We start from the raw sequence: 121,896 nt of genomic DNA, 5'->3' as shown, positions 1-121,896 counted from the left end.
ACTTGAAGGATAGGTGGATGAGACTAAGTGATGATATCATGGAAGGCGAAGGAAGGATGGTTAGGTTCAGGGACTTGGTTGATTTTTTGGCCAAGGAAGTGCGAGTTAAGAGAAACCCAGTTTTTGGTAGGTCCTCGGAGAGCAAACAGGCTGCACAGAGGGCAAAGCCACAGGTCTCTGGTCGCATGCAGGCGCAGTGCAGTGCGACTGCAGTAAGCTCAGGATCAGGTGAGAACAGATGCAGGTTCTGTCGAGGTAATCACTTCCTTGATGACTGTCAGGAGCTAAAATGGAGACCGATGGATGAGAGGAAGCAGTTCATTCAGACTCAGAGGTTGTGTTTTGGTTGCTTGCATGAAGGTCACACTGCCAGGTTCTGCAGGAAGCGTAGGAAGTGCAGCATCTGTGGTGGTCTGCACACTACTCTCCTCCACAGGCAGGGTGAGCAGCCACCTAAGGCTGAGCAGGTGAGACCCAGTGCTGCTCCCAGCAGCTCAGTTCAGGTTAGCAGCGGTGGAGTCACTGCTGACTCTGGTCAGAGGACAGGTACTCTGATGCCTGTGGTTCCAGTGAGAGTTGTGTCACCCTCAGGGAAGACAGTGGAAACTCTTGCCTTTTGTGATAGTGGCAGCTCTGGAACTTTCATGAGTAAGAGTCTGGCTGATCAGCTTGGGATGTGCTCAAAGTCCACTACCATTTCTGTTGACACTGTGTGTGGATCTGGGAGTGAGATTTCCACATCTGTGATGGAGGATGTGAAAGTTGGTCCCTTGAAGGGTGAAGGTCTGTTCTCGCTCCCTCCGGTGTTCACTCTTGACCGCATTCCTGTGTCCACTGAGGATGTGTGTGACAGAGTTGAGTTGAGTGCTTGGCCACACCTGTGTGGTGTGGAGCTGCCGGAGACTGATGTTGATCTGAGTGAGGTGGATCTACTGATTGGTGCAAACTGTCCACAGCTGTTGGTGCCGGATGAGGTGAGGAAGCCTGAGGGTGACGGGCCGTGCGCTCTGCGCACCCGCCTCGGGTGGTACGTGATTGGACCCTCCCATCGGTCGGCTCGTGATCCTGTGGGTCAGCACTCTGTGAACCGGATCGGCGTTTCGCGTTCCGACATTCCTGGTAAGGTCTCTGAGGCTGATCTGTTCGTTCAGCTGTACGATCAGGATTTCAAGGACTCAGCTGATGAGACTGAGAGTATGTCCGTGGAGGACAAGGAGTGGGTGAGCATGGTCAAATCTAAGCTGAGGAAGGATGAGATGGGCCATTTTGAGATAGGTCTACCACTCCGTGATGTCAGTGACTTGCCGGATAGCTACTTCACAGCTAAAAGGCGCTTGGAGCCTCTCAGGCGACGCTTGTCTGGCAACCCCGATCTTCGTGATGAGTATGCTTCTGTTGTTCAGCGACTGTTCGATGAGGGCTATGCTGAGGTGGTCCCCGACGCTGAGGTTGAAGCTGGGGAAAGGGTTTGGTATTTGCCGCACCACGGTGTTAGGCATCCAGAGAAGAAGAAACTAAGGGTGGTTTTTGATTGTTCTGCAAAAACTGATGGCCTGTGTCTGAACGATCTGCTGATCAAGGGACCCAACCTCACCAACTCACTTGTTGGGGTGTTGCTTCGATTCCGCCTGAATCCTGTGGCGTTCACGTGTGACGTGGAGTCGATGTTTCACAGGGTTCGACTGCCTGCTGCTGATGCGAACATGCTGCGTTTCCTGTGGTTCAGGAACGGCGATGTCGGCGGTGACGTGGTGGTCTGCCGCATGAAATCGCACATCTTCGGCGCGGTGTCTTCTCCCAGCGTCGCAGGGTTTGCACTGAGGCAGTGCGCTGAAAAAGGTAAGGCCGAGCATCCATCCAGAGGCTGCTAGGATTGTTGATCAGAATGTCTATGTAGACGATGCACTGGTATCGGCTTCATCAGTGGATGGATGAGGCTGTTCGTTTGGCCAGCGATTTGAGACAGTTATGTCAGACAGGCGCATGTTCCGCGTGAGGACAGGGGCAACAACGCGAAGGATCTTGACCTCCAGGTAGAGTCGTTGACGCCAGAGCGTGCTCTAGGCATGCTGTGGTCGGTGGATGATGACACGTTCCGTTTCCGCTTCGTTGACAGGCGCAGACCAGTGACGAGACGAGGCATCTTGTCCACAGTGAGTGCTTGTTCGACTCGCTGGGCATCGTCTCGCCAGTCACCTTGCACGGCAAGGTCTCTGTCTAGAAGCTGTGCCTGATGTCCTGTGGCAGGGATGACGCCATTCCGGCGCCATTCCGGGTTTGGTGAGCTCTGTTCGGATTTTGGTGAGCTCTACTCTGGGTTTTGGTGAGCTCGGCTGTTGGTTTGGTGAGCTCTACTCAGGGACTTGGTGAGCTCTGCTCAGGGTTTTGGTTTGGTGAGCTCTGCTCAGGGACTTGGTGAGCTCTGCTCAGGGTTTTGGTTTGGTGAGCTCTGCTCAGGGATTTGGTGAGCTCTGTTTTGGTTTGGTGAGCTCGACTTGGAGACTTGGTGAGCTAGGCTCTGGGGTGAAGGCATACCAGGTAGGTTTGCTGACGAGCAGTTCTCCACCCAGCAGTGGAGAAGGGTCCAGTACCTCGCTGACCAGTTTTGGCTCAGATGGAGGCGCGAGTACTTGCCGATCTTACAGCGGCGCCAGAGGTGGGTATCTAAGTCTAGGAACGTAGAGCAAGGAGACGTCGTGTTACTGATAGATGAGGATGTGCCGAGAGGTCATTGGCGCATGGGCAAGGTGACGCAGACGTTTCCGAGCAAGGACGGTTTGGTGAGAAAGGTGTCCCTGAGAACTGGTGGCACGGTTTTGACGCGGCCGGTGCATAAGCTGATAGTCCTGCTGCCGACTGCTGACCGGAGCCTGAGCTAGATTGCGATCGTCTGGAGCCGACTGCGGCTCAGACCTGAGTTACTGAGTGTTGTCGCGGCGCGGTGATAATTAAGTGTTTTATTCGGTGTTTAGTGTTAAGTGATGAGTGTTAGGTGTCCTCAACCATGTCGGTTGAGCGGGGGCAGTGTTGGCGCCGTTGGCGCCTGGCGATGGTAACTTTTAGTTGTCTGGGCGCTTGACAGATGGCGGTGTGATTTTCGGTTGTCCATTTGCTATCGATTTATTGATATGTTTATTTTTTGATTTGGTGCCTTGTGTCTTTTGGTTTATTTTAGGTATCGATTTGTAATTTAGTTTTGTATTGTGATCCGCGGTCATAAGTTATTTGGATTTGTTCGATTTACTGACCGTGACCTCTACGGTCACGTGACCCGGCGCCGGCTGACCTGCCACGTCACCTTCTGGGTCAGTGGAGGGGCGGCCGGCGGGGCAGCGCCCATTCTTGGTTGGCCTGTCGCGGCGGCGTTAGCGTGCCGCGCATCGGTTTGGTTTGGTCGTGTTTGGCTTGGTTCGGCCGTTCGACGTGAGTGCACAAGGGCGCACCGTGTAGGTGAGTGAGCGATTTTGACCTCGGAAATTAGTTCATGTTTGTGAGATTGTTTGCCGATTTTGTTTTTCTTTGCTTTGTTGTGTCTGCGTATTCGTTTGGTTGGTGTTCGTTTGGTCATATGTTAAGTTTCCTTTGTTTCGATTCCAGAAACCGCTACGCTTTGTTCCGTTCTGTTTGCTGCTCTACGAGCAATATATGGTCAGCACAGGCGGAGAGCGCGTTTCACTACCGGTCGGCGCGAGATCCGGGGCCCTGAGGTCGTCGGCGGCTACACACGTCACACAAATTTCTAGGGATCATTTTGGATACTAATCTAACCTTCCGTCAACACGTTGAGCACCTAAGAGCACGTTGTATTAAACGAATCAATGTCCTAAGATGCATATGTGGGTTTTCTTGGGGTGCGGACAGGAAAACATTGCAAATGTTGTATATTGGGCTAATCAGATCTACGATTGAGTACAATTGTTATCTGTTTAGCACACTGTCGCCCAGTTTATGCAAACGTCTAGAAGCCGTCCAATCAACGTGCTTGAGACTTCTAACTGGGGCTTTTCGCACATCGCCAGTTCTTGCGCTTCGTGCAGATACCGGCACTCCAGCACTTGATGACCGACGCGTCTTTCTTTTCCTCCGCTATTACTACAGAGCAAAAAAGTGTTCGAAATCACATTGCGGTACCAGCAATGGAGGCGAGGAAACAGTGGCGTATCTAGGATTTCTCTCAGGGGGGATCCGCAGTCAAAAGGGCCCTTGACTGACTGGGTTGAAAGGGCCCTTAAGTGGCAAAAGGGCCCTTGAAGCCTGAGTTGAAAGGGCGTTAGCCCGCGCCCCGTAAGGGGGGGGGGGGGCGAAACGGCCCCCTGTCCTCTTCCGTAGCTATCTCCTAAATGACTGCAGATATCGCCACCAAACTTTCAGGACCTTTTTTTCCAGAGGCTATGATAGGTTGGCCGCAAATACGTCAGAATGACGTCATGTTCTGCCATTTTCGACCCAAAAAAGGTTTCGCAGGAAGAGCTATCAGGCCTACAGAGCTGTAGGAACATGAAAATGTTCCGATATAAAAAGTGTACAATTAACAGGCTTAGGTCAAATCTGAGCACAGTTTACAGAAAGTGCGTTAAAAGAGCTTTGTTTGTTTTGTTGGGTTGGACCCAGGCCCTTTCGGCTTTCGGTCTGACAGGCCATTTCAGGGCCGGAGGGATGATAGGAATTGAGGGAGACATTGGTCTGGGCGGGCACCTTGGTGACTCACTGGGGCTGAGCCTGTCCAACAGGACAGGCCGACCAGCCTCCCAAGTGCTCACTGCACCCGGTTATGAGTGTGCTTCCTTAGGAGCTGCAGTGCGCTCCAATGGGAGCCGCCCGCATGGAATAAAGTTGCCCGTCCAGGTCCAGCCCGGATCAGGGGTTGCGGCATGGAGGAGAAGGATTTGAATGTCCTGAGGATGGAAACGGCGAAAGGGGTGTTAAAAGAGCTATTAACTACGCTTTTCCCCGGTACTGTAGCTCTATTCATTTCCGAATCATGCGGTGGTTTGTTGAAAATTGTCGAAATTGGACCTGAAAATTGGCGAAATTTAACCTTGGATGACCTATGTGAACTGAATTTTGAACTGATCTAAAAAGTGACAGGCGTAATTTCGTCATTATTATTTGCTTGCGTCCCTTCGAACACTGCCTTAGGCGTGTTGGTACGTGGCTCAGAAGCCGAGTTATAGATGCAGGGGTGCGGAGCCGGAGCTGGAGCCGGAGGAGCCGCCGGTGCCGGCATATTTTGCCTGGAGCCGGAGCCGGAGCCGGAGCCGTGAAACAATATAGCCCGGAGCCGGAGCCGGAGCGGTAAAAAAGGCGGCGACTCCGGCTGTTTTTTTTTGTTTTTTTTTTTTTGAAGAGGAAAACATTATTGACCTAGTTCGGTTTCACAGTGCCTGCAAGGCAGTAAAATATGTGGTATTCAAAATAGCCTTGTTATGCAAATACAGAAACAACGTGAACCAATCCTTCATCTTTTCTTTTCCACCCGTATTTATTTGTATAAAGGATGAACTGAGTACTGGAGTCGAAGCCGGAGCCGGAGCCGGAGCCGAAGCCGTTTTTTTTTTTCTCCGGAGCCGGAGCCGGAGCCGTCTGAAATTTCCACGCCTCCGCATCCCTGGTTAGAAGGACCCTGGCCGGGCGGGGGGGGGGGGGGGCGTGGGTGCCACCACATCGTTTTTTTTTTTTTGCGACAGCTCGGAACACGTCGGCAGGCAACAGAGAGCCAAAACTGGGCATAGCTACCTGACCTTTGATGCAAACCGGGCCTTGTGGCGCCCGCATTTTCACGGAGGGCCTCTGGTCGTCTTAAGGACCCTCTGTTACCCTCAGAGGGACCCTCTGATGGCCTCTGAAGACCATCACTGGCCTCAAAGGGTCCTCTAGTGGCCTCCATGGACCTTCTGGGTACCTGAAAGGTCCCTCTGTTTTCTCTCCAGGGGCCCTTTTTACCTCAAAATGTTCTCTTTTACCTCAAATGACCGTATGTTGGTCTAATAGGTACATGAGGCCCCTAGTGGCCTAAAATAGCCCTCATATCATCTAAGGTGACCCCCTGTTTGCCTTAGAAAAGAGGTCCCTCCGGGTGCCTGAGAGGCCCTGTTTGTGTCCCTAAGGGTCCTTTGCTGGCCTCATAAGGCCCCTAGTTGGCCTAAAAAGTCCTCTGATTGTCCAAGGGCCCTCTGTTCGCCTCAGAGGGCCAGCTTTTTCCTCAGAGTGCCTGATGACCTCATAGAGCCCATAGTGGCCTGACATAGCCTTCATATCACCTCAGAGGGCCCTCTGTTGTAAGGCTCAAGTGGCCTTCTCAGAGGGCTCCGACTGCCCTGTGACTGACAATTGTCCACTCTTATCCCTCTTTTGGGTGACCTTTTCCCCCTCTGACACCCAAGCCAAAATACGATTTTGGGACACTGACTCCGAGGGCCAGTTGATTTTCAGAGGGCCCTCTTTGAGGTGGATGTTAGGGCCCTCTGTTCGCCTCAGAGAGCCCTCTGGTGGATTTAGACTTCAGAGGACCCTATTTTGGCATCAAAGGGCGCCTCTCTGTGGCATCAGAGGGCCCTCGGAGGCCTCAAATGGCCCTATTACATCTCAGAGAGCTGTCTTTGACCTCAGAGGGATCTTTTTTGCTTCTTTGTGGTGTCTAAGGGGGCCCTCTGGCCTTTGTTCGCCTCAATGAGCCTTAAGGGGTACTCCGATGACTTCCAAGGACCCTCTTTGATCTCAGAGGGCCTAAACCTCATAGGGCTCATGGTGGTCTGACATAGCCTCATATCACCTCAGAAGGCCCTCCAGTGGCCTCAGAGGGCACTTTGTGACCTTTGAAGGCCCTCCATTCGCCTTAGAGGGCCCTCTTTGATCTCTTTGATCTCTTCGATCTCAGAGGGCCCTTTGTTCACCTCAGAGGGCCCTTTGGTGACCTCCAGGGACCATCTTTGATCTAAGAGGGCCGTCTGGTGGCCTCATAGGGTACCTTGTGGCCTGACATTGACCCTCGTACCTCAGAGGACCTTCTGTTCGTCTTAAGGGGCCCTCTGCTGGTCTTAGAGGGCCCTTTGTGTGCTTGGGAGGCCCCCCTGAGTACCTGAGAGGGCCCTCTGTGTGTTTGAGAGGGCCCTCTGTGTGCCTGAAAGGGTCCTCTGTGTACCTGAGACGGCCCTCTGTTCGCCTGAAAGAGTCCTCTGTGTGCCTGAAAGGGCCCTCTGTGTACCTGAGAGGGCCCTCTGTTTGCCTGCGAGGGCCCTATGTGTGCCTGAGAGGGCCCTCTGTGTACCTGAGACGGCCCTCTGTTTGCCTGAAAGGACCCTCTGTGTGTCTCAGAGAACCCTCTGTGTGCCTGAGAGAGCCCTATGTGTGCCTGAGAGGGCCCTCTGTGAGCCTGAGAGGGCCCTCTGTGTGCCTGAGAGGCCCTATGTGTGCCTGAGAGGACCCTCTGTGAGCCTGAGAGGGCCCTCTGTGTGCCTGAAAGGGCCCTCTGCGTACCTGAGAGGACCCTCTGTGTGCCTGAGAGGGCCCTATGTGTGTCTGAGAGGGCCCTCTGTGAGCCTGAGAGGGCCCTCTGTGAGCCTGAGAGGGCCCTCTGTGTGCCTGAAAGGGCCCTCTGTGTACCTGAGAGGGCCCTCTGTTTGCCTGAGAGGGCCCTCTGTGTGTCTAAGAGGACCCTCTGTGTACCTGAGAGCACCCTCTATGTGCCTGAAAGGGCCCTCTGTGTACCTGAGAGGGCCATCTGTTTGCCTGAGAGGGCCCTCTGTGTGCCTGAGAAGGCCCTATGTGTGCCTGAGAGGGCCCTCTGTGAGCCCTAGAGGGCCCTCTGTGTGCATGAGAGGACCCTCTGTGTGCCTGAGAGGGCCCTCTGTGAGCCTGAGAGGGCCCTCTGTGTGCCTGAGAGGGACCTCTATGTACCTGAGAGGGCCCTCTGTGTGCCTGAGAGGGCCCTCTGTGTGCCTGAGAGGGCCCTATGTGTGCCTGAGAGGGCCCTCTGTGAGCCTGAGAGGGCCCTCTGTGTGCCTGAGAGGGCCCTCTGTGTGCCTGAAAGGGCCCTCTGTTTGCCTGAGAGGGCCCTCTGTGTGCCTGAGAGGACCCTCTGTGAGCCTGAGAGGGCCCTCTGTGTACCTGAGAGGGCCCTCTGCGTGCCCGAGAGGGCTCTCTGTGTACCTGAGAGGGCCCTCTGTGTGCCCGAGAGGGCTCTCTGTGTGCCTGAGAGGGCCCTCTGTATCCTTCACAAGGTCCCTCATTGGCCTAAATGTGTCCTCTAATAATCCTCAAAAGAGTTCTACAATACTTTTCTTTTAGCGAATAAAATGGGAAGTGGTCAAAAGGGCCCTTGAAGTCATTTCAATTTTTTCCGTGTTATAAAAAAAAACTTTTTTCTAGGCTCCAGGGGGGATCCTAGGACCCCCAGGGTCCCCCCTTGGATACGCCACTGCGAGGAAACCAATAACCCGACGCCCACTGCGTAGATCGTGCTTTCTACCCGGGTGCCTTGAGCAAGCTCATCAACTGCTAAACATTAGGCGCACTGAAGTTACTCTAAATCCTCCTATGATTCCATTTTGGCTCCTCAAAGACCTATCCATTGAATTTCTTTTTGATTATAAGAAGACCAGTATACCTCCGGTGGAAGCTCAAATGCTCTTCCAGGAGTATGTAGAGCTCAACTGCGACTCTGCTTTTTTCTTCACAGATGGCTCATGTCACGAAAATCAGATAGGTTCAGCAGCCGTCGGCCCTGGGCTTAGGTTTGGGACCCGGCTTCAAGAATTTACGACAGTCTTTAGTGCCGAAGTTCACGCAATCGAAAAAGTTATGGAGCACATCAAGGCAGAAAAGATTGATCGGGCAACCATCTGTACTGATTCGAAATCCGCTCTTCAAGCACTGGAAAGGACCGATAATGTTACCCACCACGGTATCTACAATATTCTCAGGATCACATCAGATCTCAATGAGGGCCAGCATGTGACCCTTCTTTGGGTTCCAGGTCATTACGGTATTGCAGGAAATGAACGTGCGGATGTCCTCGCAAAGGAGGCTGCAATGCGACCTGATCCAGTTGTGGAACCTATGGCCCAAGGGGACGCTATTCATATGATAAAAATGAAATTCGCCGAGTACCTTCAACGCAAATGGGACCAACATCATGCTGCACATATGTATGCGATCAAACGAGAACTTAGAACATGGGTCACATGTAACCAACCAGACAGGATACGCGAGGTGACCCTGGCCAGATTGAGGTGTGGTCATACTCGCCTCACCCATGGCCACCTTTTTGATAGGACGGGCCCTCCGATTTGCCACACCTGTGACACACGCATCTCCGTAGAGCACATTTTGATCGCATGCACGGCATTGCATCACGAACGAAGACACATCACTAACTATCTTGCGGTACAACACCTTAAAAACGACCTCCCGACGCTTCTCGGGGACGACACAACATTGACAAACCTGGTACTTGATTTCGTCCTAACATCACCCTACTCAGAGCTACTTTAAAGGGACCCTCCCACCTTCAAAAAAGTTTATGAATTGGCATGAAAGTGATGTCGCTCGGTTCACAAAGAGCGAAAACGAATATCTACCAAATTTCACCGAAAAATATTCACCGGTTTTCAAGATATTAGACTTTTACTTTTGTTTACTTTTTTGGGATCTCCGCTGTTTCTAGCGACTTTATTTTAGAAGTGCGGCGCTTGCGGCAGATGTTGCGCGCAAATAGCATATACCACCGCGTGCTACAAAACGTTTTAGTCAAACATTTAAAAATCGTTAGATATTTGCGCTGACGTCACACATTCAGAGGGGTATTCCTAAGCATTAGCCCCTCTGAATCAAAATGCTGCAATTTTGAAATTCAATATTTCCGATTTAAGGCATTTCTCGATGTTGTGAGTGCCGAAACCGGTAATTGTGAGCCAGGGACCCCATTTTGGCTATCTCAACTCAAATCTAATGTTAAGGTGGGAGGGTCCCTTTAACGGCCTTGACTGTTAGCAGGCGCCCGTTTCGCTACCACCAGGCTGACTTGTGATACGGGATGGGTCGGGTTTTTCGCTGGTGCCGAAACACAGAGCTTCGGTGGCAGACGGGTTTTCTCCTGCCGCTGGAGCAGGCTTAGAGGCTCAGCGGCCCAGCGAGCTACACCAGCGGACCCCGGCCGCTGAACAGCGGCGGCGGCCGGGTTGAACGACCACAGACAACCGTCGGCCGCCAACTGCAGCAGCGACAGATTCCCCATCCTCCAAACCATTCCTTTCATCGTGACGCTTAAACATTCACAAACCCCATCCCTCCCAGCGACATATCCCCCACTCTTCAAACCATTCCTGTCATCCAACTCTCGTAACCTTACCATTCACAAACTTCCTCCTTCCCTCCCTTCACAAACATCAATTTACCGGTAAGTTTCACTGTCATTTATGTGTCTTAACGTAAATTCATGGGTTTTTTTCCCATATTCATGGCATAGTACATGGATATGGGTTTTCCCATGTTGTCTTGCTGTAAAAGTGGCCACTGGTATTAGTTAGGACGGCCGGTTGTTTTGCGCGGCGTAGTTAGGTCGCCGCCCTCCTCGCGAGGCCGGTAACGTAAGTTAGGGCCACTAAAAAAAAAAAGGTATTCCTGGATGGGACACTCCGCCGATTTTCCGACCACCCGGCGGCGGCGGCGGATTTCCCGACGGCGAGGGCGCTGGCGCCATTTTAGCATTGCGGGCTATGGGCGGAGCGTGTCTTTTGGTATACTTTTGTCGTTTATTACTTACCTATAACCGATTTTGATGAAAATTTTGTGAACCTGGTAGAACAGAAATTGAGGAATGTCATGGAAATATTCTTTTCCCAGTTTTGATTTAAGAAGTTGCTTAAATTCTGCTGACAAGTGAGGGTTCGTGATTACAGCCGAAGAGCTAATGTTAGAATAAAGCTAAGTTTTATGCTATAACATGAAAATAAGTTGATATTTGTATTGAATCATCAATAGGAACTTGTTTGAATGCCGAGGAACGATGATATTTGATGATAAATTGCATCGGCAAGTCAAGAATACCGGCTCAGTTTATGGGCATCAGGTAAAGATTCCGTATGTGATAGTGACTAAATGGAGCCATAATAATGATAAGAAAGGACTAAAAATTATGTTTAAAGTGTCTGAAATTGTGTCTTATGAGCTTAAGTTCGCTAATTTCGCCCTCCATTACCGCGTTTTTAGCACGCAAGCCGGTGCGGCGGCCGCCGGCGCACTCGCCGCCGATGTTTCGGAGCTCCGCCACCAGGGCGACCGCTTGGTCGCCGGCGCTAGTGTTGGGGAATAGGGAGTGTCCTATCCAGGAGTACTTCATCCATGCCTTGGGCGTGTAGGGATCTACTAGAATCATACCCTGAATCATACGGCCTTGCGAGAATCTAATTACAGATACGGGTGACTTTCACGCTTTCACGCGACAGTTCAAGTTTCAGGTGATTTCGAGGTCCTTCTTCTCAAGTTTGAGCACCTCCCTCAAGCTGTCAAACATTTGTGGTGCAGCGAAGCAAGTGTTTTTTTTTCCAAAGTTATTTGGTCTGCTTGGCTGGTTGGATTAAATGGCCTGAGGGGTGTTCACGGGCACCGCACACTGCTGCGTGTGGTGTGTGTGCCGTGCGGTGTTTGCAGCAGGCGTGGGCGTAGGGGATGGGTATACCGGCGGTTCTGACATCACGGCTGCGTGCGGTGGACGGTCCGCTGTGGCCAGTCCCAGGGGCTGTTCACGGGCCCTGTGTGCGGTCGGACCACATGGCCTCCAAGCTCCGCCCACTGCGTCCTTACGTCAGCCTTCCGTCACCGCACACAGCGACCGCTGTGGCCGGTCGGGACCGGCCATAGGAAACCGTCCACTGCACGCAGCGGTGACGTCAGCACCGTCTGCCCATCCCCTACCCCCACGCCTGCTAGACGCACCGCACGCACCGCACACACCGCACGCAGCAGTGTGCGGTGCCTGTGAACACCCTCTGGTACAGGTGGTACTTGGTAGGTGCTCAATCCCACTTCCCAGATTGGTCATCCATGTGTTGCACAGTAGAATGAGTGCTGGGTTGTTCAGGGTGTTTTGGTCCACTATGAAGGAACTCATATGCCAACTGCCTTATCTCTTTATTCCAGATAAAACTTGGCTGAACTATCACCAGAGATAAGCTGACAAGGCTGCTACATAGTCAGCTGGTATTTGTGCCTAACACACAATCATTATGCAGGTGAGCATTTATCGTTTGTCCACACTGAACCAATCATGGCATCTGGCTGATTGGGTTTGATATACAATTATCAATCCTAGGAAAAGAAAGTTATCAAGGATCAGTGAGGGGCTATCTAAGTGCAGCTGTGCGAGACTGATGTGGTTCTGGGAGTTGTTTGAGACAGCAACGAACCCTGAGATCTGTCAGAGACAGATCTGAAATCCATCAGAGGGAGCCTTGACACTGCTTGAGACAGCTCTGACCCTGACATTTGTCTGAAACATATCTGACATCTGCCTGAGACAGATCTGGTCTCTGACATCTGCCTGAGACAGTCCTGAACCCTGACATTTTTCTGAGACTTCTCTGACATCTGTCTGAGACTTCTCTGACATCTGTCTCAGACATCTGTCTGAGACTTCTCTGACATTGTTGGAGACAGCAATGAACTCTTGACATCCTGTCTGAAGCAGTTCTGACATCTGACATCTGTCAGAGACAGCTCTGGTTCTGGGAGCTATGTGAGACAACTCTAACATGTGTCTAATAAGTCAGTTCTGGTCTCTGGCATCTCTCAAAAACAGCAGTGAACCCTGCCATTTGTTTAAGACAGCTCCAGCAGCACAGCTAAGACTCTGGGCGCCACATGGGGTCGTCTGGTACCCGGGAACCGTTCCGCTCCAGTGACCGCCCCGGACGGGGCCGCTGTGCGCGGTCTGAGTGACGGGGTCGCCGTGCGCCGTCTGAGGGACGGGCCGCCGTGCGCCGTCTGTCGGTCACCAAATGGCGGTGATGCGGACGGTGCGGCGCTGGCTAGGTTATACTACGCCAGTGTCCGTGGTTATTTAGCGCTGTTATGATATTTTGTCTCGGATAAAAAGATGCAGTTTCTGTGTTTCAAGAAGCCGTTTCAGAGAAGTTCGCGTTTTCGCGAGTTTCACAATTTGAACTTTGCTCTGCAAAACGGATCGGTGGACGAAAACACGTAGGTCCAAGGAAAGACGCAAACAAAGTAAAAAGATAAAGCATAAATGTGTTTTGATCAAGCTATTGTCATTATTTTTCTGCTTTTAGGCGCTGTCTGCGCTTTTTTACCAAACTTCCAATTATCTGTATCCAGTTAAAGTCTAAGCGCAATCCCTACTTTCCCTGTGTGACCTCGATAAAGCTTCGTGACCGCTGTGCCCTCTTACACCACCACTTCCTCTTCTGCGGCAGAACCCGGACGAGGACACCGAGTGGAATGACGTGCTGCGCGCCAAGGGCATCCTTCCGGCCAAGGAGAAGGAGATCACCGAACAGGACATCGTCCAGATGGTCGAGGACACCGTCAGCAAAAAGGTCAATGGTACGTGGCGAGGGCGGCGTTTGGGGGAGTGATTTGGTTGTGTCCTGGGACTTCAGGACAGGCCGGGTTTTGGGGTCCAAGGAAGTGTGTTTCTTATGTCAGAAAGGTCCGAAGTGCGCCTTGTCACAGATAACCTTAGATGGTTGAAAACCTGGTAGTTTGAGAAAAGAATACATTTGCATTATAACAGTGGTCTTGGCCTTGGGTCTTCGACAGCTGTACGGATTACATTAAAAATATCACGCCCATATTATCACATATGGAATTGTTAGCTGCTGTTGTACGGAATCACCCAAGACGATCCTCCATGCGCTAACCGAGTCTCGTCCCCCTCCAGGTCGGGGTCTGGACGAGATGGGTTTGGACGAGCTGGACGAGCTCGAGGACGACGAGGACGAGCGCGTGCTGCTCGAGTACCGCCAGAAGAGGATACAGGAGATGAAGGCAGCCGCGCAGGCCGCCAAATACGGAGAGGTACGAATTGTGGAGTGGGAGATAGGGGATGGCCAATTTTAGACTATGAACGGAAGGGCATTGGGATGCGTTTGAAAGTCGTGCATGTCCGTTGACGTTGTGTCAACTTTTTGATGGACTTTGAACGGTTTATTGTACATGACTTAAGGAATTGTTTTAGGTAGTTGTTTGTGCCTAACAAAGCTAGTTTCAACTCATGTCGTCACGCACGTCTCGCTCACTGAACATCTCATTGTCGCAATATCTGTCCATGACACCGACGCTGTGCTTGACGTTTCTGTTGATGACGCCATTCTGTCGGCTCCTCTGCGGCAGGTGCGAGAGATATCTGCCGAGGACTATGTGGAGCAGGTGAACCGGGCAGGAGACGGTATCTGGGTGGTGCTGCACCTCTACAAACAGGGGTACGTACGACGTAACGGGGATGGCTGGGTTACCGAGCCGAGGAAGGCCAGAAAACTTTTTTAGCCTGTGAAAAGGGTGGATGGTATGGTTAAGATTTATTTTGTGTCTGCTTTGTGAGCAGTTGCTGTATGGTCTTTGCTGCTGTCTTTGATTCGTCCTCGTCATTTCACGGAAGTTTGTTTGTTACCTGTTTGCTGGTGGATTTCGTTTCATCAGAGTGCGAAAACTGTTGCAGAGCCAACTGGCACTAGCAAATGTATGCTAAGGCAACGTCGAAGCATATTCCAATGACCCATTAGTAGTTGACATGTCAGTCGATCGCCAATCCACCAGCATTATTTGTCGCGGTTTATCTAACTTCTAACTTAGGCCTTCTCGTCTCTTCCAGGATCCCTCTGTGCACGCTCATCAACCAATATCTAACATCGCTCGCCGGCAAATTTCCGGCGACAAAGTTCCTGAAGAGTATCTCCACCACGTGCATCCCCAACTACCCGGACAAGAACCTGCCGACGCTCTTCGTCTACCACGAGGGCAACATGAAGGGCCAGCTCGTCGGACCGATGACCTTCGGCGGCATGAACCTGAAGTGTGACGGTGAGTAAGGGGGAGGGTTGGATGTAAGTAAGAGCGTGCTGATATGGGGTAGTTCGATATTTAGAGGGTATATTTCGGTAAATATAAGACAGTTGGGGGTTAATATAGATGGTCCTGAAGTGATTTAGATAGAGTCTACAAGAAACATCACGTTTTTTACGTAGTAGGCTGTCTTCGTCACTAGCTATTCCTCTTCTGTCCCCATCTTTCGCTCTCATTCAGCGTCCGGCCATTTTATCTCACCTGCTCAGTTCGCTCTTTAGCTCGTCCGTCCGTCAGTCGTTCGATCGTCCCTCTTCCTCGCTTACTTTAAATGACCTTTTTCGCCGAGGCGTCCTTATACCATTTCACACTCGGCTTCTCTCAATTCTAACCACCCCACTCACCTCCCCACAGAGCTGGAGTGGATGATATCACAGATTGGCGCGGTGAAGACGGACCTGGAGTCGGACCCTCGGCACAAGGTCCGGGACGTGCTCATGTCACAGCTGGGGGGACGACGGCAGGAGGATAGCGACGAGGACGACTGGTGACCTCGCCGTGACCTTAACATGACCTCGCGGTGACCTTGCCGTGACCTCAGCTGGATGTTTTGCCAGTCCAGTCTGTATTGGTTGCCCGGAGAAATTTATATTCAGTCTTTGTGCTTCGTCCAGGGATTTGACAATATTCTCCGACCTTTTATAACTGATGCTCTGGCGTTCTTTCATGGCATATACGCTGACCTAAATTGAACTCAACTGATCTAGACAGTTGATTTTCGTTTTCAACAACGTCCTATGTAAGCTCAGCCAAGCAATTTGGTCACACCAGTCTGTAGTCTTCCCCGCAGTTTTCTTCACTGGAAAAGTGTGAGGTGCCCGCACCACTTGCTTTACTTCAGTCTTCAGCCGTAACAAGGTGAAGCGCGTGAGGAACAAAAAGTTGTTGGCATGTTTGATTAGTACGCAAATTTGGGGCTTGAAAAACATCTATTAATTGACGAGGTATTGTATGAATGGTGTGAAATGACGTGGCAGATCATGCTATCGCAATCCTACGTGTTTGTGTCCCTGTGTGTCCTATATATCATTCGATGAATGATACGAGCGTGTTTGTGCCGTGGGCATTGCGCGAGTGATTGTGTTTTTACTTCACTAATGTAGGCAGTGATGCTTTAGTGCATCGACCATTTTACCAAAGCTTTTGCGATTGATAACTTCATAAAAATCGATACCTATCCTTTTGCAAATCATAAGATGATCGACCGCATGTAGCAATAGCTTCGTGTTGGCATCGTGCAATGCAGAGGTTACGTTTGCCAGGAAATTGTACGAAATTATTTGGTCAGGGAACCGTTTCGTCCGTTTTCATAAAGTGTCTCCCGAGAGCATCGCTAGTGTTTGCTGTGATATAACAGCAGTGCCGTTTTTACCGAGTTGTTTTTGAATATATAACATGAATGCAAGATGTGTGTTATAGACGCGCCATTGCACCGGTTTCTATAGACGGGCAACGCGTTGGACTTGCGACATGAGGTTCCTATCTACGAAAAAGGCCGAGTCTCAAACTGTCAACCGGAGGGGTATGGTGTCATTGGAGCTGCCCTCCACCGGTCACCTGGGTGGGATGACCGTCAGTCTGGATAGGGGACGGAACAAGAACGACGAGGGGCGCTGAGGGTTCTGGGGCCGTATTCACGTCGACTTCGTAAGTCGATTTTCTTTCGTAAGTATAATTTGGTATTCACGTCGACACTTCTTAAGTTTTTATCGATGGAGTTCACGTGATTAAAAAAATTTACTTAAGAAGTAGGTCAAACTTAAGAAAATTCTTACGAAAAAGATCGACGTGAATACGGCCCCTGGTCCTCAAGCTCAGATGTTGGATGCATTACGGGTCTGTAGGTTCAGTTTGGGTTCAGATAGCGGCAGGGTTCGAAACTCGAGGTTTCCAGTCTTCCGATAGGTGTCAGCCCGGTCGCTACAGACGGAACTCTCGTTGACGATCAGCTGATTGTAGTCAACATGTAAATAAACATGGCAGACACCGAGGCGCCAAGGGCTACCAGAAAAAGGAAGCGTGCGACGTTGCGCGATGAAGATAAGGAAAAGGAAGAAGAGAAAAATCTAATCAAAGAGGTGAGGAATGTACTAGCGTGAAAATTTCGAGGCGAAATCTCTTTGTTGCTGCACAATGAAGCGTGAAAGTTAGGTGTAGACAAATGTGGCGCAGATTCTAGTATTTCCGTAAAAAGATGCACTTATTTATGCATTTTGACTTGTTTATATAAGATTCCTTGTAAACAATTGTGCTTAGAGTCTATAAGTTAACCATACATTCAAATTGGCAACAATATGAATGAAAGATGGCCCAGGTTGTATGCAGAAGATAAGTTCAAAAGTTTCCGTCAGCTCTCTGAGTAGCCTGAGCCATGCTTAAAATTCCGGTATTTATTTGTGAGATGTCATATCAGTTTGTTATCTAAGTGTGCTTGTTTGTTATTGATGTTAAAGTGAAGAAAATTGAAATATAAGCAGCCCAAGTTATAAGGGAACTTTGTTCTGTAGGTAAATCTATAGGCCAGTCTGCAAAACATGGCAGGGAGCTCGACAAGATTTTCGGGGTAGACAAAATCCTGCCCCGAATCAGAATGCTGAGTCCAGGGGCAGCCCAATTCCTGCCCCTAATGATGCAAATAATGTAACAATATAATGATGTAGGAAGCAGTGAGAAGCTGAGAAAATCACTTCTGTGTCAATTTTTTAACTTCTGCACCAGATTTTCCTGTTTCTGCCCCAATCTTCCTGAAACCTGCCCCTATTTCTGCCCCAACCTGTGTTGTCTGCCCCGACGAGATCTCGTCGAAGCCTGCCACGTTTTGCAGACTGGTCTATAGGTCTAGGATTGGGATGGATTGCATTGCTGTTGCCTGTTAGTACTTCAATCATAAGGTTTGGTAAATCATGAATAATGGGCAGGTAGCTAATCACTATGGCAAATGATTTTGTGTTTACATAAGCTTCATAATGGCTAGCTTCATTCTCAATTACTTTAGTCTTGTTTGAAGCCTCTAACATTTCTGCAAGATTCTGATTATAATAAAATATTGGCAGCTGAAATATTCGCAAAAGTATAAGTTAGTATTAGTTGACAATGGTTGATGTTTCAATCAACATAAAAATTTGTTTTTGTAATACTTAATTCATCAGTAAGGCAGGATATGACACAACTTAATACAATGCCAAATTACTTCCTCTTCTGATTTACAGCTTACAGCCATTTTGAAGAAGACACGGATCAGAGGACAGACAGCGATCGGGAACTCCTGAGGAAACACCCCGACCATGTTATCCACATCCAGAAACGGCGAGTATGGTATAGAGAGCATGCCTTGAGGGCTCGGTGGCCGGTGGGTTTGTGTTCATCTCCCGAGTCAATCTGTGATAATGGATGACTGGGGTAACTGTGATCTGCTCCTCTCCTGACATGCAGAAGTTGCATGTCACTCATGGATAGTTGCAGAATGGTGATTTGTTACGATGGCCATTCACGGTGTAACATTCATCTACCGCAACTGTCTCATGTTCTCTACCATATTTCTATGTATCATGTCTTGAATCTGAGTATGAACTTCCCGGCCAGGTCTGCTACGCTTTTATTAGTCTGAATTCTGATCATGACATATTTGCGAGCAAACATCCATCCCAACAATTTTTCCTTAGCCCAACCCAATCCCTTTTGTCCCGCAATGGACCACTCATGATGCATCTGGATTCTGGATGGCCGTTGGGGCACGTCAGTAGCGGCGGAACACCTTCGATTAAGGGGGGCACTGCCGACTTTTAGTCTCATTCTTTCCACGCAACGCCCATAGGGCCAATGCTAAAATGCTGAAGTCAAAGGGGGGCACGGTGCCCCGGTGCCCTCCCCGTTCCGCCGCCTATGGGGCACGTGCCGCGTGTCAAACTTCCCGATTACGTAACGATATTGAAAGCTTATGCCTTGGGAATTGTGCCTCCGTTAGACAAGCGTTATTTTCTTTAGGGTAATCATCTCTTCTACCGCGATGTTGACTGCTCTGGATGAAGGTGCTAGGTGACTGCCAGGTGAACGTCGCGGCACGTGCCAAGTCGGGGTATCCGTTTGCGCGTGTGCATGTGCAGGGCCCTTCTTTATCTATATACCTTCCTAGTTCGGCCGACTACAATCAGCTTGTGCACCGTTGAGGAACCGTTAGAAAAGTGCCGGACACGAAACAGGAGTCTCCTTTGGCACGTTCGCACGGGCAGTGCTCACATTTCGCTCACTCGTACTTCGCCCAAATGCCGTTTTACCGGTAAAAATAATATGCGCTTCGCGTGGCTGAGTACGACTCGTATATCAGAGCTGTCTGAACTGCTCGACGGAGTAAGTAACTTCTCCGTTACTGGCCTGTAATAAATGTGAAAATTGGTCTCTTTATATTTCGCTCTTTCCATGGCTAGTTTCTACTTTCTTTTGCGATACAAATCTATTGTATCGTCAGAAAAGACACAGAGGATAATTGGAGGGGCGAATGTAATAGGTTTCTCGGTCCTGTAGTACTGTCCTTATCTTGGCTTGACCCTGCGTTTCATTATCTATTCAGAATTGGCTGATTCATTGTCATTACTGCCCCGGCTCCCCTTATCGCGGTGTCGTCATTCCCATTCCGTTTTACGGCGGTCGTTACCGCTCACCTTGCACGCACCGTCTGCAAAACCGGTTCTGCGAGCAGAAAACCCGTTCATCGGCGAGACAAAGAACTGCACGCATGTGTGATCCCTACGATCCTTCATTGTACGGTTTCACTGCTCATTATGAATATCCGCATTCGCTGCCATCTGTTGACAGACTGGAGAAGTACAGAAGCCGAAAGGCCCGCCAGGAGGAATACGAAGAGCCCGAATCGGTGATAGCGGACAAGAGCGCCGCCCTGGCCGAGGCTATACGCTCTGCGCGTCACCTGGTGGTGTACACCGGTGCTGGGGTGTCGACGTCGGCCAGTATACCCGACTACCGCGGTCCGGACGGCATATGGACCCGGCTCAGCCAGGGACGGGGGATAGGGTGAGAGAGGGTCGCGGGACAGGGTGAGAGAGGGACCGGGGCTGTCAGGGACGCGGGAAAGGGTTAGTGGGGGACCGGAATAAAGTGAGAGAGACTCGGCTCAGCTGCCAGGAGCGTAGGATGAGCGTAGGACGAGGAAGGGATTTAGTCATGCAGAAAGATTCGGTGAAGATTTGACAGGGTTGGGTAAGATTTGGCCATACTGACGTCGGCTAATGCGGCTAATGGCATGCGACCTTAGCTGCTGCAGTACACCGTGCACGGGAAGTACTATGAGAAATTGGCTCAGTTCGTCAGGGACGGGGACATCTCTGTCGGTAGTTCGGTACGGTCTCCCCTCAATACTCACAGACGAACTTCAGCAGTCTTCTCACTAAACACCCCTCCCTCTCCCCTTTCACAGGCAGCACGACCTGACCTCGGCCGACCCGACCGTCACCCACATGGCGCTGTACGGTCTCTGGCAGCGGGGACTGGTGCGGCACGTGGTGTCTCAGAACTGTGACGGGCTCCACCTCCGCTCCGGACTCCCCAAACGGCACATGTCGGAGCTGCACGGTAACATGTATCTGGAGGTGTGTGTCAGCTGTCCGAGACAGTACGTCAGGTCGTTCGACGTCACGTCGAAAACGTCACGGCAGAACCACAAGACCGGCCGCAGGTACGTGGCTGCGACGAGAGGGGAAATGAATGCATTCATTACTTCATTCGTTCATTCATTCATTCATTCATTCGCTCGTTCATTCATTCATGCATTCACATTTCACGTATCATTGTGTGATTGCTTGTAAGATCCCTTCCGTCGTGGACGTGATTGCCAGTTTGAATATAAACACATCAAAGTGTTACCCTATTTTGATGTTGTCACCATGATTCTAAACGCCCAGGCATCCGTGTCCAGGCCAAGTCATAAGGCATCACTACCTGTACCTTCCTCCCCAGGTGTTACGAGTGCGCCACGCCCCTGATCGACACGGTGGTGCATTTCGGCGAGCGGGGCAGCCTGCGGTGGCCATTGAACTGGCGCGGCGCGTGCCGACAGGCGCGGCGGAGTGACGTCATACTCTGTCTGGGCAGCAGCCTCAAGGTGAGAGGGAGGCGAGCGGTGCTAGCTGAGCAGATCGGATGTCAATATATGTGTGACATTCGATCCGAGGGACTGGGCTTTTGCTGATGAAATTCTTAACATTATGTGGGTTTTGGCAATAGAATGGAGCTGGTCATGAAACAGTCTGATGTGTACCTCGTGAGTCCGTACAGGCTATATTAGTTGAAAACGTGTTGCGTTGGCGCCTGGCGGTATCAGAAACAGGTGCGGACCCTTGTGCCTTATTTGGGAAAGAACTTAATAGTGAGATGTTGATATTCCCAGATCTGACTCCCTCTCCCTCGTGTCTTTCTCGTTGTCCACTGATAACAATTTTGAACATTACCGTTGTGTGACGGCCCTCGCCTCTTCTGCCCCTCGTCAGGTATTACGGAAGTACAGCGGGCTGTGGTGCATGCACCGTCCGCCCCACAAACGGCCGCGACTGTTCATCGTCAACCTCCAGTGGACGCCCAAAGACGACTGCGCAGCGCTGAAAATCAACGGTCAGTGAATGGCCGAGAGTGGGTGCACTACCGGACGGCCGTGCTCGGTCGTTTGTCGCCCCTAAACGCGCCTTATTATTGCTAACGATTAAATAGGATTGACGTCTTCAGCAGCCAATCATGCTCGTGATATTTTTGGCAAATCATGAAATGTGGTCCTCTTTTTTTCACCCAGAGCCTCAGTCATGGAGGACCCACCATCATTATTGCCACATCATTGCTGCGGTTCAAGACTCGCGTCCCAACTGTTTAAGCTGAGCCTCTGACCTTTTCATCTCCGACACTACAGCGTGTTCTCTAACACCTTCGTCCACCCCCAGGTCGTTGTGACGACGTGATGGTGCGTGTGATGGACCACCTGGGACTGCCGGTGCCGCACTACTCCCGGGCCGCTGACCCGCTCTTCCGACTGGCCACGCCGCTACACAGGAGTGAGCCGGCGCCGCGGTGTCGTCTCACACGGCCAGAGACCGAGGGAGAGAGTGGAGAGGAGGAGAGAGGAGGGGAGGAGGAAGGAGAGGGGACGGAGTCGGGTCCTGGAAGGCCGGATGAGCCGCCCGAGGGACGGCTAGAGGTGGTAACACAACAGTCATCAGAACATCCAAACAGTGAGACAGCTCGGACACTCCACCGGTCAGACTCGGTGAGGACAGAGCAGGAGAGCAGTCAGGCAGAGCGGCGGAGCGCGGCGCCCGGCCGGCCGGCCGAGTGTGCCATATCGCCCCAGAGTCCCCCTCTGTGTCTCCCCGAGGGCGGCTCCCTGCTGCTACAGACACTGCTGGGAGGCCGGACGGCCGCGCCTGCCAACGGAGGAGGGGCCTCACCCGAGAGCGCTGCTCAGAGACGGTGGACACCGGCCGTGACGGCGGGCGTCACGAGCGTGACGGCCAGCGTCACATCCAGCGTGACGGCTCTCCCGGAGAACGTAACGGATAACACCACAGACGATACACCCAGTGTAACATCAGTGCACATCTCCGCCCTCACCTCATCCCTAACAACCGTAACGGCCGCCGTGACGGACAGCTCCTGTGACGACGTGTCGGACGTGACGTGCGCCGTGACGGAGCTGCGTGACGCTCTGGTTCAGACGGACCCGATAGAGTGGAGGGAGGAGGAGTTCACTGTGGTGGAGGAGCTGGGGGAGGTGCTCTGCTCGTCGGCAGCTGACAGGTGGGTCGTGCGGTGCGGGCTTCGCGTTTACCGAGCGATGGTTACAAATTGACACTGTGTTTTCAGAAAATAGGTACTTCTCTTTGCCATTGATGATTCTCGGAATATTATGAATCTAATTAACCAAAGTGCGGTGATTGGATGCACAATGAAATTTTGCTGGTGTTTGCAATAATGTCATCGCTTGATATGAACACACGCTTTTTTACAACTTCGCAACTCGATGAGCCACATCAATTTCTGCACACCATTGGTGGTCCAAACCCTGGTGGAGTCATGTTTCCGCCTACTCAGCCTCGAATTCTCTCACAGCTGCAGCTCTAGCTCTGAGCCCGGCCACAGCCCTGACGGCCGCTGCTCTCCCTGTCTAACCCCCTCCCCTCCCCTCTCCTCAGTTGCAGCTCTGGCTCCGAGCCGGGCCACAGTCCTGACGGCCGCTGTTCAGACCTCTCCCACATCCGGCTGATGGACGGCGACCGCAGCCCCTTCTGTCTCAGTGACGACTGTCTGGACCGACTGAGCAGCAGTGATGTCATCTTCATCGACGTACCGTCCGCGCCGCCCCGGCTGCTCGACCACGACTACTCGCGCTCAGAAATCGGTGGGTGGACGGGAGAGGAGGGATGTTTTGACAGAGTTGGATGCTAGAGCATTGTTCAGTTACGGTGCAATAAAGTTAGACTTGCTCAGTTGTCTTGACGGTGTTGCAACGCGAAAAAGGCGAATGGTAAGCGTGGCGGCCTTGGAAGTTATACCTACATTTGCGATGGAAATTCGCCATGCTGCGGTTCTGGTAGATTTCACAATTAGCTTCGATGTGTAATTTCTTAACGTATGTTCTTATTTCTTCCAGGCGATGAACATACCAACGACGTGACGGAAGAGGACGAAGGCGGTGACGGTGGCATGAATGACAGCATACCGGTCAAAGATGAAGGTGAGAGTCGTGAGTCGACTTACGACAGCGTCCCCGTCTCCTGCCACCTGAGTCGGAGTCAGAGTCCGGTAACGTACGTTGACGCCGCGAGTCAGATCGACCCGCCGGAGTCGGAGACGGGTGATGTGAGTCAGATCGAGTCAATAGCTGAGGATACGAGTCGCGCTGGGGAGGATACGAGTCGGGCAGAGTCACCAGCAGGAAACATGGAGAGTCAGGATGACTCACAGGCAGCTCAGGACGGAGCGAGTCAGCTTGAGTCTCGTGATGAAAGCAGCCGTCAGAGTGAGTCACGCGAAGTAAATGACTCGAATCGAGTCGACGACTCTCAGGATGACGCGGCAGCTACTCAGTCCGAGCCTCGCGAAGAAGACTGCGGAGTACAGACTGAGTTCACCGACTTTGAGTCGCTTCAGGAGACTGCGAGTCATGCCGAGTCCCTCGGCAGCGAAGCGCTGACTCGCGTTGACTCGGCGGATGAAGGAGTCGGTCTGAGTCACGAGTGGCCTGAGTCGCGGGACGGATTCTCCCCGAGCCGTGGTGAGACGGAGAGTCAAACGGAGTCACGACTAGTGCACGATGTGTGGATGGATGGTGGTGACTCGAGTCAGGACTCACAGCAGCGGGAGGACTCAGAGAAGGCGAATGACTCGCAAAGATGGCTCGATGGAGCTGATTCGAGTCGAGACGGAGCTGAGTCGATCCGAGACGACTCTACTCGAGATGACTCTACCCGGGATAACTCAACTCGAGATGACTCGAACCTAAAAGACGCATTCAACTCCTGCCAAAACACCCTCGACTCTGTGCGGGAAAACGGTGACTCGAGTGAAGACAGCACCATCCTAACGAAAGCAGACGTGGACCTGAGTCAGACTGACGTCATATTGAGTCACATCGGAGCCGACACGAGTCAGGACGCCGCCACGTCGACTCGTGACTCTCCTGACTCGATTCGGGACGCGGAGCGTGAAGAAGACAGCAGAGGCGGCCACGGCGACGCTGAAGTCGACGAAGCTGACGTCAATGGTGGCGATGACGGCGTTAACGATGACGATGACGGAGCCGACTCCCCTCCGGCCGCGCGGCGCCGGCCGGGCCGCGCGTGCTCCCGTCGCGCCGTCAGCTACCGTGACCTCTCCTCCTCCTCCTCCTCCTCCGACTCGAACGACTCCGAGTCAGACAACTCCCCTCCGCCAGAGCTGGCCGCCAGTAGCGAGTCATCGGCCGAGTCGGACAGCGAGTCAGACGGCGCTGACTACGTCCGATTCCAGGCAGTGTTTCGGGTGTCGAGGAGAATGCTGAAGCCCGTGCTGGCTCAAGATGCCGGCACCGGCAGTGGTAACGGAGCTGGGTGGTATGGAAGAGGATGTAAGGCAAGGAGGAAACAGAGGAGACTGAAATAGGAATGGAGGACGTGAAAAGGGCAATGAGAGACAGACCTGCGGTCAGTGCTATCGGTTTTTCGTTCGTGATGTAGAAGTATTTGCGTAGAAGTATCCATCGTGGTATAACGACTTGCGAACGACCCGACTTTTACCCAAAGGTTGTGAGTGCAAGTGCATGATGTGTAAGCCAAGCCTTCGCTCGACTAGTTACTTCCTCAAAGCTGGTTTCACAGGTTTAGCGCAGCGTTGTGTAGTATTGTCAATGCTCGTCGCTGGCAGGCTCAAATCGTTCATGACATGGCGGGGCGGCCGGGGCTGCCTCCTGATCTCATACTCGTGGCCGCTCTTTGTGAGGACTTCCCCACAATGTTGTTTGTTTCTAGCTCAGTTATTAACGTTGAAGGCCCTCCCCAGTACGTGATGTCGACCTTTCTTGAATTTGTGTGTGGTTATCTGATCCAGTCACTTGGATTTGACAATCGGACCTAGAGGCTTATGTGGTGCTCGGATTTTTGTACGATTTGTGTGTTACGAGACGAACTGCGAATGTCGCCTCGAACGTGCGAACGCGTCTCCAGCAATGTGCATGCGTCTTTTAACGATGCTGGATTCGCTGTCGATTGACACTAGCCGCTCAGTAAGATACGCCTCCCGGCGCTGTTTGGGGAGCCGCAGCTACTGCCATTCTCTATGTTCCTGTGTCGTACGGCTGGCTCTGCTGAGTGGAGACCACGTGCGAATACCTCATAACCACCGCCGAACGACGGAATAGAGCCGACGCCGGCCACCGCGCGAATACTCCCCGGGTCATACCTCATCAGACTTGCTGGTGATTTTGTGGGCTCGCTGACTGTTCTTTTTGTAAGCGGAGCAATGTTTTCGGCATTCTGTTGTGTACAAGAGCGACACCAAAACACTGGCACAATGACGGGTTTCGGAACCCGAGTTGGCGCATTTAACCCGTGAATCTTGTGCCGCTCCTGCTACCAATCGGGTTCGATTGTAACTCACTCAAAGCCAAATCGTGTCGCACGGAATCGGTCAACCCCCGAACTTGTGATAAATGTCCCGTGTGTGCACACGAGCGTGCACCGCGTGCATGTGTGCACAGTGTGTCAGTGGGGTGTCAACGCGTGTCACTGGCGTGTCAAGGCATCTGGTAACTGTGGTGTGAAGGTGTCAGTTTTGTACCGGGCTGTTTCGAGCCCTCTCCGGTGGCGCCGACCTCAGCTCGCTCGTGGAATATACACAGAGGAGTATGGAGAGGCGTGTGGAGAGGATGATCAGATTATCAGAAGCCCGAATGTGTCCGAAATGGGGCACAGTCGCCTGAATGTCGAGGCGTTCGTGTCCCTTTCCAATGTCCATCATATTATGGCGTGGCATATGGATGGGGTCGGGTACTGCGTTTTGTAAGGGGCTGGGGCATCAAGATCTTGCTTTGCCAATCTCGCAGTCATTTAATAACAAACGATACCTTTGAGACATTGTAATTATTAAAATATAAATTCGTGACAATGAAGACAACGTTAAGATTGGCGAAATCGCATTAAGACACGGATGAATCACGAAAAAAAAAACGATGTGTACCGATGCACCGTCGGCCATTCACAATTAAACCTCAGTCACTACCATCTTCAGTGCTCGGTACTCGTTCCGAAGCAGCGGCTACCATGCCGACAGCCCATTAATGACTGATGAAGGCACAAACACACAGACCCACTGTGGTAAAACACTGACATCCTGTGACACACGCCCGGCGGGCCGCGTCATTCAAACACAGCCAGAAACTTGTTGGATTGGTGAGAGAAATTCATGGCAGGTCGGTACGTGGACGGGACGGATAGCCCGCGCATAAAATCCACCTCTGGCACTAAGACTGGCGGCGCTTGACCGCACAGACACATCCTTTGGACTAGATTCGTCAGACGACTGCAGTGACCTGGGTCAGGTCGGCCGTCCTGAGATGACCTGGGTCAGAGGTCAGCCGTCCTGGGATGACCTGGGTCAGAGGTCAGCCGTCCTGAGATGACCTGGGTCAGAGGTCAGCGGTGACCTGGGTCAGGTCAGCCGTCCATGGGACACGTCCTCCGATCATGTCCCAGCTGCTGGCAGTTTCGGCAGCGCCGGGCGGCTGCACCGCCCCCTCGGGGGGCGCGGGGTCGGGGCGGACCGCCGCCCCTGCCCCGCCCCCTGCCGCGGCCCCGTCCGCCGCCCCAGGCCGACCCGCCGCCGCCTGCGGGGGGAGGGAGGAGGTTAGAAACTAAGATGGTCAATGACAAATTACAGAAACGTTCATATTGCTTTGGAGTATTAAAGTGAGGTGAAATCAAAACCCTAGCACATGACAATGATGCACTGAAATTAACAGAAGCACATGATAGCATGAAGTGTTATATTTCTGTTGTAATCTAGTCTAAAGTCACGAACAAATCAGTGTACACAGTACTGAGCGCACAATGTGAGTATCCATGCAATTAGCATGCCACGTAAACCAGATTTGGGAAAATACTTCACTGAAACTGCAGACAACACGCCACTACAGAACACGCAGAATTAATTGGAGTTCGGAAGCATGCCTTACCGACACTAGTCCATCTAATGGTTCGCCACCACCGACTGAACTAAAACCAGCTATACCAGCCTGCAATATAAACATAAAACAGCTACGTAAAGGGATACTAATGGAGCTACGAAAACATGCACGTCTAGCTGCGTTGCTACGAGAAATATTAACGTAGTTATACCACGGTCATGCATTGTTTGTTAGTGACAATTGTAGATGAAACCATGCACCAATTTGCAGGGGATACTACATAGAACTAAGGAAACGTAAATGCAACAAAGGTTTCGAAAGAAGTCAACATGCAAATAGAAGTAGAAACGGTACATGACGAAATAAGGACCGCCGTTATAAACTACGACAAAACAACTACTGAAAACCAGATAAATCTAGCAAACGGTCAGCCACTAGCCAGTCATGTACAAACTTCCAAACAACTAACAAGTTGAAGCTTACAAAGTCAGCGTGCAAAATGACATGCAAAAACTAAAACCAAGGTTGATTAACCACAACCAAACAATCATGCACCTAGCAAAAAGAACCCACCACCCCTAAACCACCACACACACTGCACTTATCTCCGGCCATCCGGTCTCCCTGCCGCACTAACCGGGTGGCCGGGGCGGCTCGTCACACCACTGAAAGAACCGGCAGCCCTGGTCGCGCGGCTTGGAGCACCCCAGGAACTCGCGGCCCTGGTTGGGGCCCTCCTTCTGAACGGTGCAGCTGCGGACCGTGCACCGAGAGATATTGGGTCAAACATGTTGACTGACGAGGAAACGCAAAAGATGGGAAGACAACTGCAAATCGACTAGCACATTATTCTGTGAACACTAATACGCTGAACTATAAGTTCGCCCATGTCTAGGTATACAGAGGTTTTGGTTTAATAATCATCCAATCAATCCCCTATTCCTTCAGTTTTTGTTTTGTTTTTAATTCCTCTCCACCCGGTACACGGTAATAACGAAAACGGTAATACGGCGCGGTACGCTCATACTCATTATGCGGCAACTCATTACATACTCATTACACGCTGATTTAGTATAGGTAAATTACTCACATACCTAGGTAAAATCATAGGTAAATCACTTACCGTCTGGGCGGGAGGCCACAGCCGCAGAGCACGTCGCCCTGAGCGTCTCCGCCACCTGGGAGACAATGAGAGACATCAGAGGCGGGGCAGGGAGATATTACGGTATATATGCGCCGCGAGCAAGATTCTACCATGGATGATTCTACTACGATACTTTCAATAATGAAGCACATTCCTCAGTTTTCATGGATTGCTTTGGCCAAAATACCTGTGAGAAACACCAAGCTGATGTATTGGGTCGGAATTGGACATCTGTCAAAACAAACAAACATGTCGCCGAGTTCTCACTTCTCAGAAAGAGTTTCAACCGCTTATACCTACATTGCCACCAGTCACACCCGCAGAAACCGAGCCCTGATTCCTCCCACCTCCCCATACCCACCGTTCTGCGCCTGTCCCGGCAGTCGTCCCTACCCTGTACCCACCGTTCAGTGTCTGTCCCGGCGGTCGTCCCTCCCCCTGTACCCACCGTTCAGTGTCTGTCCCGGCGGCCGCTGAGCCTGCGGCGGTCTCGGAGGAGCGCCCTCGTTTATCCTCTTACCCATCATTATGTGTCTATCAAGGAGGCCGCCCCCTGGTTCCCCTTGTACCCACCGTTCAGTGTCTGTCCCGGCGGCCGCTGAGCCTGCGCCGGTCTCGGAGGAGCGCCCTCAGCCCCCTGCCCCCCCCCCCCCCCCACTGTACCCACCGTTCTGCGCCTGTCCTGGCAGCCGTTGAGCCTGCGCCGGTCTCGGAGGAGCGCCCTCGTCCGCCCAGAGGAAGAAGTTACAGCCGCGCCCGCCGGCTGCCGCGTCACACTTGTAGAACTGACGGCCCGTGTTGGGGCCCTCCTTCCTCACTGTCAGAAGGACGGCCGGGGTGCCGCACTCACACACCGTGCCGCCGCCGCCCTCCCCCGGCCGGCCATTGGTCGCCGGCGGGGGGCGCGGCCGAGCCGGAGCCTGTGATTGGCCGGCCGGCGCCGCTGGCGGACGGTGATTGGTTGTGGCGGCGGGGCGGGGCCGACCCAGCGTCGGGGCGGGCTGTGATTGGCCGGCCGGGGCGGCTGGTGGACGGAGATTGGCTGCACGGGCAGGGCGCGCCTGGCTGAGGGTGCTGATGTAGCCGCTGTCTCCGTTTTGCTGGCTGCCACCTCCTTAAAGACAGTTGGTTCCTGTTGTTAATCGCTGCAGTTTTCATAAGTTATGAACAATACCATCACGCTCACGATATGGGTACACGTGATAAAGGAGCTATGATCACGATGAAAAAGATAATTTTTCTTCCAATTATCATCAACAGCAACTGTTAGACAGTTCAAGTTCCAATTGGGCTTGTACACGTATTGCGTGAACAGCACTGGGGATGCCACGAGAAACCAGTTTCATCGCATTTCAAATTTATCGCGTTTTTAGAAAATCCTTTCACCACACGCAAAGTTTTGTGAACTAGCAATCTCATCACGCCGACAATCCGGCGACCACGCACTGTTTCCTAGCCATACAAAGCAAAAGGGTGAGCGAAAACGTGTTCCCGCCCGGGATCGAACCGGGGACCTTCCGCGTGTGAAGCGGACGTGATAACCACTACACTACGGAAACAACTGGTAACAGCGCTCCCAAAAGCCGGTCAGACGGACCATCTCGTTCGTGTTTGTCTAACCAATCCATCCGTGATCGCACAGCCCACCTCTCTGCTCTCATAACTTCACCATCATGCTTCATCACTCACAACTCACAACCTCCCTCCATCTCACCTTGCGCACTAGCCGACAGCGGTTTCAGCCCCACGGTCTCCAGAAACTCTGTATCACAGCCGGCGACACAGGCCGTGTGCCGGCGAGGGTAGTAGGGCGCATACACCGCCGTTCGGAAGGTAAAGTCCAGCATCTTGGGCTGGCCGCGACAGGCGGTGCAGTGCTGCTGACTGACCGTCAGCGACTCCACGGAGGAGGGCATCCACATGGCCACACGGCACGCCGGGTAGCCGGAGCACGAGAGCATGAACTGGGTGCCCTCGCGTAACGTCTGACCGAGAGAAGAATTGGTCGGGTAAAAAGCGGTAGACTACTCCTGGTGAGACATCAGATTCAAGGTAAGAAATGGTAGAATGGGGTCTGACACATCAGATTTAGATCACAAGTCAGGTGACGTCAGACGGTGAAGTCAAATGCCTCATGTAAAGACGACTTACCGACAAAAATCACGATAAAACGATAAAACTGGGCATATCCTCAGCCTCTCCATCCCCACTCCACCAATTTCCCCACAATTTTTCACCCTTGCATTACTTTAGATTGCTCACCCTTCCCATTCCCATTCCCTCCACCATCCCGTCCGCACCTTGAGCAGCACGGGCTGGCCACAGGCCGGACACCGGCACACGGTCTCTGGCATCTGCAGCTCGACCCCGACCCCGGCAGCGGCGGCGGCGGCAGGGGGCTCGCCCAGGTACGGGGAGAGGGCAGTGTCCAGCTTCTGGGCCTGGGGGACAGAGGGGGGGGGGGGGTAGTAAAACGGGTCGGGCACGAGAGGTCATTGTTCATTAAAGGTCCGAAGATTGAACAGGAATCACGATATTGCTATAAAACGAGGATAAACGAAATTATTACAAATGTATACGGTACAGGACGCCATAATCAAGCCGCAGTTGTGTTTCAAAAGTAACTACGTAACAACTGACGCAATAGTGCACGCTTTGTGCACCACACATGTCGAAGAAAGCCTGAAAGACGTCCACAATCCGCAGCTGTCGTTGACCGTATACCTGTCTCATGGCCTCTTCAAAGACGTTTTTGTAGGCGGTGATTTGTTCCCGGAGAACGGTGGCAGGGTCGCGTGTACCCTCACATATCCTGACAGTGAGAGGAGGCGGGCCAAAGGTCAGGTCGGGGGCAAGCTAGGCCATTATTGAGACAGGACCAATGCTGGAGCCTGGAATTGTGATTTTTGGTCCTGGTTCCGGAGAATAAAATCTGTTCCGGTGAACCAGCCAGCTTTAGAACATTCAACAGGAAAATCATATATGTTTGGCCTACTAAATGTGACAGTCGATAAAATGTGTTTTCTCAATGCTATAACTGTATGTTATAGGCGTAATAATAGCAGTTTTTATTTACATAGGCTGGAAATTTCAGAGATTTCAGGTGCCGTAGTATAAATTTGTAAAGGAGAACAAAATCGTTTGGACCCGACTGGGACCAGCAAAGGGCCTTATTTCCAACACTGGACATGACACGTCCTCGGCAATCATATTTGTCAGTTTTGTCAGTTGTCACACATAAATGAATCGCATTGCTACCCTGTCACTCACAACACGAATAAGTCAAAACTAATTCATCGAACTTTTCAGCTCGGCTTTAGGGTGCGTTCACAGTAGAAAGTAAAGCGTTAATTGGTTCATAAACAGACACAAATGAACCGTCAATCAAGTTGAAAGTAAAACCACATGACCAATAAGGACCCAGGGCTCACCGTTTGAGATCTGCCTCCAGCTCGGCTCGCAGGTTCGGTTTGGACATGTGGAACCCCATGCTGTCGTACCCCTCGACCAGGCCCATACCCAGACAGCCGGGCATGAACCGGCCGTCCTCGAGCCCCACGTACTGGCGCGACTTGATGGTCTCAATGTGGTCCGCGTGGGTGGCGTCCGTGCCTGACCGGGGGAAGGAAGGGGGGGGGGGGAGGTCATCGTGAGGTGTGTGGAGAGCGCGAGGCTTTTTGAGCCATTATGATCATCTGATCAGACCCGGCCTCACCGAAGCGATACGAACACGAAACAACCACGATAATTAATGTTCTCGAACATTTACGTGAAATTATAAGCGTCAAAACTCTATCTGGTCATCCAAAGAAGATTTTTCTTTGGCGCCTTCATTGCAGCGGTTCTCAGAGTGCATCTAATGACCATTCTCGCCCCGCCGGTTTCTCGCCAGTTTCGCCCCAGCCAAAGCTCGTACTCCAGGGTAGCTGCCATTCTCCACTGTCCCGCCCTCCGTTATGTTCATCGCCTCCCCTATCAGTGTAGCAGCTCCTAGCAACTCACCAATGCCGTGTTTGTCCATAAGCGCGATCAGATCCGCCTCCGTCAGTAGCGGCGGCGGGGTCGTTTCGCCTGAGGGCATCGCCAGCTCGGCCGCAAACTGTTGTCCCACTCTGTCAGCGAGGGAGGGGGAGGGGGGGGGGGCGTTAGTAGGGGCGGGTAAAATACTTTTTTTACTTATCGTTTATAACACATTAGCTATGCCGTAACTGATATCTAGGCCACGTAAATGCACCAACTTGATATGAATTATGATTCATCTGGTCAATGCTCTATCGGTGCGCAAAATGAACGGCGTTATATAACATCCCATAACGCAACATCCGTCAAACGTGCTTGATTCTAGCATCACAAGTACGCAAAACCCTACTAGGCATCACAGTTTATCAAATATCATCCCGTATATTCTCGACGTCTGACACTATGTCAGAGAGTGTACCCGATGCGTCTGTTCCACTGTCAGAGACTGTACTTGATTACGCCGTCGCCGTCGTCGGTAAACGAAACGCCGCCAGTTGAACCCACGCGGGCGCGGGGGCCAAGGCCCCACATACCGCGGAGGCGGGGCGGTGCGTAGCGGGGGAGGCGGGGTGCGGAGACCACAGTACGAGGTGTGACAGGCCGTGCTGTTCATTTTGTGCATATAACGCGCACTTACGTAAAGGTAAGAGATATATGAAAGATTTGTGATAAACAACGTATCTCGTCAGAAATCGTGGGTTCAGTAAGACGTGTGTAGGCCTTTTGGCTGTATGCACAACCACACGTGACCTCCCGGGGCTGACCTGTAGACGGGCAGCTCTTTGTCGGACCACTTGTCGTACGGGTACACCTCCAGGTAGCTACCTTTAAAGCTCTACTGACCTGTAGACGGGCAGCTCTTTGTCCGACCACTTGTCGTACGGGTACACCTCCAGGTAGCTACCTTTAAAGCTCTACTGACCTGTAGACGGGCAGCTCTTTGTCGGACCACTTGTCGTACGGGTACACCTCCAGGTAGCTACCTTTGTAGCTCTACTGACCTGTAGACGGGCAGCTCCTTGTCGGACCACTTGTCGTACGGGTACACCTCCAGGTAGCTACCTTTGTAGCTCTACTGACCTGTAGACGGGCAGCTCCTTGTCGGACCACTTGTCGTACGGGTACACCTCCAGGTAGCTACCTTTGTAGCTCTACTGACCTGTAGACGGGCAGCTCTTTGTCGGACCACTTGTCGTACGGGTACACCTCCAGGTAGCTACCTTTGTAGCTCTACTGACCTGTAGACGGGCAGCTCCTTGTCGGACCACTTGTCGTACGGGTACACCTCCAGGTAGCTACCTTTGTAGCTCTACTGACCTGTAGACGGGCAGCTCTTTGTCCGACCACTTGTCGTACGGGTACACCTCCAGGTAGCTACCTTTGTAGCTCTACTGACCTGTAGACGGGCAGCTCTTTGTCCGACCACTTGTCGTACGGGTACACCTCCAGGTAGCTACCTTTGTAGCTCTACTGACCTGTAGACGGGCAGCTCTTTGTCCGACCACTTGTCGTACGGGTACACCTCCAGGTAGTTCCGAGCTGTGATCATCAGGCCATTGGCAGAGAACTGGGAGAGAACAGACGAGAGATGATGGTTACTAGTTAATCAACTGAGACTATTGACAGTGAATGAGAGTAGACGAGATGTGATGGCCAGTGGCCACAACATCCCTGAAATGGGGGGGGGGGATGGGCCAAGAGAAAGACAGGAGAAAGGCAGTGAGAGTAAGCCCCTGCAGCGTCCAATAGTACCTTTCTAGATCAGCAGGTGACTGGACAGTGTGGAAATACAGGAAAGTGCATGGGTCGTAAGTTATTGTTTGTTTATTGGGGCTTTGGGGCGCCGACTACTGGTCTGAAGTAAAAGGGAACTGAAAAAACACAAGAATAATGACAAACAAAATTAAGTACCGACTTACCTAACCATCCCCTCCCCCTACAGCTCCCCACCATGACCCCGTCCAACCCCGCGGACGACTGTGGATCGCTGTGGCTGTGGTACCTCAGCGTCCCCACCGTGGTCACCCTGGTGATCACCGCTACACCGCCAGGTCACTGGTTTTACCGCAACCGCTTCCGCTGGCCCGTCAGCAACCGCCTCAGCTGGTGCCTCAAGGTGAGGATATGAGGAAAGGTGGGAGGTAGGACGTGGCTGTGGCGAACACTGCCTTGTTCCGGGCAGAGAGACTTCATTTATAATAGAAGAAATGTGATACTTACGGCTAGACTAGACATGAGTAAATAAGACGTTCTCTCCTCTCGACTTATAACATTTTCATTTTCAATTCAACTGCTGAAGCCTGCCCCCAAACATAAATAGCCCCTGTCCTCACACTTCAATGATAGATGATATCTTTTACGGCACAGGTATATTCCGTTGTCCATAATCGGAAATTCACCCTCCCCTGCCTGCCCTCAGGAGCTGCCCGTCATTTCTGATTCCGGCCTGGCACCTCTGGTCAGCCCCGGCTGCGACCAGCCTACTCCGGCCGCCGCTGCTGCCGCTGACACTGTTCGCCGCTCACTACTTCCAGCGGTCTCTCATCTATCCATGGCGAATATCCGCAGACTCAACGGAACCCGCACCATACGTACTCATGGCTACCGCCTTCACAACGTGGAATGGCATGGCTCAAAGTGCCGCGGCACTGCAGTGTCCGGCGGACAGTGGCGACATCTATACGGCACGACACCTGATTGGTGCTGCCATCTTTATGATCGGCGCGGCGATCAACATTGATTCGGACCAGCGTTTGCTCTCGCTGAGGAGACCCGGCGGGCCGCGATACAGCGTCCCTCGTGGAGGGTTGTTTGAGTTTGTATCCGCTGCTAACTATTTCGGAGAGATGGTGGAGTGGTGGGGCTACGCGCTGGTCTCCTGGACGCCCCCGGCGCTGGGGTTCGCGATGTTCACGACTGTCTACCTCACGGCCTGTGGCCACGAGCTGCACAACAAAAACCTGGGCAGATTTGGGGACCAGTATCCGAAAAACCGGCGGAGAGTCATTCCCTTCATATTCTGAGGCGTTCTCAGACTAAATAAGTTACGCTGAGATGTTCAAATGGGAAGCTTCCAAAGTTTCAAATGGAAACTAGCGCTGAGCTTCATGGCAATTGAATATACGAATGTGTTACAATGAGCATTGAGTGTACTATCGGTGACTAGTTACGTAAACAGTAAATACAGCCACACATTTAAGGTTTACATAGTTCAAGTCGTAGATCGTAACGTTTCAGTCTCAGATCATGATCATTGATCATGCAAACACATTGCATACGTCCTAACAGAAAACCTTACTTCCGCAAGATCCTTACATCTCTTTGAGGACCAAAGGCAACATCATGGACTTCTTTTCGATCAAAGTCCATGCCTCTCCGTTTCCCTACCACCATTTCCTTTCCTTCTCCCTCCATCCCTCCCCCCCCACACCCTCCTCCACCCTCCACTGACCTTTTCTCCGGCCACCTCAGCATCGACAGTGGTCTCCTGTCCCTGCGCATCGGCCGACAGACACGCCAAGAAGTGACGCACCACAAACTCGTACAGACGCTGCTCGTTACCCTGCAGGCCAGGAGCGTACCTGGGGGCGACGGGGAGGGGTTAGTACAGCAGGCCAAGGGGAGTGGAGGAGCAGAACGAAAAAAGAGAGCCTGAGGGAGGATGAGGGTAATACAGTGTGCCGAGAGCTGCAGTGTACCAAGGGAGAGCGGATGAGCAGAGGGAAAGAGTGGTGTAGGTGTAGCAAGGATGTGGAAAAAAGATAGGGTTTTGAGGTGAATGTTTGCAGGAAGTAAATAGATTGCTCAATCAAAACAGCATCAAACAGAAAACATTCAAATCATCATCGGAAGTATAAGATGCATCGATTAAATCAAACATCTCGAAACATTCTTTATCACCCATAATGACGTTTCACCCGTATGTCACTCGTAGCTGCCCCCCCCCTCTCTCCCACGCACTTCCCACTCACTTTGTGGGGTGGATGGGAGGATGGGCATTGTCGGTCTTTTTGCCCTGCCGGGGGTTCGGTCCATTCTCGAGTAGCCGCGCCGCGAACGCTGCAAGTACGACATTCTGGTCAGTGTGGGTTGGGAAGAAATATGGGATATGGGACTCAGCGGACACAGTACATTCGCGCACTGTAACACTAGTACGAATTGTGGAACCGGCGCATACCTAAAGCTGATAAAAGCTAAGGATATTTTAAGTAGCTCATAAAAGACGTACATACCATCAATCACTTTGATAATTGCATACATCTTATCGATATTTTCTCTCGTCTTGAACCACATAGAGACAACGGTCATAGCTTACTGCTCCAGGTGTTACTTCATAGCAACAGTCCCACATGATGTCTGCCGCCTGTAGTTGAGATGTGTTGACTAGTGATAGAGCAAATAACCCGTCTTCCCACAACCTTTCCAGAGATTCTCCAAGTTCAAACAAACCCCATCCCACGCCCTTCCATCCTCCTCCTCTCCCCGCGTCTCACCTCCCCAGTTGGGGTCGTTGACCTGCTGCTGGACGAGCGGCGCCAGCGCCAGCTCCTTGGGGAAGATGTTGGTCTCCGTGCGCGGGTACGAGATCAGACCCTGTGTGTACAGCTTCTCCGCCACCTTCATCGTCTCCTTGGCCGTGATGCGCAGCTTCCGGGACGCCAGCTTCTCCAGCTCCTGTAGAGGGGAGGAAAGGGCGTCAAGCCAGAGGAAGCAGATGATGTCAATCTTGCGGAGGTGTATCGAGATTATTGATCTTGCAGAGAGCAGACGAAGACGAACAATCTCAGGCAACATTTTTATTGTTAGACATTAAATCTGGAGACGTCGGAAGATTACACATCGTTTCAGTATCAAACCAACACTCATGCGGCCGGTCCCGTAGCTCAGTTGGTAGAGCGTTGGACTCCGCGTGGTGAGAGGCGAGAGCACGCGTTCCCGGTTATAACAGTCCGGGTTCGATGCGCGACGGGCGCTTGACATTTATGGGCCTCCTGACAGGTATGGTTGCGGTTGGTGGCAGGCCGTAGCCAGGCGAAGTCAGTGAGGGGACCGGCCGTGCGCGTCTATGTGCGCACGTTAAACTTTGGACTCTAAATTCTGCCATAGATTTGGAATTGCGCGATCGGAGGGTACAGGGCAGGGTCACCGCAACAAGCTTCGCTTAGCGGTGGCTCTGTCCTTGTGAATCCTTCCTATCAAAAGGTTCGGACAAAATTTATAAAAAAAGCATGATTATGGATCTAAGAAGACTCCATTGTGCAACACCTACAGTCCATAGAGTTTGGAATAATTTTACAGAATCACAAGGCAGACAAATGACACCCCCTTAGCCGAACCCTACACGGTACTAGTGATGTCAATTTCAGAAAACATATGTCTAATGTCCGTCCAATGTCCAATACTTACGTCGACTGTCCGTCCAAAAATTTCCAAGCCAGCCATTTGTCTAAAGATGTCCGACATCTACACAATAGTTTACACTCAACACCGTTATTCAATTTGTTTTTAATGTATCGTTACCAGCTCAAAAGTGGTAATTATATCGAAAGCTGAGCTTTCTAATAGCCAACCAATGTTAAACAAGATTACTTTATAAAAATGTTGCGGTGTAGCAAGCGATTGTCCAAAGTTGTCCAAAGCCTGCTGTCATTGTCCAACCGAATTCCGATTTGGAAATTGGACAAAATCCGAATTCCGAAGATTCAAGTTCCGATTGACACCACTACACGGTACGTACCACAGTATCGAGCGGCACGGGCCGCCACTTGGACTTGGGTTTGGACTGGACGTGAGTAATGGTGGCGGTGGAGTTCTCACAGCACCGCTCAAACAGCGCCTGTCGACAGAGAGCGGGTTCTATGGGTCACCGGTCAGTTGCCGTCACCACGTGACAACACTTAGCCTAAGATAAAGTGACATTACAAGCCTAAATAGATCTCACTAAGAGGTTGATGTAAACATTAGAAGTCTTTCAAGAGCAGTGAAAAATGATGGTTAAATAATACTTCTTCAGCTTCAATCTACGTTTCCGAGAGCAGCGTCAGCTAGCGTACGTCCTGTCACGCCTAAGTTGGATTTCCGAGACTTACCCTACAACAGGCTTCATCGAACAGACGAACTCGCTTCCAGTTGAAGTCGACGTTTCCCTCCTGCCTCATGTGGGAAACTGGGGAAGAGGGGATCCAAAGTCAGTTAGATGCGTAATAGGTACCTACTGTTAAGCATTTTGAGTCTCAACATTCAATACACAAACGCTACCTATTTCTAAAAATAGATAGTTCCATAGAATTATTTTCAGCTTCACCTGTCCTAATTCACCAGTCTCACGTTCCATCCAGCTATTCTACATCCATAACGGTCGTCATTCGTTTCCACTCCCATCATATGGTCTCACAGCATAATTCATTCGCCTTCATTTCCTAGACTTTGCTTTTGACTTCCCCGCACCCACCTTTGATTTTCCAGAAGCTCTCTGGTATGAAGCTCTGGATGGCCTTGTAGCGTTCGACGACGAACCCCAGGGTGGGGAACTGACAGCTGCCGTAGCTGATCAGGTGGTCGGCCAGCCGGGCAGGGAAGACCTGCTTCAGACGGAGCGTCTGAAAACGGGTGAACGCCGCGCCTGGGGGAGACACATGGGGGGGGGGGGGGGGTCAGAGGGAGCGGTCATCGGTCACAGAGGGTAGCAGTGGTCAGACAGGGATCGGTCTCAGTCTCCTCAGTCCTCAGGACTGTCTACTGTCGAGTGTAGTCTGACCATAAGCACCAAAGCCTTACCGGCGACCACTAAACGCCGATAAATCGAACTGTTGTAGTCGGGATATTCATCCAGTGATTCTACAGAGCAGATACTTCTAGTAACAAAGCTGGAATAATATCCTTGAAATTATTGAAATCATTGGCAGCCTCTGGCCATTCAGTCTAACCTCTAGCGGCTAGAACCTCTACTAGCCTCAAACCTAGTCAGTAGTCACTGACCTCCCTCTGGCGTCTAACCTAACCTCTAAGCCCCCGCCCGACCTCTGCGCTCCCTCGCCCTCGTCTCACCTATCCGCAAGTCCAGCTCCTGCCTCACATCCACAGCGGCGCTGGCCCGCCCGTCCGGCTCCACGAGGTTGTTGACGGCGCGGCGGACCGAGGCGGGCGTGATCTCAGAGAATCGGGCCCTGGAGAGAAACGGGTCATCGGGTCAGGCCAGGTCACCAGGCTGGGGAAAGAATAGTATGATAGAGTGGAGTTGGAAATGGGCTGCAAGCTGTGTCAGTGATAATTTCTTTGAAATTAAACAGCTACGAGTACGAAGTAAGGAGTCATAGTCAGTACGGAACTACTAAGCCTCAAGGAATGACTCGAGTGATTAATTGAATAACACGTCCGGCATCAACACATTATAAGAAGCTTCTGCAACTGTGCATGACTGTACCGTGACAAACTGGCATGTCGGCAAATGTCTCGAAAAGCCGTGAGAAACACCGCGCCCGACCCAACCCAGATCTCCCCTAGTGCGGACCTCACCTCAGCACCTTCAGCTGCGGGTTCACGGCGCGACACACGTTGATGATCTCGAAGCCGATATTTTCACCCTCTCTGTCGCAATCTGTCCATATCACGAGCATCTGACAGCGGCGGGCCTCTCGCTCCAGCGTCCTCTGAAGTCGGAGCGCGTGAAGTCACGGACAGTCGCGGGCACGGACATAATGGCAAGTCACGGACACGGAAAGTCACAGGTATGGTAAGTCACAAAACTACGGAGTACGGACAATCATGGCCATGACTGAAAATCACGGATCGCTTTCATAGTCACGGCTATGAGTCAAGATAGTCGATAACGGAATCACGGTAACGGGAAATCACGGTTACGGAGAGTAGCGCTCATGGAAATTCACGGTGCTAGAAATTACCGCTACGGAGTAACGATATCCGAGTAAGTCACGAAATTCACGGTTATGGAGTCACTATCACGGGGAGTGACGATCACAAAACCGTCATGGCTGCGGAGCCACGATCGGGAGTCACGATATCAGATAGCCACGACCACGGCGATAGTTCAACATTTCCGTGACAATCACGGGTCAGGAGTGAGTGGTAGCAAGTCAGAGTGATTATTAATTCCGATAGGTCACAACCAATTACGGTCACGAAAACGGAAAAACATTGTTACGTAGTCACGGCATCAGAAAGTCACGATCACGGATAGTCACCAGAAAGTCATGGTCACGGACATAAACCGTCACCGTTACAGAAAGTCACCATTCTACCATGACAGAAGACCATGTAGAAATCTAGCGACGAGGCACGAGCCCTGTCTCACCATGATAGGCTCGTAGTCTGTGGAGCATTGTTTGATGACGGGGCAGTCGAACAAGGCGGCCGGACTGCAGCTCATCCATTTCCTGGCGGATAGGGAGACAGAGTGAGACGACAGAATGCCGACGAGCTGCAGAACTGGGAGTACTGGGACTAACCGGGAGAAGCCTGACCAAATGTGAGGGGAACAAGACACTATACTCTGTTCCGTTTCAAGTTTGCAGCTGAAGTGCCCTGCTGTAGGCAGTGCGTGATTTCTGTATATGCAGCTCTTGCATTTTAAGACGCAAATTCGAGCGGAGGAGCGATCTGCCTAAGAAACTCCGACTGCAAGCTTGATATGGAACAGACTATATGTTACGGGCGGCTGTGACCGCCCGTTGTGGCATGCCTGGCGCCGCCCGTGGCGCCTCCCCGGCTGGCCGCGCCCGGCGCCGCCCCTGCCGCGTGGCCCTCGGGCGGGGTCGAGGGCTGGCGCTGGCTGGGCGGTCGGCGGCCCGGGAGAGGCAGGGAGACCGTGGTTACGAGCGGTTGGCTCTGTGGTTCTTGTTTGGGCCTCTGCCGATAATACAGTAAAGCATCGAGTCTGAGTGTGTTCAGCTCCCGCGACATTTGGCGCGGTCGGTAGGACTGCAGAAGACGACAAAGGGTGAGTTCATTAATTTCATTTGATGATATTTATTGAAATTTAGTTCATGAATGTTGATTATCGTAACTAGTCTGTGCTCGACAAAAAGCGGGCGGTTTGCTCGAAAATAGAACGCCGATATTTTCTGTTCTGAGGGGAACGTTAGGAATAAGGCGGTCCGCCTGGGTGCAGTTTTGAATAATTTGGTGAATTGTTTCCGCTGGCCATGGATTTCAACGACACTATTTTGGTATCGCGAACCCCTCGTTTTGCGGGTATAGAGACAGATGATTGGGAGCGGTGGATATCTCGTTTCGAGTCGTTAACGGTGGGACTCGGAGACGTTGAGCGAGTTAAGCGGCTGTTGCCTCTGCTGGATGGCGTCGCACTCGATTATGCGCATTCGCTGTATCAGGGTGACAGTTCGTACTCTGAGATAAAGTCAGGACTTGGGGTCCGGTTTGGTCGGTTAATCGAGCCCTTACAGGCGCAGGCCGAGCTGGGGCGCGCCTCCCAGTCGCCGGGGGAATCAGCTGAGAGCTTCGCTGACCGTATTAAGAGACTGGGGCGGGCTGCGTTCCCTCATTCTACCGGTCCGTCAGGGGAGGGAAAAGGTCCTGAGGAAACGTATGCGGAGAGGGCGTTCGTGATGAAAACCCTGACGAGTCGGTTCATATGTGGACTTCGGGATGAGTGGCTCCAGACGAAACTGTGCCACCGTAATCCTGAGTCACTGTCTGCGGCTGTAGCGGTGATCCGAGAGCTGCATAAACGCCAGGAGGTCGTCCAGGCGGTACGCGCTGCTAACCCATCGACGCATACAGGTACTGGGCCCCTTCCCCTGGGTGCTGTAGCGTCAGCTGTTCATGCAGAGGTAGGAGGTGGGTCGCAGCAGGATGCAAGGATAGCTCAGCTGCAGCAGGAGATCGGCCAGCTGCGGTCTTCGTTGGAGGCGTTCGCCGTTGCCAAGACGGACCACCTGCCTGAGGCTGTCAAATGTTACGGGTGTGGTGCCCCCGGCCATTTTCGGCGTGACTGCCCGGTGGTACGCCGTGGTCAGCCGAGAACTGGACCGAGAGCCACCAGGGTGAAATGTTTTTCGTGCGGGCAGGAGGGTCACATTCGGAGCAACTGTCAGTCGGCTGTACAAGCTGCCACCCCGCTCCAACCGTTTTGTTTATTTTGTGGCGAGGCTGGGCACTGGATGGCGGCATGCCATTCTCGCCTGCAGCAGGGGCCTCCAGCAATGGGTGGACGTCGGGGGCTGATGTCGAGGGAAGCCCTTCCATCTGATAAGCCGGCGGAAAACTAGGAGCAGCTGGCCCTGTGGGACAAGAGCCGGCTGCGTGTATCCAGTCCCGATTAACTGCAACAGCCATTCGAGTCCACTTGGGCAGCCTCGAAGTATGGGCGCTGGTCGATTCGGGTGCCGACTTTTCCATGGTCAGGGATGGGCTCCAGCAGCGGTTGAAAACGGAACTGGCTTGTCAGGCCACCACCCCGACGCGGTCCGCGAAGGGAGCTGGTGGTAGCCCCCTGAACATCGTTGAGGTGCTCCGTGATGTCCCTATCCAGGTGGAGGAGGAGTCGATTGTGTGTCCACGACTGGCTGTGGTGTCGGGGCTGGTCTATGACGTGATCCTTGGACGTGACTTCTGTTGCCAAAACAGAACTATCATTGACGATGAGAAGGGGGTGATCCGTATGAAAGGGATGACGATTCCACTTCCAACATACCCTGAGATCCGTCCCCCGCGGGCTAGAGTCATTCTTGGCGATGCAGTAACACTACCAGGTCGTTCGGTAACAACGGTAGCAGCAGTGGTGCAGCGACTTGATGGCCAGGGACCTTTTGTGACGTCAGCAGGCTCGGTAAGTGGGATGATGGAGCCAAGCCGCACGGCGGAGCGTGAGGATCTATTGATTCCACGGGCTGTGGTGGTGATCGCCTCCAATGGCACCATACCTATCCGGTTGACGAATGTCGGAGCGGAGGGCGTCCGTCTCTTGAAGGGCTCTGATGTCGGGACGTTCCTTGCGTTTGGGGGCGGTGAAGACGCCCTGTGTGTTTTGTGTCCCGGGGCAGACTGTGCCGATTGCAATGTGGCGAGCTGTGGAGATGGAGGTAATCCATCTCATGATCCTGGAGAGGTGGAACCAGAGGTGCAGCAAGCCCTGTCACCAGAACTGACAGACTTGAGTGAGAGAGGTCGTAACAAACTACGGGGTTTATTTGAGACCTACAGTGACGTCTTCAGTAAAAGACCGGGAGACATTGGTCGTACAGGTGTGACAAAACACAGGATTGACACGGGGGATGCAGTCCCAGTCAAACAACGTCCACGACGGATACCCATGAAAGTCCGAGACCAGGTAGAGAAACAAAAAGAAAAGATGTTACAGGATGGTGTCATTGAGGAAAGCGAAAGTCCGTGGTGTTCGCCGGTCGTGTTGGTGCGCAAGAAAGATGGATCCTTCCGCTTCTGCGTCGACCTGAGGGCTGTGAACGCAGTGACGAAGGGCTTCGCCATGCCGCTCCCACGAATCGACGACTCGCTCGATACCCTGTCAAGGGCGAGGTGGTTTACCACGCTGGACATGGCCACAGGGTATTGGCAGGTTGAACTGGCGGCTGAAGATCGAGAGAAGACGGCATTTTCGACTGGAAAAGGCCTCCATCAGTTCAGAGTCATGGCAATGGGTCTCAAGAACGCCAGCGGCACTTTCCAGAAGATGATGGAACTGATTCTCGCAGGCCTTGACACCAAAAGCTGTTTGGTGTACTTGGATGACGTCATCTTGTTCAACAGGACCGAGGAAGAACATCTGGCTACCCTGCAGGAGGTACTCCTGAGGATTCAGCAAGCCGGGCTGAAGCTAAAGGCACAGAAATGTCGATTCGCACGCAAGGAGGTGACTTTCCTTGGACATCTCGTCTCCGAGGAAGGGATACGTCCAGATCCGCATAACGTGGACAAGGTCCTGGCCTGGCCGCAGCCGTCATCTGAGGAGGAGATGAAAAGCTTCTTAGGCCTGTGCGGGTACTACGCGCGGTTTATTCAGGGGTATGCCGCGATTACAAAGCCACTTAGGGACGCCGCAGTAGAGGAGGGACGAATCAGGTGGTCCGAACCGATGCGCATTGCATTCGAGCTGTTGAAGTCCACTCTGTCCTCGCCTCCCGTACTGGCTTTGCCAACAGGTGAAGGGACGTTCGTCCTGTATACAGACGCATGCAACTCTGCCGTGGGTGTGGTGCTGGCTGAACGCATTGGAGATGAGGAAAAGGTGATCGCCTATGAGAGTAAGGCACTCACAAAGCAGCAGACGAGATGGCCGACTTACGATAAGGAACTCTGGGCGATCGTTCATGGCATCAGACATTTCCGTCAGTACACTGTTGGTGCCAGATTTGAAGTGGTGACCGACCACAAGCCGCTGGCAAACATACCGACATCGATCGCAGCAGAGCGAGACGGCACAGGACGTCGTGGTCGATGGGCGATCGAGCTGAGTTCTTTCGACTTCAATGTTCGGATCCGCAGCGGTCTGGCCCACGGGAACGCTGATGCGCTGTCTCGCAGACCACCAGATATGGCGTCTGCGGTCCGATCTGGTCAAGCCCAAGGCCAGGGGTGGTGTCCCGGTCGCTCTGTCTCAGAGAGAGGAGATAGAACGGAGACGGTGGGGTCAGTAGCGGGCGGCTCGCCCGCGCCGACGGAAGGCGGTTCGCCTGAGTCGGTTGTGACTCTTGTAGCTCCAACTGCTGTATTCTCAAGGCTTACGCAGGAACCGGCTGCTGTATCAGTCGCTGTGTCACAATCAGTCCAAGAACGGACCCTCCCTCCAATCGCCCAGGCGCAAGCCAGTGACGCGACGCTGTCGGCTCTCCGAAGAGCACACGAGAGGAAGGAGAAGCCAAGGCCTGCAGCGTTCGCTGGGTGGGGAGTGCTGCGAAAACACTGGAGCAAGGTGCGCGTCATGAATGGAGTAATCGGCATTGCCTCGGGTCGACAGTTCCAGGCGGCGGTGCCTCAAACTGAACGGGCCGAGATCATCCGACTGGCGCATGATGATCCATCGAGCGGGCACATGGGTCGCAGACGGACCATCGCCCGGGTGAAGGCTCGATTCGTCTGGCCGGGGATGAATGAGGACATCCGGAGCTTCTGTGCCTCGTGCACGCCGTGTCAGCGGCGGTACAGACCGGCACCCAAAAGACGAGCACCGATGGTTACCGAGGTTACCTCACGACCCTTCCAGAGAATAGCCATGGACATCACGGAGATGCCTGTGTCGAGAAGAGGCAACCGATATGTGCTCGTGATCATGGATTACTTCTCAAAGTTCGTACGAATCTTCCCGATGCCGAATCAGAAGACAGAAACGGTGATGGAGGCACTCCTTCACTGGGTTCAGGAGCTTGGTGTTCCCGAGAGGCTTCACACAGATCAGGGCGCTCAATTCGAATCTCTGATGATGCGTGAGCTGTATCAGAGGCTCGGCATCCACAAGACTAGAACAACGCCTTATCATCCTGAGAGCGACGGGATGGTGGAGCGCTTCATGAGGACCCTGAAAGACATGGTGTCGAAATACATCGACAGCCAGGGCCTTGACTGGGACGAAAGTACCAGATCATACGCCATGGCCTACAATTCTTCCCTCCACGAAACCACCGGTCACACACCTTTCTACATGATCCATGGCTTTGAGCCTCGGTTGCCTCTGGATGTAATGTACGGAACCGATGAAGTCGCAATACCAGCTGAAACCTTCCTGAACAAACGGCTGAAGAACATGAAGCGGGTCTTCGCACAGGTGAGGAGAGCCTCCTCCCAATCAGCTGCTCGAATGGCGGTTCGCCATGACAGCAAACTCAATTTTACCGCGTACCCAACGGGCTTGAAGGTGTGGGTACGAGACCACACTGCCGCTGTGGGAGGAAAACCGAAGCTGGGTCTGCCGTTTAAAGGACCGGTGACCATCGTCGAGAGAAGAGGCACACCGGGGGAGGAAGTTACCTACCGGATACAGGACGTCCGCGGCAAGACACGCGTCGTGCACCACAACGACCTCAAGGAGTTCATCCCTCGTCGGACCGACTTGCAGCCAGTTCAGGATCCGAGTGGTCCAAATGGACGTGGTGAGGCCGTGGGGGTGGATCCCGTGAGCGACTGTGGTAACGAGCATGGCGTTCTGCTCGAGGTGCCGCTAATGCACTTACTCGGGAGAGCTGGCCCATCTGGTGATGTGGGCGTCGCTCAGAGGGGAATGTTGCCGCCAATGTCATACGTGACCAGATCAGGCCGAGTGTCGCGACCACCTGAAAGGTTCCAGGCGGGACTATGAGTGTGGTGGAGGTGGTGAAGGCTGTGATTGTGTATATAGTTGTAATGTAAATAGCGTGTCGTAAGTGTCGCATTGTTCAATGTATGATTGTTTCCGTGAGGGGGGAGGGGTGTTACGGGCGGCTGTGACCGCCCGTTGTGGCATGCCTGGCGCCGCCCGTGGCGCCTCCCCGGCTGGCCGCGCCCGGCGCCGCCCCTGCCGCGTGGCCCTCGGGCGGGGTCGAGGGCTGGCGCTGGCTGGGCGGTCGGCGGCCCGGGAGAGGCAGGGAGACCGTGGTTACGAGCGGTTGGCTCTGTGGTTCTTGTTTGGGCCTCTGCCGATAATACAGTAAAGCATCGAGTCTGAGTGTGTTCAGCTCCCGCGACATATAGGCAAATTGAGATGCCGGTAAAGCAAGGAACAACAAGTAAAATACCTACTGGAGCAAATACATGATATAATGACACAAAAATTAGGTATATTATAATGCAAGGATAAAGCCTATATATTACAGAGAAAAAGACTAAGATTAATAATGAGTTCCACTCCACCACCAGACTGGGCTGGAATGCCCCTCCCCACCTGCCACACCAATTGCCAGCTTCTCGATGCTGTGCCCACCTGAAGCTGGCAGCAAAATCATAGTTGAGCAGGTGGCCTGACACAGACGTCATTGTCATCTGGCACCGTCGGCCCTGCAGCTCAAAGTCAAACTCGTAGATCTTGTTGAACCGCGACAGACCCTCTCGCTGGCAACACAAGATTAAAATTGACATGTAGGGCCAAAGGGTCAACAAACAGAAAAAAAAAAATCTAGAACTGTTGAACAGGCTTTGTCACATATTCCAAATAGTTTAGTGAGAAATCACAACAGTATGATCAATGAAAAGTGCATAGAACAAAAGCAAAGCAAAACATGCCATAAAACCAATATTGATATAGGCAACACACCTAATAAAATTTGGCTAGTATAAAGCATCACTGGTCATTTCACAAAAAAATGAATTAGTCAAATAAATCAAAAACAGTAAAAAAAAAAAAACAATCCACACTCAACAACTCCACACACTCAATCTTGACTTCCTTACCATGCGAGAACTCCCGCCAGACATGATGCTCGCCAGGTTTTTGGCAGCATCATTTTTCTCAGCAACATTCAGCACCTTCATCCCATCACCAGTGGCAGCTACGACACTACTGGTGTCGACAGGGCGGACCGTGCCCCAGTGCCGCAGGCAGGTCAGGAGAGAAGGGCGGGGGAGCACAAGGTGCCCAACCCACAGCCTCAGAGCCTCGCAGGCCACCAAAGGCTTCAGAGGGAGCATCAATCAGCAAACTTGCTTGGCACCGCCAGCCTCAATCTGAAAATGGTGGCAACGAGCTCAAGTAAGCACTGATAGTGACATTGGAATTTGATCAAGATGAGTATGTACTTGTAGGTACCAGGGCTGCGGAGTCGGAGTCGGAGTCGGTCGGAGTCGACAGTTGTGACTGGAGTCAGAGTCGGAGCCGATATTGGAAACCCCAGCTGGAGTCGGAGTCGGAGTCACCGAAAATCTGTCGACTCCGCAGCCCTGGGCGGTGTTTCACGGGATGCTGCTACCAAGCTACTATCAAATTGCGCGAGCTGACGTCACACTTGTGGTAGTGTTGGAGCAATGGGCCTGTTGATGTTTCCATGGAAACCCAATTTGACACGTGTAAAAGCAGCTTGCTGCTATCACCGGTGAAACAGGGCCCTGGCAGGTGTGCAGTCGGAGTGAGGAGTTGGAGTCGATCGGAGTCAACATTTCTGCCCGGAGTCAGTTGGTTTTTGAAAGCCGGAGTCTGAGTCAGAGTCGCCGTAAATCCATCGACTCCGCGATCCTGGTAGGTAGGTAGGTAGGTACCCACCTATATAAAACCACCTCCAGTCCGAGTCAACCTTTTCAACAGAAAAATAATTTATTTCGCATCATATCATCCACATCAACATCCACAAAACAACAAAATCGAGACCATCTATACACAAAAGTGACAATAATTACAAAACCATCGTGCAAGGTTGATGCAAGGCCATTGGTTACCATTTTGATTTTCAAAGATTTTTGCCTGTCTTTTACGCATAATGAATATAAAAATAAACATTAAAATACAAGTTAACTGCAGCCCGCCAAAAAGGTGCATCACAAATGAATTATTCGCGCTATAGATGAAATTATTTAAAAACCAAAGTACTGCAAAATTATTATTTATGCAATTTTGCCTGAATTTTGCCGCGGAAAAATCACTTTTGGCTTCAAAGTTGCGTTACTTTCTTTTGATACTTATTTTCAGTGACAGAGATGATTGTTTTGAAAAGCAAATTTACTTTTTTCAAGCAATTTCGCCTATCGTTTCGACTTACGCTTGAAACCAAACGGAAGTTAATTTTTATGAGAACTGATGAAAATGATGATTTCACGTCTCTTTTAGGGCAAAACATGTTCAAATCTTTTCAAAACGGTAAAAACAACTATTAAATGTAAGTTTCAAAAATTATTTCCATATTTACGATTCAACAACCATTTGCATTGCATTCGTGGACGTTTAAATTTTTGGCGCCATAAACTGCTGATATATTAATTCATTTGAAAACAAAATAAAGCTTCAAAAGTTTAAATTTTATTGACTTTGATTTGGAAAAATCTCTAAATAATTTCTTTTCAAACATGTCATTTTACAAAGCGGCAGATTCACGGGATTTCCCTGGATCACAGCTGTTTTTGTCTTGCGCAATCATCAACCAATCAGATACACAGCTTTAGGAGCGTTGACCAATAGCAGCAGGGCTTATTCTGACCAATGACAGAGAGGCGAAGTGATGACGTCAAGTTCAGTTGAATGTTGAGTTCCTCGGGGTGCGTGCTGCTGCCGTGTTCTTAAAATTGTGATAACTTGTTTGCAGAGGTATGTTTGTACGAATTTGCTCTTTGTTTATTCAAGAAACTATGTGAGATGTCAATTAGCCAATGATTATCACTTCTTCCAGCCCAAGTTCGCGGTGAAATTACGTTTGGTGCGTTTGCCGCGCATGTAAAGTGAAAGTGCGAGTGGAGGCCTGAGACTGATGCTGAGGCTATTTCAGTTGGGCAAACTACGGGGAGGTAATCAAGAACTTGATTAATCAAGTTCATGATTATTTTATGCCCATATTTGGTCATGTTTGCAGCCCGTCACGAAAACGGCCGAATCTCGATTCAGGGTCTACGGAGATGCACGAAAATTTTAAGACCGATAGAGAAGAAGTCACTCTACAAGTGTAATCTTTGAATGATTCAAGTTGAAAATCGTGAGGCGGTAGATTGCAACCAAAACGTAATCAACAACTTGATTACGAGGCGTCGTCCCGGGAGTTCGATGATCAACTTCTTGATTACGCAGCCAGCTGGCTAATCATGATCTTGATTTCGCATTCAGCTGGCTAATCACGATTTTGATCGCGCTGATCGTGCTACTGGCGAGCGTTGAACAATGCAGCTAATTAAAAGATACAATGATAATGGTGTATATAATAGACAAAATCAATCAGTTTTGGTGGGATGGAATTTATGTTGCAGTTAATGTTTCTCATGAATGACTTGACCGAGCCTGTTCAAATTTTGTGTGTGGCTGGAAGCGGATTAGCTATAAGCTTTGGACGAATCGGGGATTGGATATATTTGCACACGCGCACCTTATTTCTGTATCTCCGGAACGGCGTCACCGATTGTTTTTCAATTTTGGTGGGTGGCTAGAGACTCAATAGCTGTAAGCTTTAGACGAGTTAGGGGCCCTGTTTCACCGGTGAAAGCAGCACGCTGCTTTTACACGTGTCAAATTGGGTTTCCATGGAAACATCAACAGGCCCACTGCTCCAACACTACCGCAAGTGTGACGTCAGCTCGCGCAATTTGATAGCAGCGTGGTAGCAGCGTCCCGTGAAACACCGCCTGGGATGTGGCACACACATGTGAACTTGTGCACGAGCACACCTCTTCTCGCGCTTGCTCGCTCACATTGCCGAACACTGAGCTGAAAAAAGACCACCCCGAGCAAGAACACCGCTGTCCGCGATAAGCGGCCTGACCATAAGTCAGCTCAAATGATAATCTGCATACGACCGTCGACCACATATATTGGACGAATAGCGTCACAACCCAGAGCCCGTGTAACCAAGCACAGATCAAAGATATATTTCAAGAAATGTGTATTTATAGTCCTGCCGGTGGAAGGCTCAAAGAATTGGCAAACGCTTCCGACACCCCGCAGCGGCATGCTCTACGGGGATCTCACTCCACTTGATTCACGTTCGCAATGGCCGCCGCTGATGGCGGCACATCGGCCTTCACCCCACCAAACACTTTGGTTCTCAGAAACCAATTTAGATTGACCATGTTTTTAGGAGTTTTGATGTTAAAAATCCAAAAGGCGGCCTGCCACAGCAGGAATGCTTGGTCTGGTGGCGCCGATACCACCTCCTGGGCCTCGACGAATACCGCGTCTTCCCCGCCCAGCTCTCCATTCACGATTATGGGATGGAAAGTTTTGCGGGCCTCCGTTGGCTTCCGTCGTCTCTTGGAGAATGCGCTGCAGGTTCTCCAGCTCATCCCCTGCAAAATGTTCATAACCAAATTATAGGTACACTTAACATTGCGTGGGAGAAAATGGAGGAGAAAGAATAGGAGAGAAGGAGGGAAAGAGTAAAGGAGAGAGAGAGAGAGAGAGAGAGAGAGAGAGAGAGAGAGAGAGAGAGAGAGAGAGAGAGAGAGAGAGAGAGAGAGAGAGAGAGAGAGAGAGAGAGAGAGAGGGAGGGAGGGAGGGAGGGAGGGAGGGAGGGAGGGAGGGAGGGAGGGAGGGGGGGAGGGGGGGGGGGGGGGGAGGGGAGGGGAGAGAGGAGAGGAGACGAGAGGAGAGGGGAGGGAGTGAGGAAGGAAGCAAGGAAAGATGGAAGGAAGAAATGATGGAGGAGAGGTAGGTGGATGTAACAAGGCAAACAAGACAAGACATGGACCTGATGAGTTGACGCAGGGCACTGATAGGTACTACATTTCGGCACATGATGTGAAAATAATGTACAATGCCTCAGACTCAGCAGTCTGGAAAATGTAGGTACAAATTACACATGCATTAGTGAAGAAGTCTCTGCATTTAGATTAGAATGAATTGTTTTGAAAACATTAGACAATGCCTGTATCTTGAAAAAGGATTAGATTGGGCTGTGTCAGGACAAAACTGGGGATGAGTCATGTGAGCTCGCAAAGTTCCAAAGTTGTGCCAGGCAACTTCATGAGATCACACTGAAGGAGCTCCAGCAAATTATTTTCAGCATGCCCAGCTTGAGTGTGCAAAATGTACACTGGACTGGACCACTGTAGTGTCTGAACGTGATGCACAAAACTGAACGTGACACACCAGCGACAAAACAAAACACTACAACCATAACCATATATTGCAAAAACAATTCATACATACCTGCAGCTGTGTGTCCCTGCATCCTGGCCTGCTGTCTTGCATGAGCGATGCACATAATACAAATGTAGCTGTACTTAGTCCGCTTAATTCCAAAGAAGTTCATCATATCATTTTTTGATTGAGCGTTCCTCAACGTAGGACCATAGGTACCATTATCACGAGCTTCCTGAACAATACTGTGGTGACGGCGACGCCCACTGCTACAGCGAGGAGGTGGCGCTTTGATGAGCTGTGGAAAAACAGACACATTTGCAGTCACCACTTCTATTATTGTTCTATGAATCCATGACAAAGCCACTTAGAATGCAAGTATGAATAACCTAGCATAAGCCCAAATTTAACTTTTCATTAAAAACTAAAAGATATATCCTATTGGTCCCTGCTTGCACAGACAATTGACTGAATAAATGATATGGCCACACTGCAAACTTTTGCACAACATGCCAGGCCATAACATTTCTAGCTACTGTGGGCAGTTAAATGTGCCTCTCTAATCAACAATTGCCCCAAACAACAAAATAGGCCTATTATTTACTTTAAGATAAACTAAAACCCTGTAAATAGCAATACATTTCGTAAATAATTAAAATATTATACCGCGGAAAGCATGCGCCATGATAGCCTACAAAATCATCATAAATTCTATCGCAATATTTCAACATTTATACCGACGCACATGAACGTTGAGGCTATTCAAATTTACAAACATGATCTAAATTATTTAAAAAATGCTAATTTTACCTATAAGAACCAAATTACCAATAATTCGGCGCTAATTTCCGGCCTCACCCACACACCGACAACACGACAAATGGCGGCGTGCTAACAGGCGACGGTGCCTTTTGGAAGAAATGTTTATTACGACCAATTTAAGACGTGTGTAAAATGAATGATCAATTATTTATTTTTAAACTAGAAACGTTAAAATGTGGATAAAAGAATAATATCCGCCTAAAAAGGGCTTTAAAAAATATCACTTTTCTGAAAAAGTTAGGCTAGCAGTTTATCTTTCGCCATATGAGCTAAAGTCCATATCCCACTGCTACCGGTCCATATCATTTCGGGAGAATAGAATATTGCGTTTCACCTGGTAAAAAATCGTGTCGAAACGGACATTATAACAATCGAAACGAAACATTTGAAGAGTTCGGTGCACGAAAAGTAATCAAAATCTTGATTACAACTCCTTATATGGTCATGCCACGCCCCATTTTCATGACGTCATAATCATGAACTTGATTAATCAAGTTCTTGATTTCCTCCCCGTAGTTTGCCCAACTGATTTCCAGCATTTTCTTGCTGTGTTTACTGCAGTGCTTACAATTACTTGTTCCTTGTGATAGCTTTCAATTAGATGTAAACATGCTGAGTCATTCCTTCCTTAAGGAAAGAAATAATTTAATGTGTCTTTGTTACAATCTTGAGAAATAGATGACCTTGGGGTCATTGTCCTCTGACCTGGAGAGTGGGAACGTGTTTCAGCAGGTGTAGGTACCTTTTCAGGTACAGGCTTCCCAATATGTGGCCTAGAATGAGAAGCCTAGAAGTTGCCCCATTGTTTATATGCCACATTGGTGCTGTTACAATTACAAACTGCTATCATGGACTGCTATCATGTTACAAACTGCTATCATGGACTTTAACACCTTAAGGCTACTTTCATATGTATGCTTTTGTGCTTCATTTGTTACAATGCTTTTGTTATTCAAGTACTGCAGTCTCGGTGCCCTTAACTCCTAAATCATAAGCATACAATTTGTTGGTATTTGTTCAGAAAAGGTCCAATCTACAATTGTTGATACAAATATGCAACAGCATAAATTGTAGGCTGTAGGTTGTAGGTAAGTGAGAAATGTTAGGTTTGATCTTTCCTTGTACCTATTAGCCCCACATGTATCATAGGGCCTGTTCCAGTCACAGTGCCTCCAGAAACCTCCAGAAAGCTCTTGCCAAAGCTCCAGAAACCTCCAGTAGTCTTCAGAGGGTTGAAAGGTCCACATTTCACTAGAGGCTCTGGTCTACAATTATGGCGCACATGTGACAATTACAAATGTTAACAAAGGATTTTTGACTGTTAATTTTAGAACTTGAATCCAAGGAAAGTTACATTATAATAATTTTGTAAATCTTTTATCCTAGAATTAAAAAAATTAATTAAATATAAATAAAAATGAAATTAAATTTCTTTGAAGAGTGAACAATCATTATTTTGGTATCCATGACACCAATCTCCAGAAATCTCCAGATTGCATTACAACACTTCCAGCAGAACTTCTGGTAGAGCCTCCAGCCCTCCAGTCAAGAATTTCTACAGGAGGCACTGGAACAGGCCTATATTTAGATTCAGGATGTCAAATTATGTAAGAATATGCAAAATTTATGTTTTAGAAGTTAATCAGACTTTTGCTGAACATTAACCAATTTTTCAGTTTATTGTTCCTTAAGGTGATTGGCATAAATTTTGCATATAATTATTTGACATCCTGAATCCCAATATGATGATTACATGTGGTGCAAGTAAGACAAAGCAATCAAACCTGACCTAACCTTACCTACATACCTTCACTACAACCTAACAACCTACAACCTACAAACCTACCAACCCAAAACCTAAAACCTACAATCCTACAGCCTAAGACAAGCTACAACCTAAACACTTACAACCTACAATTTCTGTTGTTGCATTTTTATATCAACGGCACCACAATTAATCTAGATTGGACCTTTTCTGAACAAGTACCTGGTATTTAATAAGTAATAACAAATACCTCATTTTTCAGTTAGCATGTGTCCCTCTGTGCCTCAAACGTCGTAGCTTATGGATCAATCTTATGTCATTTATGCTCAAAACAATCAACCCTCGCCTAACCCAGCTTATCACTTGTTTCACACCTGTTTTGCACATACATATTACATAGGATAACTGCTGGAGACAGGTCAGGCAAATAATGCCCTCTAATTCTTTGCCTGGGACTTTGGAGGAAAAGTAGCTGTTGGCTCGCTAGAAATTTTAATGCTGTGGATGTTAATCAGTCACTTTCTGTCAATCCCCAATAAGTTTATTTCAAAGTTCTTGTATATTATGATTTTTCCTGTAGGTGTGTATGCATTCTGATGAGATTGAGGACAAAAGAAGTTAATGTTTCAATAGAAAATAGTGAAAGATACTCATACAAACATTTTGGGATAGATTGCCTCTTTGTTGCACTGTAACATGAAACAGGAACATGTCTTCCTGCTTATGGCTCAGGTTACTCATGTAGTTTTTTTTTACAAAACATTTTTAAAACTTTTTCTTATAGGTGGCTGTAAAAGGCATTAATAAGCAGCGATGCGGAGCCGGAGCCGCCGGAGCCGGCATATTTTGCCCGGAGCCGGAGCCGGAGCCGTGAAGCAATATAGCCCGGAGCCGTAGCCAGAGCCGTCAAAAAAGGGGGCGACTCCGGCTCCTTTTCTTAAGAGGAAACATATATAACAGTAGAACAGGAAACAATTATTTACCTAATTCGGTTTGACAGTGCAAGGCGTAAAACAATGTGGTATTCAAACTAGCCTTGTTATACAAATACAGAAGCAGCGTGTACCAATCCCATCGCCTTTTTTCTTCCACCCGTATTTTATTGATCGCGTAGGGGTGTACTGAGTAGAAGCCGGAGCCGGATCATTTTACTCGGAGCCGGAGCCGGAGCCGCCTTGACATTTCACCCGGAGCCGGAGCCGATTTTTTCTCCGGAGCCGGAGCCGTCTGAAATTTCCACGGCTCCGCATCCCTGTTAATAAGGCGTGACAGCAATGCATGGAAGAGATGCAGTTCCCAACCATAATTGTAGATCTATCCTGGCTGCATTTGGATGCTTTCTAAAATATCTCCAAATAATTTTGGTTTTTCACAGTATCAGCAGAACATGACACCCAAGACATTATTGTGCTCAATGCTAATGCAGTGTACAAATTCAGAGGTTATCCACTATTTTCCTTTAATGTGAAAGAGATGTGTATCTTGCCCTTTAAAGCTGGACCCTATGCAGGGCTAGGGTTGTGCTGTTTGTTTCCACTAACCCCCACAAATCTGTCTTCTCCAGACTAACTCAAGATGGCGCGTACAAAGCAGACTGCCCGTAAGTCGACGGGAGGAAAGGCTCCCAGGAAGCAGCTGGCGACAAAGGCCGCCCGCAAGTCGGCACCGTCGACCGGCGGAGTCAAGAAGCCCCATCGCTACAGGTGAGAGGATATTGTCTGGGGAACTGTTCAGAGAGGGACGCTGCCCCATGACTGATCACGTTGATCAGTAAACTCCCGGAAAATGGTCGTTATCAGAACCTTTCCAGAGGACATTTCTATTTTCAAATAGTTTAAGGGAACTTTGGGATCGGACAGCTACTTACCATATTCTTGGCAAGTAGATTTAACTCTTGGCTGAACACTTTAACAGTTTTGCGCCTATGCTAATATGAATTTCACTTGGAACAAAGAGGCTCAAGGCAGTCAATATAGGAAATCTGGGTCAACTTGACACAGTTGCGACCATCATTGGGTGGCTACAGCAGCTCTGCTGTTTGAATTGCATCCGCAGCACGGAGTTTTACCGGACATTTGGGATATACACCGTTCTCCGGATGTCGTCCTTGTTTCTCGCTCTTGTCTTGTTTGTACAAAAAAAGACCGCATTATTTTTGGTTTGTTGTTTTACTGCAGCCTGTTATTTTCCTAACCAACGTAATAGCGTTATAAAGTAAAATTGTCTTCAAGTAACGTGCTATTTACCGTTTTAATGACGCTCGTGACACTGTATGGGCCGATGCCTTTCACCTGCTGCTGAGTTGTGTCCTAACTCGCTGTTCCATTACAGGCCGGGAACCGTCGCCCTGCGTGAGATTCGTCGTTACCAGAAGTCGACGGAGCTGCTGATCCGCAAGCTGCCCTTCCAGAGGCTGGTGCGTGAGATCGCGCAGGATTTCAAGACGGACCTGCGTTTCCAGAGTGCGGCCATTGGTGCGCTCCAGGAGGCCAGCGAGGCGTACCTGGTCAGCTTGTTCGAGGACACCAATCTGTGCGCCATCCACGCCAAGCGCGTGACCATCATGCCCAAGGATATTCAGCTGGCCCGGCGTATCCGCGGTGAGCGCGCCTAAGCCGCTGTTTGACTGAGATCGGCGCAGAGGCGTCACCAGCCGCGCCGGCCACCCGCCCCTGCTCAGAAAATCTACTGCCAATAGCCCAGGAGTGGCGCCGCGGTCGCGTCCACGTGCGCGCGTGGCGGCCCGGCCTTCCGGCCGCCACGCGTGGCACGCATGCTGCGCGATCGGGCGCAGCTAGGTTTTATTTATTCACCACCACCACCATCAGCAGCTCTACCCAGTTGACTGTCCACTCAGCAGTGTCGATCGGGCGGCTGGCGGGCCGCCGCCCGGCCGCGACGGCCGCGCGCGCGTGTGTGTGTCTGAGACTCAGTGTAGAATCATTCTTTTGTATCGCCGCTTCATCGCATTTGTAGGACGATCTCCACTGCGCGCCGTGGATCCGTGTCTGCGCACGTTTGTGATGTTCTTGTGTTTCGGGAGCGGCCTGTGCGACACTGCACGTGCACGCGCGCGCAGCGACTTTCCATTGGCAGAAAAGACGTCCTTGTTTGGATCGTTTTAACGTTGCAAGTGCGTGCGTCTTCCTCACTTCATATATTGGTGTGTATAGTCGATGTGCGTTCTTTGTAGATTGGTTAAGATCCGGTCGCTACCATTTCGTAATAATTTTCCTAATTAACCCAAAATTTAGCATTCATCGAACCCTTGATCACAGGACCCCTGTTCGGTTAGCATGAGTGTATGTGGAGTAAATGTGTTTCGGTATCTTTTTAATGTAAGCACAGGTTTCCCGTTTGGAGATAGGAAGTGCAAGTACAAATGGCTCGCTATCCCCAAATTTTCGCAGACTGATAATAGACCGGGTGTTTAAGAAGTCGGCTTTTGTTTTTCTGCGGTCTCGCCGCCGCTAGGAGGTACGATGGCTCGCGCGGACACCTAATCTGCGAGGTTCCTGGAGATGAAACGTCCCGCCCTGTGCGGCATGCGGTCATTTCGATGTCTTGAAGATTCTGTACGTTTCCCGGAAATGGAAAAAAATAAAAAAGGGATCATTCCCAGCCGTGTTTTTAGAGCAGTGGTTTCGTGTGTTCGAGGGGGATGATTGTGTTCGTGGAATGGGATCTGGGGATGGCTGATCCATCGTGTCCCTTACACTGAATGGCACAGTTCGTAGTACCGCTGCTGCATGTCTCTCGCACGGTGATGAATCTCTGTGCCTCGTATCTGAGAGGAGCAGACTAGGAGCACAGCATGTGACGGGGCGCGAGCTGAGCGAGGGGGCGGATGGAGATTTCTTTGTTTCTGCCGCAGCGCCCGCGATCGACGAACTTTTGTGGAACTACGCAGCGGTGCATGCATAAGCAAGTGAGGTCCGGTCAATATCACTTGAAAATAATATTTTCTGTAACGTGCTCCAACCGCAGCGTCAAATGCAAGCTTTCTGGATCTGGTAGTTGCCAGTCGTGCATCGGTGAAATGCAAATAGAGTCGCAACCCAAGTTCCGTGCTCAAGAGCAAATCCTCCTCCCAACTCTTCACAATTAAAAAAGTGCTGTTTTTCTTTTAAAGAATTTACGATGTTCATGTTCAACGAAAATATCCTGCCCCATTCCATGATTATAGCGGTATTCTTCATCATTGTTTTCGTGGCCATAATGATAAATTTATTTACCAGAGTATATAGACACCTAATTTACTAGCTGCGTGTCTGTGCTTTTTCGAGACAGGTATGGCGCACCTGTTACATAAATTTGTGAAGCTTTCGGCGAAAAGCACACGCGTGTTCTGTGCCTGGGGTCGTGGTCTGTGGATTTTTGTGTGAGAATAATAGTATTTCTCTGCTTTAATTCTTCCCCGAGATTCGTAAGTGAGTATTTAACTGTTTGTAGTTCCGGTATTAGTCCAGAAAGTATTTGATCGCCAAAGTGATAATAAAAAGCATACCAATACCAAATTGAAATGATGTATTTTGACCTCCTGATTTCATGTCTGATATCAAATTCAATATCAATATGGATATTTTATTCATTGTCATCACATTATTCATCATTCAGGTTATTCATGGCGCAATCAAGTATCAAAACACCTGTGCAATATTTACCGCATTTAGTTTGTCTAGTCTACAAAATGCAACTTTTCCTGCTTATATTGATATCATCCAGCCATTCCAGCCAGCACGCAGTTTCAGTATCAGTATTGGTAATGGACTTGCTCAACCTACTCATGCAATGCAACACACTGACTATGAGCTGTTGGCAATGATTCACAGATCTGTAGCCATGGCTGACATTGAGGAGGTTCCTGCTGCTGCCCCTGCCGCTGCCCCTGGTGCTGCCCCTGCCGCCGCCCCTGCTGCAGCTCCTGCTGCTGCTCAGCCAGAGCCGCTGGCTGTGACCAAAGCTGGTTCTGAGGATCCGGCTGACCTGGACGATGACGTGAGTGAAATGGGATGATGTCCTTGTTGTGATCTGATGGAGTGTGCTGTGCTTGTGTTGGGCTACAGTCCATGCTGTTTTGGAAAACTTTTAGCCTTGTATTTCTGCTCATTAGTTTTAAGAGAGGTCTGTTATTTGTTTACTCCAATTTCACAGAATGTTCCGTTGGTAACGCATTGAACTCCAAATGATTGCCACTGATCAATAGCTAAATGCTGGTAGGGATAGTTTGTTTGTTGGAAACAGCCAGTTGAAAACATTTGAATGGGATTAGCTATGCCCAGCTACCTCAATTTTCAGCAAAACGTTGACTTCTAAATTACCTCAATTTCTGTATTTTGTTGTTTGGGTGTGTGCACAGCACTAGCACATCTTTTGAATTGATTCATTCGCTCATGATATGATAATGGTGTAATTGCTGAAAAGATTTTCCCTTAACTCCCTTCGATTTCTGGCAGATTGACGAGACGCTGGCAGAGCGTCTGATTGGCCTGACGGAGATGCTGCCCGCTCCGGTCCGCACCGCCTCCGGCAAGGTCATCCAGGGATCCGTGGCCGGGGTCAAAGGTAGGTCATGTGGGTCATCTGCGCAATAGACGTTAGTTACTTCGCTATGGAAGTTTTCAAGTAATTGGTTGTCAACCTTTTTTGTTCTTTGTTATAAGTTTTTTTTAGCATGTTTAGTGTTTAACATCAATCGTAATCGATCTTTCTGCCTTGTTATGCTCCTATATTTGTTGTAATTTATTGCCATCGATATCCATGTCCATCTCTCCCTCTTTGTTGATTGGTGAGTATATCCAAATGACGTGTTTTCAATGTGTTTTCACTAATATTCACCCTAGTCTACGTCAGAATTCATCCACTAACTGCATCTTCCTAGATATCTCCTAATAGGACTTGCCTCCTGTCTTCCCATCCTGCTCCCACATCTCCACAGCCGCGTACGTCACACCCCCTGACGACTCCCCCCCCCGCCCCCCCCCTTCGGCAGGCGCCTACGGATTGCTCTGCTCCTCGTCGTGGGTGTTTTTCTCGTCGGCGGCGATTCTGTTTGCGCCGCTGATCTTTGAGATCGAGCGAACTCAGATGGAGGAAATGCACAAACAGCAGCAGCGTCAGGTGAGCGGGAGAGAGGGGGAGATGGGGAACGGTAGAGGGGTGGAGGCAGAGTCAGTGGCCTGATCTGGGCACTGTTCGGTCGTAGTATATATCAGCAGGTTACCTGTCTCTTTCAGCAGGCTACCAGCTGTATTAGCTTGCTGGCGTTTTTCGGCTTCTCATTGGTCGAATTCACTTGGTCTGTGCGGTTCACCAAATAGATGCCAAGAAAGGCCAGCAAGGAAATCCCTTACCGGTAGCACGCTGATAAAAAACGACACCGAACAACACTCCGCCGTGTCAAGGGTGGACTTACGTAGTGGAGGGACTGGTCAGACTGTCTTGGGAGAGTGGACGGGAGTGGCGGAGAGGTGGGGCTGCTCCACTGAATGGCCCGCACGTGTTGCGTGCGTTTCATTATTTATGCGTTTCATTAAAAGAAACGCATGCAATTCGTAACTCCTGCGATCGTACAGAATGTACGTCCCTGCATGCGTATGGTTGCTTATGTGTGGCTGTTTATGCATAAATGTATTGAGATACTAGGGTGCATGCTGGGATTTGGAACAAACCCAACGCTTTTTAAAACTTTTTTTTTGTGTGAAGTGGCTTTGATGTGTCTGCAAGCATTGCGGTGATGGACCGTGTTGTACCTTCCCGCTTCTTACCTACGCAATATTTTACGGACCGTCATATGCTTGCGCGTCAGCGTTTTTTTTTTTTCGTTGATTATTTTGGTGAAGGGGCTTGGCACTGAACTATGCTAGTAGAAGGCGGATGCACGGGAGTTTTACCATCTTCAAGACTGATAGCTGAAAAGATTATGAAGCTGGTTAGAAGGCCAGGGCCTGCTCCTCCAATATTGCTGGTTGGGCAAGTGAATTGCATGTTGGCTCGGCCAGGACGGTAAGGAGTCATGGTAAGTACACTAACTCAAGGATCGCTCTAACAACTTGTGTTATTAATGATTTGCTTTTGTTTGTTTTTCATGTATTCAGGTGTTGCATGTGCGTTTTTTTGTAATGTGTTTTTTATGATTAGCACGCTCCCTGGTTCTTAGCCATTGATTTCTCGGAAAAATATCATGTGTCAAATAACTCACTACGACAATGTCATTTAAAATAATTGCTTTTTACTAACATCCATTTCTTCCTTAGCTTTAATTTATCAATTATTTGATTTTTAATTACCTTTTTGTTCGGTGTAAAAATCAAATATCCTCAGATAAATTTAATCGGTGTGTAGCGACATAATCCGCTACCTTTGCTCGTCTACCGCCCCCTCATGTTGTTTACCTTCCATCGATTTCTCAGTGACATTTCCCCCACTCCCACCTGCCCCTCCCCCTCTAACACGGCCGTCGTCCCTGTGTCCCCAGATTCTGCTGGGGCCGAATGCCGCCGTCTCCGGCTCTATGATGCCCCCGCAGGCGGCCGGCATGTAGGTCGGAACGGTACCGCGGCGCTCCCCGCTGTGAGGCAGCGCTCCTCCACTCTGCCGCAGCGCTCACCACTCTGCCGTACCGGCATTCCTCCGTTACACACACGAGCTAATTCAGGGATAGAGGACGGGGATGGATGAAGACTCTACCACCGGTTCTCTGTCTTACTGAGTGAGGTAGTCTGCGATGGACCGACCCATTCGGATCGGCGTCGGAATGGGTGGTCAAGTGCAGTGATCATCCATGAGACTCGGCCGTGTGGGAACACAGGGCCGGCTCAATGCCGATATAGACTGGCCGGACGGTCCTGGAAAGGGTCCCGATAGCGAGGCAGGTCGGAAGTCGTTCAGGATGCTCGTGTTATCACCTTGGTGAGCATGAACGTGTTCTTACTTTGGTGAGAATGAGTCAAATTCTCAGTTCTTATCATGGGGGCGGCGGAATGTGACATTCATCTGGGTTTGACGTCTAACCGACGATCTAATTGGCAACGTGTAATTATTTTGAGTATTCGTGGGTTCAACAATGATTGGAGCGATTCCTGTGGCGAGAGTACCTACCTAGGTAGTGCTGTGTGGGGAATGAATGTTCGAGAAAGTTCGTTTGTGCGACTGGTAATCTGCGGTTTTCCCCTATTTGTCCGTGCTGGGAAGCAGATCTCCAAAAACTTGTGTTGATTGGGTGTTGAATGAAAAAACGGAGTGTATGAGTGACTGTACGTATTGATGATATAATATACGTATGTGCGTGAATAAGCTTGTATTTGATGTGCAGCGTGTTCTGAGAAGATGTAGCTTGTTGCTATGGCTGCTGGTGGTTGTCGCGACTGACAGAATTACGTGGGCACGTGAGCTCGTTCTGTCCTCTGCCGGTAGGTTTGGTTAGCTGTAGTTTACAAAACGCCCGTCGGCTGGCGCTGGCCTGCAGCTCGATGATATGCCACATACACGTCCGGCGCAGTTTCTCTTATCGGTAGGCTTTGCTGGTGCTTTGGTGCTGAGAAAAAGCGTGCGCCTGTGGCATTGTGATAGATTGGAATGGACTCAGAATGGTTACTGATTTTGTCAAGCTGTGTCATAGCTGCACACAGATGACGGACATATGTCTTCGGTACCTAATCGGTATCACCAATCCTTTAGGCAGTGTCTAGCATGGATTTTTTTCGTCATGAAATTCATGTAAAGACAGTCAAACAGCTCGTTTTTAAAATGTATTCTATCTCAAAGCGTGATGACACATGTCCGGTTGGGCAAGCGACAGAACAGACAACGACGATATGTTGCAACAGACACGATAAGAAGAAGGGAACAAAGGTTATGATAGTGACGCATGCTACAGCCGTATCTCTGCATTAGTCCGCCGATCTAACGGACCTTACGCTGATTCAGGCTATGGCAGCCTTCCAATGTTCTTTGCGCAGCTCTGCTATATGCAAGTTTTCTACTACCTAACACATATTTTTGTATCAGATCGAAGCGTTCTGAATCATTTTATACGTTTTTTTACGATATTGATGAGAAATCAAGACTCACATTGATGAGATAGATTGTCATTGATGATATTAATGAGAAGATGGCAATAGGATTTTTGTATACATTTTAGCTCCGAACAGAGAGCTGCCAACCGCATAAGAAATATCGGTCTTGTCCCTGTAGTCTCCTTGAAGGAACCGGTATTAATTTGTATGACAATCAGCTGAAAGGCGCATATCTCCGCTCACCCTACCCTGGGACAGCTATCATGTACCGTACCTTCAACCGTAGTTATAGTTTCCGTATACCACGACCCGCCTCTGCCACTCAACTGATTCACCTTAAAATGTAACAATAAGAAACTCGTCTCGTGCCGTCCCTGTCTCCTTTTTTGTCTCCAGCACGCTTGGCAAATTCAGCGAGGACAACCGCAGGAAGTGAAATCCCTCATTATATGCTTACAAAAACCTTGTCGCCTGCGGGGTTCCTCCCGCCTCCATGGGCTGTCAAAGCACAACGTTGTAAGAACCCTGTCGCCAGGACCTTCCCTTTTTACATTAACCTTGGCGGGGGTCCCGTCCCCGTCTACAGCAGGCAGTAGAGACCCTTGGCGTGCAGCATGTTGATCACCATGGCCCAGACGATGCCGATCCAGCCGAAGGTGGCCACCCAGTATCCCACCAGCGCCACCGTCAGCATCTGCTGCGTCGGGTAGTTGTGGTTGTAGTTGGAATCCCGCGAGCCGAGGCCGTCCGAACACTTGCGGTACTGATACTTGTCGAGGTTAGCGTTGTTTCCGAGAATGGCCAGGCAGGTGCGCGTGTAGCCGTCGGTCAACATGCAGACGATGATGAGGTGGAAGAGACCGAAGGCCAGCGCTCCGGCGGTAAACACCCGCCACCAGGAGCTGGAGGCGGGCGTCTCTCGGCCGCGGAGGATGTAGTAGAGGGTGAGCAGCAGCACCGCCCCCAGGATCGGCAGGATGGTGCCGTAGGCGACGAACGAGCACGTGCCGATGTCGCTGCCCCATGTGTCTCCGATCGCCTGATACTGGGTGAGGGAGGCGTACAGCATACACTGGCCCTCGCTGCCGTCACTGTTGGCCCAGTCTGTGGAAAGGGGAGGGGGTCAGGTCAGGTCAGTACGGCATGCACTGGCCCTCGCTGCCGTCACTGGTGGCCCAGTCTGTGTGTGTGTGTGGGGGGGGGGGGGGGAGGTCAGGTGAAGGGAAGGTGAGATAGATGAAAGGGAGGCCAGATACAAGCCATTGGGTGTTACTAGATTCGGGGTAACATGATGCGCAAATTAGTGACCCTTGCTGCCACCCGGTCACTGAACTGGAACTAAAGGAACGAACCATCTTATGGTTTGGTGACGGACTCCTATGAGAAAAGGGCATTAACCCTATTCCTGGCGGGCTCCGCCGGGACAAGAAACTGGCGGGGGGGGGGGCCGATTCGGCCCCCCCCTTCAGATCTCAAAAACTACACATCGCAGCGACAAACGGTAAACGGCATCGGATACGCACGGTTAAGATCTACAATTTTTACTGAGGTCATTTTCAGGTCAGGTCAAAGATGACGTCACAGGGGTCGAAAAAGTCAAAATGGCGGCGCTAGATATGGAGAGAGTTTTTCTCGAATAACTCTCGAATTAGTCAAGATAGGAACAAACTAAGGGCATCATCGTGATCCTCTCGTCAATCCGCATCGAATGATATATATGTTGACCTCGAAAGGTCAAGGTCAAAGGTTGACCTCAGGTCACGTGACCTCGAGGTCATCATGTATATCATTCGATGCGTCTTGACGAGCTGAACACAATGAGACCATCCACGCGTCTGTATCTTGTTCCTGTACGGAGTTATTGGCCAAAAACCTTTGGTGACCTTTGATGACGTCACATGACCTCACAGCTGCCCAACAGCAAAACAGACCTCAAGGTAGTGAAGGTTGATCGTATATGAAGTCATGTATGGTATATGGGGCCATTCCGACCCGTTTTAGTGGTAAAAACAGGGAGTTGATTTTTCCCCTATTGACTTATAATGGGGAGGTCGCGAAACTGACCTGACCTTAGGTCACCGATATCAAAATTCCGAGATATACAAATTTCACATACTGGTACCCTAACTAAAGCCTGAAGAGAAGAAATTGATCGGTCAAAAACTCTAGCTCTGGCGTGATTGCAAACTTTTCTGAGGTAGGGTCACCAAACCGCCTCTGGTGACCTGACCTGAGGTCAGATCAACTCAAAATTTTCAGACATGTTGCGTAGAAGCCTTTTAGGAAAAGTCAGAAAATTTGAGCTTCCTAGCTCAACGCGTTTGGGAGAAATAACCAAAAAACCTCAGGGGGGGGGGGCTCCTGAGGCCCCCCCCGCCAGGAATAGGGTTAAAATATTTACACTCCCACTTTATAAACAGCCAGATCGGAATGATTTGTTACAACGGACCAAAGCACCTACTCGACACAACAACAATAACAACAACAACAACAACAACAACGACTTAACAACAACAACAAACAGTCAGACGATGTTTAAAACGTCCCCGATTCACTCCCACCCACCCCAAGTGGTCCTATTAGTAAAGCAAACTAGCAGCGGTCCCTCTGTATCTCACCTTTGGTTGTCATGGCCATGGGGATCATGCCCATGGCTGTGAATATGATAACCAGCACCAGCAAGAGTGGCGCCACAAAGGACGACAGCGTCACCTCCTCATCTTGCGGGTCGGCCCAGCCAGTGGTGGTGGGCTGGTAGGCGCCCTTGTAGGACGACATCTGGGGGGAGTTGTCATTGATTAGAGGTCAGGGGAGTTAGGGTGGAGTGGCATGGGGACATCTAGTAAGTAAGCAGAGGACATCTGAGCCCAAGAGAAAAGTCGAGCGAACTGGAGGAAGGGAGGGTATGAAATGACAATTAGAGGTGGCAAAAGGTGAACATTCTGGGAACCAGACTCGAACCAGACCCGACTGGACATTTCTGGAACCAGTCAGACTCGGTCTAAGTTGAAATCGGAACCAGTTGGACCCGTTCCCCAAAAGTCAATTAATACAAACTATTTGCAGGTATCATTAGTTGCATCATGTAAAACAGCCCTTTTCCCATTGGGAATACTTATGAGCTACAGTGCAAAGAAACAATAAGTGTCTTATTTCCATTCGCTTCATATTTTGCAATTTTTTATTTTGCAATGTTTTGCAATGTGTAGTGTGCAAAATGTGTAGTGTGCAATGTTTATGGCAGGACCCGGTTGGACCCGTCAGAAAATTTCCAGGAACCGGTCTGGACCCATATGGGTCCAGACTGGTTCTTTGGACCGGGTCCTCGGGTCCACATTTTGCCAACTCTAGTGACAATGAATGTTGTCTGCTACGGATAAAAGTGAAGGCTAGATTATGCTTAATACGGTCGAGTTTTGTTATTTCCTGGAATGACTTGTTGCCGATTTGTGTCCTGCATGCTCCATAGAACACTGTTGTTGGGAGCCTGAGGCTGGATTTACCTATCACGGCCGTCTGTTTAGCCACCATGCATGCTAGCCGTTTATTCTGTGCCTGACAAGTGCGACCCCGGACCCATTCTTGTGAATTTGGTGTGCGGTCCACTGCTGTTATTTCAATATTTCTTGTTTTAAAACCATAATCGCATCTCAATCACCCGCGCGGCCGGTTTGCGTCGTGCGGTACAGCCTACCTTCAGGCGCTCACTACCAGTGTCATCTACCGGCAGGATGGTAAGCTGCCTCGGTGCGGTCATCGCAACGCTTCAGATGAAGGGCTCCCAACCCGTTGGGAGGGGTTTGTCCTCGAAGGGGATATGTTTACTTTAAACTGAACGACATTTCAGACTGTATAACAAATAGCAATGCATTTCCTTAGGATTTAAACATTTAATCTCCGGAATGCGTCACTAATATCCTAAGACTGACAATACGTATTTCTAAATACAAGTGGAATCATGGTATATCAATTGAAGCTCAGGGGAGTGATATTCTCAGTCTTCTGTCGCACCTTGTCAAACAGCATTGTACGTGTATCATTCGCTAGTATCCTTACTCCACTCTCCAGTGGTTGATATGGATAAAGATAGTGATTGGATTTGGGGCTCGCCTGATAATGTTTGTGAAGTTTAGGTAGTATGTGCAGTAGTTCGGTTAGCATTTGTTTGACTGTAGAAGCCAGATATGATAACAATATTTGGATGCTGTGAGTGTGAAACTGTTAGCTATTTAATGATAGGTCTTTGTAAATCCTTCGATGTTTGCGATACGGGAGTACTGTGTCGTAACTGTTACCGCGGCTTGTCTAGTTAGCTTCTTTACTACTTTTAACACCGTTCCGTGATTCTGTCCTCAGGATACATAAATCCTTCTCCTCCGCACCGCAACCCCCTCCGGGCTGGACAGGCACCTTTATGTCATGCGGGCTGCTCCCTTGGAGCGGCACCGCTGCTCCCGAGGGAGCGCACCCCGTAGCCGGGTGCAGTGAGTACCTTGGGGCTGGGTGGCCTGTCCTCTGGACGGGCTCAGCCCGGGTGACTCACTATAGGTGCCGGCCCAGACCAATGTCTCCCCCTATATCCTATCATCCTCCCGGCTCTGAAATGGTCTAATTGGACCGAAAGGGCCTAACCCAACAAAACAAAACAAAACAAACTACTTTTAACATATACTTTCTACTTATGTCAAAACCTAGTTGCTTTTTTAATGCAGGGTGAAACGGTGCACCATCTTAGTTCTTTACTTAGCCATTGATCTCGAGAGACCGGTTTTTCCCTAGGTGTTCCATAAGCTGGCAGTGAGCCAAGAAGGAACTAAACTGCAGTATGTGCAACGCACTAATGCCGCGATCGCAGACATCGGAAACTTGGCTTCAGTTGAAGAATAGATGAACGAAAAATATCCAAAAGAGCAAAACGCTGGCCGTATTTGTATTTGTATTTGTATTGTATTTCGTACGTATTCGTATTTGTCCGTTTCTCTGTTCTCTAGTTACCGTCACACGATGAAGAAGTCGTTTTACAGGCGTTATCTTTTCAATTTCTGTTCCAATAGTCGAATACATAGAAGCGTCCATTTGAAAAAAAAAAACACCGGCCTTAGTTTTGCTGTAGATCAGAATTAATCAGGCAGATACTTCCCTTACACGTGTAAGCTGATCTTTATTCACCCATAAGGCCATTGCATTCTTACATGCCTTAAAAGTAAGATTTCAAGCAAAACGAATAGGTCACTAAAGTCAAACGCTGCACACATATAAATGTATGGGCAATCAATTTCACATTGCAAACAGATTCGGGCTCAAACGACCGTAAAACCTCCTAAAATGCGCATTTGCTTTCCTTATTTAGATCCGAGGTTACTTGGAGCCGTACTACGTCTTTGTTCGGTATCCGATTCCGAACACACCAAACACCAACCTACCTCTGGTCTGTTCGCAAGTCCTTCGCCTCCTGATTAACTCCTCTTTCCCTCGGTAATGTGTCCTGCGCGCTGCTCTGTAATCCTCCCTTTTCACTCTCTCTCGAGACGCACCGTCCACACAGCACCGCTCACCGGTCTGCTCCTGTCGCACAGTACCCACTGATTCACCTGTGTTGGAACAGCGACACCGATAGCGACGGGCGCTCAGAGGCGGGCGAACGTCAGCGTGACTCGAAACGCGCAGACACAAGCGGTGGCTGTATGAGAGAATCCACGCATATGTGTCCCTTAGGAACTTTTACACCCATGTGCGTTTTTAATTTATGTGGCTTATGCACAGGCTTGCTGTGGAGGGCAGAAACTATTCCTGCGTCGTTTTACGCTCAGTACGCCCCTGCCTATCAGCCATGCAGTAAGATAAGACCTTTGTGATTACACATAGTGGCGACGAGGCCGGGCGCTTATCGGTGGCATAGTTGGGGCGGTCGGAACGGCCCTTACTATCGGACATGCGTCACAGCTCTGCCGGGTCGAGTGGAAGGAATCATACGCGCAGATACGCCGAGGGGTAGCTTCGGTTCCGGATTGATTGGAACGGTGGCGTTACTTTGGTTTACGGGGGGGATTGCATTTAGTAGGATACGTAGGTTAACCCGGCAGGCGGTGGGCCTACCAGCCACCTTCCGCGCGGTGGGGGGGGGGGGGGGGCACTTTTTTGCCCCCCCCCGTATCTCCGAAACTACTGGACGGATCCGGAAAATTCAAACGGCGTTCGATAGCCCTGTCAAATTTGTCGAAGGAAACCAAATTTCATTGACCTCGGGGTCACCGATGACGTCACAGGTCAGGTCAAAGATAAAATGTTTCACCGTTCACGGGGCTTCTAGGGAAAGCGCTATAACACCGAGTAAAACGCATTTTGTCGAAAATCAGCGATAAGGCGTCAGTTGTCTAGTACATATGTTGCTATTAGAGGTCACTGGTCATACCAGGTCAGGTCACAGGTCAGGTCACCAAAGGTCACCAAGGGTCACCACATGAGCCCAACTTTACTAAGGTTATGCGATGCATGTTTTATGGCCAGTTTTTCATTTCCAACTCAATGGTGTTGGTTACAAGACCATCAGGTACGGCTTAGGTCACTTTCTGGTGGAGGTCAGGTCAAGGTCAGGTAAAAAAGGTCAAATTTCAAAGTTGATATTTTTGCATAAAATGGGTATCGATTCGATGCAGCTCGTCACGGGGAGTCTAATGGTGGTCTTTGTTTTGCGCTAAGAGGTCTAGAATTGCTAAAAATTGAGTTTGAAAATTTGACGTCATCAATTTTGAACAGTTTTTTCGCTATAACTTAGCCAAAAAAGAGGTATCGATCTCAAATTTGGTATGTAGATAGAAGGCGGTAGGGGCTATCACATATATTCCAGTTTTTCCGAAATTCAAAAAACTTTTTGGATTTTTTGGCTATTATATTCAAAAAATCTATTTTTTGATTTTTGGGGGTCAAAGTCCAAAAAATTCGAAAAACCGAAATAGCAGTTTTGTAGCCCTTTTAATTTCACACCTTTTATGTCTGTAACATTTTTCTGTATCTCTAAAGCTGTAGGCCTGACAGCTCTTCCCGCGGAACCTTTTTTGGGTCGAAAATGGCAAAAATGACGTCACTCTGACGTCATTAGCGGCCAACCTATCATAGCCTTTGGAAAAAGTTTTTGGTCACCATGTGCGCTAGCTGCTCCCGGGAGGGTACTGAAAGTTTGGTGACGATCGGCGCAGCGGTTCTCGAGATATATCGAAAAAAACTAAAGGGGGGGGGGCAAAAAAATGCCCCCCCCCCCCCACCGCCTGGAAGGCTAAGGATGACAAGCGACGGGATGATGACCTAACTATGTGAGCTGAGGATGAGAGGGATAAGGAGTTAGACTCGAGAGGATAAGGTCTAGGTATATGAAGACTTAGGTTGAATTAATCACCGGCTTGGTGGTGACTCTTAGCCGGCAGCGATGGAGTCCATTCAATTTGTCATCGCTGATGGTGCAAGCTACCCAGCCTTTCGAAAGGACACTCCAGAGGGATATGGTCCTTTGGAGCTGCCCTAGCCCGCCAGTTTCCCGTGAGAGGTGGCTGTCAGTCTGTCATCATGGAACAGGCCATTGTGATCCAGGATTAGGTCCGGCTGATTAGTGATTAGTGATGACATGGATTGAGAAAAGATCGATGCAGCTGCCCCGGCCCCTCGTTGTCATCTATTACCAATGATTTCAGTGCTCGTGCATTCTGATCTGCGTCCCCAGTGCGGCAGTGACTACGCTATTCTTTTCGTTGTCAGGACCGGAGAGGGTCGCCCGTCGCTAGGGAGGGTCTTTGGGTGAAGGTGGGCGGGGGGGGGCGCACGTGGGAGGGAACCGAGAAGGCTCAGTCATCGACACTATTGGCACAGGGGAGCGACAACTCTGGCCGTGCAGACCCACCGATAACAGTATTTGCACAGGCTGATAGCCGGCATACAAGGAACAGCGCTCGCTATCGTATCGGCAAAAGACAGCGTTTCTCCGACGCTAGATAGTGCTGCCACCTACCAGACAGAGTTACACTCTAACCTCCGCCACCGGCCACCAGAGCCCGCCCCGGAATCAATGAAGGCTCGTTGTTTACGGGTGACGGGCTCAGGCGGTCATTGCACGTCATCACGCCGGACGTGGGCTCGTAACCGAGACGCCATCAGCGACCACGGCGGTGACGGGGCGCATAAAGAACAGACTGAGAGCGCCGGGGGACGGCGGGGGCGCCCCCGGCCGACGGCAGAGGACTGGGACTGGAGCGGGGGCCGTTAAAGGGTTGTTTTAGTTGTTTGTGTGGTTGGCAAGTCATAGTGAGTTACGATGAATTCTGTTGTTTATGGTGTGCTGCTTGCCAGGACTGGCATCGACTGAAACATTTATTGCTGCTGAAAACTAGATGATGAATATTTTTCTGAGATTTTTTTTTTTTAGTGAGGCCCGAGGCCTACGCATGTAGGTACCTAAACCAGTTGTTCATACCATACATACCCAGTATGCTGTGCGAGCAGTCAGTCAGTGTACAATATCGTTATACTTTTTTCAATTCACATGATTCAAACGGCCCCTCGAAGTCCCTCGTCGGCTCCTTGGTTCTCGACGGCCCCTCGAACGGCCCCTCGATGAAAGTGATGCTAATATGCCAAGCGACTCACCGCGCTTCTAAGCTGAAAGCCTGATTTCAAAGGGAGATGATTCGCGGATTGAGCCCTGGAGTTTTAAACTTATTGCTGAACACTCCGTAGCAGGCTTCCTAGAATGAAACACTCTGCATGCTATTGATTCTGAATAGTTACATTACCGTCCGATCATTTCACTTTCAGGCGGAGTTGAAATGTAATTCGTATTTGACGGATCGTGAAAAAATGTGCTTCAGAAACGTCGTATCGTTCGGTGTAAGGTCACATGTTAAAGTTGTCCGATATTGCCGAATACTAAGCCTGTCCAATGTAAGTTTAAAGTTGTACAGCAGTGTTAGGGATACCTATGTCGCTATAATTTCTAGAAATATCAATGCTAGATAGATCTTTTGGGCCGAATAGATACGAATTTCGCGTTCGCTCGCCGTAGCTTCTCCGGTGGCATCTTTCATTCATTTCTGAACGGATATCGGCCGACGACTTTGCCTCAAACTTTCTCCGTTTTTGAGGTCAAAGTTGAAACAAAACATATTTGCGGCGGCTGGATCTTGTCAGTGAACTTATAGTCGACTCCGGTCGATGTGCCGCCAGCCCAGTCGCCGATTGCTTCCATTGAAGTCGAAAGGTCAACTGATTGCCGAGAGTTGAAGCTGGCGAACTTGGTTGGAAGTGAATGATGGTTCCTGAGTAGTTTGGTCTAAATCATTGAGATGTTTTATTTAGCATGTGATGTTGGAACTTCGGCCTACATTTTTAATATCGATGAGATTGATTAATTCAGCATGATTGTAGTCGTAGAACATGTAAATGAAGACGTGAATAAAAAAATATAGTGACATGTTCTAGCTTGCAGAATGCAAATGTCATATTTAATCTTTTATCCCTGGCTGTTTGGTGCGTTTTACGTATACACTCTGTTGATATATTTTACTTTTTAGCATGATGCTCTGTCATCCACTGAGCTCGTTGGTTGGTTGTTACTAAGTGCTATTGGATTATATAGCGTAAAGCGTTACACCCATGACCGTAATCTTGTACGCTATTTGGGGAATGTAACCATCATGTACTATTCAGTGTCTGGGTGGTGATCAAATGAGCTGAGTCCCCAGCACGGGCGTTGGATCAGTATGGTCGCCGAACACGCGAATGGATTATGGGGATATTACATCGGGCTTTGTCGCATCCAAACGTTGAACTTCATCGATTAGCTGGTTTGCTACGAATCATACGATCTTGCGAGCATTACACATGTTGTATGTTACAGCTTGTATGATGCTGTATGCTGCTGTAGGTATTAATGCTGTAATGTTTTTTCGATCAAGAACAATTTCAAAGGCATTGATTGCTGTTTGTACCTAATGAAAGTCTATGTCTAGTCTGGTGTGAATTACGAAATCTTGGTGAAAATTTGATACCTATGTGTTTGATCTGTGCCTGGTGACAACTAGTGTGAAATCATTTTGTCACATTGTTGACAGTTCAAGCTCGAATGATTTTAGCTGCTACGACAGCTGTGACAGCTGTACACACAAGTTTTGTGGGGCTCTTTTGTTGATGGACAACAGAGGCATTCGTATATAACAGAATGCTATCGTATCTTTTGAGCTGCTAAAGCTGCAACTTTGTGCTATTTTACTGAGCTGAGTGACATGCTGCCGTTATTTGGCTAAACAATATTCATCATTTAGATATACCATTTGATACATACTATTTGGAATTTACAGGTACGCCAGACGTTGTTGTCGAGAGAGAGAGAGAGAGAGAGAGAGAGAGAGAGAGAGAGAGAGAGAGAGAGAGGGAGAGAGAGAGAGAGGGAGAGAGAGAGAGAGAGAGAGAGAGAGAGAGAGAGAGAGAGAGAGAGAGAGAGAGAGAGAGAGAGAGAGAGAGAGAGAGAGAGAGAGAGAGAGAGAGAATCGATAATTCTCTCATCAGTGTATTGAGAAGCTGCTCTGCGCCAACCTGTCGGCTCGCCTGGCCCGCGTCTCGTTGGCCTGGCCTATATCCGGCCAACTGGCGCCGACGCCTATACACCGCTTCCCTCTACCGTCGGGTGGCACTGTGGTGGGCCAGCGGGTCTGTCATTTGTCCCCTCCCCTCCCCCGGACCCCGAGCCGCCCTGCAGACCGACCCCGGTCGGTCAGTGGGGGGTAGGGCGGGGGTGGGCCCCCGGGGAGGGGGGGGGGGTTGGCCTGTCGCCCCGGGGCTTGTTTGCTGTCATTGGTAGTAATGTGATCGGGGAGACGCTCCAGACGACAGTGCGGATGAGCGATCATGCTGCGTCGGGAGGGCGGCGGTTACTGGAACGGAAGGGGACGGAACGGGAACGAGATGAGAACGGAACGGAAGCGAGAGGGGAACGAAGTGGGGATGAGAGGAGCACGGAACGGGAAGAAGCGGGAACGGAATTGGAAACTGAACGGAAACTGAAAGGGAGTTTGAACCAGAGGAGAACAATTACAAAGCGGGAACGAGACGACAATGATATGAAAGCGGAATGGGAATATGCTCATTGCTCAGTGCCGGATTATGTAGATACCTACTCGTCTGCGTCATCGCGTCAGCGAGCCGATCGTACGTCCGTTGTTGGTTCCATTCTGGTCCAATAGCTCGGGGTTTCTGGGTGTTTGTTTCTGCTGTTTGTTTTTACTGCAGGCCCAATCCATATCGAGCTGGGCTTCTTTTTTCTGATGGACGGACATACCTATCTATGTATTTGTGACCGCCATTGATAATGGTGTCGGTAAGAGACTAAAATCCCCTAGACTCGATTCACGTTAGGTTCATTCGAAATTGCAGCTTCCGTTATGATTCCAGTATTCTTATTTATGATACAAATGCATTTCTACTAGCCTCATTTCATTTTCAAAGGCCCTGAAGCTTATGGACTTATGCATGACATTTTGTATTATGTAGTTCAGTACTCAGTCAAACAATTTTTTTCGTCCTTTCTATCCCCAACTGACCCATTCTCATAAAGCCCCTGTCCTGTCCAGGCTAACAGTCACGCTATCCAGGCAGATATATGGGACACAGGACAGTTCTTACAAAAGCATGCCTCTCCTGTGTGACCTTACGAAAGGCCGGCTGGGCTGTCCCCCCCGGGCACTCCCGTACCAGCGGACTGGGCTCAGCCGCTGCGGCGCACCCATACCTAGGGCATCGGTGTTTTTATACAGAACTGTTGATTGGGGTTTCGAATGCCTTCAAACTACTGTCGATTCTTCGTCCATCAGCCCACCAGGCGATAGCTCGCTCATCTCACTGTCTATCGCCTCTCTCTCTCTCTCTCTCTCTCTCTCTCTCTCTCATCCCACGGCTCTGAAATGGTCTAAAGAAACCATGAAGTTCTGACCCAGCGAACAAAAAACAAATAGAGTAAATATTATTTCACTCCCTTTTTTTAAGAAGAAACTATGTCGGCTTTGGTATGGGATTTTAGCTGACATGCACCAATTCCCCCAAACTGATCTCTGTCACTCGCCCGAGCCCAGATGTTTGGAGTGTCACGACATTAGCCCGTGGACACTCTATCAAGGAAGCCACACTTTCCTTCTCTGCCCCACTGATAGGTCACACCGGGCGGCAGCGGGTTCAGTTTGCAGTGAAGAAATAGCCCACACTTGCCGAGAATGCCCCACGGTCCTCCACACCTCTCACCCTGGTGGTTCCTGCAGCTCTTGCAGCAGGCGCATGGCAGCGTCTGGCGCCCCAAGTGTCCGCATTTCCGCACACTGGGCTCGCTGGGCTTGCACGCGGCTATCATTTGAGGGGTGCACGGCCATGGGTAGCAGACGAGAGCAGAACAGAGCGCCAGAGAAGCCGCCATAAGGAGCGGCACGAAGAGTTGGCGAGCCATGTTGAGCGCAGGCGTCTCTGCTGGAGTCGCTCGGCAGCGATGTCTTTGTGTTGTTCTGTCGCCCGTAGCTCAACTGTGTGTTCTGACGCGCACGGCCTCCTGATATAGGCGCCCGATGACAGGTGATACGGTGTCACGCAGTGGACGGACACTGGCCAGTGACATTGTTCGACGCTGGGCGGCAGACAGTCACACCGTAATATTGCCACCTCGCCACGTCCCCGCGGTGACACTGCTGCGCTGTTACCTGCTGATGCGGAGCCGTCAAAAATGGATGCTCGATATTTTGTGCAGGGCTGTCACGTCGACGACCTTTCGACTTCACAGCCATAATTTTGCTAACATTTTTACGGAGCGAGCGAAGCGAGCGGAGTCTTTCCTTAGATTAACGGAAATTTCTGAGTATGAGCGGCCGGCCGGCCGGCCGTGGTCACGCTTTTGCGACGCTTATATCTCAGCAACCACTTGACCGTTAAGGTCAACCTTTGACCTTGATCTTTCGAGGTCAACATATATATCACTCGATGCGGATTGACGAGAGGATCACGATGATGCCCTTAGTTTGTTCTTATCTTGACTAATTCGAAAGTTATTCGAGAAAAACTCTCTAAATATCTAGCGCCGCTATTTTGACTTTTTCCACCCCTGTGACGTCATCTTTGACCTGACCTGAAAATGACCTTAGTAAAAATTGTAGACCTTGTCCGTGCGTATCCGATGCCGTTTACCGCTTGTCGCTATCTTGCTTCGTTCTCGAGATCTCAGGGGGGGGGGGCGGTCATCCGCCCCCCCCGTCGGTGCGAAGTTGGCGCAGACCCCCGTCGGTGCGCGGGTTAATACACATATACCACCCGCAGAGCAACGCTTAATTCGCCAGCTTCGGGTGAAATTGTTTTCAGTGTAGAAATGAATCATGGCACTGCGCTGTGTAGTGTTGGGTGATATACCTACCCATTTTTACATTCCAGCTGGGTACATTCGCTATAAATTATGAACTTAGCCAATAGGTACGATGGCATGGTTATTTTATTTATTGGGGTCAGGGCAGTGGCGCCGGAACCGGGGGGGGGGGGCTAGCGGGGGCTTAGCCCCCCAACTTTTCGGCTGGGGGGCTCGTAATGTATTTGAGCCCCCCCCCCCCAGCTGGAGAAATCGAAATCGGAAATCTACCAACATAATTTCATCGATTCATACATAGGCGCGGGAACCGGGGGAGGGGGCAGTAGGGGAAGCTTGCCCCCACAACTCTGCGGCCGTGGGGGCGGTGCCCCACAACTTTTCATGAGGCCAGGAACCGTTGGGCAGCTTGTCCTCCCCAAATTAGGGGTTGTGGGTCACAAAGGAAGAAAGCATGTAAGTGAAAAATCCACCTCTCTCACTGGCTCGACAACTCATTTGGCAGATTAAAACCTTTATTCCAGGTTGCTAAAACGGCAGTTTCTTCACTCAACTGAGACGGAATGCCTCACTTTTTTGCAAATATTTTCTCTTTTTTTTTTGTTGAAAAGGCCAAGGTCTGAAAAATAAGTGGCCTAAAATCGGTGAGAAAACTAGATTTGGGGGTACCCTAGGTTGATCTCTATTATGGCTCAGCCCCCCCCCCCCGGTCTGGAAGAAGTTCCCGCGCCACTGGGTCAGGGTATACTCTACCATAAGCCAGCTAACATTTGGACACATTCGAGAAATCTTATTCAAGCGTTAGTCACTCACTGCTGTGTGATGTGCTAAAATATCGGCACTATGTCCACTGAGCATCCACGGATGAACGTGCATCGCTGCACAACTGCGCAATAAACCCATGCACCATGGAATGCACTACGGCGATCTTGGCAGGCGGCCAAACGGTCAGTGGCTTCGCTGGTTAGACACCCTTGGTTTTCACTGCCGCAAACAAGAGCGGAGACAATCACTCGAAGTTGGTAGAACTAAACAAAACCTGATAGCAGCAATTTTGATTGATGAATTGACACAGACACACAATATAATCCGCAATGCTTGTGTGGTAAGGCGCAAAGGTGCTGCGCTTGTTATTCTGTACAACGATACCTATATCACAAATTTGATAGGCAGAATCATGCACTAAAGTAGGAACCATTTTCCAAACACGAGCGCCTTTGAAAGCATACAAATGCCTGCAGGGAGCGGCCCGCGCCACTAACCAGCAAGAGCTGCCGGACTCGGCCCGGACCCGGCTCGTCAGCTGTTTGTGTCACGTCACGAAGGGTGGCGGTCACCTTATCGCATCGCCCGTATAGGGGGGGGGGTCGAACGGACCCCCCCCATGGTTTTTCGCAAATAACTCGCGTAAAAAGCGGCCGATCGCGACGAAACTTTCAGTAACCTCGCGTTCATCAATTTTACACCTACCCTGAAAATTTCATGACCCTGACCCAAATGACCTTTGACCTGTGACCTACTTTTCGAGACCATGTTTGGCCGGAATCGCGATTCGGCGTATGTCGGCTCGCATTAGCCGCGCGTTTGCAGTCTTTTAGTGGTTTCAAGCGTTCAAACATGTGATATGATGTTTCCCCTATGCATTAGGGTGGGTGTCAAGGTCACCTGAAGGTCAGGTCAGGCCATTGACCTTTGATGACCTCGGTTCACTTTTTCGAGTTTTGCATGTTTCTAGACCAGTTTTTGGAGCTGAATTCGAATTTAGCAACCATATGAACATTTACGAAGTAGTTTTGGGGCCTTCGTAACATGTTACGAAGCTGTTAGAGGCGGTTGCCACCTACTACGAATACCCTTACTGGTTGACCTGACCTGACCTGACCCGACCTGGCCTAAATGCATGAAGACATCATCTGTGATCAAAACTAACATGATATTCGTGATCGGCACCCCGAAAAACCCCATAGCAGCCACACTTTACGACGTTCTAACAGGTCCCGATTTTCCCGACTTTTGGGTCATTGACCTGACCTGCAAGGTCAACCAATGACCTAGGAACTTAAAATTGGGTATCATCGGCTTCCTCTCGTCACGGGCAACACGCTCGTTTTTTCCACGAAGCTCTAGCTCGATCAGGGGCGAAACGGCAAGGGGGGGGGTCCAACGGACCCGCCCCCCCCCCTTATACGTTCGCGGCTGGAAAAACACTAATACGGGCGAGGGTTAAGGTTTTGTCGGAGATCCACGGCGATTATGGAGAATCCACCTGCGAAGCCCTCAGTAGTCAGTCTCCAAGTTGATACACAGGCATTACACTGGTCTGAAGGGGCCCTACGTGGGAAAATAGGTCTCTACCAGACCTGTGCCTCGACAAAAATTCAAGATCCAAGATCCACAAAATCTCACGCAATTTCAGAATGTCAGGATCCAGGATCCCAAAGATCCCACGCAAAACCAAATTGCAAGATCCAAGATCCTCAGGATCCCGCGCAAGATCAAAATTTTAGGGTCCAAGATCCACAAGATCCCGCATATGATCAGACTTTCAGGATCGAAGATCTCAAAGATCCCACGTAATATTAAAATTTTAGGATCCAAGACCCCCCAAGATCCAACGCACAATCTTAATTTTAGGATGATTTATCTGTTATTTGCAACTACAGACTGCAACTGAGTGACTCATTTCTAGCCCTGGAGAAGCGCTAAATGTATGTACATACTTACAGGGTGTCCCATAAGTTCGTTCTCACCTTATATTTGCATGTAAAACAGAGTGCATTGCGTTTTGATATGTTTATAACCCCTCAATTGTGCTCCCCATTTCATAGGCAAACACATGAATACATGCTGCGACATGCCAACCGGCATGTTTGGCAGCATAGCAGGCTTGAAGTTAGCCCAGACTGACTTGGCATGCGCCGTGAGCTCCTCAATGCTGGAACACCGCTTCGCTTCGACGAGCCTCGATTTCAATATTCCCAACACATTTTTATGAAATTTGGATCCGATGAGTTGGCTGGGATGTGATCTTACCAGTTACCACACACGCCTATCACAGTCTCCTGGCACTGCTTCTAAGCTTTGCTTGACCTGTGCACTGATGCACTGTCTTGCTTGAAGATGGGCCTACGACCTCCCGGATGCCATTTTCTCCTAAAAAATGTGGTCATACTTGCGGTTCGAGTTATGCTAGAAAGCTGAAACTCCTACTAGATCTTCTTGGAGAAGCATTCTGCGTCCCAAGACTGTTTCTGGAGTATCAATCGCAACGTGATTAGTGTCTGGACGCATATTACCCCACATTACCGTGACCCTGGCCTTTCGCATAGGAATAAAGCGGGATGACATAAAAGCCTTTTCCGTCGCCCATATGGGACCGTTTTGGGGTTTGGACCGGTGTTTTATCTCGAGCACGGACTAGGTAGTCCAGATGACCACATTGATGTCATCGGCCCTCCAGTTTTTTTAGCCTCAGGCATAACGAAACACATGTTTGGCCATTTTAAGACGTTTTTGACTGTTTTGAGCCCTCCGGTAAGTAGAGCTTAAGTCACCTTGAGTTAGGTACCCCGAAATGATACTCTTAGACAGCTGATAATGCATCCTGAAAAGCCTGTTTACCAACTTTCTAACGCTAAGACCTTTTTGACGGCCATTTTGGCGCCACACAGTTTTGGCCACATGGCTCACTCGTGAAAGCTGACAAAAAAGAGCATAAACTTGCAGCGATTGACTCCTGACAAATCATCGGCGTCACTTGTTGACTGTGCCTCCAGTTAGCGACAGACATTGGCTACATACTGGATGGCCTCAATCACCCTCAACCGTCGTGAATGGCCCAGTGCGGACTAAATACCGAGACGTTCCCGTACGGAGACCTCTATGTTGCGGCGTAAGCCGTCTCCACAGGAAGTGAACTCTCTGGCAAAAAATATTTTGTCTAGACGAATTAGTTACCGTGGAGCACATTCACAGTTGCCATGGCAACCCCAAAAGCTCAGTTACAAAATAAATTAAGCGTGGCTTTAAATAAGAGAGCCTCTAAAAGAAAAATTTAGGTGAGAAGGAACTTATGGGACACCCTGTACAGTGGATCTAGTAAGGATCTCCAGACGCAACTACATAGATGGCGTTGAGCCTCAGTCGAGTCCATGTGAGATTGAAGGGTCACTTCCGAGCTGGGCCCGATGGGGAGGTGGGCGGGGCGGGTGGCGAGGTCACGGTGCGGGTGACCTGTCAAACAGCCCCGGCGCGGTGGGGCACTGCCGCAGGCAAATGGTGCACTCCAGCGTTGTTCCATATCGCGGTGGTGGGCCGTGCGGCCGGTTAGCTTGGCAGTTGGCTGCTTGGAAGGAAAGGATAATGAGGCATGGGTTTGCTGTGGCCGGCTCATCTACGAACCCAAAGTAATGCAAATGTGATGTTGGTAATGCAGCTGGCAATGGAATGCTAGCGAATGCTCCGGGCGCCCAATAGCTAAAGGATTAAGATTATTTATGTCTCCTGAAATTTTCATTGAATATAATTCAAGCAATAGAAAGATCGTATCGTTCGCCAGTTTTTTTGACCGGCTGGCGTTTCTTGCGTAGAGCGCCCTTTGGCAAATAATTATCATGCAGGTGATTTTTTGCTGGTTAGATGGGCCTTTAAGGTCAAATCAAGTCGCTAAGACAAGATGAGGAAAAGTGGACGAATACCACATTTTTGTGCATAAAGTCGAGTTAAAAAAGCTAAAAGTTATTATACGTATAAGCTAAAAACAATAGGTAAGATCCGTTGATACAAATATTTGACCTGAAATTAGCCTCTGTTTTGTCTGACAATGATTGCGTGTAAGACACCGCTCAACCCGGCCCAACCTGGTTCGGCTCCCCCTTTTTTAATATAAATTTAAAATTTGGCCCGAACTTTTGAAAGAAAGGAATCACAAGGACAAAGTCCCCGCTAAGCTGAGCTTGTTGCTTTGACCCTGCCGACTGCTCTCTACTCTCCGATCAAGCAATTCCTGGTCTATGGCAGAATTTAGAGTCCAAATTTTAACTGCGCACATAGCCGCGCACTGCCGGTCCCCTCACTAACTCTGCCTGGCAGCGGCCTGCCACCAACCACAACCATACACGTCAGGAGCCGCTCGAAAACATCAAGCACACGTCGCGTTTCGAACCCGGACTTTTGCAACCGGGACGTGTGCTCTCACCACATGGCACATGGACTCCAACGCTCTATCGACCGAGCTACCGGGACGGACATTTAGCTTAGGGTTTCGTCTCGTGACATTGAAAGACGTCAGACAGTTTGGCCGGACTCTAGCCGAAACAGGGGCATTCCACGTCAAGTGAGACAAAAAATGACCATTTTGAACCTCACCTCCTCCGATTTTTGCGAAACTTTGTGAAACTACTCATCTATATGTGAAAAGAAAGGAGACATGTTTTTGTCAAGATATGACGTCACGTTTCCGAGATACACGTCATCAAACATTGACTTAGGGAAGGCACATTATCATCTTTAAAGCGTCATAACCATTGAAGTTTTAGACATATCACCATTAGACAAAGTGTGAAATGGAGGGAATAGATCAGGCTTTAATTTGAGGATAACAGTACTGACATAATTAGCTAATTAATGAACTAAATTAAAATTCAAAAAATAAATTTTGATTTTCTGAAAAATGGGTACCCTTCGATTTTGCTGATTTTCTCATATTTTATTCTCCCATACATAAGCTACATCATATAAAAAATCCAGAATGGGCCGACGTCTACGTAACTGCCTTTTGGACTTCGGAATGTCTGGCACTCGCGTGTTTCGTTTTAGCAACCAAGGAGAGGCGCTACCCGGAGATGCTTCTTTCTGCCCCAAACCAAAGCAAACCTAGCCTGACCTGACGTGACCTGACCTAATCTAACATGCGTAAATATGTACAGCCCTCACGGCAGTTGCCGACTGGCCAAATGCTACTTAGATACGAACATTAGCCCTCACGATATTTGCCGGCTGGCCAGATGCTATACTTAAAAAACGAATGCGTGTTTAAACACTTGAGGCTAATCGGCCACGAGCCAGCCACCTTTAGATTACGAGGTGGGTACACTCGGCACACTAACTACTAAGCCACAGAGATAGCTGGTCATCGCGGAGATGTAAGCTAGTTTTTTTTTTAATGATGCAATTGGGCATTCTCCGGGCAGCGCCTCTCTTTGGTTGCAAAAAGGAAATACGCCTGACTCTCCCAGCGCTAGGGGAAAAAGGCCCGGTTTAGCCAAAAAAGGTATAAAAAAACGGAATTTGAATTGTAGGTTGGGCGGTGGGGAACTTTATCGTGTGCCAATTTCATGGCCCTAGATCAATATCTTCAAGATCAAATGAGGTTAATCGTGATGAAATTTGCTATGGTGACTATTTTGCGTTTATACGCCCATAGCTCTAAGAGTTACTGGCCGATTTTCCTATTTCTTCCTTTTACGACATTTGTAGTGTTATGAGAATCTTTAGATAATCTAACCATAAATTTGGCAGTTAGTGGCCTGCTAAGAGTAAGATGTCGCCGGCAAAGGCGCGGGGATCGGCCGACGCGGGAAACGTTTCAGTCACAGATTGTGTTTGCACCCTAATAATTCAATTTTTACCTGTTTATTTTCGTATTCGTTGGACCATTGGATTGCCTGTAATTTTTAAGCCTTCACACAAAATTTTACACGAATCGATCATAATCAGCGGTAAGAAGCGCAGTGCAAAGATGGAACCGTCCGGCGCAGGCACAGTCTACCATTCAGGCGGCAACGGCCGACGCCGGCCGCCGCGCCGCTGCGGCAAGATGTTTGACTTCACACCGCTATTACTAGAAAAGTTGTGGACCGATTTACCTATTGCTTGCACAGGAGGATTTGCAATTCAATTCTGGACAGATGCTGAAAGTTTGACGTTAATATAATAGTCATGGCGTGAGTTATTGGCGAAAAACAGGTGGGGTTGGCGAAATCCGCCCCTTCCATCGCCCGTGCTACGTTGCACTACTTGTTGCTATATCATCCAAAGTTATCGTTGGCCCACTCTAATTTTCTCAGCACGTATGCCTTACGTGTGGTGGAAGATAATGTCCAAATTTGAGCAAAATCGAAGGGTACCCATTTTTCACAAATTAGATTTTAAGAAATTAATTCAAAATAAAATAAATTCAAAATCACCAAAAAATGTTAAAATTACCAAATTCTAGCATAACTCCTCGTGTTCACGTTTCCGTTTGTTTGAAATTAATAGCTTCAAAAATGTTGAAGCTATAGATCTTTCAAGATTGCAATACACGTCCAATTCTGCTAAAAAAGCAGAAGTTTAGCGGCTTGTATCTCTGTAGCCCGAGGGCATATGACAAAATCCTTTGACCCTCAGAGGTTTCACCCAATAGCCAACAAGTATACCAAGTTTGAACAAAATCGCAGAGGTGGCCGATTTTGGCTGTCCCGGTTGACATGGAATTCCCCAACACTGAGCAAGCTGCGCAAGGCGATAGGTGCTCGTAGCGTTGAGGTTGGGTAACCTGTGAGCTGAATGCGATATCGTGAGTTCGAGCCCCACTCCCGGGTCTGGTTTTATCTAGACACGGACCAAAACCTTTCCCTCTACTGCAACACAGATAAGCACGATGACATATTTCCCCAATATCCTCTCCAAAAGTAAAAATTAACGCTTGTTTCTAATGTTAAGCTAAGTTTCATTTTTTAAGGTTTTTTTTGTCATTTGTCTGGAGCCATTTCAACTCTTTTTTTTCTGATTCTTTTCGACCCGATAAAACCCACCAAAACTGAACGTGCCAAATGAAAAATATCTTACTCCACAGATAACAGTAGTACTACTGTACTACTGTTATCTGTGCTTACTCAAATAACAGCTTAGAAAAGCCTCATCATGCATCATGAAAAGTATCATGCAACTATTGACTGAATAGTTGCATGCTATGAATACGTCCTAGATTTCAATTATCATTTTTCAACATTTTGGCTGGAACTGACGCTGCCTCTGGCTTGCTTGTTTGTTTGAGATAATGATTTCCTTCATTCGCGTTCTTGCCGGTTCCACATGAACAGGATATCACCATGCCGGAGTGAACGCATCCGCAACCATCATCCCCTCCCCTCAGCCTCGGCGCAGTGGCGGGCGGCCCTGGGCGGCCCACTCCCGGCGCTACGCACGCCCCATGCGCCGTGATACCACGTCACTCCCCCTCCCTCCTTCCCCCACAACGACCGGTGACCTCACTTCCCTCGGGATTTGGACTCGCCCTACCCCGACCGTAGCGCCACGTGGTGGCTCTGGAGATCTTAAATAGAACTACTGTACATGATCAGTGCGATCGGACACTGGCCATGAATCACATAGTCACTTTCACTAAAACAATCAAAAAGTCCGGCTCGGACGCGGGTATTTATGACCGTGGGATAAGCGCCGTCTGTCCAGCCAGCCGCGGTGGCGTGTCTCGCCTGCCGCTGACGAAAACGGTGCATTATTTACGCTGTGTATCAGTCGACATAGCCACGGGCCGGGCCGGATCACGGCCTCTGCCCATGGTCCGAGCCGCCGAGTCACACCGCGGTCCGACCGTCAGTGGCCGCTCGGCGCTCGACGGGACACTGAGCGGTCGGCGCTGGCCATGATGCTGCTCCTGGTGCCGGCGGTGACGCTGGTGCTGGTGCCAGCGCTGGTCGCCGGGGGAGGGGTGTATGTGACCCAGCGGCCCGGTCGGCAGTGGCGACTGCTCGGCGCCGCCGCCCTTGACACCCTGAATAACATCAGCCTGGGCCAGTGTCAGCTCTCCTGTCTGCAGCGCACCGGCTGTGTCAGCTTCAACCACTTCGGCGAGTTCGGTCCGTGCGAGCTGTTCGGGGTCGACATCTGCTACAGCAGCGGCATCTACGCCGCGCCGGCCGCCGGCTGGAGCTGGTTCCGCGTGTCCGAGGACCTGCGGACAGAGTCGGCCCAGCAGCTGTGGTCGACCGACGCCTGCCAACAGCACGGCAGATGTACCGACTCGTGTCTGCGCAACCTCGGCGAGGGCTGCCGGCACAGCCAGCAGTGTCGGCCTCCAGAGTCGGCGGTCTGCAGCGACCTGACATGTCAGTGCGACAGCGAGCACTGGCAGTACAACAGCACCCTGTGCGTGCCCAGAGGGAAGCGGGTGTACACGGACGGCAGATCCTGGCTCTGGCAGCGGATCGTCCCCACTCTGTGTGCGGCAGAGTTCGAGGTGAGCACCGACGCCGAGGCCCGCCTCACAGTCTCCGAGCAGTACTCGCTGAAGGCCAACCGCTACCTCTTCACCATGTCCACCAGCCAGGTGGAGGCGTGGCGCTACACGGCCACCAGCAGCTCGCGCGTCTACCTCAGCTACGTCAACCTGCTGTCCACCACCACCGCCTACCGGTACTCGGTCTCCTGGTGCAGCGGCCAGCTGAGACTGACGCGCAACGACTCAACCACGCAGCACGTCAGCTGGAACGACGGCGCCGCCTTCTCGCCGTCCTACCTGGCCGTCTGGTCGAGCTCCTCGGTCGGCTTGTGGCTGCTGGACCGGCAGCTGGTGGACCCGTGGTTCGACCTCGACTGGAGTCCCAGCCGCAGCTACTTCCTGCCGCCGGACACCTTTCTGCCGCGGCATCGCGCCGAGCAGGACTTCACCGTCCAGTTCGAGTGCCGCATCGGGGTGGACTGCCAGTGGATCGCTCTGGAGTGGTTCCGCTACGATGCCGCCAACCGCTGGCAGATCATCATAGGAGGGTGGCTGAACTCCAAGAGCGGCATTCAGCGAGCGCAGCCGTTCGGCGACTGGTCTCTGGCCACCCAGGTCGATTCTCCGGGCATCCTCAGCACCACCGAGCTGCGTCTGTTCCGCATCCACTTCTCGCCGACCAAGATCAGCGTGTACCGCTCTAACGAGACCACGCCGTTCATGTCTCATGCGGTGGCGAGCGCGTTCACCATCCGATTTGACGGGCCCATGATGTGCTGCAACGATGAGAACATCGAGTACCGTCTGGTCGAGTACGACAGCGGCTGGAGCCACGAGAAGGGCTTCCAGTGGGGAGTTGACAATCCCTGACCGACCCAGGAGTAGGACGGCCTGCCGTGACGGCACGGCCGACGAGGACAATCACAGCATCTTAGCAATGAATGCTGACCAATAAAAGCCCAATCCTAGCCTTCAGGCTTCTCGGGTGTTTTCCTCAACCCATTTGCCTTTGCACTCCACCGGGCGCGAAAAAGCCGCCTCGAAACGCACTGCAGCATTTCGAACAGACAGAGGCCGTCCAGTTTATGTCTGGCATTGTATTGTCAGTCCTCCTCCAATACAAACACTGCAACCGATTGGGATCAATGGGTCGTCGGTATGGGACTGGGCCGAGACGCCGGTGACAGGCCGGCGAGAGGCGGGTATTGTAGTAGGCACAAAATACGCCCGTCGAGATCGCCAAAGAGGGAGGGGATCTCTCCTGCAGGCTTGCCGCCACACTACCCAAAACGGCATCGGGGATGGCCCGGGACCCACTCCGCTCACCCAAGAGGGAGGCCTGTCACCGCACCGCACAGTGACACACTGTCACTGTAGCTGACATGACAGCACCTGTCCCGCCTCGGAGGGAACTCGGACAGCGGTCATGGCCGCGGACACGGTCAGCGGACATCCCGCCGGCCCGGACAGGGGGCTGGCCGCGCGCCGTGAAACCGTCTGACCTCACGCACTCGCCACTCACCGCCTGAACAAAGCCAGGGAGCGTACAGATCAGGGGCAACGCAGGATGTCGAGTTTGAGTTTGTATTTGGAAGATTTCATTTCAATCGATATACAAATTTTAGGACGTAAAATCAAACATATTCAATGTTGCTAGGGGATTATATAAACGCGCACTGACAAACGACATATGAGTAGGCATCCCAAGACTAGTGCCGTCATTTTTAATCGTAACAAAATGACTCCATGGAGCTCATGCTTCTTCGGACACATTCAAATGCGATCTCAGCCCGTTTACCCAGCGCGCGCGTCGTTCCGCAGTGACTCCCGTTCCGAGGGAGTCGGTTCACACGTCACGGTACGGGGCGCTGGCTGGACGGTGTGCCGGCCGGCCGGTGTGGCACCTACACCGGGGAGTAACCAAGACAGCACACTGCGCGCCACACACTACACGCCCTCACACCGACACACACACACACATACACAAACGGGGACCGGGGCTCGACCGGACACCGTCCCCCGCCGCGCCACCGGCGAGACAAACAGCCGCAAACACCGGCCGACAAACAACAGCCGACCCCGAACGGACAGACACGGGTGCCTTGTCAAACTGAAACAAACAAACCACTTTGGAACTAGGTATATAAATGATCTCCACACGATATTTTGCGAAATGCCCCGGCCGCTGAGATATGAGTTCCGCCCCGACACGACACGCCACTGAGTCGATGAGTTGTATGAGTCGATGGGAGTGGAGTGGTCGGCGCCCGCTCGTTTGCTTGCCTGTCGGTGGGTGGCCGTGGCGCCCCTGCCGCCGCGGGGGCGGGGGCGGGCCGCCGCGACCCTCACAGCGCCAGTTCACCTTCATCTGACGCATCTGCGCGCGCCGCTTGGCCTCGCGCTTCTCGTTCTTCTCCTCGAGACGGCGCTGCTTCTCCGGGTCCTCTTCCTGCCGGCGGACAGAGGCCACCGGTGACGTCACATACCAGGAACCGGTGACGTCACACGGTGCACAGATACATACCGTAAACCGGGGTGAGTTGATATGGGGTGGTGAGTTGATATAAATTGCTCGAAAAATGTTAAAATGTGTGCTGCTCATCCATTTGTAAACCAATTTTCAGTTTTATTTTTCTGAGAAGTGAAGCAACCAATAAGTGATGCATATAGCTGAGAAAAGCATGCATGTGGTGCAGTGCCTTCTTAACACATTACTTTTTTCAAAGTCCTTTTTTTCTTCTGATTTTGAAACTAAGGAAAAGTCCCCACCCTACAGCAAAGACGATGGATATTCATGGAACAACATGCACTGGGAAAGAAACTACTATCAATTTACTGTTGATCCCAGGTAGTTTTGGGTTTCACCTATAACAACGCTTTTTATAATTTTAAGAAAAGTGACAGGTGGTGAGTTGATATGCCATCAAGGGGTGAGTTGATATGCACGATAAGAGCTGATACCAGGCTGGTATGCATGCAAATTAGCATGAAATATAGGTCTGCAGGTAAGACAAAGTCAATTAGACCAACTCTTCTCCTTTTCTCTCCCCACCTCATTCCATCACCCCCCAAAAGTTTTTTTTTTAATGCTTGAGACGAGACCTGTTAGTATCACTGATGTTAGTTGTCGGACTTTCGTCCCCATCTTGAGTTGAGATGTTAGTTTCACAACGTTTCAGCCAGTAACTTCTCCGGCCATACTCAAATCTGCCTCAATAGTGGAGTGGTTAGAACCGTGTACCATCACCGGGGAAACCCGAGTTCGATTCCCGCTGACTACAGGAGCTTTCGAACGGTTTGACGCGTACGGCGCAACGCCACCAACATCTAGGTCCTTCTGAAGGTCAAAGAACACCTGACGAGTGACGACGGCCGGAGAGTAACTGGCCGAAACGTTGTGAAACTAACATCTCAACTCAAGACGGGGACAAAGGTCCGACAACTAACATCAGTGACCCCAAAGTGTTTTTCTGTGGACATACCTAACATGCAAAAGGCACAGCACAACTCCCTGTCAAGTCTCAAGATCGCTCCCTACAAGCTACATAGGAACACTATAGAACACCCATATACATACAGATTAAAAAAATTGTTATAATTATTAATTATCCGTAGTTTCGAAAATGACAGAACTGTCGTTTCTGTATGGCTAACAGCGCGGGAATTCTGATCTCGTGAAACTGATTAGTTTTCCTGCTTGGCAGTTGCCAACCGAAAATGAGTGACAAAATGAAATGGAACAAACAATATAAAGAAATTGACTGTGTTTTAGCCCTCGCCCGTATTCGTGTTTTGCCAGCGTTTAACGTATTGGGGGGGGGGGGGGGTCCGTTGGAATCCCATCGTCGTTTGGCCCCTGGTGGAGCTAGAGCTTCGCGGAAAAAAAAACGAGCGTGTTGCCCGAGACGCGAGGAAGCCGATGATAACCAACTTTAAGGTCCTAGGTCATCGGTTAACCTTCCAGGCCAGGTCAATTACCCAGAAGTCGGGAAAATAGGGGGTTATTTGAAGTTCGTAAAGCGAGGTTATTATTTTTTGGCGGTTGCTGATCACGAATGTCATGTTAGTTTTGATCACAGATGTCTTCGTACATTTAGGCCAGGTCAGGTCAGGTCAGCCAGTAGGTGTCCTGCCGGCTATCCATAGGGAGTGTCAAGTGTCAACTACCACTGACGGTGTCATAACATGTTACGAAGGCACTAAAACTACTTCGTAAATGATCAAATGCATGTTAAATTCGAAATCGGCCCGAAAAACTACCCTAGAAACATGTAAAAACTTCAAAAAGTGAACCGAGGGTCGCCAAAGGTCAATGACCTGACCTGACCTTCAGGTGACCTTGACAGTTGACACCCACAATACTGCATGGGACCAACATCATTTACATGTTTGGACGTTATGTAATCACAAAAAGACTGGAAATGCGCGGATAATGTGAGCCGACTACGCCAAATCGCGATTCCGGCCAAGCATGGTCTCGAGAATCAGGTCACAAGTCAAAAACCATTTGAGTCAGGGTCATGAAATTTTTAGAACATGTGTAGAATTGATAAACTCGAGAGGTACTGAAAGTTTCGTAGCGATCGGCCGCTTTTTGCGCGAGTTACGTGCGAAAAGCCGAGGTGGTCCGTTCGCCCGCCTATAAGTGCGAGGGGGTAATTTTGGCTTTTGATGCCGAATTCTGTTTTATAACGCTTATTTCACCTGATAGAATACAGTCCGAATTAGATTCGCTTCACTTCACTTCATTAATATTATGTTGACTGCCAGTCAACAAAAGCTCAGAAGTATATGTATTCTTTCATTTCAATCATCTCTGTCAGAGGCATATCAACCTTGACCCGCAACTGACAATGTGTTTTAATTACAAGAAAATACGCTTGTAATTCCAAAATATATTGCCAGTTTTGATACCATTGGCTTGAGGACACGTGACTAGCCAAGTTCAGAATGTTCTAAGTAAAACTAATTGCATCATAAAGCGAAAAAATGATGCTGCTAATATCAAGCCATTTTGATAGCGCTGTGTTGGACATGATTGCGTTTTCATGAATGTGAGGTCTGCTGCCAAACTACTACCATTTTTCTGATGGTTTCTTTCAGGATGTGTTCTCTCATCCTTTTTTTAAACACTGGCATTTTATCAACTCACCTCTGAGCTTCTTTAGCCGAGAAATTTGGAAAAATCCAAAACCATATCAACTCACCCCCTGGGGGGTGGTGAGTTGACATGAACTTTGGCGTTTTAAAAAATGTGCTTAATATATACATTTTTATTCATTTTTGCTGATTGCCTCCCCAAAGCATGTGCCATGAAACTGGCACAAAAAGAATTCCGGAAATGAATGTGGCTTTTAAAGAAATATAGAAAAACCTCAAAATCCATATCAACTCACCCCGGTTTACGGTACCTACGTAATACGTCGAACCTACAGTGTACCATGTCATACCAGTGAAGTCATGGATAATTAACCGATGGCGTAATATAATACACCTGACTGGTATTTTGAGCATGGTATGGTCGCTGCCTAATACACCTGACGTGACCTAGCATTCGATACAGCTATGATGCAAGTCGCAAAATTCTACCACAGTGACGTCATACACACTGTAGACGTCACGAATATCGGAGATGACATCCGTTGCCGCAGACAGGTAATGTTACCCCTGAGCACGCTCACGCACTCAAGTCCAGAACTAAAACTGCATTACAGAGTGCGTGGCGGAATAGCAAAGGTGACGGGATATCGAAATACAACGGAACATGAAAGGAAAATACTCCAAATTATCCTGTCTGGTTGACCAACAGTGACACACGGTTGGTTGGGACGGTAACCCAACATTTTACCCAAAGCGCACACGGTAATTAACCATGCTCACCACAATATACTGTAGTTATTGTGTCCCCCCCCCCGGTTTGAAAGCAACATCGAGGCCCTTAATGAATCAGGAAATGAACGTCTGAGTCTAATAAATAAATAGTCTAATAAACAGTCGAGTCTATCTTTACTAATACCAGTAAAACGCCTTTTAGGCGAAGAACGAGCGAGCGAGATAGTGAGCCCTGCACGTGCGGAAGGGCGAAAGGTACTTCCAACGGGCTTGTGCAAAGCACTCTTCTAACCGGTTGCTAGCGGTGTGCCAAATTTGAACGCAATTGGCCCAGCCGTTTCTGAGATCTGGAAGCGGAATTCTGCACGGGCGCACGTGCAAACGGGGTCCAAAGTGACTTTTGCACGGCACCCTACTAACTGGTCCCCAGCCGTGTACCAAATTTGAGCGCAATCGGCCCAGCCGTTCTCGAGATCTGGAAACGCCCCCTGCACGTGCGCACGTGCAGTAGCACCCAAGCCGCAACACATGGGAATGCATTGCCTGGTGGGTGCCTACCTGTATGCCAAGTTTCAGCGACATCGCCCCAGTAATTACCGAGTTATTAAAATGGGAACAAATTTGACACCTCTTATTGTTGTATTTTGCACGTGCACTGGGGGTGACCCACATGCGTCGAGAGTATGCTATTTTTGGAAGAAGGGATGCAGCTACCCTATAAAAAAAAAATTCGCAAGACAATCGCCCAAGCGGCTGCTGCAAGATATGAGCCTCTCAAAATCACTACTTTTGCAAAACAGCTTGAACACCCTTGACTTTTCACGTGGCACGTGCCACGACGGTCACTGAGATGTATCAAAGGTAGTCAATCACGGGGTAGAAGGGATTGGGCTACCCAACAAAAAAGACCGCAGGCCAATCGGTCCAGCGGTTGCTGAGATATAAGCCCCTCAAAAGTGTTACAGGCCGGGCCGGGCCGCTCATAATGAGATTTTCCCGTTATATTGAAAAGACTCACTTCGCTCGCTGCGCTTGGTTGCTCGTAAAAACCAAGCACCGTGCCGTCACAGTGCGTTAGAAATATAAGCAACCGCTTTGGATTTGCCGGTGACCGTCAAAGCGAGCCACTTTGTCGGCCAGTTTCGCTCCGCCCATCCCCCACACCCAGTCGGAGCGTGCCGCGGCAATCGGTCGCGGTGGCGGGCCGTGCGAGGGAATACGGGCAGGGGACGGCGGGCGCGGGCTGACGGCGCGCCGGCCCGGGTGGCGGAGAAATGGACACACCCAGCGGCGCGGCGGGACCTGTCAGACTAGCCGGACTCGGTGGCAGGGATGCACAGTGTGGCCAAACGCCAAATTAGCGCGAATTTAATCAAAAAACGAATTTTGGAATTTTGACTTTTTATGCCTATCAGTCGATAGGAAATTGTCCAAAGTATGTCAATATCACAATACTTTGGTTCAATGTCTTCCTTTCGGTGTCCAAAAAGCTAGCTAAAGTGGACATACGCAATGCCGCTCCCGGCTGTGCTGAACTCGTCAAAAATCCTCGTCGAATTCGAGCTACTTCCCATCGGCTCACGTCAAAATCTGCGAGACCTCCCACCGTTCACGGTCAAGTTTCGGCAAGCCGTGCTATCACCTTGCACTGAAGCAAAAAATCTCGGTGTCACTTTTGATCGCCATCTCACCTGGGACTCGCACGTATCGCAACTGTCACAGAAGTGCTTCGGCATCCTTATCGGTCTCTCCCACATCCGCCACTACCTACCATCCGGCACTCTCCCAATCCTTGTGTCTGCCCTCGTCCTTTCCCACGTCCGCTACTGCCTCTCCGTCTATGGCAACGGGTCCGCCAAGAACCTCGCCACCATCAACAAAATTCTAAATTTTGCGGCCCGCATCATCTCCGGCAAAAAGAAATTCGACCACATCTCCTCTGTCCGTGCCTCACTCGGCTGGCCGGACCCCTCCACTATGGTTCAAGCCCAAACCCTAAACATCCTACACAAAGCTAGACGAACAGGTCAGCCCGAGTCACTAGCTGCACTATTTGCCACTAATGCCGAGCGTCCAGACCGTAGCCGCAGCACCAGGCAGGACCACCTGCTTAGTCTTCCCCGCATACACGGCTCGGCTGCGGGGAAGCGGCAATTCGTGTACCGCGCTGCCGCAGGCTATAACGCCCTACCACGCGAGTTCTGGGACATGTCCACCTCGATGTTTACCAGCAAGGTCTTAGAACTCTTATCTTCGGTGACATGAGCTGACACGTCACTGTAACCGCTTTTAGCTTCTGCATCGTGTGTGTAGTGTGGTTTATGTGTGTTCACTTTTTATCCTCATCATTGCATTTCTTAGCGCGTGTGTTGACTCTGACTCGAGAATAGCCCTGTGATTCCGATCTCATGAAGGGATGAGTCTATGACGTAAATACAATACAATACAATACAATACTCGTCACGTTTACAACACATTTTGGCGTAATTGTCGGAGAGGTTTGGAAATAAATGGAGTGGCATATGACTACTGAGCCTATATTTGATAGTATACCCGAATTCTATAGGTATCCTTGGACTAACCGATGAGTTATGCTCATTTTAAAATTACCTTTTCAGACATCCCCTGAAAACACTGTCCATCGTATAAACGTAGAGATAAAAGAAAATGGCCAAAAAACTCCACGCCAAATCTACCATGAGATGATTCGCCACACTTTTCTGGACATGATCCATTCAAGAAACCCTGCCCCAATCTGCCCCCCGGCCTTTGGCTCAGCTTTGAACGTATCGGGTTGGCCCGCCCGGGGAGGTCCGGCTACAGGGTGGGCGCGGCGGCGGCTCCGTAACGTTACGTGGATGTCTCAACCGCTGTATTTCTGACTTATTATATTGCAGAATACGGTCGCCAATGAATAAATCTTGGCAATTTTTTAACCCTCGCCCATATAGGGGGTGAGGGTAGGGGTCAAACGGACCCCTCTCGGTTTTTCGCAAAAAGCTCGCGTAAAAAGCGGTTGATCGCGACGAAACTTTCAGTGCCCTCGAGTTTATCCATTTTTCACCTACCCTTTAAATTTCACGACCCTGACCCCAATGACCTTTGACCTGTGACCTATTTCTCGAGACCATGTTTGGCCGGAATCGAGATTCGGCGTATGTTTGCTTGCATTAGCCGCGCGTTTCCAGTCTTTTCGTGGTTTCAAGCGTCTAAACATGTGATATTATGATGTTGGTCCCCTCCCATGCATTATGGTCGGTGTCAAGATCACTTGAAGGCCAGGTCAGTTCAATGACCTTTTATGACCTCGATCCACCTTTTTTAGTTTTACATGCTTACAGGCTAGTTTTTGGAGCTGATTTCGAATTTAGTAACCATTTGAACATTTAGGAAGAAGTTTTGGTGCCTTCGTAACATGCAACGAAGCTGTCAGTGGCGATTGACACCTATTAATTATGGATACCCGGCAGGACGCCTACTGGTTGGCCTGACCTGACCTGACCCGACCTTCGTTCGCGGCTAGCAAAACACCAATACGGGCGAGGGTTAATGACATGAAGGTGCTTATGGTGTAGGTCTTTGTTTTTACTCCCATTGCTGACGTTCAGTCCTATCGGTGCTTGTATTTCAGCAACTGTCTACCGATTCATGTGTTTCACCAGGTACATTCACACAGAAACATAATTAGTTGTTGATTTTTTCAAGAAAACTTTGGACAATCATAAGAATTAACCAAAGAAATGATGGAACTTTCGTAAACGATTTCTCCTCCTAACATGCCCATCATTACTGGGACCCAGATGTTGATTTTTTCAAGCAAACTTTGGACAATCATAAGAATTTATCAGAGAAATGATGGGAATTTTGTAAACGATTTCTCCTCCTAACATGCTCATCATTACTGGGAAGTGGGACCCACAATTTTATGCCTCTTATTTGCGGCTAATTCTAGGATTTCGTAATCAGAGTCGGAGTCGTTCGGAGTCAACAGTTCTGACCCCAGTCAGAGTCGGAATCGGAATCGATTTTGGAATCCGGACCAAGACTCGATCGTAGTCTGAGTCACCGAAAATCCATCGACTGCGTGGACTTGCCATGGCTGCGGAGTCAGAGCCCGAGTCGATCGTAGTCGACAGCTTTGCCCGGAGTCAGAGTTGAAATTGACTTTTGAAAGCCGTAGTCGGAGTCGGAGTAACTTCATCGACTTCACAGCCCTGGTAAGCACATCACCCGTCGTAAGCTAGTTCTCCTCCTACTTTTAGAGGCGGAACTATGCCATACTATGTCAGCAAGCATTTATAATGCATCGTAAAAGGTCTCACATAGGTTTAAGCGTCAATTTTGAAACCAGGGAACCATTTTCAACGGATCCGAGCAGCGCTGGGATTAAATTCGCGCTAAACTGGTGTTTGGCCACACTGTGGGATGGTACGGCAGAGCAGCGGGGAACCACAAGGAATGACACCGACACGTGGCCATTGGAAGCAGCCGAGCGGCTGGAGATCGGCTGTGCCGTGTGCTCAGTTCCGAGCGACGGACCACACAATGCTGGCAGCAACAGCGACGCGCGACACGCATCAGTGTTAGCAGGCACGGTGTGCTAAGGTATTCACACATTCGTGATGGCGTTTTCACACGGGCAACACAGTTTACCACGTGGGCACGCTTTACTACCTTGGCAGGTCTCAATAAGTCATGTGGGTGGGAGACGTTGCGATCAGGGATGCGGAGCCGTGAAAATTTCAGACGGCTCCGGCTCCGGCTCCGGCTCCAGAAAAAAAAAATCGGCTCCAGCTCCGGCTCCGGCTCCGGGTGAAATGTCATGGCGGCTCCGGCTCCGGCTCCGGCTCCGAGTAAAATGGTCCGGCTCCGGCGGCTACGGCTCCGGCTCCGGCTCTGACTCAGTACTATTGGGCGCAGAATCCGCGCTCATACCCAGGACCGAGGCGGGGCAGGCCTGGTGTGTCAGAGAGTGTACGGATTAGTGTAATGCGGAACAGTATCCTTTGAGGGTCACGTGATGACATGACCTGGCTGTTTCTGTTCCGAGTGGGGAGGAAAGCCGAGGAAGGGGAGCCATTCAGTATGCAGCCGCAGCCCGCGTGGAGTGTGTGCGGCTAGACGTGAGCACGATGGCACACCTCAGTGATTTTGACAAGCAGGGGTGGATAATTGTGCCGATTTGGGGTAGCACGAGCTTTCCCAATTCCACGCCGGCTTGGCTTTAGCGCCGCAACAGACGGCGGAGGTCAAGGTCATCGCTAGGGCGGCGGCGGATTTGCTGCACCCGTGCTACCCCAACTCAGCACATTTGTCCACCCCTGTTGACAAGGGAAGGCTCGTCTTGCTTTTAAACGAGGTCACTCTGCCAAGCAGGCGGCAGAGATTCTCGGTGTTGCTCTGACAACTGCCAGACGGTGGAAACACCGTTATGAGCAGGAAGCGGAAAGTGGTTTGGAAGCGCGTTATGACAAGTGTGAAAGAAAACGAAAGACGACGGAAGCGGAAGACTGGCGTATGGTGACATGTGTGAGAGTGCTAACTAATAGCTCTGCGTGTGTCCGCTAGGTGGCAGGCCGGTAGCGAGCATCTGACCGGTCACTGAGCCAATAAACAGTACGCGGCTAGACACGAGCGAGTGCGTTTGTGCAGACGGAGCGCGGACGAGTACGAGAGACGGAGCGAACTCACACAACATGGTCGGTCAGACACACCGCGTCGTAATCAGCCAGTTCGCCGGCATGCATTCGGAGCGAACCCAGCTTGTTCTTAACGCTGCATACGTTTTGCGAGAAGATACGAAGTGTGTTGGCCGGACCCGGGTTCCGCTGGACGTCGCCAGCCAGCAAACAGCTCAGCAGCAGCCACTTTGTTTGTTTGGTTCATTGGGCTAGAGTCGCTAGAGCTTGGAAGTCCCTTTGAACCATTTTAGGGTCGTGGAATGATGAGAAGGACAGTGAGATGAGCGAGCTATCGTCTGGTGGGCTGATGGACGAAGAATCGACAGTCTAGAGTTTCAAGACATTCAAATTCCCATTCGATATACCCTGTAAAAAGCACCCTTGCCCTACGGGTGCACCGCAGCGGCTGAGCCCATTCCGTTGGTACGGGAGTGCCCGGTGTGGAACAGACGCCCGGTGGGACAGACGCCCGATGGGACAGACCACCCGGTGGGACAGACCAGCCAGCCGCTTGTACGGTTGTCTGGGAGAGACATGTTTTGTAAAAACTGCCCCATCTACCTGGGTAGCGTGACCGTTAGCCAGGACAGGACCGGGAATTAATGATGAGAATGCGTCGGCTGGGGAAAGGACGAAAAAATTGTTTGCCTGAATTTTGAATTACATAAGACAAAATGCCACGCATAATTGCATCAACTACAGGGCCTCAGGGATTGTAGTTTGTCTAGTAAATATGGATTAGACGAATAAGCAATAACAAAGTTACTGGAATACCGGGCGCTGCGATTGCGAATTAAAATAATAAGAATAGCCGGCCTATACTGAAGTAAAGTCACAGAAGAGCACACAGTCCTCACGTCCCTCGGAGCCCCACATTATACCTTGCATCATGCTGCACTGGTGGCATATGTAGCGGCCGGTACGGCTGACACTGACGAATCGTTGACTGCGCTGTCATGGGCATATGTCATATAGGGTAGTGTGGGGTAATTTGAACATATTTTTACGTCTTCTCCGTTGTACCAAATTCCAGCTCAACCCTAGACGAAGAAAAACTGCTTCAGTAGCGCAAGTGTCACTTGCTCTCACCATGCAAGCCTCATTTTGGACGAGCCGAGCATACCTTGAAAAGCATAGCCTCACTTCTCCACCAAGTCACGGTGTGTTCAAATTGCCCCACCGTGGGGTAATTTGAACATACTGCCTTTACCTGTCATAAAAACGATAGTCTCGCCAGCACCGATATTGTTTGACCCATAAACAAATAGGCAGAACAATTCTTAACATACCTTCACTTGAAAAATCAACACTACAACAAAAATAACAGTTGCAAGGTATCAATATCTGCACGCTGCACACCGGTCAGTTGACAGAATTCGCCTCTCTTCAATTAACAGAACGTCTATCATTTTTGTTCGATAAAAACTCTCCCAACCTTACTGCATCTGTTATAGTGGTGCCAATCGAAACCTGGACATTTGGAGTTCTGATTTTGTCCAATCTCCAATTCGGCATTGGCTGGACAAAGGTAGCAGACTGGACAACATTGGACGATGGCTTGGTACACTTCAGCGCTTTTTATAAAGTAATCGTGCATAGCATTGATTGGCGAATGGAAAGCTTATTAAGCTCTCAATATAATGAACACTTTTTGGCTGGTAAAATTACATTATAAGCAATTTAAATGACAGTTTTGAGTGTTGATTAATGCGTAATTTTCGGACATATTTGGACAAATGGCTGACTTAAACATTTTTGAACGGAAATCAACGAAAATGCCGGACATTAGACGGATATTAGACGTAAATTTTTATAAAACTGGCATCACTAATCTGCTACTGCTTTGGGTCGAAAATATTGGCAAAAAAAAAAGCTGGGAGCGTTGTTTTTTCGGAGCTATCCCTGTCTTCACTGAAATTCTCACACTATGTTCAAATTACCCCACGCTCAAAGTTATTTTGCCATATTTAAAAACAGGCTTCAAAAGCAAATTTCTTGGATTGAAGGCACTGATTAGGTCATTGTACAACAAAAGCCGTTGCGTATTAGGCGCTAGCAACGCAAGATTTTGCGCTGCAATGAACTTGCAATGACGTGTTTTTAGGCGTTTTTACTTGCGAAATTGATTTTTTACAGTGTGCGTCAACATCTTCATTCCCTGAAACTTTAACCCGCGCCCAGCTGGGGGTCCTGGATTTCCACGCCCTGCTGGGGGGGGGGGGGTTTGAACACCCCCCCTTCTAACTCGGCTCCTGGGCCACGTAGCGATACGCGGAAGGCGGCGTTCGAAAGAGCGTCAAAAATAATGAGGAAATCACTTGGTCAATTTTTTGGTCAGGTCAAAGGTCAGGTCACCAGAGGTCATTGAAGGCAAAATTTCGCCGATTTCCAGGTCGAATGTCGACAATTTCCAAGAACCCAACGCATAACTCGGGAACCAATAGAGCTACAGCGCCGCGGAAAAGCGCAATCGATAGCCCTATTAACGCCCTTTCTGAGTAATTCTCTCAGATTTGACCTAACGTCAACGGTTTTGCCTGCAGGGGGCAAAAACTGCAAAAATAGCCGATTTTTTCGGAAAGAGTTTTTCTGCAATAACTTTTGACCCAAGCCTTGTACGAGCTTACTTTTACCGGCATCGTGTTCCTCTCGTCAAGACGCATCGAATGAACTATAACTTGACCTTGAAAGGTCAACTTCAAAATTTGACCTCAGGTCAAGGTCATGACCTGACCGGAAATGGTCATGTTGCATATCAGTCGATCCGTATCGTCGAGCTGAACACATCTAAGGCGTTTTCATCGCTCTAGCATGCCTCTATCAAAAGTTATTTGCGAAAAACTGTTAGATACCATATGTGACCTAAGATGACCTCAGGGCATAAACAGGGCTCACGGACACAATTTCCATGTTCAGTGTGTCTAAAACACTTGTAATTCAGTGTTTGGGAGTGTTTATAATGTCTTTCGTCCAAAAGAGGCGCATTTAAATTTTCTCCCATTGACTTATAATGGGGAGGTCGCAAAATTGACCTGACCTTAGGTCATCGATATCAAAATTCTGAGATATACATTTTGTACATGCTATTGCTCTTAGCAATCGCTGAAAGTTTCAAAGCGATCAGTCACTCGGTGTAGCTATGACAGACATTGAAACTTTTTATGAGGTGAGGTCACTTCAAGTGACCTGGTGACCTGACCTTGAATGACCTTGGTCTGAAATTTTCACAACATGTGTAGAATTGATGTATGATAAGGTGTACCAAAAACGGCGGCGCTCCGCGCCGCCGTTTTTGAGATATTCGCGAAAAACCACAGGGGGGGGGGGTGTTCAAACACCCCCCCCCCCCAGCAGGGCGCGGGTTAAACCCCATTCATATGATAGCCCTTTTAGTTACGATAATTTCCCTCATTGGTCTTATTGTCATGCCACTTATGGATTTTCCGTAATTTTCTGTTTTTCACACTATGTTCAAATTGCCCCACATGTTCAAATCTACCCCACCCTACCCTATATCGCTCGTGGACGTTGTATCTGATTGTAATTCTGCCGCCACTACTGCTGCCAACATTATACGCCTACAAATGGAGCTAAAAATCAGCCGGAGTTCACTTATTCGGCTACATTGTAATACGGCAAATGCATTTATGATAATTAAAAATGTAATTACATAAAGTAATACGGCAAATGTATTACTTTATTCGTAAGCACACATTTGTATCATATTGTTGTGTCGTGCTATGTAGCTAGGAATTTAGTAGTCTCTTCCATTTGTGAAATTGTATTTCTGTACACGGCAAAGCTGCGGTAAGGACTCCTTCTTCCGGTAATACATCTCGAGCGTGGACGCGTGCATCTGAACTCCGACAGAACATGGCGACGAAGATGTGAAATTAACTTACGAAGCACAAATCAAGTATCCAAATTGTTCTTGCTACGATTTGAGTGCTAATTTTTACGTGAGAACTTGCCGTGTCCACTTCATGGAAGGTATTTCAGCGCCTGCGGCGTTCCTGGCGCACCCGGGTCGTCCTCCCGTGGCGTTCAGGCAATGGCGGTTCGCCTTCGATACCTATCTGCTGGCGATCGGAGGCAGGGAGTTCTCCGCTGAACGTCAAAAAGCAGTATTGCTACACTGCCTTGGCCAGGAAGGTCAAAGAATATATCAGACTATCCCAGATATGGAAAGACTGGACGGTGAAACAGAACTGGATTTCACCATGCGGAAACTGGAAGGACATTTTGAACAGCAAGTGAATCCGATTGCTGAAAGATTCAAGTTCAGACAAAGGCGCCAAAGAGAAGGTGAGAGCACAGCAGATTTCGTAGCAGACCTTAGGGGTCTCGCTGCCAACTGTGCCTTTCGAGATATGGCAGACGAGATGATCAGAGACCAAGTGGTGGAGGCAACCATCCACGACAGGCTGAGGGAGAGATTCCTCCAGGACTCAAGACTGACACTCGCCTCAGTGCTGGCTGTGTCTGAGGCGTACGAACGCTCCAAGCAGGAGGCCCAGAGCATGGCAGGACCAGCCAACGCAGAAGAAGTCGCTGCCAACCATCTGCGGCAGAGGCAGGGACCAACGACACAGCACAGGCGTCAGCAGGGGCAGCAGCACCGGACTCAGCCAGCGGTCGGGGCTCGTCCGAAGCAGGGCCCTGGCCAGCCGCAGCAGCAGCGGAGAGGACCTGGAGCTGGAGATCAACCCAAAGGACAACCAGGGCCAGACTTCAAGTGCTTCTGCTGTGGTATGGCAGGTGACCATTACCCTCGTGACCCAGTGTGTCCTGCCAAGGGTAAGACATGTCATAAGTGTGGCAAGAAAGATCACCTAGCCAGTGTCTGCAAAGGTCCTAGGTCAGTCAGGACAGTGTCCATAATGTCAATCAACTCAAAGCTCCCTAAGAGCACGAGCCTGACCAAAGAGGTAGAGCTAGGTGGAACATGTGTCAAGTTTCTGGTAGACACAGGCTCACCAGTTACACTCGTGCCTCACAGTGCGCTCGGTCAGGACACGGAGCTTCGTGCACCTGAGAAAAAGTTGTGTGGCTATGGGGGCTCGGAGCTGAATGTGCTGGGCATGACAGATGTGTACGTAACTCAACTAGGTAGACATGTGCCAGTGTATGTAGTGCCCAAAGGAACACCGATCATGGGACTGGATTTGATGGGGTTGCTAGGGGTAAATGTTGTCAATGGGGAAGTGTGCACCCTGAACCAAAAAACCTGCCCATCTAAACCTGCCATTGACGGGTACGTCCACAGGGTTACAGTCGATCCGAACGTTCGGCCAGTCCAGCAGGCTCTGCGCAGGCTGCCCTTCTCAGTCCGAGATGAAGTGTCAAGCAAACTGGCAGAGATGGAGGCTGAGGGCATCATCGAACGGGTGCAGGCCAGTCCGTGGGTGTCGCCCATCGTGGTCGGCAGAAAGAGGACTGGCAAGGTGAGGTTGTGCCTAGACCTCAGACAGGTGAACAGGGCAGTGGTAACAGATGGGTACCCCTTGCCACACATGGACGAGTTGTTGCATGCCCTACAGGGTAGCAGCATCTACACCGTCCTGGACCTCAAGGATGCTTACCACCAGGTGGAGCTGCATCCTGACTCCAGAAACTTGACGGCTTTCATAACCCATGAGGGTTTGTTCAGGTACTGTCGGGTGCCAATGGGCCTTGCCTCCAGTGGTCCGTGCTTCCAGAGGATCATGGAGGACATGCTGAAAGGGATCCCAGGGGTGCTTGTGTACCTTGATGATGTGGTTGTTCACGGTGCCACAAAGGATGAACATGACCAAGCACTGAAGCGGGTGGAAGCTGTTTTCCAGGCACACCAGGTGCAGGTCAACCAAGAGAAGTGTCTGAGGGCCCAGACAGAGATCAGCTTCCTCGGGCTGAAGGTGTCGGCAGGCAAGCTGACAGTGGATCCAGAGCGGGTCAGGCCGCTGCTGGAGATGCCAGACCCGGCATCCCACAAGGAACTCCGATCACTCCTCGGCTCACTGGGCTTCTATGCCAGGTTCGTGCCTCAGTACACTGAGAAGACAGCCGTGCTAAGAGAAGCACTGGCTGCTGAGAACTGGTCGTGGGGTGAGTCAGAGGCTAAGGCGGTGAGGGAACTGAAGGGGGAGGTGGCCAACTCAAGTAGTCTGGCACTGTTTGACCCTGCTCTACGCACGCTGGTGACCACTGATGCCTCAGACGTCGGCTGTGGTGCCTACCTCAGTCAGCTCAGAGCCGATGGTGAAGAAGTGGTAGTGGCCTACACTTCTAAAAAGTTCTCGAAGGCCGAGCTTAACTATTCAGTAGTTGAAAAGGAGGCGTTGGGGTGCGTGTACGCGGTCGAGAAGTGGCGTCCGTTCCTTTGGGGACGGCGGTTCACGCTCCGAACGGACAACCAGGCACTTACGAGTGTGTTTGGTCTCAAAGGTTCTAACAGAGTCGGTCGTCGTATCGCTCGTTGGGAAGCGCGGCTGCTCGACTACTCGTTCGATATCGAGCACATACGGACGCAGGAGAACCCAGTGGCAGATGGTCTGTCTCGCATGCCGGTGACGGACGACCACTGGGATGATGATGATGCGGTCGAGGTTGCTGTCATCTCAGATCAGACAGGTGCAGTGACTGAAAGTGAACTGCGCCATGCTTCAGATTCTGATGCGGCGCTGACGCAGGTTCGGGAAGCCCTCCAGACTGGACGCTGGAGTGGCCAGATGAAGTCAGACCAGGGAATGCGACCGTACTTCCAGGTGAGGTCTGAACTCTCGTGTCAGGGTGAACTGGTGTTCAGGGGCGACAGGTGCGTTGTCCCAGTGGCTCTGCGTGACCGACTCATGCAGCTGGCTCACGAGACCCATCCAGGGGTGGTGAGAACCAAACAGCGGCTCAGGGAGCGCTACTGGTGGCCGGGCATGGACGGGGCGATTGAGTCACTCCTGCATAACTGCGCGCTGTGTGGAATGCATGGCAAGTCAGCCAAACCGTGCAGGCCGCCGCTCCAGCGGGTAGCCATGCCGGCAGGCCCGTGGTCTAAGGTGGTCCTGGACGCTATCGGACCGCTGAAAGGACCAGCAGCTGAACGCTACGGGCTGGTGCTAGTAGACGGGTTCAGCAGGTGGCCGGAGGTGGCGTTCATGTCCGAAGTGACGTCATCCGCCGCGATCGAGTTCCTTCAGGCGGTGATTGGCAGAGAAGGCATTCCGCAGGAGCTGTTATGTGATAATGGGTCAATATTTACTTCACAGCAGTTCCAGGAGTTCTGCTCAGCTCAGGGAATCAAGCTGGTCCACAGCTCACCCTACTCTCCACAGACCTGCGGACTGGTGGAGAGGTTCAACCGGACGGTGAAGGACGCCATCGAGTCTGCTCGGATCTCAGGACAGTCACGGACTCAGTACGTCAGGGCATTCCTGCAGACATATCGGTCCACAGTCCATCCAGCGACCGGGGTGTCTCCGTTCAAGGCGATGCGTGGCCGTGATATGCGCACCAAGCTGGGGGTGCCGGGCGGAGCTGACGCTCACCCCTCGGGGGTTGACGGGGGGCAAATCAGATCACATTTCCAGGCGTACCAGGACCGGTACCTCGCCAGGAGCAATGAGCGAGCAGGAGAGCTGCCCAGCTGGAAGCTGGGAGACCGGGTGCGCGTGAGGGCTCCATTCGGCTGGAAACGGAAGTTTGGTCCTCCGCTCCGAATCACGGCCCAGCTCGGGCCGGTGACCTATAGGCTGGCTGACGGCCAAAAGGTCCACGCTCGGCGTCTAGCAGCGGCTGCGGCGAAGACGGCTGGATCGGAGTCGACCGACGACGGTGAGGATATTTGGTATCCGGAGCAGGGACACGATCCTATCCCACCGCGCCTAACCGCGTCCAGTCCTACCCCACCACAAACTCCAACCCCACGTGCTCTGGGGCGGGGCATGCGTGAGCGCCGTGAACCAAACCGTTACAGTCCGTGATAGGATCACGTACTCAAGTAGACAGTACTTTGTGTGTGCAGGGAACGTAGTACGTGCAGTGCTGTGCGATCCGCGTAGGTGGCGCTGTGCTAATGACTAGGTGGCGCTGTGTGAACGAAAATTGCTTAGACTGCGACATGAGGCGGCAAACCTTGTGGGAGGGGAACGTGTTGTGTCGTGCTATGTAGCTAGGAATTTAGTAGTCTCTTCCATTTGTGAAATTGTATTTCTGTACACGGCAAAGCTGCGGTAAGGACTCCTTCTTCCGGTAATACATCTCGAGCGTGGACGCGTGCATCTGAACTCGGACAGAACACATATGTGACATTCTAATTGAGCGTAAACGTTCGCTAAAATTTAAAAGGACCGCGATATTAGTTACAGCAGAAAAGTGATACTTTCACTCAACCAGAGCAGTGACAATCACTCAGCGTGTCCGTTTTGTTAGAATTGCGATATGTATTTTTCTTTTGGATTATAGCTTATTAGAAAATGATGACTTGCATACTACCATAGTGTAATAAATAACAAGTGAAGACACTTCGATTATTTTGTGTAATGCGTTTTCTTCTGCCGGAAGTGCTCTCTCAGAAAATCCAGCTGCCGGACATTGGTCACGTGACCACATTTTCCGTGTGACCTTGAGTTGGCACCAGATTTTGTCGACAGACGTGGCGCAGCTTATTTTACTGCATTATTTTAGATACTAGATATTTAGCCGTGTGGTGGTAAATGATACCGTGCAAATAATATTGAATCATCGGTGACATAGTTACCATTGATACTTGAATAGCATCAATAAAATGCAATTAATCTATTATTACTCTTCCATTGATTTTATTGTGTTTGCAGGCATAGGTAGAAACTGAAAAGCTGAGCCTGCAGCTTACAGTTGTTCTATACAGTATAGCGGCAGAACACCTTCAATTAAGGGGGGGGGGGGGGGCACTGCCGACTTTCGGTCCGATTCTTTCCATGCAACGCCCATAGGGCTAATGTTAAAATGCCAAAATTATAGGGGGCACGGTGCCCCGGTGCCCTCCCCGTTCCGCCGCCTATGGTTCTATAACTCTTAATGCATAAATCAGTGCTACTGAGGGCTGCAAATTTGTTTTTTACCTATCTTTAATAACTGATGCCCTACCTTCATCTACCATTTTCTGTAAGAATCTTGCATCAATCATCACCAGACTTCTTAGTTTTTTTTTTACATACCTACGCCCCAGCCGCGAGAGTGGGCGGGTACGACTCCCTCGCCTTAATTGAGCTAGCCTCAATTAAGGCGAGCCTCATGTGTGCCGCTACGGGACCGGGGACGCAGCGATTGATGCACGGTTTAAAAGTCTCAGGTCAACTGATGCCCGCTGAGGGTCAGGTCAAGTGCCCCGAGGGCCAAAATACGATTTCGGGTTTTGAAAAATAACTTTGTCAAAAAAACGGCGCAGAGTCGCTATTTTAGTACCATCATGTTTGTCATGCTCCGGTGCGTCAAAATGGTACACTTTTGTTTGGGTGGGGTCAACATAAGGTGTTCACATCGGATCAAAGCCAGGTCAGAGGCACTCAGGTCACGAACTTGGTCGGAGGAGGTTATATCGCATATCATTCGATTCGATAGGTCTTCCCGAGTCTATTGGCGACTTTTCCGACTTGCCAGCTCAATTTTATCAGGAGTTTTTGACGAAAAAACTTGTGACATTTGTGACGTCATGAATGACGTCACGCGAGGTTAAAGATGCAAAAGTGAAGCATTGGACATTGCAAGAATTGCATGAAATTGCGATTCCATGTGCTTGAGCTAGGTTTAGATCATTCTCGGCGTCAAAATTACAGTTTCCATATTTTCCCCATTGACTTGTAATGGTGACGTCGCGCGATCGGCCTGACCTCATGTGACCTCTAGGAGAAATCTGAGATATACAAGTTTTGAGACTCCTAGAGGATACTAGGTCCTGTAAGTATCATCTCGCTGTGACAGCTCCTCTGGCACCGAGGGCATTGCGAAGTTTCGGTATTTTGGGACTATTGCAGAGGTTCACGTGTGACGTCATAAGTCAGTGACCTGACCTGAGACGGAAATGCAATTGGTTTCCAAAGATGCGTATGGAAGCAAAAATAAGGTGTGCCAAATAGCAGCCCTCTAGCTGTAAGGTGTTTTGAGCTATCGCCAAAAGTCGTGAGTGGAGCGCTACTGACTCCTCCGGTCGGCCGCCGGGGGTAAGGAGGCGTGCAGGGTATCGGAAAACCACCTGGTACTTTACGAATTTTGCCGATAAAAATACGTTTCTTATGCCAACTTGTAGCCAAAAGACTACTGAATCTCAAACCAGTCGTATCCTTGCACTAAACGGCTTGGTTTAGACACGATAGGTCTGAAAAGAAAAGGTCCCATGTATTCTCTATGGGCGCCGCGAGGCCGTTGGCACCAGAGTTTCGGGAAGTGCCCTCGCCACAACCGCACGTGCAGATTTGGTCACGTGACCAAGCGCATTTGCCGCCACTGTATTTATATACACTGTGAGAAAATCAACGATATCTGATGACGATTGATGACGTTTTCGTCATTGTAGTGCAAAAGTTTCATCCCTGTAGTGAAAACTTCTAACCCAAGAAACTACTATCCAAGCTGATAAGTTTTAGTTTTAACAGCTAATTCACCCTTATTTTCTACAAAACACTGAAAATGAATCCCTCTATACGCAACTTGAAATGAAATATCACTTACATAATGAGAAGACCAAAAACCTATTTTTACTACACATCTTTACAAGCTAAGAATGTCTTCTTTATGCCAGAATGGGTACAGCGTATGAACACAGGGACAGGCCGCAATACCTAAGAATTCATGTTCTCTTATCAGGCATATCGTTCGGAAGCTATGTAAATGCCGATGCAGCGTTAAATTGGGCCAAACAGCTATTCATCAACTGGGCATTTCACCGGGCTGAAACGCATCGATGTCCCCTGATTTTGCATATTATAATGCATTCAATAGGAACAATGAACATGCGATGACTCTCATTCATTTCGCGCATAGGTTCTCAAGTCAAAGTGAAGGAAAAGACCGGTCAAAATGACTCGTATAATACAGACTTTGTTTAAATACTCCACACTTTTAGGGGCTGGTACTGTTATGGTGTCCTCTATTTTTGAATATTTTCATACCGGTTCTGTCACATTGCATTCAGTTAGCGATCATACATGCAATAAAAACAGTGGGTTCTCGAGAGTAAAGTTACGGAATAGAGTGAATGCTGATACGATGTTCAGCATGTTGGAGCGCAGTTAGATCGAGTAGGACTTTCATCGGGCTGTGGCACTTCGATGTCCTCTGATTTTGAATATTTTCACGCATTTTATAAGAAAAATACGATTATTTTCTTTCATTAAATGCAATAAAAAACATGGGTTCTCGAGTCTATGTCATTCAAAGGGCCGATCAAAATGGGTTATGTTTTAGAGACGTGGTCAAAATACCCTACACTTTTTAGGAGCCGGTGGTGTTATGATGTCCTCTGTTTTTGAATATTTTCATACCGGTTCTGTCAAATTGCAATCAGTAAGCGACCATACATGCAATAAAAACAGTGGGTTCTCGAGAGTAACGTTACGGAATAGAGTGAATGCTGATACGATGTTCATCATGCTGGAGCGCACTGCGCAGTTAGATCGAGTAGGACTTTCATCGGGCTGTGGCACTTCGATGTCCTCTGATTTTGAATATTTTCACGCATTTTATAAGAAAATACGATTATTTTCTTTCATTAAATGCAATAAAAAACATGGGTTCTCGAGTCTATGTCATTCAAAGGACCGATCAAAATGGGTTATGTTTTAGAGACGCTGTCAAAATACCCTACACTTTTTTAGGAGCCGGTGGTGTTATGATGTCCTCTGTTTTTGAATATTTTCATACCGGTTCTGTCAAATTGCAATCAGTAAGCGACCATACATGCAATAAAAACAGTGGGTTCTCGAGAGTAACGTTACGGAATAGAGTGAATGCTGATACGATGTTCAGCATGTTGGAGCGCAGTTAGATCGAGTAGGACTTTCATCGGGCTGTGGCACTTCGATGTCCTCTGATTTTGAATATTTTCACGCATTTTATAAGAAAATACGATTATTTTCTTTCATTAAATGCAATAAAAAACATGGGTTCTCGAGTCTATGTCATTCAAAGGGCCGATCAAAATGGGTTATGTTTTAGAGACGTCGTCAAAATACCCTACACTTCTTAGGAGCCGGTGGTGTTATGATGTCCTCTGTTTTTGAATATTTTCATACCGGTTCTGTCAAATTGCAATCAGTAAGCGACCATACATGCAATAAAAACAGTGGGTTCTCGAGAGTAACGTTACGGAATAGAGTGAATGCTGATACGATGTTCATCATGCTGGAGCGCACTGCGCAGTTAGATCGAGTAGGACTTTCATGGGGCTGTGGCACTTCGATGTCCTCTGATTTTGAATATTTTCACGCATTTTATAAGAAAATACGATTATTTTCTTTCATTAAATGCAATAAAAAACATGGGTTCTCGAGTCTATGTCATTCAAAGGACCGATCAAAATGGGTTATGTTTTAGAGACGTTGTGAAAATACCCTACACTTTTTAGGAGCCGGTGGTGTTATGATGTCCTCTGTTTTTGAATATTTTCATACCGGTTCTGTCAAATTGCAATCAGTAAGCGACCATACATGCAATAAAAACAGTGGGTTCTCGAGAGTAACGTTACGGAATAGAGTGAATGCTGATACGATGTTCAGCATGCTGGAGCGCACTGCGCAGTTAGATCGAGCAGGACTTTCATCGGGCTGTGGCACTTCGATGTCCTCTAATTTTGAATATTTTCACGCATTTTATAAGAAAATGCGATTATTTTCTTTCATTAACCCTCGCATGTGTAGGGGGGGGGGGTCGGATGGACCCCCCCATGGTTTTTCGCGAATAACTCGCGTAAAAAGCGGCCGATCGCGACGAAACTTTCAGTACCCTCACATTGATCAATTTTACACCTACCCTGAAAATTTCATGACCCTGACCCAAATGACCTTTGACCTGTGACTTCTTTTCCGAGACCATGTTTGGCCGGAATCGCGATTCTGCGTATGTCGGCTCGCATTAGCCGCGCGTTTGCAAGCTTTTCGTGGTTTCAAACGTTCAAACATGTAATTTGATGTTACTCCCGTGGGTGTCAAGGTCACCTGAAGGTCAGGTCAGGTCATTGACCTTTGGTGACCTCGGGTGACCTCGGTTCACTTTTTCGAGTTTTACATGTTTCTAGGCTAGTTTTTGGAGCTGAATTCGAATTTAGCAACCATTTGAACATTTACGAAGTAGTTTTGGTGACTTCGTAACATGTTACGAAGCTGTCAGAGGCGGTTGACACGTACTACGAATACCCGTCACGACGCCTACTGGTTGACCTGACCTGACCTGACCCGACCTGGTCTAAATGCTTCAGGACATCATCTGTGATCAAAACTAACACGATATTCGTGATCAGCACCCCGAAAAACCCCTTAGCAGCCACTCTTTACGACTTTCTAACAGGTCCCGATTTTCCCGACTTTGGGGTCATTGACCTGACCTGGAAGGTCAACCAATGACCTAGGACCTTAAAATTGGGTATCATCGGCTTCCTCTCGTCACGGGCAACACGCTCGTTTTTTCTGCGAAGCTCTAGCTCGATCAGGGGCCAAACGGCAAGGGGGGGGGTCCAACCGACCCCCCCCCCCCCTACACATTAGAAGCTGGCAAACGCCGCACACATGCGAGGGTTAAATGCAATAAAAAACATGGGTTCTCGAGTCTATGTCAACCAAAGGACAGATCAAAATGGGTTATGTTTTAGAGACGTTGGCAAAATACCCTACACTTTTTAGGAGCCGGTGGTGTTATGATGTCCTCTGTTTTTGAATATTTTCATACCGGTTCTGTCACAATGCATTCAGTAAGCGACCATACATGCAATAAAAACAGTGGGTTCTCGAGAGTAACGTTACGGAATAAGAGTGAATGCTGATACGATGTTCATCATGTTAGAGCGCAGTTAGATCGAGTAGGACTTTCATCGGGCTGTGGCACATCGATGTCCTCTGATTTTGTGTGTACGAAGGCATTCTGTAAGAAACTGGGATTATTTACCTTCATTTAGTGGAATAAAAAACGTGGATTTTCATGTCTAAGTCAATTAAAAAATCCATCATGACGGGGCATGGAAGACGATGATGTAGGCTGAGGATAACGTTCAATGATTTAGGGAGTGACGTTTTATGACGTTTTATTACGTCATACTGCTGCGTGAGTAGCTACATAGCCCACTTCCAGCTGAAGAAAAGTTGTTACATGAGTTTGCATTATACATTGGTGAAGTGTCTTGTATTGTACGGTGGATTAGTGTTACGTTTCACCGATCTCCGTAGGCCCTGGCCGTATATATTACCGTAGCTGCGTTTATGATACGGGCCCCACCATACGGCTGTGTCTGCGCATGCGGGAGCCGGGAGGGTAGGCTGACCCGCATATTGCCTGAGGCTCAATGTGGACGAGCGTGTCGTGTGGACTGTCTGTGTCAGGGTCTGTCTGGCGAGCCACCAATACAGGTTGACCGCTGAGCACGAGCAGTCTCTACACTGGCGACGAGGATTTGAACCGGCGCGGCGGGGCGACTTCTACGGCCATGGATGGGGCAGCGTCGGCCGCCCTGCAGCTGGAGCCCTTCAACCCGGCGACGGACTCCTGGAGCCAGTGGGAGGAGCGTCTGCACTACTTCATCGAATGTAACGGCATTCAAGGCGAGAGCAGGAAACGCGCCACGCTGTTGACGGTATGTGGGAAAGAGGCCTTTTCGCTTATTTGTAGCTTGATAGCACCGTCTAAGACGTCTGAGAAGTCGTTTGATGAGCTTTTGCAAGTGATAAGGGAGCACAAAGAACCCAAACCATCTGTCATTGTGTCGCGATTCAAGTTCAACTCGTGTCAACGGACGGCAGGTCAATCCGTTGCTGATTTCGTTTCTGTGCTAAGGAAGGCTACCGAGCACTGCTGTTTTGGATCCACGCTTGATGACAGACTCACTGAGCAGTTTGTTTGTGGCATCAGGGATCCTCGGATGCAGCGGCGGTTGCTGTCAGAATCCAGCCTGGACTTCAGCTCGGCACAGAGGATCTGCCTGGCGATAGAGGCTTCCAACAGAGACGCTCACCTGATCTCCGGCACACCGGGTACACTGCCGGCAGAGGTATGTGAGGTAAGGCCGCAAGGCTTACCGTCAGGTCAGTCAGCTCGTCCAGGGGCTCGCTGTTGGCGTTGTGGCGGGAGGAGCCACTCACCTGATGTGTGTCGTTTTGCGTCGTACAAGTGTCACAACTGTTCGAAAGCTGGGCATTTGGCTAAAATGTGCACAGTCAAAAAGACGACAGTCAGACCTCGGAGGCAGCAGGGCAGAGCAAACGCCGTTGAAGCAGATGAAGAATGGGAGGCGGACTACACGACAGAGGTTGGCCGTGCAGAACAGCATGAAGAGATCTGCAGAACGGAAGCGGTCCATCGGGTGAGTGTACCTCCCATTTCTTGTCGGGTTCAGATTCAAGGTACAGATGTAGATATGGAGATTGACACTGGTTCTAGCGTATCGTTGATTGGGCAGGATACGTTTGAACAGTTGAACAGTAAGCCTAAACTCAAAATGTGCTCATCTCGTTTAAAAACGTATACGGGTCAGTTCATACCATTGTTGGGAGAGTTTCAAACAGATGTGTGGTATGAAGGCAAACAGCACCGTGCCCTGACAGTTGTGGTGGTAAAAGGTGCCAGGACTAACCTTCTAGGACGAGACTGGCTGGAGCACATCAACATCAACTGGCGGGCAGTACACACCATTCGAACCAGCTCATTGCAGGGCCTGAAGGAGAAGTATCGGCGCCTCTTTGAGCCTGGCCTGGGAGAGCTGAAGGGGGTAAAGGTACGTCTGGACATTGACCGTACTGTACCACCGAGGTTCTGCAAGGCCCGCTCCCTGCCCTATGTTTTCAAGGAGAAGGTGGAGGCCCAGCTCCAGAAGGACATCGACAGCGGCGTCCTGGAGGAAGTGCAGAACAGCAGCTGGGCGGCGCCCATTGTTCCGGTGCTGAAGAAGGATGGGAATGTCCGAGTCTGCGGCAACTTCAAGTTGACGGCCAACCGAGCGGTGAGGTTGGACAGATACCCATTGCCACAGGTCCCGGATCTGTTTGCAACGCTAGCGGGAGGTACCGTATTCTCGAAAATTGATCTGGCTTCGGCCTACAATCAGTTAGTTCTTCACGAGGACTCTCGAGACATCATGACCATCAACACCTCACGAGGTCTTCTCAGATTTTCGAGGCTCCCGTTCGGCATCAACAGTTCTGTGGGTATATTCCAGAGAGAGATTGAAAAGGTTCTCCAGGGCATACCCAACGTCATTGTTTTCCTGGATGACGTTCTGGTGAGTGGAAAGACACAGGCCGAACACCTGACCACGCTGGAGAAGGTGTTTTCTAGGCTTGAAAACGCGGGTCTAAAAGCCAGAGCAGATAAGTGTAAGTTTTTGGTTCAGCAGGTTGAGTACCTGGGTCACGTGGTCAACAGGCATGGAATTTCCCCGACTTCTGAGAAAACTGAAGCGATAAGGTCAGTGCCGGAACCTAGGAACGTGTCTGAGCTGAAGAGCTTTCTTGGGTTGTTGACTTACTACTCCAGGTACTTACCAGCGCGCGCTCAGAGGCTGGCTGCGCTGCACGACCTTCTCAAGAAGGACAAGGACTGGGTATGGGGACCAGAACAGCGGAAAAGCTTCCACTGGGCCCAGAGTGTCCTTACCTCGGACTCTGTTCTAGCTCACTTCGATGCGACGAAGGAGCAAGTGCTGGTCTGTGACGCATCGTCTCGAGGCATTGGAGCGGTGCTGGCTCAGCGTGAAGTGGATGGAGCTGAGCGCCCTGTCGGGTACGTGTCAAGGAGTCTGACCTCTTCAGAGCAGAAGTATTCTCAGTTGGAGAGGGAAGCTCTCGCGATCGTTTTCGCGGTAGAAAAGTTCAATCAATACTTGCTGGGTAACAAGTTCATACTGGTCACGGATCACAAGCCGCTGGTAGTTTTGTTTGGAGAAAACAAGGACATTCCGGCTATGGCATCTGCTCGCATTCGTAGGTGGGCATTGAAGTTGTCTGCGTACCAGTATTCCATCCAGTTTAGGCGCACGGAAGACATGGGTAACGCGGACGCCCTCAGCAGGCTTCCCCTGCCAGTCGCAGATGGCTCTGGCCAGGAAGATCTGGTGCTCCTGATTGAGGATGCTGTATTTGATGCTAAGCAAGTAGCACGTTTGACAGCTCGTGACCCCGTTCTTTCCAGAGTGATGAACCTGGTGCAGAAGGGCGGGTGGCCCGAGATCGCTGACCCGGCATTGAAACCGTTTTCAGAGAAACGCTGGGAGCTGTCTGTGTGTGCAGGCGTGCTGCTGTGGGGGCACAGGGTCGTGATACCACAGAAGGGCCGCCAGTCTGTGATTTCAGAGCTGCATTCTGCCCATCCAGGGATCGGCCGGATGAAATCACTGGCAAGGAGCTGCGTCTGGTGGCCCCAGATTGACGGTGACCTGGAAATGGCGGTCAGACGATGCTCTGCGTGTCAGGAGAGTCGTCCGGCCCCTCATCGGGCTGACCTGAGTATGTGGCCCTGGCCGAGACGCCCATGGTCGAGGATTCATGTGGATTTTGCGGAACCAATCAAAGGCAAGTATATTTTTGTGGTGGTGGACGCTTTTTCAAAGTGGGTTGAGGCTGAGCCGTGCTCAAGTGTGAGCTCGCAAGCAGCCATGGTCAAACTGCGACGTATGTTTGCAAGATGGGGCTTGCCCGACATGCTCTGCTCTGATAATGCTACGACGTTTACCTCACAGGATTTTCAGCAGTTCCTGGCGGCTAATGGGGTTCAACATAGAACGATAGAGCCACGTCACAGTCAAGGCAACGGGCTAGCAGAGCGGGCAGTTCGTGACGTTAAGCAGGCTCTTAAGCGCAGTGGAGATGGGAACTGGGAGACTGTGTTGGCTGAGTGGCTGCTGTATCAGAGGAAAATCCCTCACTCAACTACGTCTGTGTCACCCTCAGAGCTGATGCTGGGACGAGTGATCCGGAGCCGGCTAGACCTTCTTCATCCTGACCTGCAGAGCCGTGTTCAGCGGAAGCAGCTGCAGCAGAAGCTGAATCATGACCCTGCTGTACCCAGAGTGTTACAGCTGGACATCGGAGATGCGATATATGCTCGCAATTATGGTGTGGGACCCACGTGGGTATCAGGTGTAGTTGTGGGTTTAGATGGATCGCAGTCATATGTGGTCAAATTAGAGGATGGTAGGATCTGGCGTCGTCATCAGGATCAGTTGATGCGGAAAACTGACGCAAACTATCCCGTCACAGGACCCGCTGCTGATGTAGCTGCTCACGAGCAGCTCAGCCCGTCGGAGCAGCTGACGGCCGCACCGGCTGCCGAGGCCGTCTGCAGTGGTCTGCCCACCGTACCGGAGACGGGGTCGCAACCGGCACCGTTCCCTGACACCGGTGGCTCGCTGACGGCTGCGGCGACGCAGCCGACGGGAGGGCCCTCGACGGGGCCCGGCACGAAGGATCTTCCCGCAAGGCCTCTGCCATCTGAGCCAGTTCTTCCGGAGTCTGTGCCTGCATCGGCTACGGAGATGGCTCCGCGAAGATCATCTCGCGTGCGGAAACAAACTGAGTTCTTCCAGGCGTAACGTGCGTTTTCGTTATCTACCCTTATTTGTTAAAGGGAGGAGAGTGTATTGTACGGTGGATTAGTGTTACGTTTCACCGATCTCCGTAGGCCCTGGCCGTATATATTACCGTAGCTGCGTTTATGATACGGGCCCCACCATACGGCTGTGTCTGCGCATGCGGGAGCCGGGAGGGTAGGCTGACCCGCATATTGCCTGAGGCTCAATGTGGACGAGCGTGTCGTGTGGACTGTCTGTGTCAGGGTCTGTCTGGCGAGCCACCAATACAGGTTGACCGCTGAGCACGAGCAGTCTCTACATGTCTTCACTTGTTATTTATTACACTATGATACTACGATCCGTAAATTTCGGTGTCAATTACAGTATGCTAAAAAACTAAAAAGATTGTATTTGTTCAACGGTTCAATAATAAACATCAGCTTTACCTATTCCTACGACGTAAAAGCGAATCTACATTTGACAGAAATGTGGCAGACTGAGTCATGACTTAACCCGCGCGGGGCTGGGGTCTCCAGCCGAACGCGCGGGGCTGGGGGGGGGGGGGTAAATTTTACCCCCCCCCCCGTTATCTCCCGAACTAATGGTCCGATTTGGAAAATTCAAACGCCAATCGAAAGCTCTCATCACGAACTACTAAAAACATGTACTTAATTTAAAGTTTGAGGTCAAGGTCAAGGTCAGGTCAAGGGTACAAATTGCAAGTTTCTACAGTATCGGCCTTGCACCGTAGTTGCCGAAGAATGGAGTCATGAACTGAGACTGATCGCCCAAAACGTGTTCTTAGGCTACCAAGACAATATTCGTTGCATACAATATCATTCAGAGGTCAAGGTCAAGGTCAGGTCAGGTCAGGTCAGGTCACCAAAAAACAAAATATAGAAAAGGGCATGTGCGACACATGTTTTATGGGTCATTTTACTCATAGAATTCAATAGGCACACTCAATAAGTGATATGGACCACATCTGGATGAATTTCAGGTCGAGGTCAGGTCAAGGTCAGGTCAAGTGAGGTCAAATTTTGAAGTTGGTTGTTAAGGCCTAAAAAGGTGTCTATCTGATGCAGTTTTTCACGGCGAATCGAATGGTGCTATTTTTGTTTCCGTACAAGGTCTAGAACTTCCAAAAAAGTCATTTTTCAAAAAAAATGTGTGTCGTGACGTCATAAAATTTTGAATAACTCCCACATTTTTGAACCGATTCTTCTAAAATTTGGTATGTAGGTGCACATAGACAACTTCTCTGACATATATTCCGGTTTTTTCGATAGACTCAAAATTTTGGATTTTATAATGATTTTCCCAAAAAAATCAGTTTTTTGAAAAAATTTAGGCCAAAATCCAAAATTTTCAAAAAACCGAGATAGCCATTTGATAGACAAAGTACGATTACGTATAACCTTTTTTGTTACGTCTTGATTCCTTTAAAAATGAAGATGTTAGCGGCGTTTGAACTTTTGCCGTTTTTGAGGCGAAAATGGCGAACATGACGTCACTAAAACGTCAATTTCTCAAAAATTTTCCGACGGATTTCGCTCAAATTTTCAGGGAACGTGTCAAATTGATGTCAGAAAAGGTACTGAAAGTTTGGCGGCGCTGCGCGCCGCCGTTTTTGAGATATCGCAAAAATTCGCGAGGGGGGTAAAATTTACCCCCCCCCAGCCCCGCGCGGGTTAACAAAAATACGATGCAGTGGCAATAGCTATACGTTTTAAATGTCAGGTACTGCGCCGATTTTCGACAGGTGCACACTAGCAGTTGCACAGGGCTCCAAAAGGACCAGCGAACACTTTGGCGGTCAAGATACTCGTAAAATCATGTTTATGGGAAAAACGTTTTATTGATACCATCCGCTGCTGCCGAACTTCATTTCCATCTCGCTTCATTCCGTCCTGTTATAGCCCCTACCTACCAGTCCCCATTGTTGTAAACACCTCGGATCCGCTTCTGTAAACACCTCGGATCCGCTTCAATCCGGTTCGAGTTTCCCTTTGTCTCTATCACTCTCTTTTTGTCCAATTCTCAACTCGATTCTTGACCATCCTTGCTTCGTTCTCCTCTCGTTTTTCCATTCTCCTCTCGTTCCCGTTTCATTTTCGTTTCGTTCCCGTTCCGTCCTCCCCTCACTCGAGTTCCGAGTGAGTTCCGAAATTTCATTCCGTCAAGCCGTTTCCCAGCGGCATCGATTTTCCCGTCACAATGCACGGAATCGGTCATTTTTTCACAACTGGGGGTGCTGTCTTGCACGTGACGCGTGCTATACTATGAAACCATGTCAATACGCTAGGCCCATCTCTCCTCTATCCATTGGTGGCAACCGCTTCTCGCTCCGACCACCCATTGCCGAGTTATAAGCTCGGAAAAGGAGCGCTGCAGGCCCGATTTTCGCCCGATCACGATTTTTGCCGACCCCATGCTATCCCTATGAGAGCACCCTTTTGCACGTGCCGACTGCCCACCCCTGGCCCGATCACGCCCAAATTTCAATACAAAGGCCGCCCACGCCCACAGATTCGGCATGCCAAATTTCACGCCGATACGCGGCGCCTTTCAGGCGCAATAAGACACATAAGACATGACACACGGATGGAGATTGGACGGACATGTTATAATTCATAATTCCTCATAATTATAATTCATAATTCATGTTATAATTCCTCATCTCGTCCCCACTCGGTTCCCCTCTCGTCCCCACTCGGTTCCCCTCTCGTTCCTGTTCCTTCCTCATCTCGTTCCTGTTCCGTCCTCATCTCGTTCCTGTTCCGTCCTCATCTCGTTCCTGTTCCGTCCTCATCTCGTTCCTGTTCCGTCCTCATCTCGTTCCTGTTCCTTCCTCATCTCGTTCCTGTTCCGTCCTCATCCCGTTGGCCTTCCGTTCCAGTGACCACTGCCCTCCCGCCGTCTCATGATCGCTCATCCGTTCTGTTCTGGCGAGGAGCGTCTCCCCGATCACATTACTACCAATGACAGCAAACAAGCCACGGGGACGACAGCCCCCTCCCGATCCCCGCCCCCACTGACCGGCCGGGGTCAGTCTGTAGGGAGGAAAGGGGAGGGGAGGGGAGAGGGGAGGGACGGGGAACAGACGACAGACCGCTGACCCATTGGCCATTACAGTGTCACTCGGCATGCAGTATCGGCGAACAGTGTAGGCGTTGGCGCCCGTTGGACGAACATAGGCCAGGCCACCGAGACGAGGCCCAGACTAGTCGCCAGGGTGGCGCAGAGCAGCTCATCATATGGGTTTGCTGAAACGTAAGTACGAAGTAAATGGACGGGCAGGCGAGCCAATATGTCCGTCCAACGGGCGCCAACGCCTACACTGTTCCCCAATACTGCCGAGTGACACTGTAATGGGTCAGCGGTCTGTCGTCTGTTCCTCGTCCCTCCCCTCTCCCCTCCCCTCCCTACAGACTGACCCCGGCCGGTCAGTGGGGGCGGGGATCGGGGGGGGGGGGCTGTCGCCCCCGTGGCTTGTTTGCTGTCATTGGTGGTAATGTGATCGGGGAGACGCTCCTCGCCAGAACAGAACGGATGAGCGATCATGAGACGGCGGGAGGGCAGTGGTTACTGGAACGGAAGGCCAACGGGATGAGGACGGAACAGGAACGAGAGGGGAACCGAGTGGGGACGAGAGGATAGCGGAATGAAATGACACGGGAGTGGGACGGGAACGGCACGATAACGGAACTCCAGTGAGGGGAGGACGGAACGGGAACGAAACGAAAATGAAACGGGAACGAGAGGAGAATGGAAAAACGAGAGGAGAACGAAGCAAGGATGGTCAAGAATCGAGTTGAGAATGGGACAAAAGGAGAGCGATAAAGAGACAAAGGGAAACTCGAACCGGATTGAAACGGATCCGAGGTGTTTACAAAAATCGGGACTGGTAGGCAGAGGCTATAACAGGACGGAATGAAGCGAGATGGAAATGAAGTTAAGCAGCAGCGGATGGTATCAATAAAACGTTTTTTTCCATAAGCATGTAATTACGAGTATCTTGACCGCCAAAGTGTTCGCTGGTCCTTTTGGAGCCCTGTGCAACTGCTAGTGTGCACCTGTCGAAAATCGGCGCAGTACCTGACATTTAAAACGTATAGCCTATTGCCACTGCATCGTATTTTTGTTAAGTCTTGACTCAATCTGCCACATTTCTGTCAAATGTAGATCCGCTTTTAAGTTTTAACTTTTACGTCGTAGGAATAGGTAAAGCTGATGTTTATTATTGAACCGTTGAACAAATACAATCTTTTTAGTTTTTAGCATACTGTAATTGACACCGAAATTTACGGATCGTAGTATGCAAGTCATCATTTTCTAATAAGCTATAATCCGAAAGACAAGATACATATCACAATTCTAACAAAACGGACACGCTGAGTGATTGTCACTGCTCTGGTTGAGTGAAAGTATCATTTTTCTGCTGTAACTAATATCGCGGTCCTTTTAAATTTTAGCGAACGTTTACACTCATTTGGAATGTCACCTATGATACAATTGTGTGCTTACGAATAAAGTAATACATTTGCTGTAAATGTAGCCGAATAAGTGAACTCCGGCTGATTTTAGCTCCATTTGTAGGCGTATAATATTGGCAGCAGTAGTGGCGGCAGAATTACAATCACATACAACGTCCACGAGCGATATATATGACATATGCCAATGACAGCGCAGTCAACGATTCGTCAGTGTCAGCCGTACCGGCCGCTACATATGCCACCAGTGCAGCATGATGCAAGGTATGTGGGGCTCCGTGGGGCGTGAGGACTGTGTGCTCTTCTGTGACTTTACTTCAGTATATGCCGGCTATTCTTATTATTTTAATTCGCAATCGCGGCGCCCGGTATTCCAGTATCTTTGTTATTGCTTATTCGTCTAATCCATA

General features: G+C 50.0%; 7 protein-coding genes, 2 long non-coding RNA genes and 1 other non-coding gene across 17 annotated transcripts; 6 read left to right on the top strand and 4 right to left on the bottom strand.

Moving 5' to 3' along the window:
• The first annotated feature begins 436 nt into the window (after positions 1-436).
• Positions 437-3,663, top strand: LOC122374319. Its single transcript, XM_043352992.1, has 2 exons — positions 437-3,450; positions 3,598-3,663. Exon 1 carries the CDS (start codon positions 555-557, stop codon positions 1,869-1,871), a length of 1,317 nt encoding a protein of 438 aa, XP_043208927.1. The 5' UTR covers positions 437-554; the 3' UTR covers positions 1,872-3,450; positions 3,598-3,663.
• A 6,297-nt stretch (positions 3,664-9,960) lies between these two features.
• Positions 9,961-16,485, top strand: LOC122374349 (phosducin-like protein 3). Of its 4 annotated transcripts, none has more exons than XM_043353055.1 (7): positions 9,961-10,396; positions 12,139-12,230; positions 13,431-13,560; positions 13,898-14,034; positions 14,350-14,438; positions 14,828-15,036; positions 15,433-16,485. In XM_043353055.1, exons 2-7 carry the CDS (start codon positions 12,225-12,227, stop codon positions 15,567-15,569), a joined length of 708 nt encoding a protein of 235 aa, XP_043208990.1. In that variant the 5' UTR covers positions 9,961-10,396; positions 12,139-12,224; the 3' UTR covers positions 15,570-16,485. The 4 variants fall into 4 exon arrangements, with proteins under 4 accessions (XP_043208990.1, XP_043208977.1, XP_043208984.1 ...); XM_043353042.1 differs by lacking the exon at positions 9,961-10,396 and adding an exon at positions 11,299-11,456; XM_043353049.1 differs by lacking the exon at positions 9,961-10,396 and adding an exon at positions 11,332-11,353.
• Positions 16,486-17,016: 531 nt separating this feature from the next.
• Positions 17,017-26,457, top strand: LOC122374295 (serine-aspartate repeat-containing protein F-like). Of its 2 annotated transcripts, none has more exons than XM_043352951.1 (9): positions 17,017-17,156; positions 18,288-18,384; positions 19,891-20,106; positions 20,510-20,767; positions 21,049-21,193; positions 21,579-21,699; positions 22,020-22,872; positions 23,268-23,473; positions 23,726-26,457. In XM_043352951.1, exons 4-9 carry the CDS (start codon positions 20,550-20,552, stop codon positions 25,213-25,215), a joined length of 3,033 nt encoding a protein of 1,010 aa, XP_043208886.1. In that variant the 5' UTR covers positions 17,017-17,156; positions 18,288-18,384; positions 19,891-20,106; positions 20,510-20,549; the 3' UTR covers positions 25,216-26,457. The 2 variants fall into 2 exon arrangements, with proteins under 2 accessions (XP_043208886.1, XP_043208894.1); XM_043352959.1 differs by lacking the exon at positions 17,017-17,156 and adding an exon at positions 17,325-17,585.
• Positions 26,458-26,671: 214 nt separating this feature from the next.
• LOC122374386 (DNA topoisomerase 3-alpha-like) lies at positions 26,672-49,313 on the bottom strand. The gene is made up of 22 exons (XM_043353103.1): positions 49,230-49,313; positions 48,252-48,524; positions 47,785-47,912; positions 41,209-41,290; positions 40,413-40,546; positions 39,945-40,063; positions 39,349-39,519; positions 38,987-39,063; positions 38,635-38,733; positions 37,391-37,571; positions 36,869-36,956; positions 36,349-36,478; positions 34,373-34,464; positions 32,880-32,989; positions 32,309-32,489; positions 31,602-31,689; positions 31,178-31,318; positions 30,592-30,862; positions 29,545-29,991; positions 28,857-28,911; positions 28,371-28,486; positions 26,672-27,433 (listed from the first exon to the last, which is right to left on the bottom strand). Exons 2-22 carry the CDS (start codon positions 48,486-48,488, stop codon positions 27,264-27,266), a joined length of 3,117 nt encoding a protein of 1,038 aa, XP_043209038.1. The 5' UTR covers positions 48,489-48,524; positions 49,230-49,313; the 3' UTR covers positions 26,672-27,263.
• Positions 30,364-30,436, bottom strand: Trnav-cac. Its single transcript has one exon. It is a non-coding gene; the product is annotated as a tRNA-Val (tRNA).
• Positions 34,544-36,037, top strand: LOC122374401. The gene is made up of 2 exons (XR_006255211.1): positions 34,544-35,013; positions 35,317-36,037. It is a non-coding gene; the product is annotated as an uncharacterized LOC122374401 (long non-coding RNA).
• Positions 49,314-49,717: 404 nt separating the features above from the next.
• LOC122374371 (histone H3.3A) lies at positions 49,718-58,774 on the top strand. Of its 3 annotated transcripts, none has more exons than XM_043353077.1 (3): positions 49,718-50,091; positions 56,718-56,856; positions 57,485-58,774. In XM_043353077.1, the coding sequence occupies exons 2-3, from the start codon at positions 56,729-56,731 to the stop codon at positions 57,765-57,767; spliced, it is 411 nt and encodes a 136-aa protein (XP_043209012.1). In that variant the 5' UTR covers positions 49,718-50,091; positions 56,718-56,728; the 3' UTR covers positions 57,768-58,774. The 3 variants fall into 3 exon arrangements, with proteins under 3 accessions (XP_043209012.1, XP_043209023.1, XP_043209018.1); XM_043353088.1 differs by having other exon boundaries at positions 49,882-50,042; XM_043353083.1 differs by having other exon boundaries at positions 50,025-50,200.
• LOC122374390 lies at positions 51,354-53,512 on the bottom strand. Its single transcript, XR_006255209.1, has 2 exons — positions 52,636-53,512; positions 51,354-51,773 (listed from the first exon to the last, which is right to left on the bottom strand). It is a non-coding gene; the product is annotated as an uncharacterized LOC122374390 (long non-coding RNA).
• A 662-nt stretch (positions 58,775-59,436) lies between the features above and the next one.
• LOC122374233 (mitochondrial import receptor subunit TOM22 homolog) lies at positions 59,437-63,448 on the top strand. 2 transcript variants are annotated; one of them, XM_043352856.1, is made up of 5 exons: positions 59,437-59,583; positions 59,986-60,151; positions 60,610-60,718; positions 61,146-61,273; positions 62,631-63,448. In XM_043352856.1, the coding sequence occupies exons 2-5, from the start codon at positions 59,996-59,998 to the stop codon at positions 62,694-62,696; spliced, it is 459 nt and encodes a 152-aa protein (XP_043208791.1). In that variant the 5' UTR covers positions 59,437-59,583; positions 59,986-59,995; the 3' UTR covers positions 62,697-63,448. The 2 variants fall into 2 exon arrangements, with proteins under 2 accessions (XP_043208791.1, XP_043208799.1); XM_043352864.1 differs by having other exon boundaries at positions 59,475-59,579.
• Positions 63,449-63,858: 410 nt separating this feature from the next.
• LOC122374226 lies at positions 63,859-69,762 on the bottom strand. Its single transcript, XM_043352845.1, has 3 exons — positions 69,594-69,762; positions 66,789-66,948; positions 63,859-65,274 (listed from the first exon to the last, which is right to left on the bottom strand). Exons 2-3 carry the CDS (start codon positions 66,946-66,948, stop codon positions 64,751-64,753), a joined length of 684 nt encoding a protein of 227 aa, XP_043208780.1. The 5' UTR covers positions 69,594-69,762; the 3' UTR covers positions 63,859-64,750.
• Positions 69,763-121,896: the final 52,134 nt, after the last annotated feature.

Source organism: Amphibalanus amphitrite, unplaced genomic scaffold, assembly GCF_019059575.1.
Source record: "Amphibalanus amphitrite isolate SeventyFive unplaced genomic scaffold, NRLGWU_Aamphi_draft 000039F_arrow, whole genome shotgun sequence".
Lineage (NCBI taxonomy): Eukaryota > Metazoa > Arthropoda > Thecostraca > Balanomorpha > Balanidae > Amphibalanus > Amphibalanus amphitrite.
The sequence above is the reverse complement of the archived record's forward strand: the minus strand, read 5'-3'. Positions and strand labels throughout refer to the sequence as shown.

What these genes read in the sequence shown, in the direction of transcription:
- LOC122374386 (XM_043353103.1), bottom strand. Translation starts at nt 48,488, where the DNA reads ATGCTCCCTCTGAAGCCTTTGGTGGCCTGCGAGGCTCTGAGGCTGTGG. An exon ending in CAACGACCCCAACTGGGGAG is followed by an intron (nt 36,957 to 37,390) that starts GTGAGACGCGGG and finishes TCGTACTTGCAG; the next exon opens with CGTTCGCGGCGCGGCTACTC. An exon ending in TGTGGCCTCCCGCCCAGACG is followed by an intron (nt 28,487 to 28,856) that starts GTAAGTGATTTA and finishes CACGGTCCGCAG; the next exon opens with CTGCACCGTTCAGAAGGAGG.
- LOC122374233 (XM_043352856.1), top strand. Translation starts at nt 59,996, where the DNA reads ATGGCTGACATTGAGGAGGTTCCTGCTGCTGCCCCTGCCGCTGCCCCT. An exon ending in ATCCGTGGCCGGGGTCAAAG is followed by an intron (nt 60,719 to 61,145) that starts GTAGGTCATGTG and finishes CCCCTTCGGCAG; the next exon opens with GCGCCTACGGATTGCTCTGC. An exon ending in ACAAACAGCAGCAGCGTCAG is followed by an intron (nt 61,274 to 62,630) that starts GTGAGCGGGAGA and finishes CTGTGTCCCCAG; the next exon opens with ATTCTGCTGGGGCCGAATGC.
- LOC122374295 (XM_043352951.1), top strand. Translation starts at nt 20,550, where the DNA reads ATGGCGCTGTACGGTCTCTGGCAGCGGGGACTGGTGCGGCACGTGGTG. An exon ending in AACCACAAGACCGGCCGCAG is followed by an intron (nt 20,768 to 21,048) that starts GTACGTGGCTGC and finishes CTTCCTCCCCAG; the next exon opens with GTGTTACGAGTGCGCCACGC. An exon ending in CGCAGCGCTGAAAATCAACG is followed by an intron (nt 21,700 to 22,019) that starts GTCAGTGAATGG and finishes GTCCACCCCCAG; the next exon opens with GTCGTTGTGACGACGTGATG.
- LOC122374349 (XM_043353055.1), top strand. An exon ending in CTGCACCTCTACAAACAGGG is followed by an intron (nt 14,439 to 14,827) that starts GTACGTACGACG and finishes CGTCTCTTCCAG; the next exon opens with GATCCCTCTGTGCACGCTCA. An exon ending in CATGAACCTGAAGTGTGACG is followed by an intron (nt 15,037 to 15,432) that starts GTGAGTAAGGGG and finishes ACCTCCCCACAG; the next exon opens with AGCTGGAGTGGATGATATCA.
- LOC122374371 (XM_043353077.1), top strand. Translation starts at nt 56,729, where the DNA reads ATGGCGCGTACAAAGCAGACTGCCCGTAAGTCGACGGGAGGAAAGGCT. An exon ending in AAGAAGCCCCATCGCTACAG is followed by an intron (nt 56,857 to 57,484) that starts GTGAGAGGATAT and finishes GTTCCATTACAG; the next exon opens with GCCGGGAACCGTCGCCCTGC.
- LOC122374319 (XM_043352992.1), top strand. Translation starts at nt 555, where the DNA reads ATGCCTGTGGTTCCAGTGAGAGTTGTGTCACCCTCAGGGAAGACAGTG.
- LOC122374226 (XM_043352845.1), bottom strand. Translation starts at nt 66,948, where the DNA reads ATGTCGTCCTACAAGGGCGCCTACCAGCCCACCACCACTGGCTGGGCC. An exon ending in CATGGCCATGACAACCAAAG is followed by an intron (nt 65,275 to 66,788) that starts GTGAGATACAGA and finishes CCCTTTCCACAG; the next exon opens with ACTGGGCCAACAGTGACGGC.